At 39.4% G+C, this 141,753-nt stretch overlaps 12 protein-coding genes, 2 long non-coding RNA genes and 1 pseudogene across 30 annotated transcripts; 5 read left to right on the top strand and 10 right to left on the bottom strand.

Annotated features, from left to right (window-relative positions):
• Positions 1 to 14,455: 14,455 nt before the first annotated feature.
• On the bottom strand, positions 14,456 to 16,924 carry LOC103457718 (leukotriene B4 receptor 1-like; annotated as a pseudogene). Its single transcript, XR_014085698.1, has 2 exons — positions 15,691 to 16,924; positions 14,456 to 15,532 (listed from the first exon to the last, which is right to left on the bottom strand). The product of XR_014085698.1 is annotated as a leukotriene B4 receptor 1-like (transcript).
• A 1,110-nt stretch (positions 16,925 to 18,034) lies between these two features.
• LOC103457717 (inactive serine protease 35-like) lies at positions 18,035 to 21,449 on the top strand. The gene is made up of 2 exons (XM_008398070.2): positions 18,035 to 18,353; positions 18,944 to 21,449. The coding sequence occupies exons 1-2, from the start codon at positions 18,331 to 18,333 to the stop codon at positions 20,358 to 20,360; spliced, it is 1,440 nt and encodes a 479-aa protein (XP_008396292.2). The 5' UTR covers positions 18,035 to 18,330; the 3' UTR covers positions 20,361 to 21,449.
• Positions 21,450 to 21,784: 335 nt separating this feature from the next.
• LOC103457716 (leukotriene B4 receptor 1-like) lies at positions 21,785 to 24,563 on the bottom strand. Its single transcript, XM_008398069.3, has one exon. It carries the CDS (start codon positions 23,659 to 23,661, stop codon positions 22,705 to 22,707), a length of 957 nt encoding a protein of 318 aa, XP_008396291.2. The 5' UTR covers positions 23,662 to 24,563; the 3' UTR covers positions 21,785 to 22,704.
• Positions 24,564 to 28,206: 3,643 nt separating this feature from the next.
• On the bottom strand, positions 28,207 to 31,935 carry LOC145549773 (uncharacterized). The gene is made up of 2 exons (XR_014085622.1): positions 30,520 to 31,935; positions 28,207 to 29,771 (listed from the first exon to the last, which is right to left on the bottom strand). It is a non-coding gene; the product is annotated as an uncharacterized LOC145549773 (long non-coding RNA).
• An 11,776-nt stretch (positions 31,936 to 43,711) lies between these two features.
• On the bottom strand, positions 43,712 to 46,236 carry LOC103457712 (leukotriene B4 receptor 1-like). The gene has a single exon (XM_008398064.3). It carries the CDS (start codon positions 45,240 to 45,242, stop codon positions 44,295 to 44,297), a length of 948 nt encoding a protein of 315 aa, XP_008396286.2. The 5' UTR covers positions 45,243 to 46,236; the 3' UTR covers positions 43,712 to 44,294.
• A 6-nt stretch (positions 46,237 to 46,242) lies between these two features.
• On the bottom strand, positions 46,243 to 48,911 carry LOC103457744 (leukotriene B4 receptor 1-like). The gene has a single exon (XM_008398118.3). The coding sequence runs from the start codon at positions 47,443 to 47,445 to the stop codon at positions 46,489 to 46,491; it is 957 nt and encodes a 318-aa protein (XP_008396340.1). The 5' UTR covers positions 47,446 to 48,911; the 3' UTR covers positions 46,243 to 46,488.
• A 109-nt stretch (positions 48,912 to 49,020) lies between these two features.
• Positions 49,021 to 51,297, bottom strand: LOC103457713 (leukotriene B4 receptor 1-like). The gene has a single exon (XM_008398066.2). It carries the CDS (start codon positions 50,108 to 50,110, stop codon positions 49,238 to 49,240), a length of 873 nt encoding a protein of 290 aa, XP_008396288.2. The 5' UTR covers positions 50,111 to 51,297; the 3' UTR covers positions 49,021 to 49,237.
• A 93-nt stretch (positions 51,298 to 51,390) lies between these two features.
• Positions 51,391 to 54,543, bottom strand: LOC103457714 (leukotriene B4 receptor 1-like). 2 transcript variants are annotated; one of them, XM_017302225.2, is made up of 3 exons: positions 54,386 to 54,424; positions 54,237 to 54,302; positions 51,391 to 52,897 (listed from the first exon to the last, which is right to left on the bottom strand). In XM_017302225.2, exon 3 carries the CDS (start codon positions 52,840 to 52,842, stop codon positions 51,916 to 51,918), a length of 927 nt encoding a protein of 308 aa, XP_017157714.2. In that variant the 5' UTR covers positions 52,843 to 52,897; positions 54,237 to 54,302; positions 54,386 to 54,424; the 3' UTR covers positions 51,391 to 51,915. The 2 variants fall into 2 exon arrangements, with proteins under 2 accessions (XP_017157714.2, XP_008396289.2); XM_008398067.3 differs by lacking the exon at positions 54,237 to 54,302 and having other exon boundaries at positions 54,386 to 54,543.
• Positions 54,544 to 59,041: 4,498 nt separating this feature from the next.
• On the bottom strand, positions 59,042 to 87,389 carry LOC103457710 (clathrin coat assembly protein AP180). 15 transcript variants are annotated; one of them, XR_014085518.1, is made up of 24 exons: positions 86,924 to 87,389; positions 86,515 to 86,804; positions 77,811 to 77,953; positions 76,989 to 77,064; positions 75,572 to 75,674; positions 75,009 to 75,102; positions 74,813 to 74,924; positions 74,625 to 74,731; positions 74,497 to 74,538; positions 73,926 to 73,999; positions 72,734 to 72,746; positions 72,505 to 72,632; positions 71,723 to 71,796; positions 71,453 to 71,467; positions 70,742 to 70,912; positions 68,793 to 68,891; positions 66,025 to 66,099; positions 65,044 to 65,142; positions 62,921 to 63,007; positions 60,973 to 61,034; positions 60,009 to 60,086; positions 59,821 to 59,931; positions 59,664 to 59,700; positions 59,042 to 59,346 (listed from the first exon to the last, which is right to left on the bottom strand). XR_014085518.1 is itself a non-coding variant. In XM_081602228.1 (24 exons), exons 3-23 carry the CDS (start codon positions 86,642 to 86,644, stop codon positions 59,845 to 59,847), a joined length of 1,869 nt encoding a protein of 622 aa, XP_081458354.1. In that variant the 5' UTR covers positions 86,645 to 86,804; positions 86,924 to 87,054; positions 87,178 to 87,388; the 3' UTR covers positions 59,042 to 59,346; positions 59,821 to 59,844. The 15 variants fall into 15 exon arrangements, 13 of the variants coding, with proteins under 13 accessions (XP_081458354.1, XP_081458353.1, XP_081458356.1 ...); XM_081602228.1 differs by lacking the exon at positions 59,664 to 59,700 and having other exon boundaries at positions 86,924 to 87,054; positions 87,178 to 87,388; XM_081602227.1 differs by lacking the exon at positions 59,664 to 59,700 and having other exon boundaries at positions 86,924 to 87,388.
• Positions 77,889 to 81,211, top strand: LOC103457709 (uncharacterized). Its single transcript, XR_014085520.1, has 2 exons — positions 77,889 to 77,980; positions 78,058 to 81,211. It is a non-coding gene; the product is annotated as an uncharacterized LOC103457709 (long non-coding RNA).
• Positions 87,390 to 88,073: 684 nt separating the features above from the next.
• pgm3 (phosphoglucomutase 3) lies at positions 88,074 to 93,525 on the top strand. Its single transcript, XM_008398043.3, has 13 exons — positions 88,074 to 88,188; positions 88,684 to 88,900; positions 88,985 to 89,169; positions 89,250 to 89,317; positions 89,402 to 89,535; positions 89,618 to 89,813; positions 90,493 to 90,650; positions 90,731 to 90,814; positions 90,901 to 90,999; positions 91,337 to 91,456; positions 91,543 to 91,665; positions 92,331 to 92,504; positions 92,604 to 93,525. Exons 2-13 carry the CDS (start codon positions 88,694 to 88,696, stop codon positions 92,691 to 92,693), a joined length of 1,638 nt encoding a protein of 545 aa, XP_008396265.1. The 5' UTR covers positions 88,074 to 88,188; positions 88,684 to 88,693; the 3' UTR covers positions 92,694 to 93,525.
• ngs (notochord granular surface) lies at positions 93,280 to 97,090 on the bottom strand. The gene is made up of 11 exons (XM_008398044.2): positions 96,637 to 97,090; positions 96,248 to 96,413; positions 95,963 to 96,112; positions 95,713 to 95,832; positions 95,512 to 95,607; positions 94,877 to 95,011; positions 94,645 to 94,755; positions 94,190 to 94,300; positions 93,851 to 93,975; positions 93,486 to 93,740; positions 93,280 to 93,415 (listed from the first exon to the last, which is right to left on the bottom strand). The coding sequence occupies exons 1-11, from the start codon at positions 97,056 to 97,058 to the stop codon at positions 93,322 to 93,324; spliced, it is 1,785 nt and encodes a 594-aa protein (XP_008396266.2). The 5' UTR covers positions 97,059 to 97,090; the 3' UTR covers positions 93,280 to 93,321.
• A 447-nt stretch (positions 97,091 to 97,537) lies between these two features.
• ccnc (cyclin C) lies at positions 97,538 to 103,000 on the top strand. The gene is made up of 12 exons (XM_017302283.2): positions 97,538 to 97,690; positions 97,988 to 98,094; positions 98,263 to 98,347; positions 98,984 to 99,053; positions 99,243 to 99,294; positions 99,381 to 99,436; positions 100,694 to 100,729; positions 101,085 to 101,176; positions 101,267 to 101,334; positions 101,444 to 101,523; positions 101,709 to 101,827; positions 101,951 to 103,000. The coding sequence occupies exons 1-12, from the start codon at positions 97,659 to 97,661 to the stop codon at positions 102,003 to 102,005; spliced, it is 852 nt and encodes a 283-aa protein (XP_017157772.1). The 5' UTR covers positions 97,538 to 97,658; the 3' UTR covers positions 102,006 to 103,000.
• A 913-nt stretch (positions 103,001 to 103,913) lies between these two features.
• Positions 103,914 to 113,983, top strand: faxca (failed axon connections homolog, metaxin like GST domain containing a). Its single transcript, XM_008398040.3, has 6 exons — positions 103,914 to 104,472; positions 107,879 to 108,014; positions 108,199 to 108,395; positions 108,649 to 108,866; positions 109,212 to 109,328; positions 110,291 to 113,983. Exons 1-6 carry the CDS (start codon positions 104,231 to 104,233, stop codon positions 110,620 to 110,622), a joined length of 1,242 nt encoding a protein of 413 aa, XP_008396262.1. The 5' UTR covers positions 103,914 to 104,230; the 3' UTR covers positions 110,623 to 113,983.
• Positions 113,984 to 118,188: 4,205 nt separating this feature from the next.
• pou3f2a (POU class 3 homeobox 2a) lies at positions 118,189 to 121,270 on the bottom strand. The gene is given in 2 exon segments (XM_017302048.2): positions 118,189 to 121,130; positions 121,133 to 121,270. Coding segments are annotated over 2 exon segments (1,383 nt in total). The 3' UTR covers positions 118,189 to 119,885.
• Between the last annotated feature and the right edge of the window lie 20,483 nt (positions 121,271 to 141,753).

Raw genomic sequence — 141,753 nt, 5'->3', positions numbered from 1 at the left:
CGTGTAGGCCAAAGTCTACGCGGGTTAGTTGTCATGCAGAATCCATCAGTGCAAAGCTTGGTGAGTATATTTGCGTCACTGCAGACGAGCCCATTAACCAGCTTATTGCGGATTACCCTCTATGTGCAGTGACACAAAGTTCACGCAGAAACAGATATGCGCTTGAGACGCAATGCATGCTCACATTTAAAACTTAATGGCTTGCTGTTTATGCAACAACCTTGTTCACAAATCCTAACTGGAAAGTGTCAATTTATCCAGACATGCATGTTTTGTTGAATTATTAACCGAATGCAAGATCTGACAAAAGCTCACTCACTCAGCACAGAAGCCATAATGCCATGACTAAGATGTATAATCCATGGGTCTAGAGGCATGTAGGTCAGGCTCAGAGCAGCTATTTTCTGTTTCAATTGTATTTGTTTATTCACTGAGGTGTATGGCAGACGTTTTCACTTCTTTGTTGTACCTGTCGGTCTGGTCAGGGACTTCCAATAAGCAGAAGCCGCATCAAAAATAAATACACTTCTGCACATTGAAAACTGTAAACATTAAGTTCTATGCACGGTGATGCTTCGCTATTTCCAGAAAGCACACACAGTGCATCTCTTGGTCAGCAGAGAACAGCAGGCCAGTCACAAGCAACATGCTCCCCATTCATCTACTGGCTCAGTGTCAGGCTTAGTGCCTGGGTACTTACCATGAAGCAGATTCCTTCCTGACCTTTGACTCTCCAAGTGGATGACACCAGCTTGGTTCTTGATGTCTGACGACATCAGAGGATTGAAGGGGGATTTTCAGGCAGACCCCTTGTCAGGGTGCCAAAGCAACTACAGAGACGCAAAGTGACGACATGTGAATGTCTTCGAGTGTGCAGAAAGGCAGACGAGGACTTGCTTAGTTTAGCTCTTAGCTTTCGCAATCTTAGATTTTTTTTCTAGTTTTGCCTAAAAGCCCCGGTTTCCTCCTGCCGTCCTTTTCCACTAGGAAGCTTTTTCATTGTCTGTCTATCCCTGTTTGTACTATCATTACACGTGGAAGTTCATTATAAGATTATAGTGAACTCATTAGACAAACATGCTTCAGCTATGTTTCCTCCCACCCTCACTCATCTCACTTCCTTAACACCTTCTACTTTTGTCTGGATTTAAATTACCGTGCGGTGCATACGTGCCAGCATTTAATCGTGATCTCAAGCAGTGAAGAAATCTTAATCTACGGCCGAACAACGTTGCAAACTTCTGACAGCTCTTTTTCTTCACTTCCCCTCAGAATTCTCTTGGCGCTCCAAGCACGCAAGAGATCTGAAAAAATCAATATTGTGAAATTCTGTAGAGTAAAAACGCTGATAAGAGCCATCGGCATCTCGGCGAAGCAAGATAGCATTCAGAGCTGCAGTGTCCGACGAGCCTATCAGGAGCCAAATACGTTTTCAAATATTTGAGGAACGTTTCATTTACTGCTTGTATATTATCTAGTCTAAAAGAGATCATACATCAGGACTGAAAACAAATTTGTTTGACTGTCACAGCTCCACACTGATCACAGTTCAGCATTCAGGGACTTGGTTGTAGTCTTTTCACGAAGTCCTCCACGTCAGGTTTTGTGCCTTCTGGCCGTCTCTGTGTGCTTCGAGGAAGGACTGAGGTGGCAATGTGAGTGCTGAAGTCAACACCGACATTTGTGTCTCTGAGTAGAGAAGTGAAGTAATCTTCCCCCCTACAATAATTGACTTATAAAAAGTTGTTTTTGCAGGCTTGAATATCAAGACGACCTATTGCCACTCTGACATCAGCTCTCTTAATCTTTATGGGTAGTTTGTTGGTCGGCAGTGATGCTAGAAACAGACCAAACATTACACTAATGACGTTTTTTTTGCTCTTTGAAATTTGAGTTGCCTGATCATTGAATTTTAGCATAATGCTTTGCAGACCATGCAGAGAGGAGCTAAAATGTAGATTATTCTTGAAGGTGTTGCTGACAGCCAGCAAATTTACTCTTTGATTTAACATTACAATAATGTGCAACACAAGCTTGGCAGTTTAAAATAAAAATGTTATAAAAATGCACTAATTCAGGGTAGTGGATATTATCGATTGACACATGTATGTCTATAAATAAACGGTGCAACTTGCTACTCTTTAACCCAACAGGCTACATGTTGCAACACATGGTGCAGTGAACCAAGATGTCATTGACACATTAAAGTTTCTAGCTGACATTGCACATAATATACTGGTCCCACGGCCGTATATCAGTGAGCTATAGGGTTGGGGTGTTTGATACTCTCACTGGTAACCAGTCAGACTGACTGAGTTGTTAGAATAAAGAAAAGTTAGCTGGCAGATACGTTGATTTCATGGTAGAAGGTTTGGTTCCCGGGGCACAACACAGCAAATTTCAGTCCATGACATTACACAATTTATCAGTTGTGGTGTTAAATGCACAGCTGCACACCCTTTTTGGTGTAAGTTGGATCTCATAAGAAGGACCAGCGAAGAGAGAAAGAGGCAGTTTTATTTGAATTGAGAAAGGTTCAAACCACTGGGTAATGCTGTCTTGTTGCTACCCAACACCATGAGTGTCTATTTGGTTAGCTAGATTACTGGGTGTGTTTGCTTTGGCTCGGTGATGGGACAGATGGTTTTCAGGTTAGTCTGAGTGCAGGCCTGGCTTTTCTAGCTGCCGTGTGCAGGCAGCTAGATTTACGCACTCACTCAGAGGGAACTTTACCTCTTGTCATTTATCTCAAAACAACGTCATACATTTTTTTCCCACTTGTTCTGACATTATCCACCACACAATTTGCAAAATTCCTAATTGTTTCCTGTCTATGTTTTCTTGTAAGCTATTTTTGTCAGTCTCTGATGAGCCACATGCAGCTTGCTAAGAGGCATAATGAAAGCTGGACTTCAGATGGTTTATGTTAATTTACTCACCCACCGCTGTGGAGGAAATCTCTCTCATAAGGAATTTTATAAGAACAGTCTTAATCGTTTTTTTAAATGCCACCAGTGTTAGTTTATTGCTTTTTGACACATTTTGATGAAGAAAATGCATCTGTGAAAACAAGTGGTTGTAGGGTGCCTTTGAAATAAGTCACATGCCTTGGAAATGTTCAAATTTGTCAGGGCCTTATGTAGAATTTAATTTGATAAGCCGGCTCAAAAAATGTCTTACTTGTGAAAGTCAAGGAAAAGGATACGAAGAGTGTAACATGCATCTAAGTTACGTATTCACAAACATGTTTTTTTTCCACTGCAGTCTGGAGTATTTTAAGCATGTCTCTATCAGCTTTGAAAAAACAACAACAACAAAAAAAAACTGGAGTAAAAACCTCTAGTTCAGCCAAATCTGTTGATGGATGACTGTGAATATTTTAACGTTTTGGCATGTCTTTTATTTTTTATTTTATTTATGTAGTCTGCATATTGTCTGGGCCATGCTATCTCATAAGAATGAATTAACATAAGTAATTCCACTGCAGTTTTATCTACATGTCTGGGTTGTTGTCCTGCTGAAATTTGAACTTCTTTCTGCAGTTTTAAATTGTTTTGATCTCTAACAGGTTTTCTTCCAAGAATACACAGCTTCATACATCTGCCCATCAACTTAGACTTACTCTTCTCTTCCCTGTTAAAGACAACATTATTGGCACAATATGTTAGTGCGAACTACCAGGCTTAATGGTGGGGCTGGTACGATCAAGCGGATGTGTAGCATTTTGAAAATAATTTAAATCTCATTTGATCAGAGCGCCACCTTGGCCGTGTTTCCTACACTACCATGTGACAGTGTCTCAGATGTGACTTTCTTCCTCCCATGACCGTCTTTTTTCTCGCCAGTCTTCTATGAAGGCCGGATATTTTAAAAGTTAACTCATATTTGTCCTGTTAGCCGATTCTCCCACCTGGGCTGAAGGTCTCTACAGCTCTTCATGAAATACCATGGGCCTTTTGGCTGCTTCCATGATTATTGCTCTCCTATTGCCAAATTTTGAAAAGCAAATGTTTTTTTGTACGGTCTACAAAAGTGTATAATTTTTATACCAGTTTCACAGCTGGAAGCTACAAGTCAGGTAACTGGAAGGAGTTTTTCCACCGTCCACAACTTCAACATCTTTTAGTTAGTCATATTTGTAAATGTAGCAAGTGCAGACACCATCCCCAGACAAATATCCAGGTAGAGACAGACCTCAGCAGTATTTCCAATCAGTTTTAACCCGGCCTCAGCGAGTAACCTTTTTTGACCTCAGGCAACCTTGAAGAGCGCGCTCAGTAAGGTAAGCCCCCAATTAAACTCCTTCCATAGCTGCTAATGGGATTCACCAAGATGCACAGCCCTGTAAGCCTTGCTTTAGAGCTCCTGGAAGATGTATAGTACGCTGAAGATGCGACGTTGCAGGTGTAAAGAATTATTTTCGGAAAACAGCACGTACCACAGAAGTCAACATTTACTTATCAAACTTTCAGAATGACAAAGCTAAACTTATGCAAGACGTTGTCTCCAATTTGATCATTATTCAGCATAAGATAAAGGCCTGAACACGTCTTGCTCAAGCAGAGATCTTAACTTTTTAAAACGAATGCAAAACATGTATGTGAAGAATTTATTGTCACAGTTCATCTGGAGACAGTATCTGTAAATGCAACAGTAGTTAAAATAAAGCCCCTCAGCTTTCCAACTCAGTATTTTCCCCTATTGTTCACAAACTCTTCTGCTTTCCTGTCTTGTCATGAGTGAGGATGACAAACTAAAGTGACAACATAAACGAGAAGTTCTTCTCTCTATCAGTGGCTCAGCTTCCTGTTTGATACTGTGGTTGGTTAATGTCGATACCACAGTGATGGTTGTCTCTTTCCCAGGCCAACAGACACAAGAGAGCACACACAAGCTGACAACACAAACAATGTACTCCTGACCCCGAGGAGTGTGAGATGTTAGTATAGATTCAAAAGCTTTGGGATCTGTTTTCAAAGCTCTAGGTAATGAGCAAGGGTCAACAACAGCATAAAACTAGTAACGATGAGATTATCAGGACACTGTCAGCCTCAAACAAAATTAGGCTTTTAAGAGGTTGTCCCAACATTCCTGTAAAAGTCATATAGAAACACACATTTTACGTCCATTTTAGTTTCTAAAATCAATACAGGAAGTTTTTAAAGTCAGTAACTGTGCAGTTTTTATCTGGACAAAGATGATCAGGTGATTATGGTTAAAGCACATGAACCAGCTTTGGAAAGGGAAACCAAAGAGTGAGTGAGCATGAGCATGGGCATGGGCATTGGTTGACCTTAGATATTTGAATGGATAGCCTCAATACGCCAAATGGTAAGCTTTACAGATAAAGAATGCCTACATACCAACACTTTGTAGGCAAAAGTATTTCCTACTTTTGCAAATGCACTTCCCACCATTTGTGCCATTGTACAAACACAAATTCCAATGCATACTATTGGGGGTTGCAATTATTGATAAACCGATACAAAGTTCAGCACCAGCATGAGGTTTTGCAAATTAAAAATGTGGTGCAATTCTACTCATCTTATTCAGACACCCCTAAAAATACATCACCACCAATTACCTGCAGAAGTCACCCAGAAACAGGGTGGCAGCACCATCCTGCTATGGGAATGCCTTTCTGAGCAATGTTGACAGAAAGCTTGTCAAAGTTGATCAGAAGAGGGATGGAGCTAAATCCCATAAGAACATCTGTTAGAGGCAGCAAGCAACTTGGGGTTAGGGTTCATCTTCCAGCATTTGCACAAATGGACTAGTCAAAGTTTGAGGGAAGACTTGAAAAGTGATATTCGCAGTGATATTCGATCTTCTGTTGGCTATTTTGTCTCAATATGAGTGAAGCTGTAATTGGAGCAACAATTGGTTGTAAAAAATGTTGAGAAGTGAGGCCTGAATACACACGTTTCATATTTGGGTAAAAACCTTTTAAAACTATTGACTTCCACTTCATGATACACTGTCACGTGGTTGTAAAAAGCAAAATATGAAAAAGTTGGAAAAGTACATAGATTTCAAATTTGAAAATGAGGGAGATAAAACAGACATGTAATTTCTTTAAAAAAAAAAAAAAAAAAATTTAGTCTACCCAGAAGTCTTTGCAGATTAATGTGGTCTTTGTTATTTACATAGACTCACCACGCTACACACACTTTGCCATTGCCTGGTCTTAGTACAGAGTTCCTCTTTTGTTCTGTTACTGGAACTCCCACAGAATCTGGTGTAGGGTCCCTATACCTTCAGGTGCAGGTAGAAGTTATAATAAACTAAGTCATGGCCCAAGGATGCCTAATCAAGTCTTTTCTAAGGAAAGTTGTGTTCCACATCAGTTAAATAGATTAAGGCTTCAGTCTAACAGAGTTTTTCTTTTTCACCCAGGAATCTAGGAATCATATTCTGAGGCTGATTGATGGGTATGTCTTGGTTTGAAAGGAGTTGACACAAATAGACCTAAATGTTGACCTCACAAGTGGAGCAATAATGTTGCAGGCTGTGATCATAATCTGACCGCTGGTTCTTGGGAAGAGACTTCTTAACCTTTGACCTTGGGTTAAATTAGTCAACGAAACTCACCATACAAAAAGGATGTCTGTGAAATTCACTGGACAGCTTTAACACCTGACATAGTTTAGTGGGTCAGCGAGATGGTGAGTGAGGAGTGTGACAGCGCGGCGTCTTCATTCGGTTGAGAACCGAAACGTTTGGGGTTCTCTTTCTTTTAATGACAATTTTGGAAATAAAATTAAACTTAAGCCAAATGGTAGCCTTTACAGATAAATAATGTTATTCTCTGAATAAAAAAAGTTATCTGAATAACAAAGACAGAATTTTTCTACCGCAATTTAACTTCCAGTCTCAGTGTTCCCGTTTCCAGGGAAACCCCCTGTAAGTTTCGACACACTCTGCCGGTATGGAGGCACTATAGTGCCACCTGCTGGATATTTAAATCCAGAACAATCTTCACCAAACCAGACTGGAAAAACTACCAGAAGCTACAGGTGGCGCTGTTCTCCCACGGAGTTAATTTCAGTGAAAGCTTCCTTTCCACTCAGTTCCCCACACGTCATTATTGCACAGCAATGTTAACACGTGTATTTGTACAGCTGTTCTTGGTAAATAGCTTTTTTTTTCTTCATGGGCCAAATCAGGTCATTTCATCTTGCAATATATCCTGATTCTGTGGAAGCTGAGTGAAGACAGAGCGATAATTAAACGCACACAGAGTTGATGCGACGTGTCGAATAACGTCGGGTGATTTAGTGTGGGACAGAGCACTTGCTCTGTTTAAAGTTATGCTGATATCAGGCTATGTTAACTATGGGAAAGTTTATCGTGTCATGTGTGAGAGATGGCTTCTTCCCTGCGGCCTGTTTTGCTCCAGAGGCCTGTGTCAGCAACATTATGCTGCAAGAGCTCAAATATTTGCTCCCTGCGTGGCAGATGACTCAGTTGATTGGCTGCAATGAGTGCAAAAGTGGATGCTTAAGCCTTAAGCTCAGCTATATTCCGGCTCTGCACGAAGATTTACGGCCACAGACGGTGCACAAGAAGAAGCAAATGCCTCACACACATCTGTCACAGCCGAGAGCCCAGAGTTCCAACATCTGTGCGTTTGGGTGTAAATATTTATTTATTTCTCTTGTTTAAATTTCCTTTCGTTCGTCCTATAGATAAAGTATACACTTTCATTTCCTTTTCTGCTCCCTTTTACACATCTGTTACCTGTTATCTACAGCATTAGGCGAAAAAGTTTACCCCCTGACTTGAGTTTCCAGAAACGACTAAACATGCAGTTGGACTGCATCGAATCCGCTTTGAGCTGTTGACCGGGACGTCGTGCTGCTCACAGGAGACTCGGTACTTGCCTCTATCATGAAAGGTTTAGGGTGGAGTCCAACTCCTCTGCTCCTCTGTCTCATACCTTTATAGTGAGCGGTTATTTGGGGCGAGGAGCAGATCGCTTCCTTTCCCTTCCCTTCCAGACAGACAGTGGTGGGCAGTAGAGGAATTATAATTGACAGATGAAAAGAGGAAGAAAAAACTTCTGGTGGATCTAGGAGGGTTTTTTTTTTGATGATGATGATGATGATGATGATGATGATGATGATGATGATGATGATTGGAAGAGTAAATAAATTCAGCAAAATTATGTTTTTTGTTCTGGGATTTGCTTTCGTCATCTGCTTGCCTGTTGGTGTCTCTATCAGCTGTGGAGATGTAGAGAAAACTAAAATTGTTCCTTCTTCTAAGTTGATTATACACAACTCAGACAAAACTCACATTTCAACTCCTTACGCAAAATATCAATGCACTTTTGTCTGTACTTTGACTAGGTCATTATTAACACTTTTAACATGCTTTGATCTAAACCATTAGTGTTCAACTCCAGTCTTTACAAGCCGGCAGTGTCATGGATAATGTTAAATATACACATATATGTGACACTTTCTCAAATCTTTATTTATAAATAATAGAAAATAATTCTATTTCCGTCTTTCAGTTATGCACTACTCTGTGTTGCTCTGTCAAAATCCCAGTAAAAAAAAAAAAAAAAAAAAATATATATATATATATATATATATATATATATATATATATATATATATATATATATATATATATATACTGTATATATATATGTGCAGCTCTCAATTGACAATAAAGGAAAAAGTCAGGAGATGTGAATATGTCTGGAAAAGCCTGATTTGGATAAAAAGGAAGGGTGGGAAAAAAGGAGGAGGGAGAAGCATAAACAAAACATTAGGAGCAGAGGTGGACGGATAATGAGGAGCTTGATGTAGAATTGCTGAAGCAGGCCTACATTAGTGGTTCACGTGCAACATCTAGTTTGATTGTTTCATCCGAGACTGATTTTACAAACCACAGCTCTCTCTGTTTAAGTCAACTCTTCTGTGCACTCAACTTCACACTTTTGTTTCTTTTTTTGTTTTTAGTTTTTTTCTTCCCCTTTTCTCATTTTGCAGCACTCACCCATACCAATTTTTGCACGTCTCAATCAGGCAGAAAGGTATTTATCGATTCAATAAAATGTGTCATAAAATGAACAGCAAAACCACCAGAAGGATTGGATTCAGGTTTGATGAACTACATCTCACAGTGTGAGGCTTTGTGCATGAGGCAACACACTGAGATTTGCAAAAATAAAAAATAAAAAATGAATACATGATATGAGCTTCTTTAAGATACAGTCAAGCAGTTTTTCCAAAAACAAGTTACGGGAGCAAATGCAAGCGCTAGACGTCTGTGAGTTTATTTACAGCATGTGCTTGAAATGTATTCTGCTGAGAAGAAATTCAGAAAGAAAAGTTGTATCTTTGTGTTTTGTTTTTTTTTTTAAGATAAAAAATAACAACATTCTTGAAATTTGTGCACAACAGAACATATGACCCTATGCTGAATCATCATTATGTCCGGCAATAAAAAGAGATTGAAATAAATCGTACCACTGAATTTTGTTTAAATTAAAATGCTTCAAAAGCGCAACAAAAAAGAAAGAAAAGGAAACTGCAAAACCTTATAAAAAATATTCAGACCTTCTGAGCCTTTTGTGCATTTTAAAAATACAGTCACAAACCACAAAATGTTTCATTAGGTTTTTCTTTAATACACTGCATTAAAGAAGTAATTAATAATAATTGTGAATTGAAGGAAATTATACAGTGCTGTCCTGTGCGATAGTACTTGGTCATTTTACAAGATCATAAAACACATTTTAATGAGATAAGTATGTCATTTGTAAATGCAATTTGCAGATGTTAAATTATATGTTTGTATGTATTAGAGAAAAAACAAACAACCTGCTTCTATTTGAAAAAAAAAAGGATCACTGCACTCTGCTATACTGAGATGAATTTATGTCGAAGAAATAAAAAGAGATGTAACAGGAAACAAAGCAAATCTGACAACATTTACCAAAGTAATTATGAAAGCAGAACAGCTAAACTGATATGGGAGGCATAAAAAAAAGAAAAAAAAGAATAATCTAATTTTGACCAGTTCTTTGAAATGCGGAAATCTCAAAAGAGAAATGAATAAAAAAAGATACAAAGAAACTTTCCATTTGAGCCAGTAGATAACTGACGTTTGCAACCTTTCTTACCAGCAGCTTTAACTGCTTTTGTCTCACTCAGCTTCACCACTTGAAATGGACTTCGTGAAAACTATTAGTCCACATTCTTTGCTACTGAGCTATGAGCTCTTCCTGTTTGCAGCAATAATCAAGAGTCACTCAGAGATTCGTTGTGACCAGAGGGAAGAATTGGTCTGTTTCCTGAAATAAGAAATTCAGTGTTTATTACTACTGTAAAGCTGTTAGTCGCATTAGGCTGATGTTTAGGAACCAGTCTGGGAATATCCATGAGAGAGTTCATGAAAAAGTAGATTAAAATCAATATCATAATATTTTATCTCATTGTTATTTTTATTATAATATTGATTATTACTGTTTCCTTTTTTTGTACTAAGTCAGTGGATGTGATCACACAAAAAAATGGAAATAATAATCATAATTTAATAGAAATATAAACTAGAGTGTGAGAGAAAGCAAACAAATAAGTGTCAGTGTGAAATGTAGTTTTGCAAAAAAGATTTCCTATTTTGTTTCCTCTGGCCTAAAAGGTTGAATGTGATTTTTTTTTTTCTAGAAATTGTTTAATAAGCAAGAAGGAGACACTTAAGTTTATTGGTGGTGCTTTAGTTTGAGTCTTGACTGTGCACATTCAAAACACTTTCAGTTTGTTTCACCACAATGGATGGGATAAAAATGAATGAATGAATGAATGAATGAATGAATGAATAAATTAAGCCACTTACAGGTAAAATCAGGTCACAGAGAACAATAGAGACCTGAACAAATCCAGCTTTAAGACCTGCGATGGCTTCACGATGTGACCTGGCTCCGTATGAGGAAGAGAAGCAGCTAAACTAAACCAAAGTGATACCTAACATTATCTCTCCCAAGCATCCATTCAGCTGTTCATCATTCAGATGGAACCAGACGGTCAGAATGGTGGCAACAAAAGAGTGGAAAATCATACAGCTGAGAGGCGAATGATTTATTCATGTATGATTATGTATTCCTCAATGAAGCCTTGAATCTATCTCCATACAGTCTGCCAATGTCTTTAGACATTTTGGGGTTTTTTTTACAGGACACTCTTCAATTAAATGGTGACGAGACTGATTCAGCTCGCATAGAGTGTAGTTTCATGTAGTCAGTACAGCTGGCTATAAGCAGGTCAGTACCAGACCCTCCTGGTCCTTTTAATTTCACCATGATACAATTTTTTACTAGTTTTTCTAAGTCTGGCTTGGCTTGTTCTCATCATGTTAACTTTTGTTTTATTGACAGAGATCATGCAGTGCCTTGATGATACTGTTTGCCCATTTACAAGTTTTTCATTTTTTTTTTTTTTTGGTCACACTTGGATGTTTTAGATGAACAAAAAAAAACATAAAATTTGGACAAAGAATCATTTTTAAATGATTATTTGATTATTGGAAAAAAAGCTATCCAAACCAACCTATGAAAAAGTAAAGTGTTAGCATTTAGCTGATGAAAATGAGAGCCGGTGCTCTAGATGTTCTGATGGTGAGACACTAATGTGCTCTTGGAGTAATTTTGGTAGGCCAGCCATTCCTGGGAGGATTCCATGTTTTCTCCTATTGTGGACACTTCTTTACATTGGGACATGGTGTGCTGCTTTTTGGGGTCTTTTAGCCTAAGCCATCTTGCAAGACAGGTTCTGTGTAGGTGAATTTATAAATGTAGGGGTTAGCCAACCAAACCAGGCATCAGCTTTGTGGTTAACAAGTTAATTCATGATTTTAGAAGTGAGACAGTTATGCACTATGCAATTAATTTTGCATCTTCTAATGAACAGACGTGAAAAGTGAAAGCAGGCAAACCTTACAACTGATGGAAAAATACCAGCTGTCATCCTTTTTCCTCTCTGAAAGTTCATCAGCGGACTGCAGGTCCTTAGATCTGTCCAACAGATAAACATATGGTTCTCACATTTCAAATGCGCAAAGCCAAGTGATGGGAATAAACTCAACAGCAGAGCAAACAAATGGCCCTCACCATCAGAGTCCGAGAACACCCATACAAGAACCGCAGTGGTACTGGACTGTGGTACAACACAAACACCCACGTCCGCATGCAGGCCTTTTGTAAAACGTAAGTAACTACTTCTCATAATCATTTGCTTTGACTGTCACAGACAAATATCACATCTTACACTGTCACGAATGCAATAAAATCAGTCTTATCCTTAGGGGACAAAAAATGTCTCCTCTCAGTTTTGAACTGACATGAAAGCAAAGCAACAAAAAAAGGAGAAAGGTACCATCACAGAATAAAAATTAAAAAAAAGCATGCATGGCTGCTGAAGTCACACAAACATCCAACTCCAGACACATCTGTTTCAATTTGGAATAAGAGCAAAAACATGCTCCTCCTACCATTAGAGTAATAACATGAGGCGGAAAACAGACACGTCAGCTTGTTTATAGAAATGTTGCTGCCTTTTGCAGAAACGTATGGCTTCTCTGAGGTTTTCGAAGCTTTATGTAGCCTCGTGCTGTCGCAGGTATTTAGAAAGCAGTTTGAAGAGCAGCAACATGAAAATCCAGAGGTTATAGGCACAAATTTAGGATAAAATTGTTTTCAACTTATATACTTACATATGATTGGTTGGGAAGTCTTAGAGAAAGTTTTATATTTGTTATTCAGTTTTAAAAATAAGACTCTTGAACCTTTCAACACTTTGTCACATTATGCACTACACTTCTCCTCTTTCACTAGAAAGTAGTGATGTGTTCCTTTCAATTGGGGCTTCAAAGCGTGTGTTTCATAAACCAGGAGGATATTTATGAAGCGCATATCGAGGATTGTGTTGATGGTGATTGTGCAAGCGGCGACCACAAGTCAGGTTGTACCATGTGACTATACAGGAAGTGGGCCTCCAGTAAATAGATAAATAAGGAGCTGCAAAATGATGTTATAGTTAGTACTGCGTTGCATGCATTTTTGCAATTTGAATGAATCGGGGGTTCAAACGCATCACAAAACTGAATGCAAATATCAGTTATTTTTGGAGATGCTCAGCTTGTTTTCAGCAGAAACACAAACCAGATTTACTAATACAAGTGTTTTCTACATTTAGACAAATCTTTTTTTTTTTAAGAAGATTTTTGCACAAGATTATGAAGATTGGGTTACAACACCAAAATAAATTTTTACCCATATCCTTACTCTACACCAAGATTTTCTTGAGGATTTATGCAAGACTTTTCCTTCTAAAACACTATTAAAGCAATTATTTCAATTATTGTCGCCTTTCAGTCATGACTTCCCCAACCATCATAGATATCAAATACCTTCTTAGAAGTTAAACAATTATAAAGGTCACATTTAGTAGCAGAGAGAAAGAAAGAAAAAGAAAAAGATTTGTTAATATAAAGACTTCAGTTTAGGCAGGAAGGTTTCATGGTACAACCCCCAAAAAAACTAATGTTATAATTTTTTTTTCTGGAAGGACAAGCTTATTATTGTCAGGATAAAAGACACGATTCATGAAAAGCATTGCTTGAATTTTCAGCTGAAATGCTTACATTGCAACGGTGTCAGCGCCCGGCTCTTATATCCTGAGAGAAACTAAGATCCCACACTTTTTCCATCATCTCCTCCTGGATTATTTACAAGTCATGACAACGTGCTGTTTTAGAGATTTCATAACAAAAGTCAAGCATACAAGCATTTTGTGTTTGGATTGTTGTCAATCTGGAGCCACCCAGCAGCAACGCATTCACATGAAGACTAATTCAAACCATAAAAGACACAAAGGCCCACTCTGCTCATGCCATACAGGTTCCTCACTAAAAATATTCCAATCTAGATTTGGTTTGCCTCCAAGATAGGAAAATCTAACCCCGATTATCTAGATTGGATGGGAACCGGAAAAGCTGCAAGACACAGAGGTGTGCATTGAGCCGAGGAAAACTCCCTCCTCTTCCACTTCGTTCATGTCTTCAGGCTTGTGTGCGAATGTATCCAGCTGCATCCAGTTTCTTCTTAGGATAGGAGTTTATATACTGTAAAATCTTTATCATCTTGAAGATGATAAATGTGTAAGACATATTTCATTGAAACATGGCAACAGCCATGTCTGGTAATGTTCTGCTTTTAGCGGCAGCTTAGCAGGAACTGTTTCGGTTTCGTGTGAAGCTGCTATTGGCTCGACCGACAGAAGTATAACCACTGTTATAATGAAGCAAAGGGAACAAAATGGCCATGCATTTAGTTCTGATTTGAGTCAACGGTGCATCCACCATACAACAGCACTACAGCAGTAAATCTTAAAAGTGTGCAATTTAACACAATCTGAATAATTAACAACTTCCATGACCATTCTATCGTCTCTTAGAGAGGATTTTTACACCACTGATGGAGAGATGGTGTTGATTAGAGAATTTAAATAATCTGTCTTTGAGATTAAATGTGGCATAGTGAATTAATAAAACCTGCAGAGCATCAGCAGACACTCTAACCGTGAATGTGCAGCATGGTGAGTCAAGCCGACTGGCAAAGATTAATCATTGCATTTATTAACCAGAAAGTTCTTTGATTTGGATCTGGAACAGATGATAGTGTTTGTGAACTCTGACGTCACAGTCCTTTAAAACTATAAAAAGATGCAAACATTCAGAACTCTCGAAAGACTCAAAGCAATTACTTATGATGGTATTTGCCTTATTTAAGCTTATCAGTAATCAGTAAATATGATCTTTAGGGAGTTTTAGGAGTTTAGATACAACAGGCTCATTAAACCTGATATATTAAACTTCATTACTCAGGTTTTCTACATTGTATTTTTCATATTGGTGAAGTTACAGCCACAAACGTTTATGTATTTCAATGAGATTTTAATTGATAAACCAAAAAAAAGAGAGAAGCTAATGGTCAATTGGAGGCACAATGACACACAACTTTCAAATTCTTGTACAGATAAAGATCTGAAAAGTGTAAAAAAAAAAAGTACATGTGTTCAGCCACTACTATCATGTTGTAATGAAAAAGTTTCTCATCACAACATGACAACTATGTGCAGATAGAATAACGCAAAAATGTTTAAATTCAACCCTGCTGTTTACAAAGCTTTACAACTAAATACAAAAAAAATAATCTTCTTTTTGCATTTCAGATAGTTAGGTGCTATTTTTTTTTTAGAGTCACATGAGTTTAGTACACGTTTTCGTTCTTCAATTCAAGGTTTATTTAAGAGCAGAAAAAGCACAAAAATATCAACAAAATACTCTTAATAGAAATATGTTAGAATAAAAATAGCAATGAGAGAGAGAGAGCGAGAAAGAGAGAGAGAGAGAGAGAGAGAGAGCGATATGACTCAGTGAAAATTGTCGGCGACGAGACGGATGAAAGCTCTAGATGATCAAGTCCAGCTCAAATGTATTCCTCAACAACTCATTTTTTTGCCTGATAAAAAGAAAATAAATGTATTACAACCAATACAAACAAATTAGCATAAAACCTTTCAGAGAATACACATTATTATATTTCGTTTTTGATCACTGTACAGCTTATTTGACATGGTTTCACAATCACGTTTAAAACCAACAGAGACACAAAAGTACCTTTTCTGTTCAAGGCTCAGAAGTCGAACTCATATCTGCTGTTCGGAGATTTCTGGAGTTCTGCTGCTCTGGGTCCTTCCGGCAAACAGTGCAAACCTTTTCAGAGGTAAAGGCGTAGAGGAGTGGATTGATGCAACTATTTACAAATGATAGCGCTCCAGTAACGTTCCATGCAGTTCTGCAAAATTTCAACAGGATGTCGTTCTGGAGGCAAATTGCTGCCACACCCAGCAGATTTATGACATGATACGGAACCCACAGGACAAAGAAGCAGACGATGATACAGGTAACCAGCCGGGTTGTTTGTCGATTTTTAAAAAGGGCTCCATGAGTAACTTTCCTTTGGAGACTAATGTATGTAAAGGCAACCAGAGATAAGGAAGCAAACCCCACCGTGGCCTCTGACAGCAGAAGTGCTACCCTCCTGGCATCGGTAGAATAATCCGGTTTGCAACGTTTCAGTATTGGATCTGTCTTCACCTGTCGAACCACAAAAGTAGGGACGGACAGGAGGAGAGCAACCAGCCAGAGCAGACCCAGCAGCACTCTTTTTGGTACCCGTTTGCAGTCTATACGGTGGACCACCACAAGGTAGCGCTGGACGCTAACTGCAGTCACAGTGAGCTGGCTGCCATAAACACTGCAGTACACAATGCCTGACAGAAGCTTACAGCTCAACACACCGAATATCCAACTGTGGAGTAAATTGTAAATCCAAGGCGGAAGGGTCAGCAAGCAGATGAGGTCAGAAATGGCCAAGTTCAGCATCAAGCTCCGGCTCAGGCTGGACATCTTCTTCCAGTTAGGCTTGAGAAGAATCACAGCAATGTTTCCAGGAACGCCCAGCATCAGACAGATGGACAACACCACGGCGGGGATGAGACCTCTGGAGATCCATACGGAAGAAAGAAGATGCTCCGGTGAGGAGAAGTTGGAAGGAGCAGCAGTGAAATCCATCCTGGGTCTGGTTGTGGAAGTTGCGCTTTGAGTAAAAAGCAGAAAAGGAAGTGAGTTGACAAAGAGGAGCTTAAAAAAAAAAAAAAAAACTTTTGACGCCTATGCTTGTCTGCATCACTCTGCTTGCAGAAGGTATAGATTTGTAACAGTTGATGTGATGTTTACTTTTACTTCTGTAAAACATTAAAAAGATGACTCAGGCTGTCTAAAGTATTTTGTAGTTAAATCAAAGAAAAAGAAGCTGAAATTTAAGAAATGACATTTTTGTCTGCATCTGTTCACTTTGACATGCAAATTTAAAAGGGAAGTAAATAACATGTAAAAAAAAAAGCATTTCTTTTCATTAGGTTGTAGGAAGATCTGTAATTGATATGGTGCATTATACAATCAACACAATATAGTAGTATTACTTTAAAGTCAAGGTTCTAGTGTGAGCACTTCTTTTTGACCAGCCCATTGGTGTTTTGAGGTTTTGACACCTATGTGGTTTACAAGCACGTTTACCATGCTTTACTAAAAACCCGCTAGGCTACCTTTGTTTAGGATCGTCAGAAACCTGTGTTGTAATGCACAAGTTGAAAGGGGAACAACTGTTCAGCAAGCGAATGAATACATGTCATATTTTTGAAAACAGTCATAGAGAAGAACATTGCAGTCATGTAAAACAGTGTTTCTGATGTGGAAAACTCAGGGCCCAATCTTTGCATCTTTTAGATGCAGCCCGTAGAAATCAGTTCACAGAAGCAGTAAAAAAATGATCTTACATCAGTTGTAGTGAATTTGATTTAGTTATAGTGAAGTTCTTCTGTTCTTCTCCACTTGTAAGATTTCCCAGGCATCAGCCACTGGTGACAAGAGAAACTTTTGTCACAAGTGAAACTCGTGTCACGTGGAGCATTCTGTTCACACCTCACCGATAAACCAGAAGTGTCAAAGACACATACATCAGCCTTTTAAAATGTAAACTACAGAGTTGTGATGCTGCACCATGCTCTAATTTGTGTTGCATGCTCCTAATCTGATGGAGTATCCTAGGTGATTACAGCGATGCAACATAAGCAAAATGCTTTTTTGACTTTTCCTGAAACCTCTCTGCTGAGCCTCAAACAGACATGATGGGTATTTTTGCAGACCGTGTCTTTCCATATGCGTAAGCACCGAATTATTCAGTTCTACCAGTCATTTGTTTACAGGATGTGAAATTAGGTCATGAGCTCATCACCTTTCCCCATTGTCTTTTCTTTGTTGATGTTTATTTATGACCCTTTACTATTTATTAGGGATTTTGCATTTAGATTCAATTCAATCACGATTAGATTTTACAGAATATTTCATCACATTTAAAAAAATTATTTTTGTTTTCTCAGAGGTGACATGGGGGTGTTATGTCTAGGGAGCTATGGCAAACCCTAACACTCCCCACCTCACCCGCTGAATCCTTCGCTCCTCTTTCCGTCACATGATCGTTGATTTCATTCATCCTCCTGGACTGACACTCCTTCTGAGCAAAACATTTCCCAACATGAGAGTAGGATACAGAGCAGTGGGAGAATCCTTGCTACATACCCATTCATTTATGTTGCCGTTTTAATTTCCAGGTCAGGAACTGATTGCACTGGTCAGCTTGTAGTCCACCAAATACAAAGATACAGCTTCAATATTGCGAAGCAGAGCATTGGCCGGATGGGACTGTCGGCTGTTTGCAGGTAGGAACGCTGAACATTTTATTTATCGGTTTGTCGCTGTAGCGTCGCTTTTTCTAAGTTTTGAGATGGAGAAAACTCTAAAACTCTTAATTTAATTTCTAGTAGAAGCTTTGCACTCTCTTTTGTCATGTGTTGACGTTAATTTAAAACAAAGTAGTTTATATAGTTTAAATGTCGAAGCCCTGCAATCTCCCCTCTTAACAAAACGATCATTGTTCAGAAAACTAAATAAATAAATAAATAAATAAATAAATAAATAAATAACTGTTGTGCATTAAATACGACAAAACAGTTTTAAACGTAACCTCGACCATTATAAACTTTGCTCTTGATGTGCAGTCCTGGTTATGAACGGCAATTTGGCGCCATCTGCTGGTCAATTAGAATATTTGTCAAGTATTTTGCCCACCCCAACATGTTTGGATTTTCAACACTTGCGTCACAATTAGAAAATATATATTACTAAGAATCCTGAGTTTATCACTATTTCGTCAAATCTGATGTTGTACATTTAAGAAACTTATGTTGCTCTCCAGGTCGGTGGGAATAATGAGTCTTTATGTTTGTTTGTTTGTTTTTTTCTTTTTCAGAGGGATGAGCCTTAAACTTAACATGTATATGCTGCTCTTTGCAGCCGCCTTCGCATTTTCTGAGGTTTTTGGCAGCAGCGAAGAGAGCAGTTCACACACATGGACCCGGCAGAGGCCTCCAAGGCTGCTGGTTACACACAAATCCATTATGAACGCCAGTTTGCTTAGTGGACGGATGGAGGACAAAATGAAATCAACAACTAACACGCTCTGTGGAACAGAGTGTCAGAACAGTCCACCATCATTGAGCCAAACTGAGCAAGAAAGGATTCTGGGATACCAGACCCTGTATGAAAATGGCACGCAAACACATACAGATGTCAGCTTGGAGTGGATGAACAAGACCTCGGGAGGAGCTAGTGCAAAGCAGGTTCATATCCGCAGGAAACGGCAAGTTTTTGGAGCAGATGGACGCTTTGTCATCTCAGATTCAAACTTTATGACTAACTACCCATTCTCCACAGCGGTCCGCCTTTCCACTGGTTGCTCTGGCGTCCTAGTGTCTCCAAAGCATGTGCTAACAGCGGCACATTGTATCCATGATGGCAGAGACTACCTGGAGAATGCCGGGAGCCTTAAAGTTGGGTTGTTGCAGCTCAAGCATGATGGAAGACTGAGAAGAAAGAGGGGAAGGAGACGAAGGGGTGGTAGGAAACAAGATAAGGTACATTTGAGGAGAGGAGAAGCAGAAGGTGAAGAGAAAAACAGTGTTGGAGGATTGAGAAAGAGAAGGGGAGGTGAAGGGAGAAGACGAAGGCTAAGGAAAATAGGCGATGAGGGAGAAGCTACTGCTGGGAAAAAGGAATTTGAGAGAAAAGGTAGGAAGGAACAGCGTCTCAGTCGTAACCGGCGTCATGTGGCGCCAGAAAAGCAGGCTGTGTTTCGCTGGTCCCAAGTTAAACAAACCCAAATCCCTCAAGGATGGATACACACCAACGCCTCCTCCAACTCTGAGTCTCTTGACTACGATTATGCCCTCCTGGAGCTGAAGCGGCCTGTCAAGCAAAGGCACATGGAGCTTGGGGTGGCGCCACCCTTACTACCTCTGGCACGAATTCACTTCTCGGGGTACGACGCTGACAAAAGCCTGCTGGAGGGAAGTGGAGGTGAGAAGGTCGTTTATCGCTTCTGCTCAGTGATAAAAGAGTCAGATGATTTGATGTATCAGCACTGCGATGCTCAACGCGGCGCAGCTGGCGCAGGCGTTTACATCCGTTTGAGGAAGAAACCCAGACGCAAGGGCGGGAGGTGGAACTGGCAGAGGAGGGTGATCGGGGTGTTTTCAGGCCATCAGTGGGTGGAAGGGGATCAGGACGGGCAGAGGGACTTCAATGTTGCAGTAAGGATCACACCTCACAAATATGCGCAGATATGCCACTGGATTTATGGAGACTCAGGTTTCTGTAATGAGGTTTGAGCTCAGTGATTGACCGTTTCAGAAAAGTGAAGGTCAGGGATGATGCATCAAGTATTAATTCAACAAAATATAGAGCAATTGGAAAAATTTGTGCAGCGTTAAACAGAGAATAATTGTGATCTTGTATATAAAAGGACAACAATGACCATCCTCATGTCAATCGATGACACAGTATTTTTCTTCAGTGCACTGTTTTTACTCATTGTATTTTCAGACTTTCTGCTAGTTTCTACAGTAGTGTTTCTTCAATCTCAATGCCAGAAGGAAGCAATATGAATTTTTATACATTTAGCCTTACAAAGCATGTATGTTTTCAAAATGTTTGTATTCAATAACACAGATAAAATAGTTTTTTTTCCTAGTGTAGTATATATTTCCAATACAGTGGACCCCCGCCTATATGCGGTACAGTATTTATTGATTTACCAATTCGTATACTTTTCTGTGGAATGGAACTCCAAGTTATTTGCAGAAAATGTTTATATTCACAGATTTTATATCTGAAACACTTCAAAGAAAATGCATCCTGGGAAGCTGAAATCCCTAGGCGCAATGCCTCTTGACACGTTTTTGGCTGCATTGTCTTTCCTTGATTGTAGTCAATCAAGGAAAGACATTCATTGTTCTTGGCGCCGATTGGCTGCAACCTCAAGCAGAGAGATAAAGAAGATTGGATGTTACCCTTGTGGTGCCATTGTGCATATTCATGCATTTTAAGGTATATTTAGTATTTCAACTATTAAAATAGGGAATTATAAGCATTTTTAGGGGGGTCTGAAATATTCATAGATTTGTGGGTGGTTGTTCCTATAAGCCGTCAAATACCAGCGATCCACTGTAGTTTAGTTCTGGATTATATTGCAGGTGTGACTTGTGCTGAATCTCTCACAAGAAGTAAACATTTCACATCTGTTCAAACTCAGTGGATCTGTTCTCATTTTGACATTGCATCATGATTGCATTGTCTTTTGGTCTTTGAAGAAGGACTCTCCTGTTCTTTCTCCTGTCCATCTCGAATAATTTTTACATGTAAAATTGTTGTTGATGTTATTAAACTCTGAATTAAAGCAAATATCAGCATTCCTTAAACACTTGTATGTTGTTTGCTTGTTTGCCCTTACAGGACAATTTGCTTTATTATCAAAAGTTTAAAGGACTGACCTTTTAGAGTTTTAATTCCTTTTCCTGTTTTCGAAAACCATCTCCTGTCTAAGACAATTATAGACTCAACATGCTATATAACCTATATATATAACCTAGCCTCAGGAACAAGAGTCAGAGCAAAAAATAGTATTTATCATGTTTTATCTGCTATAAGGTGAAGAAAATAAGAGTGAATTGTGCAACCTCACATAAAACGAACAAAGCAAAGAACAAAGACCAGAATTAAAGTCTGAATAAAAAAAGATTTTACTTGTCTACAATCTTCTTGCTCTTAAATTTTGTCCAGTAAATCTACATGAACATGTTTACACCATCATTAGTACTGCAAAGAAAATATCCTCCGAGATGCTAAACCCTGAAGAGAAAATCCACAGGCTACATACACAATTGATTATGTTTTACCTATAAGGACCAAAACCAGCTGAATAAAAAGGCTCCACTGTGCCTGAAAAGTTATTTTTTTCAGTAAGCAGATTCACAAAGGGAAACAGATTGTATACATCTGTGTAGTTACACAGAGACTGATGTTTAAGTGTTTATCTTAAGGTATTTTTTGGCTTACATCTAACATTTAAGATTAGAATATTACATCACATCAATAACAAAAAGCAAATATTTTATACTGATGTTGACTTAATAGGTTTAATATTCTGCTTCAAAGTTGTTACTTTTTTGAAAAAGTACTTTTGATCTCAAGAAGCAGTCTCATTGGAACCTATATTCTTTTTAATAGAATATTACAGCATTTTCACAAGATATATTTGTTGTTTAATCTCCATAGTACAAAAGCCCACACAGAAAATAACTTATTAAAAAAAACAATGCAAGAGATTAACTTTCTGGAAATACCTCAGTATTCTACACAAAAACAAATTATTACTGTTGGATGACTTTATACACCATCTGGAGCTACAGAAAAGTACAGTGTGTCTTTTCAGTCGCTCCAGATTCTGTTTGGTGCTTACAAATAAAGTCAACTAAGCCCAGTCATTTATACATCCCAGGTGATCCTAGATATCAGATAATACAGTCACGTAAAGTTTATTGCATAGTTATTGTCTCGCAGCTTTCACTGCTCTTGATGGAGCACGTAGAGACAATAAAAAATAACTTACGATGTTTTCTTTGACTTTGCAGCAATCCCTGATGATGGTACTTGATCACAATGTTTCTAAATGTCTTAATGTTTCAAAACTCTACCTATGTCTGGCGACTGGGTGGTTTGGAGGTTCTGGCTTTGCACCTCTTCCGTTTTTTGGCAAACTACGCACATTTTGTTAGATGTGAAGGCATACAGAAGAGGATTCAGGCAGCTGTTTACAAATGTAAGTGCCTTAACAATGTCCCATGTGTCCTTGCAAAACTTCAAAAGTCTTTTATTGTTCAAACACATAGCAGCCACACCCAGGACATTTATGACATGATACGGAGTCCAGACGACAAAAAAACTCACAATGATACAGGTTACCAGCCGAGTCGTCTGTGGATTGTTGAAAAAGGCAGCCTGGTTCACCGTCCTGTGAAGGCGAAAGTATGAAAAAACTACGAGAGCAAAGGAGCAGAAATCAAACAAAGTCTCGGCCAACAGTACAGCCACACCCTGAGTCGTTGAAGTATACTTAGATTGACAAACTATCGGCTGCTGATTTGTTGGCAGCTGTCGAACCACCAGAGCAGGGACGGCCAGGATGACCGCAGCCATCCAGAGTAGAGCCAGCAGTGGTCTCTTCTTCACCTGTGGAAATCTTCTCTGATGCACCACTGTTAGGTAGCGCTGGACGCTCAACACAGTCACAGTGAGCTTGCTGCCATAAATGCTGCAGTACACAAGGTAGGTTAGGATCTTACAGGCCGCCAGGCCAAAGCTCCAGCCATACAGCAGCGGGTAAATCCATGGCGGAAGGGTCAGCAGGCACAGCAGGTCAGAAATGGCCAGATTCAGCATTAGACTCTGGCTCAGACTGGAAAGATGGTGCCAGTTAGGCTTGAGAAGAATCACTGCGATGTTTCCAGAAACTCCCACAAAGCAACAGAAGGACATCACCGCCACTGGGACAACACCTTTGGACTGCAAGGAGGGAGGAGGCAGAAGTCCTGAAGAAGACAAGTTGTAGCTGGTGGAGTTGGACGGCTCCATGCTGAGTCTTGCTGGTAAGGTCGAACTCTGACTGACTGAGGCTGCTGAACCAAAGAGGAACTAAGAAATAATTACGCTGACGTAAATCGTCTGATCTATATCAGTGACGTGTTTCTTCTGATGAACCAATCTAAACGAAATTGTTATAACCATTTATTTAAGATACACTTATATGGCTCTTTTAAAAACGTTTTATAGGGGGAGTCAAGTATTTAGAGATTTCATATTTGCTGGCTGTTCTGGTCCTTAACACCTGAAAATCCCAGGGATCCACTTTAGCTTGTAGTTCTGGATTTCCTGCAGGTAGTCAGTGATGCTTCCATTTATGTGCTGAAGCTCTGAAAAGAACAAAGAGTGAGAACTTCACATCTGTTCACACTCAGTGAATCTCATTTTGACGCTGCATGATAGCATTTTATTCTCTTTGTAAAACGACACTGCGTTTGATCCATATATGTGACCTGTCCAGTCAGAACATATTTTATCAATTACAGTTATTGTTATTAGACTTTAAATTAAAGCAAATATCAGCATTCCTTAAACACCGGCTTGTTGTTTGTTTGCTCTGAAAGGACAATTTGTTCTATTATCAGCTGTGTGATGAATTGACCTTTTAGGGGTTTTTTTTCCTTTTCCTGGTTTCAAAAACGGCCTCCTGTCTTAAATATAGTCATTACATGTTATAAACCAACCATAAGAACAAGAGCATCAGAAAGTCGGAGCAAAAATGTGTTTTTGTAATGTCTTGTCTGCTCTGAGGTAAAGAAAAGTGTGAATCATGTGATCTCACAAAAAGCTTCACTTGTCTACAGTCTTTTTGCTCTTATGTCCTATGACCACTTTAGTTTTTTTTCAGTTCAGTAAATCTATTATTTAATAAAAAATCTCTAATGATTATTACAACTAATAATATCTAATAAGATAATTAAAAAAAATAATTGTTTACATTTTTTTGTTTTAAAAAAAAAAGTTTTGTACTCGCATTTTATGGCCTTTAAGTGTTATAACAGAAAATTATAAAATTTAAAGGTTATGTTCTTCATGTTGGCTTAATACGCATCACTTTTTTCTGATGGTTATCAGTATTCATTTCCCTTATCTTTTTAATTTATATTAAAATTATGGAATTGTTGGATTCAAGTCTTTTAACCCACATGCGAGAACACCTTCAAGAGAAGCAAGTAAATGAACAATAATGAGTTTATTGAATCCAGGGGAAAGGGGGATGGGAATGAGTTCTGGAACGGATGACCAGATCGTCTGACTGTCAACGAGAGGCGACAGGTTAGTGAGAGTGGTTGAGAAATCCTTTGCAAGAATAAACAGAGGAGGTTGTACTTGGAGAGGATGATTTGGTTGTTCGCAGAGCGCTGGAGAAGAGGGCTTCGTTGGAGGGCGGATAGGTTTGTACTAACTAGACTGAAGAAGCAGAGTCTGACTAGGTCCAATTGTAGAGAATCTCCAAGTGGGTTCGGGACAGCTAACACCTGTGGTGTCACGAAGGGGATTCCACTGGAGACTGACCGAAGGCAGGGGAAAGGCGAGCACACGAGGAATGGCGTCCACACAGCAAATTCAGAAGTGTCAGATTTCCAGTGCAAGTGTGGAATGTTAAGAATACAGTGTTAATTCAACAACATGAGTGTTGGTGAGTGAACTAATGTAACCAAGGTAAGCAAACACTAAAACGACGAGAAGTCGTTCAGCCGCTACTTATATACAGTACACCCAGACCGCGCTTTCCAAACTAGCTGCAGGTACGTCTACGGGGTTGGCCACGCATGTCTCCAGGGACTCGTGACTACTGGCGGCATCTGGTGGATGCCACGGGAAACAGCAGGTGCTCCAGGAAAATAAAACTCAAACCAAAAACAAAAAGGTAAAGAAACGAAAAAACAAAACATAAAAACACCGACCCTGACAAAAACAGACATATACCGTTCATGTCATTTATAGGACACTCAATATTAACCCTAAAATCATTAATAATCTTCATAAATATCTATTTTGAGAATAACCTATTTCATTCTCTGCTATTTAATATGTACGTTACCATGGCTCCCTTCAGCTTTGAATGGCTAATCTTATGACAGGGCAAAAAATAGTTGTTACCGAAATCATATTAAGACAAAAGGTGTTTTATTTTATCAACAGTTTATCACACATCACTAAAAGCTTCTGAGGTGGCCCCGCGTGTCAGAATGTTGTCAGATCATCATGTTGGCCTGGCTACGGTACTAAAGAATGATGTCACAGACTCCTTTGATGTCACAGAGGTGGAACTCTTGACTTTATTGTAAGATTCCCTTTACCTCACTTTGAAGGAGATCGTCTCTGCTTACAGAAACTGCTGCAAACCTTTTACCCTAAAGTAGTTGCTCATCAAACTAAAGCTCAGAATGTTTGACTTTGGAAAGATTTCAGGATTCGTGTTCCCACACAGAAATCTTAAGAAGAAACTTTGTAACAGAGCTTGCAAACTTTTTGACAAAGTTTGCAAACGTCTCAAAACAGTCAGCACTATCCGGAAAGAGAATGAAACTTTGGCTAAAGAAGTCAAACAAATTGCCATGAGAGTAGAAAGCACACAAGGTCTTGAAGATGATTGTAAGTACCTGGAAAAACAGATAAAGACTGATCGTTTGATAAACCAGAAGTTAAAGCAGCAAGTTCATGATCTGAAAATGAAACTGGAAGCGCAAAAAGTCTTGGAGGAAAAATACAGCACAAGACAGGAAGAAATTCAGAGACTGGAGGAAAGCAACGACAAGCTTCTAGAAGAAGTTGTTGCCTTGAATTTGAAGTTGAAGGATTCGATTGTATTGAACGAAACCTACAGGACACTAAATGGCAAGAAGAAAATTTTGACCCAGCAAAACAGCTTTTTCCCAAAGCACGTTGAGAGAGTCCAACAAAAGGTTTTACAAGACCACACACCAGGGACTCTGTCAGACAACAGCAAGGTAAGTCTTCACACAAACAAAATGGCAAAACCTCAAAAGCTACTCTTATGGACAAACTTCAGAGTATGACCTCCCTTTTTTCCTCAGCAAAGATTGACAAGTACGATTGTCTCTCCTCTGAGATGTGCCAATATCTCAGAGAAGAACCAAAACTGATATGAACTGATGCCTCTTGCCCCTTAGAGCAGTTCAAACAAACTGCTCTAAGGACGAGATGTGGCTGCAAAACACACACCCCTGGTGCTTTTCACCAAGGGTTCAAATTCCAACACTTTCTTTCTGCATGGAGTTTCCACTATATTCCTGTGCAGATGTGGGTTCTCTCCAAGTGCTTTGGCTTATCCCACTATCAAAAAAGGCAACATGTTAGTTTATTTTAGATTCCCTACATTTCCCTTCAAAAAACATTTATGAATGCATACATGACAAACTTTGTTCCACCAAAGTGGAACCATAATACTTCATGCAGAGTATCACAGAAACTCTGCGTGGAGTTTCCAACGTGCACATGTGGGTTCTCTCCAAGTGCTTTGGCTTCTCCCACCATAAAAAAGGAAACATGTTAGCTCACTACATTTCCTTTGAAAAAGAGTGTATGCATGCACGTTTGTTCCACCACTGGATGTTTCTGCATGGAGTTTCCACGATATTCCAGTGCAGATGTGGGTTCTCTCCAAGTGCTTTGGCTTATCCCACTATCAAAAAAAGGCAACATGTTAGTTTCTTTTAGATTCCCTACATTTCCCTTCAAAAAACATTTATGAATGCATACATGACAAACTTTCCAAAGTGGAACCATAATACTCCACGCAGAGTATCACAGAAACTCTACATAGAGTTTCCAATGTGCAGATGTGGGTTCTCTCCAAGTGCTTTGGCTTCTCCCACCATCAAAAAAGGCAACATGTTAGTTTCTAGTCTAGTTAGTATTTAGTCATGAACATGACAGAACATCTGTTATGAACATGAGCAAGTCTTCATAAATATTTATGACTCTTGTCATAAAATGTCATTCGGTAAATCATGACACTTTTAATACAAAGTTGACATTATTCAAAATGTGTTCGATATGACAACTTTAACTAAAAAATCATCTGTCATAAATTTGTTATAAAAGTATTACTGATTACACATAAAAATTATGTAGCTTTATGTTATTAAAGCTAACGCTTAATCAGTAATACTTTTATAACAAATTTATGTCAGATCATGAGTTCTTGGTTAATGTCAAGTTGTCATAACAAAGACATTTTGAATAATGTCAACTTTTCATTAAAAGTGTCATGATTTACCTAATGACACTTTATGACAACACTCATATATTCATGATGACTTATTCATGTTCATGACAGGTGTTACTTTGACACTAGTTACTTAGTAACTGAGGGGGCGTTTACACGACAACGATCCAACAAAAACGGCACTTTTGTTCCGTTTTTTGTTGGATCGTTTACACGATAACGTTCTGATTACGATCTGTGTTTACACAGTAACGGTGCACATCGAAAACGTGTAATGCTCTCGCTGCGCCTAGTTGGTGCTAGGTTCTTTGAAACTTTGAAAGTGCACATGTGTTAAAAAAAAAAGTTGTACTTGAAGGCATGTGGATTTCCGTGAGAGAACACGCATTGTGTGCGTCTGATTAGGGCGCATGCAGTTGGAAAAAGTGGGATAACTTTGCCGAAAAACCTTGTTTGAGCTTTCACGGTGTCTGTAGCGGCCCCGGACTGGAAGCTGTTTATTGTTTTTACCTTGGAATGGCCAACAGTCTGTTATTCCTATATCAATTTGATAAAATAGGAGTTCCCGCACGTCCCATATCCGTGTCCTCTGTTACCTTTTTCAGCAGTTAAAACAGTTTTATCCGTCGCTAACAAGTCGTAACCTGTTTTTCCGAGCCGCCTTCAAACGCAACATGAACGCTGAGACGCTTGCGCTGGGTTTACACCTGTGAGGCAGCGAAGGAGACCTGCTGCTGCTGCGCAGGTGTGTGTTAGAATCATGGCAGCAACCCAGCAAAACGTAAATAACTTGGCACAGTTTTGCCCCCGAACTAACCGACTGAGTTGAGTAAAGCTGTTGGATGCAGGTGATGATAGCTAAAAGATGACAGGCTACAGCCTACAGGCTACTTGTTAACAAGTAGCCTGTAGGCTGCTGGTGTTGTTGTCTATGTTCAGCTACGTAGACTCATTTTGCCCCCCAAAATAAGTCGATGCCCCTCCTGTTAAACTCGTCTGGAGCCGGGCTGGTCCTGGTCCGTAGTTCTCTACATAAGAGCGCTGAACAAGCAGCCATGTATTTTGCCATCTGGGCGGTGCGGAGCGGTGAAGAGACGCTGAGGGAACCGTATCTGATGGGGAAACGGTAACACCAGCATTGTGAGTAGTTTCTTCTTCTTCTGTGGATTGTAGGAAGCAGCTATGTTTTGCGTCATACTATGCATGAGCTGGGGATTCTCTGGAAGAAAAGATCCGTTTTCTAGGTTTACACGACAACGGAAAACGTTACGTTTCAGAAATATCGCACTCTGGAACCCGTTTTCAATCTGTGCCGTTGTTAAGAGAATACATTCGGTGGTTTCGTGTAAATGCACACTACAAACGCAACAAAACTCTTCCGTTTTCCCCCGAAATCGTTGTCGTGTAAACGGGGCCTAAGTCACGCATTACTAAGTAATGCAGTACAAAATTCTAAATTTTGTGGGCTTTTCAAAAATAATCAAATATCTTCTCATCAGCAAAGTGAGCTGGAGTCACCTTACAAAACCACAGAAAAAGGTTTTTGTTTGGGATGGCAAAAACAATTAAATTCTTATAAATAAGTAAATAAATAGCTAAATAAATAAACAATTAACTAACAGTGTTGTCAGTAAGTAACTCACTACTTGGTAATATATTTTAAGCTCAATAGAGTTTCTTTCAAACATAGTTTGAGATTCATGGTACAGTTATTTAACTTGTAAAAAATAAAAGTGGAATTTGATATTATATATGACTTTTTAAAAAACGTTTTAAGCATTTAGAGATTTCATATTTGCTGGCTGTTCTGGTCCTTAACACCTGAAAATCCCAGGGATCCACTTTAGCTTGTAGTTCTGGATTTCCTGCAGGTAGTCAGTGATGCTTCCATTTATGTGCTGAAGCTCTGAAAAGAACAAGGAGTGAGAACTTCACATCTGTTCACACTCAGTGAATCTCATTTTGACGCTGCATGATAGCATTTTATTCTCTTTCTAAAACGAAACTGCGCTTGATCCATATATGTGACCTGTCCAGTCAGAACATATTTTATCAATTACAGTTATTGTTATTAGACTTTAAATTAAAGCAAATATCAGCATTCCTTAAACACCAGCTTGTTGTTTGTTTGCTCTAAAAGGACAATTTGTTCTATTATCGGTTGTGTGATGAATTGACCTTTTAGGGATTTTATTCCTTTTCCTGTTTTCAAAGACGCCCTCCTGGCTTAAACAAATATAGTAATTACATGTTATAACCAGGGGCGAAAGTAAGGGGGTACGGTAGGGTACTGCGTTCCCCTAAAATATTTAGCGGGGGTACGTGTAACGGGTAGGATCAATGAGACTCCAGAAGTCATTCAATCAGGTTTCAATGAAATCTTTTATTCTGGGGGAGAAGAGTAAAAACAAATCAACCTTCTCTTCAACTCTCTCCCTGCACTCCAGCCCACAGCAGCGCAGAACAAAGCCGTCTACTAATTTTTTTTTTCTCAGATTCAACAAAAATCAACAACAACAAAAAAAGAAATTTCCTCACAAAAATCATAAACTAAAAACAGGAGGAGAAAAACGCCACCTGGTGGCCACAGCAACACAATAGACAGAGTTAAATAAACAGAGATAAAAAGAATAACTTAAAATAAAAGCACATACCTGGGGGAGAAGAGTAACAACAAATCAACCTCCTCTTCAACTCTCTCCCTGCACTCCAGCCTAAATGTGAGAATAAAAACAATGTTCAACCGAACTGTGCTGGATTAGCACCGGTTGTTCGCGCCAAAATAAAAAAAAAAGAAAATTATAATAAAGCTGGTTATAAAACCCCACAATGATGGTCAAAACTGCAAAATAACACATTAACAAACAACAATAAACATCGTATGGTAAAACTTCAACATAAACAACAACATCCGTACAGAAAACAAACTGTATATCGCAGCAGCGAACGTTCCTCTGACTTACCCACAGCAGCGCAGAACAACGCTGTGAGGGAAAAGTGGAAAGCGGAGATGCTATGAGGGCTGGACCGAACTACGGAAGCCCAGGAGACACAAACGAGGCAGAGGGCAGAAAGGCGACCCCCGCAGGCAAAAACAACAAATAAAAATAACTAAATAAGATAAAATTCACAAATTCTCAATATGAAATGAATTAGAAATTATAATTTTAAAAAGTACATTTGTAACTGTTACATACGCAGTACCTGCAAGAGAGGGGAGCGGCTGTCTGCTGTAAAAAATCAACGGTGTGCAGCCGTAAGTGCAACCACTAATCAGCCGTGACTGGTTACGGTAGTTTTTCAAGAACAATCTAAAACACGACTTAATCAGTTAATAAGTAACTTTTTTTCAATTTCATATTGTTTCTGAACTGTTCGTGCTTTGCTAGAGCAGCGGTGCAATACGTGGATTTCGGAAGGTTTTGAGTCGATCTCGGCATTAGGTGACAAACTGAACGCTGCCAGGACGATGAGACCAGCACGTTCTCCTCTGGCTCGATTAAAAGCTAAAATGAATGGTTATATGCCAGACATGGAAAACTGGGATGCACTCCATGCCATGATGTTCAGAATTTAGGTCTCATGGCATCTCAAGGTGTCAACATTGCAGGGAAATACAGCTTTATTTTGTAGCAATTCAAGAGCTACCCAGCTTTTATCGCTTTGCAACAAAATTAATCAGCACAGAAACTCCAAAGCAACCAAAGAAGCAATATATACATATACAATACAATACATACATATATCTATGTATTCCATGTTAATTTAACAAAAATGAATTATGGCCTGTAATACACGACATTGCCGATAGGTGGCAGTAAATGGTTTCAAAGTAGTTTAAAACTACAGTGATATGCCGCAGAATATGGGCTAGAATAATCAGAAGAAGAAATGGGGGGAAAAAAACGTTTTTGTGGTCATTTTATTGACAATATTTTTCAAGAATTAGTTTTCATCGATGGTTGATTTTTGATTCCTGTGTACCCGGACCCGGAAGAACTTTGTTTTTGATATTAAATTTCTTTGTTTTCTTGCTACGAATCTCCCATGAGTTCTGTGCTATAATTAGCTTCATTGGCTATCGATTAGCCACAAGCTATTATTATGCTTTTATGTATTAAAAGTTATATCGTAATTTAATTTTATAGTTTCAATGTTGAAAGAAAAAAAAACAATCGGAGATATTTGTTTATGGGTAAGAATGTATGTTCTATACATGATGTTTTGTATGTGAATTAGCAATGCTTATGGCTAACTCACAAAGGCTATTCTGCTAATATTGCGCCTTTTTTCTTTGAAATACTGATACTGATGAAGTATCTAGTGCAGTGGTTCTTAACCTTTTTCGACCTATCGAACCCGTAAGGTTCATATGTCCACTCACCGAATCCTTCTTTGGTTACAAATAAATTTTTTTTTTTTTTCAAAATTCAAAATTTAATACCTGCAAATCAGTGTGACTTCTGCTGTTGTTTCTCGGAGGCCAGATCGGATATGCGTGGTTTCACCTTGGCAAGTGCTACTCTCATGTAATCTTCACAGCAAAGTCTGTTCCTTTTCTTCGTTTTTATGTTCAGCATCCTCGAAAAGAATTGCACAAAGATATGTTGTGACAAATGGTATAAAATATTCCAGGGCTTTATTAGCAATAACTGGGTACTTTTCCATTTGTCGACACCAAAACCTTGAGAGTGTTGTTGTTCTGAAGAGTTGCAGTTGAACCTGGCTCTGCTGAATTTCAATGATTTCTTCGAGGTATTCATCATTGACATCCACTGTCTCAACAGCAAACATAAATGGCTGTTTGACCAATGCTGGATAGGACTCTGTTGGGTGTTAATATCCGTCGAGAGACTTTGCAAGCTCATCTAAGGACAATTGTTTGCTTCAGTTCCATGGATACAGAAACGTCTCCGATTCCAGGCACATCTTCGATCTTAGTTACACAGTCGTCCAAAAGGGGAAAGTTTGCGAAGTTATTGTTCTCTGTACGTTGTTTCCATAACGGCAGTTTTTTTTTTTATAAGCCTTACGGCTTTCTTCTGCTTGCATGATGTTGACACCACCACCCTGCATCTGCTGATTGAGATGATTGAGAGCTGCAAATATATCAGCCATGTAAGCTAAAATCTAGAGATGTGCCGAACAGGTTTTTTCCTGCCGATACCGATCACCCATGAGGGCCGATACCAATCACATAATTATTTGTTGTTTTTTTTTAATCATAAGTACTACGGCAATTTTTAAATTTCGTTGTTCTTGTGACAATGACAATAAAGATCTATCTATCTACTACCGGTTACATTATGTGGAAAAAGAAACCAGGAATTCACCTTAATTTAGACAAAAACTTGTTTTTAATAACTTTCCAAGAAGAAAACTAAACAAAACAGGCATTCTGCAAATTGTACTGCTATCGGTAATACTATCTTTAACAGACTGATAACATATGAAGGCTCTGAAGAGGCTAAATAATGCAAAGAGCTAAAATAAAACCTCTCAAAATTGCCAAAAAAATTCAAGTATAAAACTTAACATTCAAAGGCAAATACAAGTTCCATTACAATAAACAATCCAGAGTTACTGAATGAAAACTTCCTGATAGCATGGCGGCTAGCTGATTACTGCTAGTTCTGAGTGGCTGTTTCTGACTGAGCGGAGTAATTATGCAGAGCAGGGAGGAGATCAATTATTTTTTCAGAGATTATCTGTCTCATGTTAGGACAGCGAAAGTTTTAATACGTATGTATAATGTATTATTTTAGGTTAGATGCTGCAGCTTTAAGCAGAGGTTCGGTGTGAGAGTCACTACCAGGTGGAGCAGAAGCGGCGCTTCGTCTGTGAAATATTACTACCTGTAGTGCGTAGCAGCGGTTCAACAGCGAGAGCAGAACCAGCGTCTTACATCGCAGCTCGAAGACTTAAATAATTTTGCGGGTTATTTGTTTAGCTTTCTGACCGTCATGCTAATCCGGGTGAGTGTTTGTAGCTGTGCGCTGCTTTACCTGCTATCTGATCCTCCAAATGTTTTTTTTACTGCAGTGAGCCTCGATGTAGCCAAACTCCATCAAGTTTTGCATTGTTTTTATGTCGTATTAACTTCGTTGTGTTGATGCATTTTGACGTGCTTCAATTTTCCGCCGCAACACGCAAACTTCCCCAGTCACTCAGTGCGTTATAGTTCCACATCGCTTAGGATTTGTTGCTGCGCATTTGCGCAGTGTGAAAGAAAGAGGAGACCAGCTGCACAGGCAGGCTGCGAAATGAGAAGCAGGTGATCGGTTTGTGTGATCGGCAACAAGAGACCGTGATCGGCGATCACCGATCATACACTTTTTCACGGAAATCGGCCAATCATGTTCGGTGACCGATCGATCGGCACACCTCCATTACATTATATATATATAGCCTATATATTTTTATTTATTTTTTTTGTCATAGTACCCCCAAGAATTTAAAACTACTTTCACCCCTGGTTATAACCCAACCACAAGAACAAGAACATAAGAAAGTCAGAGCAAAAAATATGTGTTTGTAATGCCTTATGTGCACTGAGGTAAAGAAAAGAAGAGTGAATCATGTTTAACAGTTAATATTGTATAGAATTCCACTTGTCATTACTTCCAAATTTGGGTTCATGTGTAAAGGGTGAAACAGCACCCCCTCCTGGTGGTTGGCAGGGTTAAATATAGTGAACACAGACATCTCGATGCCAGTTCATGAGAGATGGCGCGAGATAGGTTCACTGAGTTTAACGCTCCGGTAAAATGTTTTGTTAGCTTGTTGCTAACATGAAATGCTGTTCATCGTAAGGTGCTGTACCCGCTGTGATGAACCTGATTCCTGATCAGTCCATATTCTGTTTCGCACAGGTGTTTTATTTCTTTGTATTTCTGAAACAAAAACATGAACACTGTATGTGCTGGATATTTACCTTAGAATGGCCAACTCTTTGTTATTCCTATGTGAATTTGATGTAGTAGGGGCTTCCACACTTCCCATATCTGTGTCCTCTGTCATTTTTATCAGCAGTTAAAACTGTTTAATCCGATATTAACATGTGGTAACCTGTTTTTCCGAGCTGCCTTCAAACGCAACATGAGCGCCACGACGCTCGCACTGGGTTTACACCTGTGCGGCAGTGAAGGAGACCTGCTGCTGCTGTGCAGAGCTACGCAGGTGTCTGTTAGAATCATGGCAGCAAACCAGCAAAACGCAAAGAACTTTTCAGTTTTTCCCCCAAACTAACCGACTGAGTTGAGCTGTTGGATGCAGGTAATGTTAGCTAAAAGATGACTAGCTAATATCAATACAGCACCTTAAGCTTGTTAAGGCTAAGTAGCTTGTAGGCTACTGGTGTTGTCGTCTATGTTCAGCTACGTAGATTCATTTTCCCCCAAAAAAGTTGATTCCCTCCACCCCTCCAGAGACAAGGAGTCTAAGAATCCTCCCCCCTTCCCCCACTTCTTTCGATAACACATGTTGTTCAACCAGAAAGCTATTTGTAATCCATAGGGGGGGGAGAGAAAATGTTGGGAAACCACTGCATGAATGTATTAACTACTGCTGTTGGCCATGAGAGATGGGCGTGAGGTGCTGTACCCGCTGTGATGAACCGGATTCCTGATCAGTCCATATTCTGTTTCACACAGATAAACGACGTTTCATCTCATCCTGTCTCCTCGGCCTTATTCACACAATGCAGAACTGATTTATACTGAACGATCACGATTATCAAGGTTACACATCCTATCGCCCAAAAAGCTTCACTTCACTTGTCTACAGTCTTGTTGCTCTTATGTCCTATGACCACTTTATATTTTTTATTTCAGTTCAGTAAATCTATTATTTAATATTTAATAAAAAATATCTAATGATTATTAATACTAATAATATCTAATAACAAAGTAGATGATTTAAAAAATAAATGTTTTTTAAAAATTCATTTATATCTTTAAAAACAAAAATTACTCACATTTTAATGACTTTTAGTGTTATAACGAAAAATGATCAAATTTAAGGTTATATTCTTTATGTTAACTTAATAGGCATCACACTTTTCTGATGGCTATCAGTATTCATTTTCCTCATCGTTTTAATTTATATTAAAATTGTGGAATTCAAAAGAACAACACATTAAAAACAGACATAGGGTTCATGTCATTTAAAGGACACTCAATATTAACCCTAAAATCATTAATAATCTTCATAAATATCTATTTTGACAATAACCTATTTCATTTTCTGCTTTTAATATGTACGTTGCCATGGATCCCTTTAGCTTTGAATGGCTAATCTTATGACAGGGCAAAAAATAGTTACCGAAATGATATTAAGACAAAAGGTGCTTTATTTTATCAACAGTTTATCACACATCACTAAAAGCTTCTGAGGTGGCCCCGCATGTCAGAATGTTCTCAGGTCATCATGTTGGCCTGGCTACGGTACTAAAGAATGATGTCAACAATGATGTCACAGACTCCTTTGATGTCACAGAGGTGGAACTCTTGACTTTATTGTAAGATTCCCTTTACCTCACTTTGAAGGACAACGTCTCTGCTTACAGAAACTGCTGCAAACCTTTTACCCTAAAGTAGTTGCTCATCAAACTAAAGCTCAGAATGTTTGACTTTGGAAAGATTTCAGGATTCGTGTTCCCACGCAGAAATCTTAAGAAGAAACTTTGTAACAGAGCTTGCAAACTTTTTGACAAAGTTTGCAAACGTCTCAAAACAGTCAGCACTATCCGGGAAGAGAATGAAACTTTGGCTAAAGAAGTCAAACAAATTGCCATGAGAGTAGAAAGCACACAAGGTCTTGAAGATGATTGTAAGTACCTGGAAAAACAGATAAAGACTGATCGTTTGATAAACCAGAAGTTAAAGCTGCAAGTTCATGATCTGAAAATGAAACTGGAAGCGCAAAAAGTCTTGGAGGAAAAATACAGCACAAGACAGGAAGAAATTCAGAGACTGGAGGAAAGCAATGACAAGCTTCTAGAAGAAGTTGTTGCCTTGAATTTGAAGTTGAAGGATTTGATTGTATTGAACGAAACCTACAGGACACTAAATGGCAAGAAGAAAATTTTGACCCAGCAAAACAGCTTTTTCCCAAAGCACGTTGAGAGTCCAACAAAAAGTTTTACAAGACCACAAAACAAGGACTCTGTCAGACAACAGCAAGGTAAGTCTTCACACAAACAAAATGGCAAAACCTCAAAAGCTACTCTCATGAACAAACTTCAGAGTATGACCTCCCTTTTTTCCTCAGCAAAGATTGACAAGTGCAATTGAGATGAGCCAATATTTCCGAGAAGAACCAAAACTGATATGAACTGATGCCTCTTGCCCCTTAGAGCAGTTCAAACAAACTGCTCTAAGGACGAGATGTGGCTGCAAAACACACAGCCCTGGTGCTTTTCACCAAGGGTTCAAATTCCAACACTTTGTTTCTGCATGGAGTTTCCACGATATTTCTGTGCAGATGTGGGTTCTCTCCAAGTGCTTTGGCTTATCCCACTATCAAAAAAAAGCAACATGTTAGTTTCTTTTAGATTCCCTACATTTCCCTTCAAAAAACATTTATGGATGCATACATGACAAACTTTGTTCCACCAAAGTGGAACCATAATACTTCATGCAGAGTATCACAGAAACTCTGCGTGGAGTTTCCAACGTGCACATGTGGGTTCTCTCCAAGTGCTTTGGCTTCTCCCACCATAAAAAAGGAAACATGTTAGCTCACTACATTTCCTTTGAAAAAGAGTGTATGCATGCACGTTTGTTCCACCACTGGATGTTTCTGCATGGAGTTTCCACGATATTCCAGTGCAGATGTGGGTTCTCTCCAAGTGCTTTGGCTTATCCCACTATCAAAAAAAGGCAACATGTTAGTTTCATTTACATTCCCTACATTTCCCTTCAAAAAAAGTTTATTGATGCATACATGACAAACCTTGTTCCACCAAAGTGGAACCATAATACTCCACGCAGAGTATCACAGAAACTCTACATAGAGTTTCCAATGTGCAGATGTGGGTTCTCTCCAAGTGCTTTGGCTTCTCCCACCGTCAAAAAGGCAACATGTTAGTTTCTAGTCTAGTTAGTATTTAGTCATGAACATGACAGAACATCTGTTATGAACATGAGCAAGTCTTCATAAATATTTATGACTCTTGTCATAAATTGTGATTCGGTAAATCATGACACTTTTAATACAAAGTTGACATTATTCAAAATGTGTTCGATATGACAACTTTAACTAAAAAATCATCTGACAAATTTGTCATAAAAGTATTACTGATTACACATAAAAATTATGTAGCTTTATGTTATTAAAGCTAACGCTTAATCAGTAATACTTTTATAACAAATTTATGTCAGATCATGAGTTCTTGGTTAATGTCAAGTTGTCATAACAAAGACATTTTGAATAATGTCAACTTTTCATTAAAAGTGTCATGATTTACCTAATGACACTTTATGACAACACTCATATATTCATGATTACTTATTCATGTTCATGACAGGTGTTACTTTGACACTAGTTACTTAGTAACTAAGTAATGCGTTACTAAGTAACGCAGTACAAATTTTTAAATTTTGTGGGCTTTTCAAAAATAATCAAATATCTTCTCTTCAGCAAAGTGAGCTGGAGTCACCTTACAAAACCACAGGAAAAGGTTTTTGTTTGGGATGGCAAAAACAATTCATATAAATAAATACACACACACAAGTAAATAAATAGATAAATACATAAAACAACTTACTAACAGTGATGTCAGAAAGGGTGCATTCACACTGCAGCCTGAAGTTACCCAATTCCGATTTTTTTGCGAGGCCGTTCACACTGCCAGTAAATGCGACCTGTATGCGTTCTGCAGTGTGAACGGGCAAACGACCTGAAAGTGTCCCGCATGCGCACTAGAGGGCGCAATAGCGTCAGCTTTCTAAGTGTTCTGCCAACCGCCATAAAAAGAAGTGCTCAGTGTTTGCAGAAGTAAACTTGGAGGCTAACGGTGGAGCTTAGCTTACATATTTGAAGTTGTTGTCCAGCCGGAGCAGCATATTAACAAATTAATCCTCATCTAGTCCGTATTAGTTGTTGTTTTTCTTCCTGCTTGCGCATATCAGGACACAGAATAGTGAGATTTGATGATTATCACGTTCAGTTCGGATGAATTCGACCTGAACGTTAGGTCGTATTTGAATCGATACTATTGTCGCGATAAACGATAAATCAATTAATCAGACGATAAATTAAACCTATCGACCTCATTTTAATTATCGTCCCTTCCGGCCTTTTTTCTTTCTGTTGATGACACTGAATGGAAAAAAGGCTCAGCTCCGGTGCTCTCCACTGACCCTCCCTTCCTCATTTCCTTAGTCTAATGTCCAGTGCACATTACAGGAGTTGTCGGCCCACAGAAATCCTAGGTATAACGGTTCGATCGGGTTCGTCGTGCCGTGTGGTGTCCAGCCACATGGGCACAAAATAATGGCTACAAGTCCAGTTAACAAATTTTAACTGGATCCGGCATTAGTCAATGCTTTACTAGAATCTACCTGTGATGCATGTGGCTAGAGTCAGCCTAAAGTCCTGACTGAATTAAAATCATTAACCTATTTATGTCACGTTAACAAAGAACAGCTGAAAACTTACCGGGTTTATAAACAGAGGTAGTAATTTGGCTCCAACTCCTCCCCTTGTCATTTCTATATTCTTTGCACGAAATGTTGAATAAACTTTAATGTTGTTTCCATATATCATCTCCAATGTCCGCTGGACTTCCTGTTGCGCCGTGTCAGCTGTTTGGGATTCCCCTCCGTAATTTCTCCTCAAAAAGCGCGGAGGAGAATCCGCGATTTCTGATTGGTTACCTGTCACATTTAACGGGCTGCGTTAAGCTCCACGGGGAAAACCCCTGATTTAGATCGGAGCGGCCACAACAATCTACCGTAACACACTGCAGGATGATCGGTTAGATAGGCCAACGATCTAAGATTGTCATAAGGGAAAAATAAGGGCAAAAAATGGTGTAGTGTGAACTACTGCATTAAGTTGTCGGATGTGCCGTTTTCTCAATTTAAATCTAGTGATTACTGAAGTACAGAGACTTAATAATCTGCACTCTTTTGGTTGAATGCAGTATTTATTTCCACTTTGGCTTTATGTTGTCTAGTTTTTATTCAAGTATGTTTTTTGTTAATGGAGACTGAGAATCCATTTTATTTTTGTTTTTGGTTGTTTTATTTAGTTTATCAGTTCCAGTCTCACACCTTATTTTCAAAAGAACATGTATCCATCAGGAAATTGCCTGTATTATTAGTCCTTTCCGTTAAATCAGTGTCAAAAGGTCTTGAAACAATTTTATCGTTTATCGCAATAATTTTTTAGACAATTAATCGTCCAGCAAGATTTGTTGTAGATATGGGTCACATTCGTAAAAGAATCCGACCTGTGCTGTTCACACTGCCATGAAAAGATCGGATACAGGTCGCATTATGTCAAAAAAATCGGAATTGGGTCACTTCAGGCTGCAGTGTGAACGCACTCTTAGTGCGTTCACACTGCGTTCAGTGACGCGTTACCATTAGTCAGGCTACAGTTACTTATGGAAATCATTTTGCGTTACTGTGCGTTACTATTTTCTTTTGTAATTTAATTGTTTTTCCACTAGACGTCTTGAGGAGTGACCGCCGTTTCTAGGCAACAGTATCATTAGTGACAGAAACATAAACAATGGGGGTCAGAGGGAGATGCGCATTTTGTTACTGGAAAAACAGGAACTATTTTCTAAATTTTAAAATCTTGTTTATAGTTTTCCAGACAATACTGGAACACACAAATTACTGAATTTTTTTTGTACTCCCCTTCAGTTCAACCTTATAAGTGGAGACACATTGTTGATGTTACCATTATAAAATAACTTGCAATTAAGTATTGGCAAAGATCAATGTAATTTTAAGCAAGCTAAGCTAACCAATAACAAAAAGCTGAAATTGACTAATGGTGAAGCTAGTTAGAACATATTTTCAAGATGATCAAATATGTAACAAGCAAGCTAACTAGCTAGCATGCCACCGTCAATGTGTGAATTTTTGGGTGAATGACTGAATCTAATGTGATGCGCTGTGGGGTCCTCTGGACAATAAGCCCCACTCAGATTGCCAATCATAGCGTGGCAAATAAAACAAAAAATAAATAAAACAATTTAGTCAGCTGGGAAGGAACCACTGGCATTTGTTTGATGTTTGGCGCTGGCTGTGGCTGGCTGAATGAAGTGGTTCTGAGCAGAATTACTCACTGTTTACTCGTCAAAATCTTTTGAATCCCTGAACCATATCTCTCACACACTATGTTCATGAAACGTACATAAGGAGAGTAAAGGCCTCCTGTGCAGGTGCAAATATGCTGACTTGTCTCCAGATGAGCAGCAGGTACTCATTGTGTTCAGCAGACAGACGGCCTGGGGACAGAAACGGCCTCTGTGTTCAGTTGACTAGATTTTTCCATTAGCGCTCTTCTCTTTAATGCGGATAAAAGTCTGATAACAGTGTGTATTGGGTCAACAGATATGTTTGTTGTCCTTAATTGGCCCTCAATCTTTTTGAATCAGATCTGTCTCTCTCTCTCTCTCTCTCTCTCTTTCTCTTTCTAACTTCCACATCTAACACTTGCTGCCGTTTTGCAGCCTGCGCTTCTTTGCGTGTCTCACAGCAAACAGACCGTGTGTTTCTGGAGGTCAGCCTTTTTTTTTACAGTCTTTTCTTATACTTTCATTTGCAAAAGTGTCTTTTCAAACAGCGTGACTGTTCATAAGACACAGTTCTCAGTAACGAAAACTCCACCAACAGGAACAAAGCCGCCGCCTGTTCCTGTAGGAAATGAAAATCCTAACTGGGTCTCCACACCCTTCATGCTGCAAAAAAGACAATGCCCAAAACTGCTTCATTTTGCAGCATTAATACACTGATCAAAAATACGTGTTCTTCTAAATAAAGCAAAAGTAAATGTTGACCTCAGTTCAAATGTAAATATTCAGTTCAAAGTGAATAAATCCAGTCAGTTTACCATCATCACAGCTCATGAGCTGTGTTCTAAAGCCAGTCCACCACAATGATGGCAGTGATGTCACAGTCACACACTGGCAATCTGGCTGCAACGGTTGCTAGGCAGCGTTCACGTTTACGTTTGAGTGTAAAGCAGAACGAACAAGCAGCGCTTGAAAGGTGGGAACATTGCATGTATTTTGAATGTAGTGACAAAAATAAAACTATATTTCTTTGAATAGATCTTAAATACACATTTGCAGTTTTTAGCATGTTGCAGCGATGAAGTATGGCACCCTCCGCAATCACAAAGTCACACAGAGCCATGCCAACTCTTGAAAACATACGCTGAGAAAATATAGGTCACATCAGACAAAGCAAATCATTTATGCTCTAACAAAAACTACCCTTTTAACCACACAGTTTGCATTGCATCTTGGGTAAACCACAGCTCAATCCACTGCTTCATTTCTAGATTGATAACTCACAAAACTGTGACACTCCATCGTGTTTTATATAATCCTAAAAAGTTAGGATTATATTAAAAAAAAAGCCCCAGTCTCAGAGTGTTTGTGTCTCCAGAACAGAGCTGCATGTCAGGATACGTGTGTGTTTATAGGCGTTATGCAAGTATACATGTGTGGTTTAATACAGTACAGTCAGTGAGATGAAGACATGAAGTGAGGGATAAAACGCTTCAGCTGATTGGTTCAAATATCTAAAAAAAAAAATTATTTTACCAAGAAAGGCTGTGTGTTAACATCTGAGATCTTTAACTTCAGTTAGTCTAGTGAAAAAGTTCTACACCGAATAACTTAAATGTTAATATAACATTTTAAACGACAGATTTGAGTAGACAGACTAGGCTAATAAGTTTTCCTCTGAAGTTTACTGACAACCCTAATTTCTATCAGCATTTGAAATAAAACTTTGGAGTGTAGACTGCATCTCATCCAACAGAATTTAGACAAAGCAAACCTCAACACAATATTTTTTACGCTCAATAGAGTTTCTTTCAAACATAGTTTGAGATTTATGGTACAGTTATTCCACTTGTGAAAAATAAAAGTGGAATTTGATGTGCTTTCTGAGCATAAAACATAAAATAAATGGACTGGTTTTATCAGGGCTGGAATATTCAACAAGGATTATTGATTACTTCATGCACAGTCTGTAATGTGTGAAAACTGTACTCAGTGAAAACGTTGTATCTTGTATTGTCGCATCTCAGAAACTGAATGTTGTTACAGCCTAAACAATAGTAAACAGATTACAACCACCTGATCATCCTAGTATGGTTTTTAAAGTGTTTTTTATGTTTTCCTGTTTACATAAAAAAGAAATAAGAAAAAAATTAAAATATAATTTAAAATGCATATTGTGCATTTGATATTCTTTTAAAATTGTACATTTAGCTTCTTCAACGGCCCCAATCTCAAAGTTTCTAAAAGACAACACATTATGTTTCTTTCATATGACTTTATCATTCTTTCACTTTTATTGGAAATACTATGCTTTGGTTTATTTATTTATTTATTTATTTATTTATTTATTTATTTATTGGTATGAAATTTATCGCAAATCCCTCTGAAACTCTCTGACAGGTTATTGAATTTGATGGCTAATTCAAACCACTGGAGATGAATAACCAGCCTAGCTTTTAAATGTCAGGACAAAACAACACCTTACACTTTCTATGCGACCCAGCATCCTCCTGTAAACAGGGTTCGTTGGGAGAACAAAATGAAGAAAGACGTGACAAATCAATTCACAGAAAGTTTATTTTTAGCTTTTCACCACATTTCAACACGTTACATAATTTTTAATACACATACAGCCAAAAGTGGCAAACCTTAGTTGCCCTTCTGTTTTTTTAGGCAAGCGTCACACCCATGTGGAAAACAGATTTTACATTACAAGTAGAAAAGGCTCAAGTTTAGACGTCAGAATGGACAACAACAGTTTTCAACAATGTAAAGATTCTGATGTAGAAATAAACTCATCACTTTATCTCTACTTTGATAAATATTACTCTATAGAAGGCCATGATTTTCACATTTGCACAAGGTTAATTATACATTACAACATATATCGAGGCCAACTCTTTGTGAAAAAAACAAAGCAAAAAGCAAACCCAAATTCAAAATTGGTAAAATATAAACACAAGAAAGTTTAACAAAACTACTCCAGCACAATACTCTCAGTGAAGATTATTTACAATGACACACTGAAACTGGTATAAATGTGTCAACAGCTGCAATGTTGCAGAAAATGTAGATTTCAAATTTAAAACCCATTTTTCACAGTTTTTAATAGCAGAGGACATAAGTTTCGATTCAAAGCTTTGCTCTGTTCTGCAGACAAAAATGACATTTTCACTAGGTAATCATAGTTTCTGCAACTGTACTTATATCTAGTGTTTGTGTAGGCTTTGTCAATTCTTGGTTCATGCAGACTCTGCACATTTTTTGGACGCTAAAGGCATACAGCAGTGGGTTAATGCAATTATTTAGAAAAGCAATTGCTTTGACAATGTCCCATATGTCTACACAAAACTTCAACAAGCTGTCATTTTCGAAGCAGATGGCTCCCAGGGTCAACATATTTATGGTATGAAGAGGAGACCACAGAACAAAATTGCTTACAATGATGCTGGTCAGCAGCCTGGTCGTCTGTGGGTTGTTGAAGAAGGTTGCCTGTCTAATCTTCCTGTGAAGGCGAATGTAGGAATAGGCCACGACAAAAAAGGAAACAAAGCCAGATGTGGTCTCTGACAGCAGCACTGCCAATCCCTGAGCTCGAGATGAAAACTGAGGGTAGCAGTACCTCCACCCGTCGTAGATGTTAGTTTCCACCCGTTCCGTCACCAAAGCAGGGATAGACAGGACCGTGGCGCCAAACCATAATGGAACCAGCAGGTGACTTTTTAGTACCTGAACGCATCTCCGTTGGTTCACCACCACAATGTACCGCTGGACACCCAACGCTGTCACAGTCAGCAGGCTGCCGTAAAGGCTGCAGTACACGAGAAAACCTAAAAGCTTACAGGTTCCGAGACTGAATGTCCAGGTGCTGAGCAGAGCATAAATCCACAGTGGGAGAGTGAGCAGAGAGAGCAGGTCAAAAATGGCCAAGTTGAGCATCAAACTCTGGCTCAGGCGGGACATGTTCTGCCAGTTGGGCTTTAAAAGAATCACTGCAATGTTTCCAGGAACTCCCAGGAGAAAGCAGAAGGACAGCAGTGCCGCAGGGATCAGTCCGTTGTGCACCCAGGTGCGAGGAGGTAGAGAGAAATCAGAGGTGTTCATGTTGGAGTTATTATCCATGATGCATTGATCAGTTAGCAGTGCTAAATGTGCTGTCACGGAAGTAAAGTGGTCAGGTTAAGAGGAATTGAAACAAAAAAAAAAACAACCACTAAAAAGGGGCTGGATTTCATTGGTTAGGTTTTTAAATTTTGTCATGCAGTCGAAAAATGCTTGGTTAGATTGCATTTGTGTGATAAGAGCTGGAAACTTGATAAACCAACTCTAGTCATTTGTTGCTGTTGCTGTTCTTTATCTGAGTAAGTGATTCAATCATCACTGCTTTCTGTCACTGCCTGCTCGGTTCAGTCGACACATTTCCTAGGACATCACAAAAAGAGAGTAAAATATCTTTTATTGGCAGTAAAGCCCTTCCTTAGGTTTTGTTTTTGTTGTTGTTTGGATTATTAAAAATATAATTATCTTTGCATGTGTTATTTGTTAAAATATATTTTAGGTGACTTGCTTTCCAAAGGTGGAAACTGTAAATGCAACCTACAGTAATGTATTCTTCTTTGTCAGTCTGAATTTAGGCTTAGAATTTGAATTATTTGCTGAAATTTAAGTTTAGAGTTAATAGTGTTGTAGCTGACTAATTGTGATAACCAAGCTTGTCATGAGCTTATTGTTGTTTCATGTATTACCATAGGTATAATTGAATAACTGCAGTTTGGTTTTGTTTTTATTGTGATGAGGATGTCCAGAACAACACGTTAGGCATAGGTTAAAAACATGCATGCAAATAAAGAATCACTTCTCTAACATCATTGCCACTGTGCTTCCTTGTTGGCATTTTAGTTCACAAAACCCTAAATGTCACAGATCGCCAAAGTAGAAGTTAGCTGCAACATATTGACATAACCAAATGCATTATTTCCTTCAACCAGCCTAATTGCTCGAGTACTTCCACTAAACATTTTAGTCTTTCTATCTTGGTCCAAGTCAGACTCGGTTCCATCGACACAGGAAGGAAGCTATACACAAAATGATTTTAGTTAAAAACAACAACAATAGAAGTTTTTGTTCTATGTAAAAAAACAAAAAGAATATATAAAACAAAAATCCCTCAGACCAAGTAACATTTTCATAAGGATCTTTTGTGCCAGGATTTCATTTCAAAAGTGATTAACAAAACAAAAGTGCTCTACAACCTGCTCTGAAAAAGTAATCTGACATTGCACATAAAAGATAACACAAAAATGCTTTTGCCTGTGAAAGAAACATTTCTGTTTTGCTTAAAAGGTGTCGAAGCATATTATTGTTGTTATCAAGTTTCTGTAATCGTACTGATCTCCGTCTGGGAATTTCTGAACCTCTGCTGCAACTCTTCTGTTTTTCTGCAAAGACTGCACATTTTACGAGACGTGAATGCATACAGGAGTGGATTTAGACAGCTGTTTATGAATGTCACTGCTCCAAAAATACTCCAGGTTTCATGGCAAAAGTTGAGCAAATTGTCGTTCTTCAAACATATTGCTGCCACTCCCAGCACATTTGTTGTATGGTATGGAGCCCACAGAACAAAAAAACAGACGATGATACTGGTTAATAGTCGGGTTGTCTGTGGGTTGTTGAAAAAGGCTGACTGGTTAACCCTTTTTTGAAGGCAAACGTATGAAAATGCCACGAGAATAAAACAAATGAATCCAAACACAGTCTCTGTCAGCAGAACAGCCACCCACTGGGCATCAGAAGAATACTGTCCTTGGCAACTAACCCATTGCTGTTTTATTTGCAGATTCTGAACCACCAAAGCAGGGATGGCCAAGATACTGGCAACCAACCAGAGCATGAACAGCAGTGTTCTCCTTTTTACCTGCTGGCACCTTCTCTGGCGCACCACAACAAGGTACCGCTGGATGCTTAGTCCAGACACAGTCAGCAAGCTGGCATAAATGCTGCAGTACACAACGTATGCTAAAAGTTTACATGGCACCAGGTCAAATTTCCAGCCAAACAAATATGCGTATATCCACAGTGGAAGGGTCAGCAGACTGAGCAGGTCAGAGATGGCCAGATTCAGCATTAAACTCTGGCTCAGACTGGACATATTCTGCCAGTTGGGCTTGAGTATTAACACCGCGATGTTTCCAGAAACTCCCAGGAGAAAACAGATGGACAACACCGCCGCAGTGACGAGATCACTGGTATTCCCGGGGTGCAGCGGCAAATGTCCTGTAGTAGAGAAGTTAGCGTTGACCGCAGTGGAAGTGAGTTGTTCCATGCCGGACCTTGTCTGCAAAGTTGTTCTCTGAACAAGTGATGGGGGTTAACATGAAGCGATGGGCGTCAAATGGCCAGTCAAAGTAGAACTTGGAGGCAGAAAAGGGAAACGTGTGATCATGAACAAATTGTATTTCTCTAAAAAGGCAGGGGAGGCGCTTTGTTGCCACCCAGCTGCATGAGCAGGTGACTTAAAAACATTCTGTTGTTTGAGTTGGTAGATTGAATGTCAAACATCTTGTCCAACCTTTTTCAATCTTTTGAAAAGTTCTGAAATTGCTGGACTTTTCCTTTTTTACTGAAGGAATCATATCTGCACAATCCTTTTCTTCGTCTCTCAACATGAATGCGCTGTGAACAGATTGCAGTGGGCAGGTGGGCACACAGAGTGAATTCATTGTTAGTACTGGGCATATTAACAAAATATCTGCTATTCTGCTATGTGCTGAATGCTATTAAACAGAGGGATCTCTGGTAAACATTTTTGTAAAAGAGAAACTAAATACTTCCCCCAAAATCTGAGATGAGAAACAAACTGGGGAGAATATTTTTATTTATTTGTTGTCCTGTTCTACAGAAGTTTTTACTTTTGTAACTTGTTTGAAACCAGTGGAAAGAAAAAGAAGCACAAATTTTCTGGCTGTAGCGTACATGAGTAATTACAAATGAACATATTAAAGTTGAAGTCTTGGTTTTGACAAGTTTCCACACCCTCATGGTTTGTGTGACATATGTAAGCCACGAGTAAGAGGAAACCTCCTCTTGTGTTTGCATTATGAGGTAAGCAAAAATATTGCTCACCAAATAAAGGCGACTTCCACCAGAAATAAAACATGTACAGTTTCAGGGCAAAGACATTCACATTTAACATGTGACTTGATCCTTAGAAGCAGATATTGAAGAATTGTTATTCTTATGTCAGCAGATACGGCCTCTAAAATGGGCCATGTCTGCTGTCAGTCAAGTAGTGAAGATTTGTTTTCACAGTTGCACTAATTTAGTTTGGGTTAGGTTGTCTCTACCACCACTGTAAATCCAGAGATAGAGATTTTTGCACATCAATGCTTGTATGCAGATTGTGTGGAGAGCAATTTTAGCCAATGATAAAAAGGAAGTTGTTTTTTTTTCTTTCTTTTGTTTTTTTTTTGCCAATTACTTCTCTAAAAGAGAAAATAGCCAAATGAAAATGCTGCCTTCTCTTAGTCAAGTTGATATTTATGTTATTTAAAAAAAAATTGCCTTTTGTTGTGGCTTTTGAAAATCCCAATCTCTAAGCAGGGATTGAACATACTTTACATTGAGCACACATATCTGTAGTAAAAGCGCTTTTTATTTGTCTGATTTAATATTTTAATCCTAACATTAGCAGTAAGCAGAAAATTCTCATAATGAAGAGAAATTAAGGCTTATCAAAAATCTGTTTGTATTTTTATAGAAAAAGGTCGTTTTTAAGAATATGTATGACAGACAGACTTTATAAACATTTTTGTTGCATCAATTTACATTCCCACGAATGAATATTGAAAATAAAAAAGTATATATATATATATATATATATATATATCATTCCGGAAGGCACAGCAGGAACTGAGTTACATTTTATTTTTAACATGTCAGCATTGCAACCAAAAGAGAAAGAGTACAGTCTTCTTTGTTCTGCTAAACTAGTTTATGAGCAGAGACAGAAACTAGCTCTGGTTACTACATATTGTTAGAAAACAAATATATTCCCACTACCGTCAAAAATGAATTATTTAACACACACCTGATTTGAAATAATTGTTTGGGGCATTCTAGGATGTTGTCATAATTTTTCTCGAATTATAGGCATACAAGAGAGGATTTAAGCACCTAATTACAACTGTAAGAGCTTTGACAAGGTTCCATGTCTTTGAGCAAAAATTGAACAAGCCTTTGTTTTTGGCACAAATAGCCACCACACCGAGTACATTTATGACAATAAATGGAGCCCAGAGAACAAAATTACTCACAATGATGCTGGTAATCAGCCGAGTTGTTTTTGGATTGTTGAAAAAGATGGCATTTTTAATTTTCCTGTTTACACGAATGTATGAAATCACCACAAGCAACACAGAAAAGAATCCAAACAGCGTCTCCATTTCCAACATGACCACCTGTTGTGCCTCAGAGGAGTACCGTGGTTGGCAGACGGTCGACTGCTGGTTTGTTGTCACCTGCCAAACCACCAAATTAGGGATGGACAGGGTGATGGCGACCAGCCAGAGCAGAATCAGCCGCACTCGTTTTTGTCCCTGATGCCACTTCTCCTGATGGACCACTTGTAGGTAACGTTGAATGCCTAACACAGTCACAGTCAACTGGCTGCCATAAATGCTGGTGTACAGAAGATAATTCACCAAGCCAAATTTCCAGTCAAATAACAAAGCGTATATCTTTGGTGGTAGGGTCAGCAAACAAAGCAGATCAGAAATGGCCAGATTCAGCATTAAACTCTGGCTCAGACTGGAAATCTTCTTCCATTTAGACTTGAGAAGAATGACGGCGAGGTTTCCAGGTACTCCCAGGACAAAGCAGAAGGAGAGCACCACTCCAGGGATGAGAACATTGTAGTACCAGGAGGAATGTGGTAGATGTCCCGGAAAAGACGAGTTTAAAGTGACCACGGTGAAATTAAGTTGATCCATTGTTTTGTCTCCGTCCAATCTTAACAGTTGATGCTTGCAAATGTCTAGTCCAAGTAAAGTGGGGAGTCAAAGAGGACCTGTGAGAATGTGATGCTGATATGTAATGTGCAGCTGTTTTATTAGTAGCTGCATGAGTGTGCATGAAGTCATGGTAGATTTTGAAGAAACCATCTCTATTTTTACACCTAGAAACAAGTACTTTGCAGGTAGACCAAGCAAGATACTAAACCATGTGTCTAACTTTTATATACCATCTTTGGTGAATAGTCGGAAACAGAATTTTGAGTCTATTTTCAATGCTGTTAAACAAGTAAAACTAGAAACAAAAATGCTCCATAATTACATTGATAGATACTGCAGTCATATTGTTTTGTCAAAAGGTATTTATTTTATTAACTTAATTCACCAAGTGAATCACATTGTAACATTAATTACGCACAGATTTTTACACAGACAATTTTCAAGTCTTAATTTCTATTAATTAGGATTTTCTACTTGCACGTGATGAAAATTCATTTAAAAATAGATTACCAGTATATGAGACTGATCTAAAAACAATTGTCTTGATACAGAAATGTGGGCTAAAAGAAAATAATATTTTAAATACTTGCTTAAAGGTTGTTAATATCTTAAGGTACTTTTGATCTAACAAACGAGCCACATTGGAGCACAAATTTTAATTTATTGAATATGGCCGTACTTTTTACTCATCAACACATTTACCTAAAGCTGAGGCTATAACTGTGGTAACAGAGGGCTATATCTGTGTAAGTGCTTCTCAAACTACAAAACAATTTTGGCAATATAAGTGATTGAAATCTAGTTGCGATTTGGGTGCTTCACTGAGAAACATCTTGCTTTTTCTTTCTCAGTTGTGCCAGGAAATGAATCATGTGTTGTGACACCTAAATGGTAAAAGGAAATAGCACCTATGTAGCTAAAAATTTATTTGACCTCCGAGTTCTTTGTTTGCCTACTCTTTCTTTTCAGAGCCTAAGTTAGTTGTGACATCTTATTATGTACGCTGACACTGTTGAGGATGTCTTCCTGTCAAAAAGGAGTTTTCATTTCAACGCATGCTAGGCATGAGATATCGCCGCAAGGTTCTGAACTTGATGCTTTTAGTTGGGTTTATAGAGATAGCAAACCTTTTACCTATCGGTATCCTACAGGGGAACTTGTACTGTTTTATAACAAGTATTTGATTTGAATTGGGGAAATAAATAAACCAAATCAATATGAATGTATGCATCGTTAATTATTTCTCTGAAAGGAAGAAATATGTCAACATAAGATTTATTTACAATTTTCACCATGTTTTCTAGACAGAATTCAGTACAAATTCATTGTGATTGAGAGTAAGAAGAGAGCAAATATGAAAGCAATGTATTTCTATGTATGTTTTGAAAAAGTCATGGAAAAAACTAGCAGTAAATATAGATACAGTACAGATACAGGTGACAGTCTAAACAGTGTTAGCATAGAAAAAAGTGGCATATAAGGAAAACAAATTAAAATACTACTTGCAAAGATCAATGGGTAAAAACATCACTGGCAAACCAAATGTGATACAGTTATATAAAGTGTAATTTGATAAATTTTACATAAACAAAGGGACAAAATCAACTTTCTGATTTAAGCAATTGCAGAAAAAAATAAAACAAACAGAGATAGTAGAAGATGTGACATCAGTTTAAATGAAAAGTAACAAACTTATTTTGTTTTTTTTGTGTGGCTGGGGCGGGTGGGGGGGGGGGGTTGACATTTGTCACTATTGTCATCAAAGTTCTGCAATTGTAGCAATGTCAGGTGTTTCGGAGAGTTCCCTCATCTGCATTGGTCAAGTCCTTTTTGAAAAGCGGACAGAATTTACTAGAAAGAAAAGCATACAAGAGTGGATTTAAGGTACTATTTGTAAATATAAGACATTTGACTAAACTCCAACTGTCTGCACAAAACTTCAGGATCTTCTTGTTTTTAATAATTATCCCTAACACACCCAGCATATTGACCACATGAAGTGGAAAAAACATAATAAAATTGGTTAGAATGATACTAATAAGCAGCCTGCTTGTCTTTGGATGGTTAAAAAAGGCTGCACTCGTAACCTTCTTGTGGAGGGATATGTATGATAATGTGACAAGAAAAATCGAAGCAAGTCCAAACAAGATCTCTGTGAACAGCACAGCCAGCCACTGTGCCTCAGAAGAATAACTGGGTATGCAACGGATCCATGGTCCGTCATTCGTTACTTGTTCAGTCACCAAAACATAGATGCACAAAGTAAAAGATGACAGCCAAAGCAGAGCCACCACCACATATCTATGTATGTCGCACTTCCATCCACGCACAACAACAATGTAGCGCTGGATGCTCAACGCAGTCACAGTGCTTTGGCTAACATAAACTGTAACGTACACAAAGTATGATAGAACTTTGCAGGCTACAAAGCCGAATGCCCATCCAAGGAGTAAGTTGTAAATCCACAGTGGAAGGGTAAGCAGACACATTAGATCAGACATGGTCAGACTCATTATTAAACTCCGGGTCGTCCTGGACAGATGCTTCCAGTTAGGCTTGATTATCATCACAGCAATGTTTCCAGGAACTCCAACTAGATAGCAGAAAGTTAATACCACTGCCGGGATCACACCACGTTGATTCCAAGAGAGCTCAGGTAATCCAGCGGAAGAGTCGTTAGAACTGAACCTTGTGAAGTTTGATTCATCCATCTTGAGTTGTGCTGGGAACGATGTGCTGTGAGCCACAGCTTCTTCTCTCAGTGTCCTGAAGTCACAGTAACAAAGAGGGAACTCAAAGAGGAACTCCTGTGCTGATGCAGATTAAAGCTGTGTCCGAATTCAGGGTCTGCATCCTTCGAAGGACCCATCTAGGTAGGACGGGTCCTTCACAGACCACGAATAAATAACGACCGGAAGAGAAACGCTGTGAATTCGGACAGGTCTAGCCTTCACCAACTGCCCCCGGCCTGACCTCAGCGTAACTCATGTTGCCTAGCAACCATGACAGCGTGAAGCAGAGAGCGGAGAAAGAAACACACTTAAATTGGCGCCTAAAAACGTTGTACCAAATCACATTGTGTCATTTAAAGTGTAATATAGCAAAATAATTATGGGATATGGAGGGCCGTGAAGGATACACCGGACCCATCCGTCAAATCTGGGAAAAAGAAGGACGCATTTGGAGGCCGCATTTGAAGGAGTCTTTGAATTCGGACAGGCCTTGCCGCCACGCTGTGACGTAATCGGCCTACAAATCCGTCCTTCGAAGGATGCAGACCCTGAATTCGGACACAGCTCAAGTGTTAACAATTCTCTACCAAGCTTTTGTAGTATTTGTTCCATTATTTTGCATGCACAATCCCAATGAATTAATTCCATATCATGTTTTTCATACATTTTGTGCAACTAAAGTTGACCAAGTATTCTAAAGGTGAGTCCAATATCAAACTTTGAAATGAACAGATGAATGTTCCTGAGGAGTAAAAAGCCTCAGGAACAAATCTGAAAATAATGTTTACATAAGTTTTTCCTGTGAAAACGTGTCTTAGCAGCTTGAAAGTTATGTTCATCAGTCTTGGCTATTCATAAATTTCCAATTTGTATTTCACTACTTTAAATGTTATGATTGGTTTTGATGTAATTCATTTCTTAACTGTTGTTTATATATATATATATATATATATATATATATATATATATATATATATATATATATATATATATATATATATATATATATATATATATCATGTCACGGAAAATAAAATTCCCACTGCGCAACAGACTGCGCAATTCAGTTATATTTTCCGTGACATGTGATCGCATAATGGCTTCAGAACACAATCAATTGAAAAAAAATGTATTGAATACAATTTGTTTTGGTTGTTTTAATAAGAAGTTAGAAAAATAATCACAAACAGCAGTCAAAATTAATCACCAGAAACGTCCTCTGGTGATTAGCAGAAAATATACCTGGCCATGTCATGTCGTCATAGAAACAACTAATAAACAAACTGACAGACTGGCAAACATAACTGACAAACTGACAAACATAACCGACAACATAAATTACTGGTAATTATGTTAAATTGAATGTAACATACCCGCAGTTAGTGATTGACAAAGCACAAATGGCGCAGTGAGCCCTCTCTACTGGTTAATCTATCACTCTGTGTAATGCAACAACGATTCAAGTTACCCTTTGAACAAACCTCCAAGTCCACTCAGAAGAGAACAGGATTTGTTGACTTACCACAGCAGAGCGCTGATCAGACTGCGTGGAATTCTCGGTTTCTCATCGAATTTATAGGCAACCAGTAGGGGGCGCCAAAAACCACCAATTACAGGACAACTATGAAACATATTTTAGCAGGAATTTAATTTATATGTCTACCGATCCCACACCCGTAAAACTTGTATCATTTGCCACAGTGCTCTACGTTTGCCTCAGTCCTCGCACGCTCAAGGTTTAATAATAGATATTTTCCTCATTTCCAATTGTTTCTGAACTGTTCGTGCTTTGCTAGAGCAGGAGGTGCAATACGTCGATCGCGTAAGCTTTGGGCATTAGGTCCGACAGGACCCTGAGACCAGCACGCCCTCCTCTGACTCGCTTATCAAAACGTTCGTAATTTTATTAAAGAAGAAGCATAACAAAAAAGAACAAAATAAATCTACAAAACGTGTTCAAATTAATGACCCAACAAAAATAATAATCTCTTATTGTTTCAACAAGGTGCATCGCAAGTGCATTTCGGTTCCATTATCAAAATAACTAGCAGAGCAGGAGTTTAAAATTAATTAATCTACCACAGCTGTCTTCGGGAGCGCTTATTAATAATGGCAAAAATAAATATCAGCTAACAATGTTAGATCGTTAAAAAAGAAAAAGAAACAATGTTAGACTGTTAGCTAACAATATCAGCTAAAATCGCTGCTAGCCGAGCAGCGATTTTAAGCTAATCACTGCTCGGCTTGCGGAGCGCAGGCGGTTGCCACGGCAACGGGTGTGCGTGAGGCAACGGGTGAGGGACCCGGAGAGAAGATGCCAATGGTTTAGTTGATTATCTGTTCGGGTTGTTTTACCTTTGTTTATAAAAAGCCATATCTTGTTTGCATAAAATAATAAAATATATATCAACCACTGAAAGTATGTTTCAAATATGTTTCAAATAAGAGACATTAGAGGTGACTACGGTTGAATTGAGTTGGTCCATGCTAGGTCTTGTTGATAAAATTGGGTCCTTGGCAACTGATGCAGCTAACTGTGCAGGTTGAGAAGTAATGCTTGGAGTCTAAGAGTTCAAGTGTTCAACATGCTTTTACCATCACAGCCTGTGGTAGTAATTGTATTATTAGTCACAAATGACACTACACATAAGCCAAGTTGTTTTATTTTGACATAAGGAAGCAGTGTCTTTCAAACATGTCTTACATCAACAGGTGTGTCTCCAATTAACTCAGATGCGCTCAATAAACTCATCAAAAGCTTCCACAGACATGACAGCAAATATCCCAAATTGTTTAATGGCATATAATTTTGGTGTATTTAAAATTTTGACTCTGAACAAAGTAGTAAATATTTTAATACAAAAATGTTAGCTTAATCACAAATATGTTTAATACTTTCTTAAAGCTAGCAAATTACAAAAGGTTCTTTTAATCTCACAAATGAGTTTCATCCAAGAGCTTACTTCGTTTTATTGGATTTGACTGTAGACTAAAGATCAACTTGAGTTGTGAAACAAATAAAAGCAAAGATAGTAGGAATTTGTGGTTAAGGATAAAGAAACCAATGACTACAAATAACTGTAGTCATTTGTAAGACAAATTGTATTAGAAGCAGATTTTGCAATGAAAATATGAAATCAATTAAAAGAACCACCCCTATCTGTTCTGTGTGAAAGCAGGACATCTTTAGCTGTCATCATCGAGGTTCTGCTGTTGTTGCCATGTCTTGACGACTTCCTTGGTTTGATGCATTTTGCTTGCAGTCGGTGCACATTTTAGTAGAAGAAAAGGCATACAGGAGTGGATTCAGACAACTGTGTAGGAATGTAAGTGACACAACAAGTTCATGTTGGTCCATGCAAAAGTTTAACAAGTCCATATGTTTTAGACATATAGCTGCCACACGTAGCAGGTTGATCGTATGATATGGTATCCACAGGACAAAGAAGCTCACGAAGATGCTGGTCATCAGTCGGGTTGTCTGGGGGTGGTTGAAAAGAGCTGTATGGTTAACCTTCCTGTGCAGGCGAATATATGTACAACCCACTAAAGAAAAACAAACAAATCCAAACAGGCTCTCCAGTAGCAACAAAACCACCCACTGTGTCTCAGAGGTGAACTTAGATTGGCATTTTGCTGACTGCTGATATGTTTTCAGCTGTCGGACCACCAAAGTAGGAATGGAAAGGATGACAGCAACCAGCCAGAGAAGAAGCAGCAGCACTCTTTTCCGCACCTGATTGCACCTCTGTCGGCGCACCACAGCCAGGTATCGGTGGACGCTTAACGCAGTTACAGTCAGCAGGCTGCCATGAATGCTGCAGTACACAAGATAAGCTAGAAGCTTACAGGCTGCTAACTGGAATATCCATCCATAGAGGATACTGTATGTCCAAATTGGAAGAGTCACCAGACACAGCAGGTCAGACACAGCCAGGTTTAGCATCAAAGTCCGGCTCAGACTGGACAGATTCTGCCAGTTAGGCTTGAGAAGAATCACTGCGATGTTTCCAGGAACTCCCAGTAGAAAGCAGAAGATGAACACCACCACAGGAACCAGACCGCCTGCTTTCCAGGAGGGGAATGTTGGAAGTTCTGCAGGAGAAAAGTTAGTGCTAGCCGCAGTGGCATTGAGTTGCTCCATGGTGTGTCTTGCTGGTAAGCTGTGCTCTCAGCAATTGATGGTTTATGAATATGTTGTCAATGTAACACAGTGGGTGGTCAATTCGGAAGTTAGAAACAAACTATAAATGGAAGACAACACAAACAAGCCACATGTTTTATGAACCGAAACTTTCTGCATGCACACATCTGAAGTTGTTAAAATGAAGTCATTTACTGGTATTAGATTTAGTGTGTATGTGTGTGTGTGTGTGGCCTTGTATTTGATACAAGCATTTTGACCATTTTCCTATCAAATATTACATGGGGACGAATTTCTATCGGGCCAAAAGCCACATAAGAATAAGTGTTTTTTTTAGGACAAGGGCTCAGGTTTAGGACTGTGGCATGAATTGTGTTAAGGTTAGTCAGGTTTAGAGTAAGTGTCGGATTAGGCTATAAAATTGAATGGAAGGGTTAGGGTGAGTCACTGTGAAGATGGAACAACATACTATGTGGTCTTGCATTTGTTACATTGTAAGGACCATTTTTCCAACAAATACTACATTGTGAGGACTGACTGCTTCTTATGGTGTCAAAAGTTTAGTGAACTTAAGAGATTTCTGTAATACTCTAATGTATTGATTAGAAGTATAAATGATTAATACATTATTAATTCAACAGTGAAATATATGAGACTGATCTAACAAATTAAATCTATATAAAACAGCATTAGTCAAATCTATAGTAAAAAAATGTTTGCTTTTTTTGCAAAAAAAAAAAAAAGATTGTTTTCTTTTGATTGTTTTCTTTTGCCGATTTTTGTATCATGTTTTTCTGAACTTTTGGATTATCTGTGCCTTGACTAAGAAATATATATATTTATTAGTCAAGGCCATTTTGTTAAAAAAAACAAGCAAGAAGTGACTTACAACAAAAGGTATTTGGATGTGTTACTCGTCTTTTATTGCATCTAATTCGGACTCACATGCAGGCGGGGGAGAGTGGACGATACCATTCATTATAACAAAAACCAAAAAGAATGGACAAACAGCCTTCATATACCAAACAAACGTTACTTATCCACAATCTTTTTAATGTGTCATACTCGTCTTTTATTTTTCTTTCAACAGTTAATACCACTTAATGCCACAATGGATTAAAATACAGTCACCTTTTTAAAATAAGTAACACAGAGAAACATCCAGTGAACACTTGCGTGTTTTACAGTAAGCCTGTAAGACCCAGAGGCTGCACATGAGCAAATGTACCGACTGCTGCTGCATCAGAAATGACCCAAAGAGCTAAAACCCCAATGCACAAACCGTGTCCTTCACTGTAACTTCTACTTGTGTTAAGACCAAGACAAAAAAAAAAAAAGAAGCTCACTGAGATTATTAAAATGCATCCCAGATTGGCCTGTTGCATGCTTTAATGCAGTATCACTTCACACCAGCAAGGGGCGCCACAGAACACACTCCATTCAATACCATCTCTTTTTGACAGAGAAGTAAGAACAAAGAAAATGCGGAAATGTATGCGAACTTGCTCTTTTTCTTTAATTTAAAGTAACTAAAAATAAATATATTTATACTTTTTTAACAATAGATTACTGAAAATATGTAAATTCTGTCATTTAAAGTAGTCTAAAATGCATATGTCAATTTGAACAGTTCACAATTTTTATTTATTTTTTTTGCATGTTTCACACAATGTCAAAACGAATGAAACTGAATGTAAAACAGAAAGCAGATGTGCTCAATTATAAGTCCGGATGAACAGTGCAAGTTCAGTTATGGTGCTTTTGTGTTGTGAGGTTGACAGGTGGGAGGATGAATCCCAAGCTAATATGGGTACAAGCAAGTTAATAATGACATAAAACATCGCTCAGTACTGGTTTGGACATCAGGGGCAGAGGAGAGTGACTTAGGGGTTGGCGAGTGAAGCTACACTGAACACAGTCCACATTTAACTTTAAACACAGTCCTTGTCTGGTTGATGCAAAAAGAAACCAACATATTTCCACCATTCCAAGTCAGCTGATATGCTGAATGATTCTAAATACACATTTATTGACTTTTTTTTTTTTTTGGTCATTTATTTTTCCATAGTATATTAAGTAAAGGTTAACACTGAAATACACACACACACTCACACACATTGAAACATAACTCTGGTTTTCTGTATCTAGGGTTCATATTCACAGTTGTGCTACAACATTAGATAGGAAGGGAGAGTTTGTTACAAGAGTCAAGGCTGGTGGGGGGTTAGAGGGGAAAAGACCAAAGAGATGATGGCTGGCTGGCTGGCTGAAGAAGGGACTGGAGGGGCGAGGGGGTTGCAGACATCCATATCCACAGATCTCCAGACACAATGACAAACCTACAGAGGGGGTCGAAAAGGGAAGTTAGGACTGAAACATAACGAGAGAACCGGATTTACTTATCCTGATGCACTTTAAGTTCACTTTAAGAAATAGATTTACTCATCTTTAATCACTTTGGGCTTTGACCTGTTCTGGAATTCAAATTTATACCTTTATATTTAGAACTTTAGCTTCCATCTCATCCATCTCTAAGCAGTCATTTTCTAAAGAATATTAATAAGTACAGAAGTAAAGTCACTCTTCCACTCCACAGTAGCTGATTTAGGTTTGTGTTATGTTTTCATGCAAAACTATTCCACTAACCCCAAATTACCATGAGTGCTGGCCTCATCTGCTGCACGAAACATGATCTATTATGTGGTAAATAATGGAGAGTGTTACACTAGTGCATTGCAGGTAATATTATTTACACACGCAAACATGCACACACATTTATGAAGAGCTGATATACAAGTACTAGGAACTCCTACCTTGGGGTTAATGGGTCAGGCAGTCTACATGAAGTCCTTGATATTCAGGTCATCCAGAGCATTCCTGGGTGGTGGGGGCTTTCTGGGGCTTTGGGTCATTCCAGGAGACATCTGTAAACACATCTGATATTAGCATTCACCCTTGCTTTGCAGGTTTGTAACTAGTAACTCATTTAGGTCCATATTACCGGTGCCCCCGGGGTCACTCCTGCAGCAGGGAAGCCTGGCCTGGCCATGGGCATCATTGGTGCTCCAGCAACTGGTGCCTTAGATATGGAAAAATGGAGGGATAAACAAACAATTAGACAGAATGTCTGCCATCTGATGGCGGAGGGAGGGACACCTAAGTAGCTGATTGTCCATCAATAGCCGGTAATGTCCAGATGGAGCATTACTGGACTGGACTGGAAGGGCTATCTTACCATGGTGAAGTTGGGGTAAGTCCCCAAATAAGGAGCAGGACCCATGGGAATGGTCTAAAGGTGTGGAGGGAATGGGACGGAGATGGAGGTTTGGGATGTTACTATACTCCATATAACATAAATGAGAGATGCTGCAAAACCACCACATAACAAAAATGGCTACAGAATGTTTTGATGCTTCCCAGTGGCACACAAAAGTGAGGCTTAAGACAGACAAAACAGCACAGCACACGAGAAACGAACACAAGCCCGCAACACAAAACCCTTACTGCTACTCTTTACTGACACGTGTATCATGGAGGGAATACGTTTGCCAAAAGAGCAAGTGTGTCAATAAAGAGTCGAGCTATACGAAGTGAATTCAGTGACTCAGTAAAGCAGTATTTATTTTAGAGAATGAGAAGTTGTTTCCAAGCAACAGCTTCCTAATTTAGTCATACCATTTGTCTCTTCATCACTCTCCAGTACACACATATTAAAAAGTTATTTTTCCCCCAAAGTTCAAATGAAACCTTCCTGAATTTGTAGTGCTGCATGAGAAAATAGCAGCTCTGCTTTTCTAAATGTGTACCATCGGGTAACCCTGCATCCGCCAGGCGTTACCTGCCCTCTGAGCAACGCCTGGGTACTGGAGAACAAAATGAAGGCAATGCTTTGAGATTGCTGCTACAGGTGCGCCCTCTCTGCCATGCGGGTCCACTCCATGCTATTAGACGCAGACAACATTTACCATGGGTGCACCCCAACTTGGGGGAGCTACCTGAGGAGCCGCTGCAGTTCCCATTGTGAGGTCTTGGAGAAGGAGAGAGACAGAAAGAGAGAGGTTCTGCAAAATCACTGCTTTCATTTGCACTACTGGAGAAATCATACAACCTAGAGTGAATGTCTTCTGGTCTTGTTGTAACTTCATCAGACTTTTCTATTGCCCTCTAAGGCTGAGAGGACTTTTGTTAAAACTATGTCATTCGAGCACATAACAGTTTCTTAATGTTGTTGTGTTTTATGTATAACAAAGACACACATGACAGCTATTTTATTGGCTTTGGTACCACTTCTCTCTCAAACAGGTCATCACAATCAAAAGGGTTTCAACAGAAAGCAATTGGACTCGTTTTCTTATTTCTTAAATGCCCTTTGTCTCATCTAACAGACCTGTTTAGTTCTGAACATGGGCATGTTGCAGAACTGAAAAAGCCTTTTGGTTGAGACGTGAAACATATTTCAAGAAATAAGAAAGGAAAGGAAGTGCTACTAAAGCACTAGAAACATTTTATTAGCAGAATCTATAAAAGCAGCAAAGATATTGCAGTTCAAAGATATGCAAAATAGTAGTGTACTACCAACAAGATGGTTCCCAGCTACAACCAATAGATACATCACTTGATTTATAGTTGCATACGAGTTAAAGGACGGTCACTAAGCATTACTGAGCAACTTTGAAAGATCACACAAATGCCTGAGTAAACGCTGACTGATTTCGGGTTAACAAGATAATAAAATCTGGCTCTTTGATTCAAAACAAGAAGAAACTTAAGTGAACGTTTGCTGTTCTTTTTTGAACATCCTTTTCTTTAAAACAGGAGGGAGCTGCTCATTTTCACTTCACTATTTCAAGCTTTCACAGTTCAAGTCGTTAGCCAACATTTGACCTTTCAAAAAGAGTCTGGAGGCTTCTTACCGAGCATGCATTAATCCGTAGGGGATGTTTCATATCTAATGTTACATCTCATCACCTGAAGTAATGATAATCTCCTAAATATTTGCCATTAGAAAATGTGATCTTACCACTCTAATTACTACCTACCCACAGGAAGTTCCTCACATTACTATGTGAGTCACTGTTATTCAAAAGAGTTGCTCCAAATTAGGGTGACAACCACATTCAGTAGAAATAAGGTGTAAAACAAAATCTTCAGTAAGTGATATACAACTAAATCAAGTTTAGCAACACATTTGATCATTTTATGACTTTATAACTCATAAAAAAATAGCTACAGAAATAAACTAATTCACAATGGTTTAAGAACATGGAAATGAAATGGCTCGTTTACGCATATGAAACAGAAATTGACAACAACAAAATGGCAACATGTTGATTTAAAAAATGGGGGTTTAAATTGATTAAGACTCAAATTTATCCAACCGGATTGTGATTAGTTTGGAATAGACATTGGGATTCATGAAAAAGCAGCAACTGCTGCAAAAAGTATGACAATATCTTCAATCTTGCTAAGGGGTCAGCTGTTGGCTGAGCTTAGTGAGACATAGATAGATGGTGACGTCTCACTAAGAGTGTGAAGTCAATTTATTTTGATCCATTGTCCAATTTCTGTTTGTTAAATTATGTGTTTTGCCTCATTTTTTTCATGATCAAATAAAATGTAAGTGACTGCGGTTATATTACTCTGAGCCTCAATGGTTGTACTTGTAAAAAATTATAACAGATGCCCAGTGAGAAACTAGTTTCTCTTGCTGCAATGCTTCTCTAACAGTCCTGAGAAAGTCAATGTATAAAGCCTGTAAAGCACTGTGCAGGATAATCTGTAGTTTCATTTTTATTGTGCTGCATGTTTAACATCTCAAGGGAGAAATAGCAGCCGTATCCTCTAAATATACACATTTTTTTACATTACTTTGCATCATCTTCGAGTCTGCACTTATCCTAAATGACTACTTACTACTTGCCATGTTAGCCATGGAGGTGTCAACGTCACCCGCTTGAGGGGTCACAGTGGGCTTCATTATGTCGCCTAGCCCATCAAATACTACAGCAGGGAGGGGGGCAGAAGAAAGGAAGGGGCAGGATGGGAGATGAAGGCAGACATTAGCATCCTGTGTGAGCTATTCTCACACTCTACCACAACTCTGTAGCACATCTCCTTATAACTGGTGATTACTATGACAACGAAAAGGTGTCTCTATGACAACAGAGCAGTTGGGATGATCAATAAACACCGAGATTATAGTGAGTTCAGATGATGACAAAGAATTTCCATATAGTGTGCGTGGAAAAAAATAGCAAGACGCATGAATACATACAAACCTATTTTTAAGTTTTCTTTAAAAATAAATATTAAATAGCTAGAGATATAAGTAAGCAAATAGGTTTCAGCTGACTTTATCCTAGCATTGTAGCTTGAATTAAGTCAGGTTAGATGTTAAACACTATACATATTGCTTTTGTTTTTCACAGACAGTCTATCTCAGCATCCAGCATCTGGTGGTGGAGGGGACAGTGCAGTGTAGCTGAGCCACTGCAATGCAGTGCACTGTGGGAATTTAGCGTGTTAAAGAGCAACGCAACTCACCCAATCAAATTGCAGGAAGCAAGAAATGAGCCAGCCCAAGAGCCAGATGGAGAAAGAGAGCAGGGGAGGCGCAAGGGGAAAAAAAGAGAGGATAGCAAAAACAAGCAAGAGATGCCAAAGTGAGAAAGAAATATTGAGCTTTTTAAATAGCGCGTGACAAAGAGTTCAGTGGAGATTTTTATATGGAAAGAAGAAAAGAGAAAGAGTTAAGCCATAAAGCAGCAGTACAGCAGACATTAGGTAAGTGGCACTGAGTGAGATGAACATGGATCAGGGCTTGAGGACGTTTTGAGTGATTACATTAAAGGAACTTACCATTTTTAGACAGGAACAACAAAATCAGTAGTGGACAAATATGGTGCCTTGCAAAAGTCATTTATTGACCATTATCATAAATCATTTATTGATATCCCTTCAAAAGTTTATTCCACAGCATCTGTGACATTCTGTCTGCTGTGTCTTATCTGTGTTGGGGACAACTTTCTCACAAAGCTGTTCTGTCTGGATATTGTGTTTTTTGTTTAACAACCAACATTTAATTTATGGCAATAAAAACATTTGAACTTGTCAAAGAAGCTGTCAGTGTCCAACATGTACAGCTTGATTGTTTAATGACAAAAGTCTTTGAGTATGTTTGGAATAGTTTTATGTAGTTTGCAGATATTTTGATGAACCTTACAATTATTTTATTTTTAGTTGAAGGTTAGACCATTATTTTTAGACCAGGCAGTTTGGTGTAAATCAACAAAGCCAACTCTAATGTTTATAGAAAATATCTGATGTGCCCGTGAATATCTGGCCACAGAATTTAGAAACTGGTCTGGACTTTGACTAGACCATGATAGCACTTGAAAAAATTGTATGTCTAACTGTAACTTTATCATCATTTCGCTGCTGGAATGTGAATTTTTACCTCACAATCCCATTAATGCACTCTACAGTTTGTGGTTGTGACATGACAAAATGTGGAAAAAGTCCAATCATGGCTTTTGCAAGGTACCATACGTGTATGAAAATCATCATTAAATACAAACACACTTTTAACAAACTAAATGGAATCTTTGCCAATAAAACACAAAGGGATGAACTGAATTACGGAGGACTATTTCCTTAACAGTTACCAAAATTAACAGTGACAAATACTGTGAAGCATCAGATTTGACAGGTTAAATGCCACAGCGTAGCTTCCAGAAAGGATGGCATCAGAATAATGCTCTGGGGTGATGTGAGGATATTAGATTTAAAATGACATGGCATCATGCAAAGATGAGACGAATGCTTGCAGGTAAAAAGGGAAATGACACACACACCCACACACAAATGCACAAAAACAGCTCTGAGACACATTAAAAAAATTCCTTTAACTCCATGGTAAAGACAAGTCCATTGGTAAAATCACACATTGAATTAGAGATGTATTTTACTTTATGCATAAAAACCTGTGAAATGTGTGTCATATCTTGCAGGTTGGTGCATAACACATGACGATTTACCTGACATGAGCTCAGAACCTGGAGCCGCAGCAGGTGCAGCAGCAGCAGCAGCTGGTGCAGCAGCAGCAGCAGCAGCTGGGGCATCCCCTCCTGTAGGCTCTGTCGCAGGTCATCCCAAACATGACCACATCATGCCATGCCAGGCCGAAACACATTCAGCCATTTCCAGCGCAGCATGAGGGCAAACAAGGGTAATAGTCAGCCTTCTGCGTCAACGCCGCTAATTTCAGACAAAACGGTTAGAGTTAAAAACGGTGCCACAGCGCAAGTCAAAAACACACACTCACCCAATTTAAAACATCTCAACTTCTGTTTCATTTATATAGCACCAAAATGTTCTGTAATCTCATTCAACTAAGTTGAGCATGTGATACTGGAAGAGGTAGAAAATGTGAGGCAGACAAACGCAGGCCACAGATGGAAATTCTGCAGCTATAATCACAGAAGGGGAAACTTTTCAGGTTACACCCTTCTCTTCTTTGATGGTGTTTTCAAGAGCCGTGGAGACAGATTGAGGGCAGACAGTCACTCATGTTACCCACCACCAAACAAGCTCATGATGCCTCCTGTGTCAATTTTGGGTGGTGGTGCAGAGGAGAGGATGGGTGCAGAGGAGCTGAACAAATCGGCTGGAGAAGGCAAGGTGGAGATGATGTTTAGACCCCAACACGCAGTCACACAAATGCACTTTGAGCAATCACTCTCATTTATTATAATGCACTATCAGTTGAAGTTGCAGTGCACGCAGTACATGCTGGAATTGGGGGGGGGGGCGGGGGGAGGGAAAGGTAAGAAACAAAAGTAAACGCTTCAAACAGCTGAGTAGCCTGTAGCTGACCTGTAAGAGAGCAATATTATGTGTTTTTATTTTTTCTCTACTCCCTGATAAAGCCTAGGACAAAGCTGGAAGCAAAAACAGCACACGACTTTTGGGAGAATAGGAAGGCGCACGCAAGGTTGCAAAACCGGGTTGCAGAATACCTGCTGAAAACAAGTCAGTGCTGGGTAAGGGGTCCGTTTTGGAGAAGCTCGAGTCTGGCATGGAGTCAAACATATCTATGAAGGCATGTGCACCAAAACAAAACAGAGAAAAGACCATTTAAAAAGAATTCCTTAACCTGTTGATGAGACTCAGACAGAGGAGAGACACACAGAAGAAGGATTGAACAGTTCAAAGACACTCGTAATGGGCTTGATGGTCATATTCATTTTGATCAATTTCCATCACTGTTTTTTCATAGTGGAATGATCAAACAACACGCATTAATACGTTTCAGCAACAAGAATTGGGTGCAGAGTTTTCACTGAATGTTTTCTTTAAGACATTACACTTTAACTTCAAATTTATTTGTCATCATTAAGATTCTTCCCTTATTCTGGCTACCTCTCTGACTGTAGACAAGCTGTAAACAAGCTCTCCTTAAAGTTTGGGTTAGACTAAGCCTCCTCACAGGAGAAAGAAATAGATTTTAAGATGTTCAAGGCCAAGCTAGCAAACACCAAGGCTCAAACCTGCCATGACTGGAAACATTTCACTGTCCACAGCAAAGCAACTCTAACATCATCATCATGGTCCAGGAATGAGGATGACAAAAAAAAAGGCAATCCTTCATCAAATAAAAACTTTTAAGCTTGACCAAAATTTGTATCAGCTTTGCTATATGATGTCTGGAGAAAAGTCTTATATAAAAAAGATTGAGCTGTTTGGCCACAATGACTGAAGAATCCAAGGAGAGGTCCATGTGAGACTTTTAAAACTGAGAAAACTTGACTTATTCTTAACCCTAACTCCTAACCCATTCAGCTAGAATTATGCCAAAAATTTGTAATCCGCAACAGAAAGTATGTTGATTCTTTGCAACTTGCCGTTGAACATAAACCATGGAGGGTTTATGCATAGATTTGTGCTGCTATGTGTAACTTTGATCATTTGTGAATTAGATAAAGTCAACACAGTTCAAGTCCTTTGCATTGAATTCTTGTTTTTGAATTCAACTGGAGTTGTATAAACTTTCCACCCTAAAAAAACAGTTTAAAGACAGTCTTAAATTTAAATTAAAAAAAAAAATTATATGACACTCATGCTCCTTTTGAGTGTATGTAAACTTTTCATAAGTTTTGAACGCAGAAAAACCCACAAAACATAAGGGAAAACGAGACAGTATAAAGCAGATTTAACTGAGCAGCATCAGAGCAGGAAGATGTAAAAACACAAATTCACTTGTATGCCTCATGTTTACCACCGAAAAGGTCCGTCGCTGCGCTGTTGACGCCGGAGCCTGAAATGGTTGCAGTGGTGGTGATGGTGGTGGATGTGGAGGTGAAGAGCGGTGAAGGGGATGGGGAAGGGGAGGCCTGAGTCTCCATAGAGCTAAAACAGACGTCCAGTGAGCTATTGTTCTCCACTGTCATCATCCCAAAAAGATCTAGACCTGAAGATGCAGTGTTGGTTTTGCCATCCGACGGAGCAAAAGGGTCTTTGGGGTTAAGGAGTTTATGGAGAGGGAGAGGGAATGTTAGACACCGAACTCAATTCAAAGCAGATCAAATAACGACGATGACACCGATTGAAAGTTTAGGGTAATTCATGTTTGTGCTTGATAATATATAACCAATTATGCTTTTATTCTGTAGCACTTTCACATTCTTTGAACTGCTCTGCATGTCTCATGCAATGGCAGTGAAATGTATGGGATAGAAGAAAGTATGTGAGGAATGAAAGGAAAAGAAAACCTGCAGATATCCAACACACTCCAGCTGTCAGTGGGAATATGAACAGCTAAAAATAGATTCTCTGATGGGGGGGAAAAAATGCAAACAACTGGAGCAGGCAGTAACTGCTTTCGCAGCACATAAACCTCTTATAAGGCAAACGACAGAAAAAGTGTAAAAGCAGGTAAGTGTGCTTTTGTGTGTCAAACAATTAGTGCAGAACACCTTCTAAGAAAAGACAATTGACATGCCTTATCTTGTCAATCCGCCTTGTCTTAATCAAGCAATGTTCTTGATTAAGACATACATAACCCTGTCAGACATTGTTACCGTGAAGCCAAAACCTTGTCTCTCCATTTTTTTTGTCATATTGTGAAAATCAACTTTGCCGATTACCCTTCACCTCTATCTGGAGGTGTACACATTTACAATGAGAGGTAGAAAGAAAGGGAGTAAAGTTTACCAAACTGTGTGAATATACATAGAAGCAAGATGTTCTCGTTTCCTTAAAAGATGTTAGGTTTCTGCCTGACAGCTCCGATACATACAACATCTGCAGTGAAATCCAGTGCTATTTTCTGCTGTCCAGGGAATTTAGATGAAGTAATGTTGTCCTCCAGATGCAGGAGACCAAAAACCACATATCTCTCGACACCCAAACAGCGTGACATTCTGCAGTCTCTCTCCAAGCTGCCTGTATTCAGTCTCTACTGAAGCCAATAGCTTTACTGGCTAATAGATGACACTGCAGGCTTTAGCTAAGATATGCACAGCGGCTGTAGAATAAAGGTTTTACGACAAGTATATCCCACTACCACCTTTATGTACCACCATAAAGCATTAAGCTTTCAGTCTACAGGGAGATAATAAAACATGTCAGTATTATAAAAAAAAAAAACATGACATCCTCATGAAATGTATAACTAATGATTCCAAACAAGACTTAAAAAAAAAAAAAAAACATTGTTTATTATCTGTATTTACACCAACTTCAGCTCATTCACAACACATGCAGACTCAGATTTACAGTCACCCACCAGCTCCAGAGTTGGTGGCTGGGGTGGACGAAGCAGCAGCCCCACCCTCTGCTGCTGCAGCAGGGGCCTCAGAGGAAGCAGCAGGTGTAGCAAAGGCGTCTGACGAAGGACAGAAACGCCAACCAATGGCAAGACGACGGAGGTACAGACGAAAGAAGAAAAGGGGAAAAGTCAATAGATCCTTAGAGGTAAAGAAAGTATTGAGAAAACAAAGATTTGCATGAGAAGGTCCATTACGTCCTGGTTTTTCATTGTAAAAGAAATTGGGCAAAAACAGCAAAGAAAAAAAAAAAGCAGAGGCACAAAACGTCAGTGACTGACAGGTGAATGGATAAATGGATACACAGACAGGAGGCAGTACACAGAGACTAATCTACCGCACAAAGCAGAATAAGCCATCTACGCAATGTTGCGGGTGCCGTTTATAGCTGCGTCCGTCCACATCGGAGGGTTTTCACGGCATTGCTTTCCAATGAAATAAAAGAAAAGCATGCCAGCTCATCAAACAAGATGCATGTGACAATGAATCTGGAGGAATGTTTATAAGCAAGCCAGCTGTAAGTGTGTAAAGTGTTCCTGAAGGAAGATTGGTGCAAGGTAATAATTAAAAAGAAACAAAACTGTTATTTTGTTCAACTTTCCCCACTTACATTTGGGCAACAAATTAATATCATTTTTTTCAACTATAACTATGTAGCTCCATCTCATCTTTTCTTGATTCAGTAAAGTTTCTTTCTTCCTTCCTTATATCTGTCCGTCTTTAATTGTGTCTCTTTTCTTCACTCTCTTTTTTATTTCTTTATTTATTACCATTTTCAGAAGCAATTACATAAAATAAATAAGGTAAAACATAAGAAAACCCCTCAAACAGTAGCTTATAGTGAAGGAATGTGCGTCAGTGTGGATAGTTGTGACGGCTTTGGATGGTTTGTTTGTATCGTGCAAATATTTTTTTCTCGACCTACAGTGCTGTGAAAAAAAAAGTATTTATCCCCTTAAAGACTTTTTTTGTTATATTTAAATGTTTCAGATCATCAAACACAATAATAAGAAACGTAGTTTTCAAAGTATGAGATAATTTATAAAGGAAAATGTTAAATCATATATTTTCCCTGAGAAATAAGATTATTTTGGATAAAGTGACACTAGCTACACCCGAGATTGAATACTGCTACACTTGTTATATTAAGAACTGGTTAAATAGACCCTGTCTGACTACAAAAAATAAGCTAAAATATTTAATAAAGCAGCGCATCACACCCTGATCTAAACAAGTTGAAGAAAAGATTGAAAACACATCTATTGGTCTGCAAGAAGTTGCAAAGATATTGTAAAGTTTTTGGGACTCCAGTGAACTACAGCCACCATAACAAAAGGCAGAGAACATTGAAAGTGATCATTTTCAGGGAGGCCAGACTTATCAAAATGACTCCAAGATATTCAGGAGGTCACACAGGAACCCGTAACAACATCTAATGGACTACAGTTAGGATCAGAGCTCAGGATTCCACAAAAAGAGAAAGAGAAACTCTAGAAAATGCTCTTTAATTCATCATAGTGACTGACAGCTTCCAACTGCTGACATCAGCTGTTTGATGACAACCAGTTTAGCACAAAGCCAGAATAACTTGGATCGCTTCCCCCCCCCCACCTCTAATAAATGAAATCATAATTTAAGAACTACAATTAAAGTTTTATCAGACATTGTTTATTGTTTAATATTAAAATGAATTTGATTTCTGTAAACATTTAAGTTGAACAACAAAAAACAAGGTACAAAAAAAAAAAACCTGAAAAAAATCTGAAAGAGGGCAAATACTTTCACTGTGCATGCTTAATGAGATTGAGAATGTGTCTGTGTTTGTGTGTTTTTGTGCTGTGAGATGGGTTTCGGGGTTGAGCTTCCCAGAGGTATTCCTTTGCAGAGAATGTTCTGGAAGCCCACTGACCTCCCAACAGATCCATATTGGCGGCACCAGGGGAAGTGGCGGCTGCTGTGCTAGTGGGAGGAGCTAGAGAGACGCCAGGTTCTGCCGCTGCAGGAGTGGGCGCTGCTGCTGCAGGGGAGGGGGCGGCCTCTGCGGCGAGTGGGGGTTCAGATAGCAAGGAATCGCCCATTTCTGCCAGTGGGGTAGGTGTGTTTCAAATACCCCCCAACCCCCCCGCCCCCCAAAAAAGGCAGTAAAAGAAACCCAGAGGGAGCAACCAAAATGACCAGAGGAGTCACCGAAGTGACAGAAGAAAGAAAAATAAAGCAAAGTTCCAATTAAATCAAACCATTTCATTTAATTTAGATTCAATACATAAGTAAAATAAATAAATAAATAAATTGCCAAATAATAAAAGTAGCCCCCATTTTAAACCAAAAACAGACAATGGAGTATGTGGAGGGAGAAGAGAGAAGAGGTAAAGAGAAACAAAGAGAGTACTCAGACTAAAGAGAACAGGAGACAAACAGGGAGGTAACCATGTGACAATAGTACTAAACTAAAGTCTAGTTTAATATTAATTTTAAACTCAATCGGCATTATTGAGTCAATGTCACTTTGACTCTATATTAGCGGTGGAAGGAATAAAAGTTGGTAACATCAAGATAGTCTACTGCTACACTATCCTTGATAAGATACTGGAGGTTAAACACGGAAGGACGTGACACTCACCTGATCCAAGCAGATCTATGGAATGCATCATAGGAGAAAACATATATTTCATTAGACTGGATTTATTGTGAAAGGTTCCTAATTTAGATTCCAAAATTATTTCTTGAAGCTTTCATACATTTCTTTATCGGCAACTGCTGAGAAGCTGACCATTTTGAAGTTTTACCGAGACACACCGATTACATGTTTCAATATATGTGTCAACGTGTCCAAATATTAGCACATTCAGTCCAGTTGTAGGAGGCGATTTGACCGGACGGAGCTTCTTACCTCCCCAAGATGTTGGTGCAGCTGATGGCGCTGTGGGACCAGTGGAGGCCAGAGGATCCAAGTCCAACAAAGAACTAAAGAATAGCACAAACATCAGGATCATTAGTTTATACTGGATCTTTATTTTTATACTTTATTAAGAGAACATTACATATGTGACCTTCATTTAAACCTGAAATAAACCAAGAAATAAAAATGTCACGTCCAGTAATGAAAGGGTTTTCAGGAAAACCTGTAAGTTGAGAAGAGGAATCCTCATGAAACATTTCGTTTCGCTGTTCACGTGCCGACAATCACATCTGCCTGCTGCCGATCCCGAGTAAGCTCTCTGTTTTTTTTCACCCTCATTCTTTCTTTGAATGCCCTTCGAAGTGAACGATCTGGCATTGGATGAACTTCCCAAGTGCTCTGTCTTCTCAGCGACAAAACATCTCACCTTGAAGTTCTTGATCATTTGATAAATAATTGATTTGAGTTGTTATCGGCAGCGTTCCTCCCACGAAGCCTTTTTAATGCAAAGTCATGATGACTGACATGATTTCAGGCACCACATCCTCTAGAACAACCGTTCTGTTCTTCTCTTATCAATCAGATTGACAATGACATCAGCTGCCCTTTTCCTGAAGAATCCATAAAATCATTAAACTGCGTTATGTGTTTTTAATAACTGCAGTGAGCCGTCTAGGTTGTCTGTCCTAATCATTGTTCTGAACAACATCAGCTGAAGTCAAATAAAATTGAACTACAGGAGATCAAATGAGAACGAATACCAGTGAACTCACTCTTCAGCTGGCTCAGGAGCAGCGGCGGCGGCGGCAGCTCCGTCCCCGGGGGGCGGCTGCAGCGTGGGAACGGCGTTTGAAGATTTGGCTGGAGTCGATGTTGGAGACACGTTGTTTGTTGGAGACCCCTGAATAAGATGTGGGAAAAGAAAAACCTTCAAGTTGGCGCGTCTGATTGAAAGAGCAAAACTAAAGAAATACAAAGGATTGATTTAAATGAATTTCTCACCTTTGTTGGAGACCTGAAAGTGAGAAAGAAAGAGAAAAATTGTGAGAAGTTTGTTTAAACGGAAAAGTTCTACTTGAAACAAATGGAGGGATAGAGTTTATTTTTAGGGGGGGAGGGGGGGGAGGGGGTTTCCTCAGGAAATCAATAATAATACCCAATATGTGATACTATGAAGAGTTTATTTCCAAAGTGAAAACCTGTGTCTTGAATGCAACTTTAACAACAAACGTGGTCAAAGTGTGATTTATTTTTTTCCTTTTAGCCAAATTCACTTTGGAAAATCATGCTCTTCACACATCGATTCACATTTCATATGGAAGTACAGGTGGCTTACAACTTATTTAAACATGTGTCTTCCTCAAGACACATGTCTTATTTAAACATGTGCGATCTTTCCTCAAAGATTGCACATATAATCACAGCACCACGACACACATTTCCACATGTGAAGTAAGTTGTGGGAATTCACCTCTTAAAATAATAATTAAAAAAACAACTTAAAAGTAAAACAAAAAAAGCTATCTAATGTCAGGGAATTTTCAAGAAAGCTTTTCAAACACTAAAAACAAAAGAAAAACACTTGATAGAACACAGCTTATGCTTTTTCTATAAATTACTGATTTTTTGTCTTTGTTAATACTTGATCTTTACTGGCTAGAGACGTTTAAAACAAGCTTACGTTGCATTACAGTCTAATAAGACATTGTACAGCAACATAATTCACATGAGAAGAACGTGAACATGAACCTCTTTGGTGGGTTGAAAACAGTAAATACATGTAGATAGTCTTTAAGGAACTGTTAAGCTTCAGACAAAAACAACATGTGCTCACCCTTCACTGGTGTTCCCAAATCAACACAAAAGAGAACAAAAAAGAACAGAAGTTAAAGGAAGCAAAAGAAATGTCCCTTTTATTACACTGGTGTCAATTCTACATATACCATCTTCTTCCATCTTCAATCAACTAACATTCCCAATCACTGGTCTAGCTACTAAATTATATTTAAATCTCACTGCTACTCCTGGGTTTTCAATGTTTATCTGCTTTAATTAGTATTTGAAAAATAGGGAGTCCAGTTATGGCAAAGAAACAAAAAGTAGGGGGAGGTTTATAAGACATCAACCCCAATAACTTTGGATTTTGCGCTCGATAAGTTCTTCCGATCAAGACGTTTGTGTAGCAAAGCCTTACCCTTTCTTTCCACCTTTTACGTCCTCCAGACCGTTCATGTGTGTTTCCAGAGACTCCAGGATACTGCTGGGAGCCTGACAAAAGAAATCAAAAGTGGAGTTACTGTTGAGTGCCCCTTTATAAGCCAACTACTGAAGAGCATCCACTAGAGTATGAAACACAAAGAAGGCGGCAACACTCCTGCAGAGTCTCACTGCAATACATGCGTTTATATGAAGGTGTTAAACATTTGCGAAGTGAAATCAAATTAGGATTGACATGCTGACACTTCATCCTGCACTTAAACAGGCACTCAGCCAGGGCACCCTTTAGTTTCTGTGGTTACCGGGTCCTCAAGGGGTGTAAAGGGGCAGTCTTCGTCATCTGAATCGGCTAGATCCACCACCACCCCTGGGTGGAGACACTGGGTGGGGAGATAGTGGGGTGAGGCACAGGCGTCTGGTTGTGTTTGTGTGAGGGTGTAAATCAGGAATGAGGCATTCATGTGCAGAGAGTTCTTGATCGTCATCCTTCCCAGCAGTAAAGTCATAAATTACCCAAAAAGCATGACTTTTTATAAAAAGTAACTCACATAGTTGATGTCAGGAATGTCGTTTTTGTCCACTCCGACTGTCTGTGAAAGCAAAGGCATAATAAGATCCAAAAGCCCAAATTAATGTCAGTACGAAAGTGATGATGCAGAGGATAGCTTGAACTCACCTCAGCCAACTTCATGAACTCCCCAATTTTCGTCACCCTGGTCAGGAACCTCTTATAAATCTCCAAGGCCTCCTTACAATCACTTTTTTTCATCTTGAAGAACTTTTCTGGAACCAAAGGCGAGCGTCACAAATTCATTTAGAAATGTTCTTACTAAACAATGTCTTCATTATTCATTCAACACTGACCTAACAAGTTGATGATTCCGTCGTTATAGGATGCAAACAGCTTCACCAGATCTTTGAAGAGAAGCATGAAAGCAGCATTGATGATCCCGTTGTTCAGCTCCTTCGGATGAACCTGAAACGAGGCAAATCCAGATCAATAAAGTGAAAGCTTTGTAGAACGTACGCCAGGTTTGACTGACAAACTATAAATACACACGTCAAACTCCATGAGTGTGTCGATCTGAGTCTGCAGAACAGGCATGCCTTTCAGCAGCTTCTCGGTGGTCATGGTTCTCATCACTCCCTCGGCACTGCGAAGACACAGCAAACATTATTTCACATAAAGAAGAGCTGTTCCGGAACCTTTTAATAATAAGCACCATTCAGTAAATAAAAAACAAAAAACTTTCTGAGTACCACCTATACTCAAAGAAATGCCAAACAAGTAATACGTGCCACTTTTTATTTATTTGTAAAGACACCCAACAGAAAAAAACATGTTTTTATTACTTAACTCTCACTTAGAATCTAAATTCCCAAATTCTAGACTGAGCAAATGAACAGGAAGTACCCCAAAGTCAGAATCCCAAGTGAGAGAGGTCTATCCCTAGTACCTACCTCAAAATCCAACATGGCTGTCCTATACTGAGCAACAGCCTGGATAATAAAGTAGAACCTCAGTACTAGATGCTAAGCTGTGCCTCTATTGTTTTAACTGAAATGACTACAAAACTGGGGGATGTCATCTGTTGTGAAGTTTGAGGTTTTGCTTCAACGTACCCTTTCTTCACCCTGGTGAAGTCAAAAGCCATTTGGCGGTAGGCGAAGGCTTTCTCATTCAGATATCGTGCATACCGCCTGATGAATGTAGACATGTCATAGCCTACACAGATATGCAAATGAGAAGGAACAGAAAAGTTTTTTTTTTGAGAAAACATCTTTTTTGATTCTTTATAAAAGCTGCTTGTCATTAACTTTTCTGGTAAACAAATAGATTCCTATCAGCACTGAATGAAATTAAGACGTAACTACAGCTTAAGATATCTTACCATCCTATGCAGTTGAAAGATGTGATGTTTCTGGAGATGCATGCATGCATATTTTTTTGTCAGTAGTTTGCAAAGCTCTGTCTCGTTCCCCTGATTATCTCCTCTTGCATTTATACTCCGCTGTGTCCAGCTGTGTCTGAGTTTCCCTGTCAGATCCTCATCTTAGCTGTCGTACGTCGTGTTGTTGTCTTGTGAGGTTTTTCCAATTGCTACCAGAGTTTGAGCTCTTAGCCATTTGCTCACCTGTGCTGCCTGGACTTTTCTACTCATTTGAGATATTCATTAAATCATCAAACTCAGTTGCTGCCTCACCTCTCTGCGTTTAGTTCCACACCACAACTACCACAAATCATGACAAGGGGCCTATTTTATTATTTTTTTGTTAATATAACAAATCAGAGTTTGTTCTCTCAATCTGCATGATTTCCAGCCATTTCTGTGATTTCACAATGGAAAAAAACAATGTGTCGGCTGCCTCCCTTCTTCTGTGTCATGTGACCCCTGCTCATGAAGCTATCTGTGTGGGTGAGAGTTGAAATACTAATGAGTGTATTTTACAACACTTAGAGCAAATACTAAGCTATTATTAAATGTGTTTACAAATCAAATTACACGGAAAGCAAACGGGCCTTGCCCTCCAATAAAATGATTCACATGAAAACATTGTAAACAGGGAAAGATGTGAGCTGAATTCCTGAAGAAATGTAGCTGCATGCGTGGTAACAGATCTTCTTAAAAAAACTAAACAAAAACAAAAAAACAGCTATACATCTTGATGCATTATCAAAAAACTGAAGTAACTTTTTAAACCTGCTTAATCTCTTCTTGTAGTACAATGTCGAGGACTGTTTTTACAGAAACTCCAATTAGGACAAACTTTTGAAGGATTTTGGGCCTGAGCCTTGATATCGGCAAGCGCTTCATCTTAAATGACCCAAATTGGCATTGTCGAGAAAACGTCTTGGACATCCCAAATGAATAATAATCTCAGTTACACGCTTCTATTTAAATGTTCCGGCCTTATTTCAGATGCCCCCTTTCCGCTAACCTGAACAAAAATCTTCATAAGGGAAAACTGAACAAATACTCAGCATTTTTTAGAGTACAACTTAGGTATGCTTTGTGGTTTTGTAGTTTATTGGTCTTACCATGAGAGCCAGTTTTGTCAATGAAATTACTGAGGTTGAACAAGGAGGTCCTGGAAGCCAAATACTGAATGAACCTCTGAAAAATACATAGACGGCAAAATACATGTCATATTACAATCGAGCATCCATACATTCATTTCTTAAATGTTCACAAACCTTTACCTTTGCAATAAATTTTTTTATATATCTCAATAGCTTTTTGTGGAATGAGATCCTGAACTATTAAAATGTCACAATATTCCTTGTGAAATTTGTACCATAAAAGCTTATTTTGTTATTGTCTCAGTGTGATTTCTTTTGTTGTTCTAAGTCTCAAATGTGAAAAAAGTAGTGTAGGCCTGGAAGCTTTGAGCTCGACACCGTGTTGTATCTACGTTTGAGACTCTTATTTTGAAGTAAAACAGGAAACAGTTCACTTGTTTATCTGGAAGCAGTTTTGCAAGCTAAAAGAAATGGTGAGGTGGGATACAGATTTGTATGCATTTTGAAGATTATGCCAACTGGTGAGTTATTAGCCTCAGCTGTTGCTAAAGTTAGCATCTGCTTCAAAGCTTCCTATTGGTGCTGAAACAGGAAGCACCAATAGTCAAACTAAGACTAGCTTAGCTTGACTAAGCTAGTCTTTAGCTTATTCAAACTACAATTGGAAATCTGTAGAGTCATATCGGGTAAAATCCATCGTTTTCGCAAAATATTGCTAACACCTTCGGCTGTTCATGTTCTGTATCATCTCATTATCTGGCTGTAATACTACACCTTCCTATGAGACAAAAGTAGCCCACATCCACAGCTCCAGATGTGCTCGAAATGACACCCACTGACCTCGTTGCCATGGACGCATATGTGATGAGTGGTGACGAGAGCCTTGAAGACGACCACCCAGCTGGCATTGGTGGATCGCTCAAACAGCGTGTCAGCCATCTGAGGGATGTTTACATTGGTGGTGTTGGTGGCTGACACCAGGTCTGCAACACAACCGGAAGAATAAAAAGGTGAGATTTTTTTTTCTTCTTAAAAAGAAAACATAATAAAAAAGACAAATACAAAACTCCCATTTTTTGCCTTTTAGCCTCAGCTTTTCTCATGACATTAAGCATGAGAGTACAGGTATATAGACTAAAACAAAGTTATTCTTTGATTAAAGTACTTTAGTTAAACTTTAATTAATGTTCTTCACTGCAGAGCCTCTCTGGACACTCAAGAGAGTTTTAAGCCTGGAGGAAGACCTGATGAGCAAAGAGGTAGCATGTGGCCAGATTCTCACAAACGCAATGACACTGAAGAGGGAAAAAAAAAATGCTGTGTCATGTCCTCTGCCTCTGGTTGCCACATCAGACTCTAAATCAGACAGAGAAGTAGCCAAAGTGAAGGGGCTGGATCACTGAATGAATACCTAATTAGATATAAAATGTTGAGGAGCAACATAAAGTGTAGACAAGTAACTGTGGTTAGAATAAACAAGTCACACAGACCAGAATCCAGAAAAAAAATGGATGAAAAAGTTGCAATGCCTCTGACATTTATGCATGTAAAGTATGAAAAGCTCTCCATGGAAAAATTTGCCGCAATAAAAAAAAAGAGGATAAATAACTTTTTTAGTAATGTTTCTATTTAATCACAGTTGTAATAAATAGATGGGATATATGTTTCTTCATTTTATGATGAAGCTAATTTGTTAATTACATAATAAATACAAAGCCTAAAAGCCTCAAAGCTGATTTTGGCCATGTTTTCTTTTTAAATGTAATTATTTCAGAATTAATTAATTTTAACTTTCCTGGACTGCATTTGTCGCTATTCATGCACATCTCCATGTTAATATTAACCATGTCTACATGTTTTGATGTGAAAGGCTGACATCAAATAAATTGCTGATTTGCTTCAAAACTATGATGATATGGAAATGGTTCATCACTTAATTAAAATAAAATGTGAAAAATCTTAAATATCAAAATAAATATACCAATGCTTAAATTATTGCACGCTGTACTTCAGTAAAGTCACCATGAAGTGATTCAATACAAAAATTGAAAAATAATACATTTTACGTGAAGTTATTCAATTATATTTGGTTAAGTAGCATTGATCATTTCGGGGTTTTTTACGTGAATTTATTTATCTCAGTTCATGATTGTATTTTATTTTAATTATAACAGGTATAAGTACATTTTTAACTATGTATATTACATACTTGATACACGTTGTGAACTGTTTCTGTTTTCTGTGTCTGCTGACATGGGGGTGGGATTCAAAACATTCCCTGCAGAATCAGTGATTAGTAATAATCTGTTTACATTGAGCCCTTGAAACCCGGCCCCCATTTCTCTACAGCCTGCTGCCAAACACAAACAGCTTCGATGCTCTAACTCCTCTTAGCCAATTTCTCACACTTGTTGCCTAGCTATTTTTTTTCTATTCTCTAAGAAAAGTCCTGTTGTCCTTCACTTGTAACCTTGGAGTACTTTTATTCTGGGATACCTTTGAGTGCACGCTGTTCAAGTATTTCAGACCTAATTAGTGAAACAACCTTCCTCTACTCCCATTAGTGGCGACGTCTGTCAATGTCTGCAGATTTGCTCTCTGTATGAGTATGCGTAGTGTTAACTTGCCTTTTTAGAGATCAATACAAGAAGCAGTACATTAACAATATGTAGCTTATCTAAAATGTATTATTTCAGGTATAAGCTTCTGCTTTCATTGGTATGTCTGACGTTTTGTTTTCTCTGAATGAAAACTGTCTACTATATAACACATGAAACGTCACCATAACATTTGGCACAACAAAAATAAAGTATTATTTACAGCACCTACCTTCAAAAGTGTCAATGAATAGTAAATTAAAAGTGTGTAAGATATTGAAAGAACATTGCATGATCCAAATAGTCTTGACTTCATCTTCAATATTCAGACCAGAATTTGCTGTAAACAACACGAAAGTCTCGATCCTTCCTTCTTTGCATCAGCTGTTCAGTTTGCTGGTGGTGTTGTGGTTTGGGAGAAATTGTCTTGCTACATTTTATGTCCCTTAGGTCCAATTCTATTTTTGCTGATTCTGCACTTAAGACTGCAGTGTACTCGAGCTGGCGGCCTCAGTACTTTGCATTATTGTACTTTGCTTATTTATGAGCGTTCGTGCTGTTCTCTGCCACCATTCTGTGGTCGTTTTTACCATAGAGATACTGCCAAACATCAGACAGCTCTCTCTTCTGCATTATTTCTCCATTCATCATCTACTTCAGCTTCACCGAGGTCTTGGTTGGCAGCTCAGTGGCTCTCAAAGGGGATTTACCGAAGATGCAGACGAGGTAAACAGATGGCATCCTCGTAAAGCTTCAGCAAAAGGGCTCTCCCCACACCCTTTCCTTCCATATACCTGGCTAATGTCTGCTCCCTGGCTGACAAGTAGGATGAGTTCTGCTTCTTCCTTAACTCTAAAAACTTGGACTTTCAAAACTTGGTGCAGTGTGCGCACCTCAGGCTGCGTACTGCAGGATCAGATGTCTTGAAAAATAGAGGTGGTAGGATTTGCTTTTAAATGAAACTTGTGTACTGATGTCACCAGATGACATTAACTGAGGTAATTATTTCATGGACTGCAAACCTTTTAATGTCCTTGTTTGTTCTGGCCTATGTTTACAACCCACTACAAGTTTGCACATCAGAAGCTGAAAAACAGCTTAATGAGATGATAGCAGACATGAGAACCTAAACTCCCTCATCATTGTTCTTGGGGATTTTAATGGGCACAATCCTCTCCAATAAACGTTCAAACTACAGAGAACATGCTATTTATTCCACCAGAGACTCAAGCATAGCGGAACAATATTACACAGCTTTAAACAATGCATAAAGGTCTGCCACCTGGGAAGCTTTGGGACTTTCTAATTGCTATTTTCTTAATCTCTTTCCAACATTTAGGCACAAACTTCTAACAGTATTTGCAAAGAGAATGGAGCAGTCAAAGTACATGTTGCAGCAGGCCTTCTCTGACAGCACAGGTTGGAGTGGTTTTTAAGCTTCAGCCACTGACCTGAGCCAGCTTTCTAAATCAGTCACTTCCTTTGTGAGAATTTGTGAAAACACACATACGTATTTAGTCAATTATTTCAAATTTGAAGTCATTTTATTTTAAAATCATATCCATTAATTTATGTATTCATTTAAAATTTCATGGTTTCTGGGCATTATGAAATAATAAAACTGTGGTCCATTAAAAAAAAAAATCTTAATGGTTTGCATGCACAGTTGCACATCAAGTCCACTTCAGATCAGCTATACTGCTTTTATTAGCTATAGTGTTAGCCCCATCCACTGACTTTGTTGGGAAAGGGCGAAAACTAAAATCATAATCTGCACCAGCACATGTTCAGCATGACAATCATTTCAGCATGAAATGGACCAAACAATACAAGAAGAAACGCTCAAAATCAAAAGGAATGTGAATATTTGATCTGGCTTTATTTTGATGCTCACTGATCTCCTTCTGATCTTTGGGGAACTAATTAAACTCCAATACCTCTGAACATTTTGACCAGATGGCAATGCTCCTAATCAAGCATGATGTTTCATGTTGGGATGCAGACAGCAGCAATGTTAGATCTTTTTTTTTTTTTTTTTTTTTTTAGCAAGGTTTCTCTACCAACACTGTTGCATTCTTTAGTAATTCCCTTTTTTTTCCCACATCTGATCATTCACATCCTTCGGTGTTTGATTTCTGTCTCGTTCCTCTAACCAATTTTGTGGCTTTTTTTTCTAATATACACTCCCAGACATGGTCTACATTGGTGAAATGTTATGTAACATTACATTATCACAAACACGGTGAAAGTCTGGTATCCCTACAAGCACTGTGAATCCAGCATCACACAGCCATTTTATGTGATATGCAACTCTTCCTCACTGTGACGGTGAATCTGCTTTCATATCCGCTAACAGGTGTGAAACGTGTTGCCTGATGGGCAATATCACACACACTAATCCAGGCTTGCTGTTGTGGTGTCATCACCTGCCGCAAACACACACTGGCACAAAACCAGTGTGTGTGTATACACATGCGTAATGAGGATTGGCAGTGCTATATAAAGGCTCTTACGGTAATCCACAGCCCACAGAAGGGTTCTAAGAATGAACTGTGAGGTCTCATGCTGGGAAAGTGTGTGTCTGTGTCTGAGACTGGCTGTGATAATTGTGCGGCATGTTACACAACAAATCGCTCCAGTTGTAGCCAGAAAGTTCCAGAAAGTAAAAAACACCCAATGTTGATGCTGAGCTGGTCCAAAGCATAAGCAAACTGCAGCTGCTTGGCTTCCTCAAACCATCAGGTGAGGTCAAGTTCACCAGGACTGTCAAAGAAATGATGCTTACTAATGTAAATTCTTTAGGTGTGACAATCAGGTATCAGGTTATTTTTGTATCTATGCAAAACAAAACTTTTCATTCTTGACATTCAAAATTTTACACATAACCTATATGTAAATTTCTAATAATTGTCCACCTAAATTCTACACTAAACTGGAAAAAAAGGGGCTAACTACTAAAAAACTATCTGAAAATGAAATAAAATAACAGACTTTCTCTGGAACTATCTAGGAAATATTTTGACAGAGACAAATGGAAATCAATTCAAATTGAAAATGTGTTCAATAATTTCACCTCAAGCTCAGTCATAATAAACCTATTAGCTCTGTAAGTCTTCAACATTATTCTTGCAAGGACTCACTAAAGAATATATAAGCAGTTTGTCATTTATAACCAAATCCACAATTAACATGTACATTTTATGAAGCAAATTTTAATCAGAGCAACATTTGCTTCTAAAGTTGGTTAATGCAAATAATGGTGTATCTAATAATCTACAGCAGTGGCAGAATATAATAAGGTTTATATTTTAGATGTGTAATAAATAAACTTTTGGACATGGAAGATATGAAAGGAATATTACTAGGACTAGAGCTGTTTAGCCTTTAGGACAAGCTAATTTATTTCCATTCCAAATGAAAATGCCAGGAGAACAATCCATTGCAGGTAAGATTTTAACTACTTACAGCACTTCACTGAAGAAAATAAATAAATAAATAAATTGAGTTACATCAGTAGCTTCACACATGTAAACAGTCTCTTCAAATGAGATCATAAATTAAAAAGGATTTCAACAGTTATAACTAGTTTGTGAATGTACGTAGGAAATATACTTAAGATGTAACATAAAAACCTGATACTGTAACCAATCTGGTATTTAAGAAAATTAAATTAAGTCAAATCTTACCAATAAAATCAAAAATTTCAATGATTAGATGCTTATGAAAACAAGTCATTTTATTTTGTTTCTCCAACAGATTTAAAAGCTCATTCAGCAGACACGTAAAACGGCAAATAAAAACGTCAACTGAGTCTAACATGACAGCTGGGGCTTTGAAATAAATGTTTTCACAAGAATTTATTTTGTTTTTGGGCCACAGCTAATCCCAGGAAATCACTCTGGACGGACTTTCAACAAGCTAAATGTCATGTAACGTTATTACTTTACATTGATTTCCATTCAGCATTTAAACTGTTAGTCCAACATTAGTCTCCTTCAACAAAGCAAGTGGGCTGAAATTTAATGCATTGTGTCATATTTACTGGACAATTTAGACTATTAAGTGTGCACCACGACTTTGGAGGAAGTCAGATTTGTTGACATTAGTGGTGAATGATGAGTTTTATGTTTTTAGTCCTGTTTGTGGAGACATCATCTCTGGTATTTATAAGAAATATAAACCCTCCCATTACACATCCAAAATACGTTGGTGTAAGAAAATAGATGATTTGTGTAATTCAGTGCAGTGTCTCTCACATCCTAATATGCTCCCCTGATATCTTTTAACCACAGATCTGAATGTGAAACTCCTGCAATACTACTTTGATTATTATATTTTTTGTGATGTTTAAATCACTTGTTAACTGAATATTCAGGAATAGTTACATTAAAGCAGATTTGTATGTGTGTGTGTGTGTGTGTGTGTGTGTGTGCGTGCGTGCGTGCGTGTGTGTGTGTGTGCGTGTGTGTGTGTGTGTGTTTGGATCAAAGCACAACACCATCTGTGAGAGAGTTCTGCCTCTGTCATCACCATGACACACCCTGAAACTCTCAATCAGTTGCCATGGTAGCCACAGTCTCTAGCATGTCCACTCCAAGGGCTGTAGAGCATATCAGAAAACAATAACGCCATTTGACTTCATTCTGCACTGGAAGTAGAATACTATGAATGAGGGTCAGCTAAAGTGGTTTGAGTCTGTGAGTTATTTCAATGCAGTTTTCTGCTTCTTTGAAGCTCTCTTTTATCCCCACAGGGCCCTTTTTTTCCTGTGCTTTGAGATGAGTGTGTTACCCTGGCCAAAAATTGCAATAAAGAGCACAGTGACCTACATTCAAGATTGCTCCGTTGCACTAAAATAGATTTAAAATAAACTAAATGCTTAAAAACACACACACACACACACACACACACACACACACACACACACACACACACACACACACACACACACACACACACACACACACACACACACAAACCCATAACATTTGTGTTTGGGATGGAGTTAAATCGGACATCATATGCACATATGCAAGAGATGGAGAGTAAAACAGATGTGTAACACAGACAGCTCAATAAACTGTTAAAATGACAAAGTCTGCACTGGAGAACAGCTAAAGAGGGAGAAGAAAATGTAAGAGCACACACAGTGACAGAACAAGGAGGGAGGAAGTGCTGGTCTCTGGTGCCTTCTAGCTTTGGCCTCGCCACCTTTGGCTCCGTAAATAATGCAGAGCAGTCATTGGCTCATTATTAAATTATTCAGCAGGAGAGCGGATCAGAAGATGTAAGGCCCCAGAATGAGGCGATAAACCAGGGGCCGTCTGGTACAGACAGAAACGGAGAGGGACACGGAGATAAGAAGATCATAAGTCATCTGTTCTTAGTGCCACACCACGGTTTTGGTTTGAGTCATGATGGTGACTAACGATGACTTGTCTAAAGGCGGTCCCTGTTCTCAAACCTATATGTGTCAATAAAACCGTGACTGTGATTTTTTTTTCAATTAATCATCTGCTATATTTCTATATTGACCAAACTAACAGGTAAATTGTTTGGACAGCCTCTAACCAGCAGTGGCTGATTGCTGACTATGGACCAAGTTTTTAATTGTTGGTTTCTAAACAGCTAAAATCCGAGTTTCCTCTGTTGTGTGGCACATCGAATCATGCAGCACTCCCCTGCCCTACTCAGGTGACTAAATGATGCTATTACACTTTCCCCAGACAAATCTACATTTGGCTATTTGGAAACGGGTTGAGAAAGCCATAATGTAGAAACAAAAGGAGCACCACCGATAACTTTGATTGAGATAAACTAAAGTTGCTGTATGTCTGTTGCACAACTGACTGAAGGTTTGGCCAGCTGACATAGCTCGATCGCCATAGTATAAAATAAAAAGAGAGAAAAACAAATTCATTAGGAAAGCTTTATTGAAGGATGCTGTTTCTTGATAGGTTCTGTTTCCATAAGCTAAAATTTTAAAAGTTGTAGTTAAAAAAATGAAAGATGGGGAAGATGGAGGTTTCCCCCCCAACCCCATCCTCAAAACGCAATATGCCTGACAGTATGCTAGCTACAGTGGAAAAAGAAAAAAATAGTGTATCTGCTCCTCAGGTTGCTTTTAGTTCGTATGATCATTCACTCACACAGAAATATAAAGATGTATTTAAGAAAATATTGCAATAGTGTTTGAAAGAACACAACATGTAGAAAAGCATTGATATCTTCTGGTATTGCCAACAAACCTTAGCCTGGTGACTATCGATAAGGAAAACCCTCTGTGTTTTTATCTTGGATCTGGGACATGGTTAAACTGGGTCGAGTGTCATTCCCAGATCCAACTTCTGACTTCAGAGGTAAATGGAGCACAGCATGAGCGTCTACCAACACTAGTTCCTGCTTCACTGTCGTCTGCTTCAGTTTATACTGGGAGCCTTGAAATTTGTTAAACTTCTCTTTTGGCAATACTGATAACTGTTACAGTTCTGTTTTTAAGAAAACCTGTTAATTCATGGAACAAAAAAAAAGAAGAAAATCCTTATTTCTTCTCTAAGCATTATGATACTGTCTGTACAAGTCTGTTTTAAAAGTGTGAAGTGATTTGAATTATTGCACACACAAAAAAGTGAATTGCATTGAACTTGTCTGTCTATCTTAAAATAGAACCTGCTTCCACCACGCTGGATCTTGGATGTCCGTCATTCTCACTTCAGACAGGCACAAAGGGTCACCAAAGGGGTCGTTACCATGGCTACATCATTTTCTTATGGCACCACACCCAATTAAGATGAAGGAACCAGAAAATAACTCATCATAATGGCGGTGATGGCATGTGGTCTGGGACTGTGTGAAAGGCGGCGTGGAGCCTATTGGCTGAAAGGAAATGTGAGAAATAGAAAAAGGGGCTTGAGGGGGGGAAAAAAAGAAAAAAGGACTGCACTTACATTCCAGGTGCTTCTTCTTGGGCGCCATCACTTCGTGAGTGGTGGCTTTGCAGACAGCCCGGGCCATATCCGATCCCGTTAGCTGGTACTGCGCAGCGGCAATGCGATCCGTGAGCGTCTGCCCCGACATTTTCCCTCTTCGCTCAATCAACCACCGCAGAAACTAATTTCTCCCCGAGGGATGGCGTGGGGTGAAAAAAAAAAAATTGCGAGCAATATAACCAATCTTCACCAATTTTCCACTTCTGTTCTCCGAGGTGGGATCCAGTGCTTTCCAGGCCTTTGACCTTCTGTGTGGGCGGAAAAAACACACACACACACACAAATAAAACAGCAGATTAACTATATCTTTGCGCTAAAAATCAGTAGGTCGCGTCGATAAAAACGTGCGCTATGACATTAGACTCACACAAGGTTGTGTATTCCCCACAGCTCGTCCCCCGGTTTTGAGGTTCGACCGCTCAGTTCAGCACCTTGGACAGCTAAAGCCACTCGGTTATGTAACACTCAGCGGGGACTGAAAGCTCGTCTCTCAGCCTGCTGCAGTTATTTAAAAAAAATAAAAAATAATTAGAGCTGCAGAAAGATGCCGTTTAAGCGAGGCCTCTCGGATCGTGCAAAAACACATCCGCGTTTGTAAAAATGCAAAACGTAAATCAGCACCCCATGAGTCGCAGTTCCTCCCGCATCGGTGCATCAGGATAAAAACGCTTTCATATTAGGCGGAGAAGCCCGCACTGCCTGTCGATCTGCTCAGAAACCTCCGCCTCCGGTGCTCCTTACACGAATAGAAAATATGCGCACAGCTCCCGGTGGTGTCGCTAACGCTGCGCAGCGCAAGATGCCACGAACAGGAAAAGGGCGAAGAGGAATTTCGTCTTTTCCCCTCCCACCCTTATCTCGTTTGTTTATTTGATCGGTCAGTCTACCTCTCCATCAAGTCGCTCCTCCCTCAGCGAGGTCATTGATGCGGTTTTGCGGCACACGTTGCAGGCCACAAAGATATTTTAAAGGGGTTTTTACACATCAGCTCTGCTTTAAAACCGTGATACGTTTTGCGCCACACAAGTTCGCACACTTCTTCACATAAATGAAGTACAAATCTAGCCACAAAAATTCTAATGAGTAAGTAAAAGTTTTGTAAAACCTCGTAAAAAATGGGGGCATTTTAGTGAAGCTTCTATTTTGTTAGTTAGTTTTGTTAGTTTTTTAAATATATATTATGGCAAGACGTGTTAGGGTGGTCAATTTCTTTTGACAAGAAATTCAGTTTTTTTTTTTTTTTACATCTTTTTTTGAGAACAAGATTAGAATCAAAGTTGTATAACATAAATAGTAACGTTTGTTTGTTCTATGTTTGTAGAACAAACAAACATAGAAGTAAAATAATTGGAAGCAAACAAAAACAGTTAATCATTGAAAACTGGTAGCAAAAAATGTGTGTAAATAACTGTTTACAAACTAACTGTCTGTATATCTGTTAGTCTGTCTATTCCACTTGCCCTCACCAATATGGCAGCCTTCTAAGCGGAAGTGCTGAAGGCGGGATTTCCGGAGATGATCCGTGAACGGCGGCCACGTTGTCACGCTGAGAAGGCGGAACCAGAGGAACCAGGAAGTTTTCCATTGACTACTACACGGTTGTAATGCAGCTCTGAAGACCACAGACAGCGAGTAAGTGAATAAATAACAACTTACTGCGGAAATTTTGATCCCGTCTGGGAACTGTATTTTCTTTTTTACTTACGTTACGAGTTTATCTAAAAACATTACGTTAGTTTACTAGAGAAAAGCTCCTAGTGCAGCATCTGGGTGTGTATATACTTTGCCCTGTCATATAGCTTGAGGGGAGAAGTCACTCTGCTGCTTTCAGGGGCTGTTTTAAGTCATTTTTTTCTCAGTATGCTCCATTCCCACTTCAAATCTTAACTTACAATATTTTATTTGTAAGATTTCATTTTCATGTCAAATACAGCTGATTGAATTAAACCCAGCAGAGAATACCATTTTTTAAATTGTGAATGAATCTTTTATTTATTCGCTTACAAAATAGTTTCCGTTCTGTAAATGGTATGGGTAATTTGGTTTTAGTTAAATTAGACACATCCAAGTTATAATAGTTTTCTCTGTAAGTTACTGAACTAACTTCTTTAATCTGTTTGTTTATAGCTTTTTAGAGATGGCCCATTTTGAAGAAGTCTGCAAGCAGTCTGATCTGCACCCTAAACCAGCAGGGTTGGTTTTGCAGTATGGCACAGCAGGCTTTAGAACCAGTGCCAATAAGTTGGACCACATCATGTTCAGGATGGGTTTGCTGGCCACACTCCGCTCCAAGAAGACCAAAGCCACCATTGGAGTCATGGTGACGGCGTCGCATAACCCAGAGGTCAGCCATTGAATCAGAAATGCTGAAACAAGAGTTCCTAATGTTCTTCTTTACACTACCTTTACGTCTGTACTGTGTTTGTAGGAGGACAATGGTGTGAAGCTTATTGACCCGATGGGAGAGATGTTGACGTCGTCATGGGAAGACTATGCCACCCAGCTGGCCAACACCGAGCAAAACGAGCTACTCAAGACTCTGAAGGATATCATAGAGAAGGAGGCCATTGACATGAGCCAAGAGGCCAACGTATATGTGGGAAAAGATACCAGGTATGATCAAAAAGACTATAGATGAAAACAATTAAATCAATCCACATTTATGTCTATGTGAATGTTATCTCTGACTGTAGGAGGAGCAGTGCTAGTCTTTCCCAGGCAGTGCTGGATGGAGTCAAAGCCCTTGGTGGTCACTGCAAAGGTATCGGTCAGATATCTGTTCCTGCTGTTTTCACATCTTCTTTTTGTTTATTTGCCTTCTCATGCTGTCTGTCTGTCCTGTCAGACTACGGTTTGGTGACCACCCCGCAGCTGCATTACATGGTTTGCTGCCAGAACACGCAGGGGAAATACGGAGAGGCAACAGTGGAGGGATACTACCATAAACTCAGCCAAGCTTTCTCTCAACTCGCCAAGAATGTAAGGATTTTAGACGTGTTCTGGGTGCGTTTCCTACATCCAACGTTGTTTGTAAAACATTTTTATTTTCATTTTCTGCCAGGCGTCTAATCGTACGGACGACCAGAAGCACCTTAGTGTTGATGGCGCTAATGGCATCGGGGCCATAAAGGTACGAGAGATGGAGAGTCACTTGAGAAAACACATGCAGCTTTCCGTCTTTAATGATGGCAGCAGAGGAAAGCTGAACCACCAGTGCGGAGCCGACTTTGTCAAAGTGCAGCAGAAGCTTCCAACAGGTACGGCCTCAGGATGAACACCTTAGAGCAACAGCTAATCTGCACCTTTCCATTGCTCTCTGCACACATATTAAACCTCTTGAACATTTGCAAAACCATTAAGTTAAATGTATTTTTTCTAGATTATAGACCTACAAAGATAAACACATAATTGTATAGTAAAACGTAAAGCATCTGGGTTTCTCAAACCTTTTTAAGATAAAATTGTAGGCATTCCTCATTACCTCGGTGCCACTAAATAAAATCTTATGCAACCAGTTCAAATTGTGATCAACTTTATTATCCCCAAAGATCAATTTGATTTTGTAGCCAACAGATTTAGTAATGTAAAAAAAAAAAAAAAGAAATATAATTGACAGGAATACAAACAGACTTCCATAGACCATCCTCTGGTCAAGTGGGACTAAAAATGCACTTTTCGACCTTCATGTGTTGAAACAAACTGACACTTCACATCGTCCTTAACAACCTGTTAGATTAAACCAGATTATAGTGTAGTTGAGAATCCAAAAATTTAGAGGCACTCCACATATTTGCGCTTCAGCTACTTTGTGTGGGTCAGACATGTACAATTACAAAAACGCATAAGGGCTAACTTTTGTGAGGCATGTGTAATTGCAACACAACAAATACCACATCTCATATGACTGATTTCTTTGTTTGTTTGTTTTTGTTTTAGGCATCAAGATCAACCCTGGAGATCGTTGTTGTTCCTTCGATGGCGATGCCGACCGTATAGTTTATTATTACACCGACTCTCAGGGTGACTTTCACCTCCTTGATGGAGACAAGATAGCTACTCTCATCAGCACCTTTCTGAAAGAACTCCTTAATGAGGTCTGCTCTCAAAATTGTTTGTGTAAAAAAACAACAACAACAAAGCCAAACTCTTGCTAAATACCTTTTCGCACACACAGGCTGGTCTTGATCTGAAGATAGCAGTGGTGCAAACTGCTTATGCAAATGGCAGCTCAACTCACTACCTGGAGAACACCATGAAGGTGACAAAATGACGTTATTCAAAAAATGTATTCAAAGAACGTACACAGAAAATCTAATGATATTAGATTTTTCTAATATCATTTAGGTAATCGTAAAGTGTACTAAGACTGGAGTGAAGCATCTACATCACGCTGCTCAAGAATTTGATATAGGTGTCTACTTTGAGGCAAACGGCCATGGGACAGTAAGTAGAGACACACAGTCAAAGGTTAAATTGTTTTTTTCTCATGACTCTGCAGTTACAGTCTTGTTAGAAAGAATTTGTCCTTTTTGAATTCATTTTATGGTGTCAGGATTTTTATTTTTTAAAGTAGTTTGTGTCGTGTGTCAAAAATGTCCTGGTCAAGATTGGCAAGACAGCTGCTATTGCGTTGGTTTTGGACGGATGCTTTTTCAAATGTATTTTTAATTACATTTTAATTGACACTTTTGAATGAGAATATAGCTTACCTTTTCTCACAGAACTTTAAAATATATATTTTTTGATGTTTGGACCTGAAATGTGTTTCTGTTGTGATCAGGTGTTGTTCAGTGATGGAGCTGAAGAGAAAATCCAGCAACTCGCCAGTGACACCAACACCAATGATGAGAGGAAAAAAGCCGCTTTCCTGCTGCAGAATACCATCAACATCATCAACCAGGTGCACATACACCACTATACTGAACTGCGATCAAAAAGCATAGCTAAGACAGAGGATGTCATTTGTAACGCAAGTGTTTTCTTTAGACTGTCGGAGATGCCATTTCTGACATGTTGCTGATTGAAGCCATACTGGCCATTAAAGGGATGAGTGTTCAGCACTGGGACGCCATCTACAGCGACCTGCCGAACAGGCAGCTTAAAGTTAAGGTATACAAACAGAGCATCATGTACTGTCGTTATGCTCCTCAAACGTTTTCACAGTTTGGGGGCCTGTTATGTATTTCAAGTGGGTTTATCACGGTAGATCAGCGTAAAGTAGCACATAAATCTTTCATACATCTTAAAATGAGTTTTATTATTAAATATAACCTGTGTAAAAACAAAAAAAAAAGAAGTAATTTTTCAACATGAAGTAGGCTGACTCATCTGTCTGAAAATGGCTACGAAGCCATTTCGAATGATTTTTGGACTACAATAAATCACAGCAAGAGACATTATCCACTAATGGAGAAAACACGGAACAGACCTACAACAGCGTTACTCCAGAAGGTCGCAGAAGAGTGTGATGGCGCGAACCTGGATGGAACCATGAGTTCTGCTCTCTGTCAGAAAGTACTGAAGCAAAATGTTTGTTAATAAGTTTGCAACCTTCCACTTATGCTCACATCTCTGATAAGAAAACTAAATGTATCTTTTGGATTGGCCTAGTCGAAGTCCAGACTTAAATTCAGTTCTGATTCCAACCTTGAAAAGGCAGTCCATCCTCAGGTTACCTTTATCTGATATCAAGTTATATTTTCTCTCACTTATAACTTTCCTCACTTTCTGTTATCCTGTGTTGTACTCTGTTTTTCATTTTTATTTTCTGTAAGGTCTCCGACCGCAGAGTGATAGACACCACCGACGCAGAGAGGCGGGCCGTGACCCCAGCAGGGCTGCAGGAGGCCATCGACGACTTGGTGAAGAAGTATGAGAAGGCCCGCTCCTTTGTGAGGCCCTCTGGTACCGAGGATGTGGTGAGAGTTTATGCAGAGGCAGACACCCAGGTTAGAAACGCCCACTTATGTATGTATTTTTTTTTTTCTTCGTGTCATTGCAGGGAACTGGAGCATTCTGAATAATCTGGTGATGTTTTTCTGTTTTAGGAAAGCGCGGATGCTCTGGCTCATGAAGTCAGCCTTGCAGTGTACGGCCTGGCAGGGGGAGTCGGCGATGAACCCAAACCTTTGCATTAGAGGCAAACTCACACACTGTCGCCAAATCAACATTTTGAAGTTAAATCTCGGTTGATTATCACTTTCTAAACCAGATAAATACATCTCTTTCCCAGGGTGGTGCTATTATGTCGTACTGTTTAACTGCACTTTCTACTCTTTCTTCATAACTGTTAAAATAATTATGCACAGCATGGAAAGTATCATGTACTGAGGTAGATATCAAGGTTGCACTACATTGTATATATGGACAGCATGGTTAACCCATCAATTGTTTCAACTTATTTCTGAGGCTTAAACATGTTTGAATCAGGTGTCAAAACAAATAGAAAGTTTACACGTCACTTGAAATTCCACAGTTTTTCATAATAAATTAGAAATAATAAAGAAATGCTTTTGTTTGCTGTTTATTTTGTTATCGTCAAAGACAGGTTGAGGAATCATTAGCAGACTAAATAAGCAGAGAAGTGAGCGTAGTCCTAAGCGGACGTAAAAGCACCTGGAGTCAGTGAGTTATTAAAAAGGTCAGATTTCATACAAAAGCGTGGTTTCTTCCTCCTTGTGAAGGACGGCGCAGATTTCCAGGATTTTCAGAGTGTAATGAAAGCGTGGGGAACATAATTTTGCAACACATCACACATCCAGACTTTTATTCTTCATCTGTGTCCTCAGCAGCTCCAGAAATAGAGATGGTGCACTGCTGTGTGTCGCTCACATAGGTGTCCTCGTCTGTTTTAACTGTCCTGGGTAAGAAAGAAGAAGTTTTTTTCATTAATTGGTCTATACTCACTGAAGGCCAAAGTCACAGTCTACCTGATGAGGAGAGTCTTCCTCTCAGACTTCTCAGTTGCCTGCGGGTTCCCGTCACCCGGGTTGTCTATAGAAACGGCAGCTGGAGGTGTTTTGGCGTTGAATGCGCATTCGGGGCCTTCAAGTTTCAAAGACTCTGTAACGGGGGTGAGTGATGATAAACGGTCAGAGGGCCTGTTTGTGAGAGGCAGGTGGTCAGTCAGAGGCAGCTTCCCAACAATGGTGCTCAGACGGTTGTCTTCTCCCTCAATCAGCTTTCTGTGAAACAAACAGTGCAATCCTATTAGGAACAGTGATGCGCTCCTGATGTGATGGCTGTCCAGTTTATTCCCTTCTGAGACTGAGCTGTGTGTTAAAGCTTTGTTCACCTGTAGGTGGCGATCTCGATCTCCATTGTCATTTTGGCATTTAGGAGGTCCTGATATTCCCTCATCAGCAGAGCAGTCTTCTGCTTGGAGAGCTTCAGATCCTGTTTAAATGCCTCAATACGCTCCTGTTGACATAGAGAGAGAGCTGGACTTGTGCCTTTATACGAACGTGATATTTTACCCCAAACATCTCAACTTCGATGTCTGACAAGTTTTTTTTTATCTAATAATACATTTTGTCCTGTAATAATTTCATTAAAACTCAGAAATTGTTTAATTCCCAATCAGTTGTGCAATTGTATTTGAGTTTCAACACTTAAGATATCATTAGTCATTTACCTCCAACTCTTGCTCTAGCTTCTTCTGCTTCTCCTTGGCATCACGGTTATGCGTCTCCAAATACTCATTCCTTGCCCTTAGTGACTCCAAGTCTCGCTCCTTGCTCAGAATCTTAACATGCGCAGAGATAAGTGTGCAGCATTTGAGTTCAACCAGTGTTTACAAACCAGTCACACTTCAAAATCAGTACAAGAATTCAAGGCCTGACACTGTCGACTATTTTTTTTTTAAGTTACGATAATTTTTCAGCACATTTGACATAAACAGAGGGTACAACAATGACAAGTAGGTTGCGTATTCCTTGTGTTTTTGAGAACTCCTGATATCACCTGTCGGAATAAGAGGTTAACTTGACTAAGCTGATACGAACTTGGAGAAAAAGCTGTTCTTGTTTGTGGAAGATCAAATTCGAGGTGTCTATGAGTGTTTATGTAAGATAAAGTAATCATACTCACATCCTTTCTATAAGCAGCAATTTCCTCTCTCAGACTCCGAACACTTTGAGCGTGCTTGGATGACGCATCGCTCATGTCCTGAAACATTGATCTATACCAAGCATCCATTTCCTGGTCAAAAACAAAGAACCAGTGCTTGGATTAAACTTGCGCTGTTGTTTTTATCCATACACGTGGCACAAAAATGGCACACACACACACAAAAAAAGAGGATTTTGCTGTTGCATACTACCTGCAGATTCTTAGCAGCAATGCTGTCATATTCAAACTGAATTTGTGTGAGAGCAGAGGAAAGATCTGGGAGGTCGAAGTTTAAGTCCATCTTTGAGGCAGCTGAATAGATCTGCTGCATCAGCTCATCGACTTCCTTTCAATCGATCAGGAACACAAAAATAAACCACGGTTTAGTCCAGATTTCTTCTATAGCAATGGTTTAGTTAAGGTGCCTTCTCCTATGAAATTGGTTACAGTCTTGAACAATGATGCAAAATGTCTTCAGCAGCTTTTCATAAGTGCTTACCGTACATGCAAAATGTGCATAACATTTCCACAGAGAATGAATATAATATAAGGAAAAATTATTTTGGTGAAGAATTTTTTTTTGTCAACAAGTTGGCAAAAAAAAACCCCACTTGGCTTACCTATTTACTACGAAAGTTATAAAAAAATTTTATGTACCATTGCAGAAAATGTTTCAAACTTAACTTTAATCAGAGTTCATGGCCGTGTTTACAGCCATACTCACTTTATGAATAAAATAAGTCTTAATTTATGTATACCCATCATCTTCCGTGAACCGTTACACCATGAATAACAATATAAAAGGTATTCTAAGCGCTTCTCACTCCTACATGCATTGTTTGTTACCTCCTTCTGAACTCTCTGCAGGAAGGTCAGCTCAGCCTCCAGGTTCTCCAGCTGCTTTTCCAGTTTAATTCTAGCTGAAGTGGCTTTGTCCACATCCTGGCATGAACAGACATGTGTGGTTTGGAAGGTTGAGTGAAACTAAGCACATTTCTATTCTAAGAACATAATTAAACAGTTAATAGTCCTTTCTTCGTTTATTACCGGACGCAGAGTCTCAATGTGATGCTCTGTCTGCTTCCTGGCTTCCAGAGCCTCATCATATTTAGACTTCAGCACTTCCAGCTGACAGGACAGTGCCTCCTTCAATGGCAAAGACGAATCCTGGAAAGGTTTGTTACTGTTGAAATTATTGTTTAAGCTAAATTTGCGACAAGCAGCTGAATTAAAAGAATGAAAACAAAGCTGGGAAGTAAAAATACCGTAATAAGTTTAGATGCAGCGTTTTTCGTACCCTTTTCTCCTTCAGTTGCTCAGCTTCCCTGTTCAGTTCCTTTAGCTGTGATGCATATAGCTGCCTGAGACCGGCTGTTCTCTCAAAAGCACTTTTCAAGGCCTCAATCTCGGCTTCCAGCAGCTTGTTCTTGGACTCCAGTGTTCTAACCTGAAGCAGAAGACAAACACCTACTTAGAAATGTTTTTTTCTCAATTAAATCAAAATGCATAACTAAGACATGTGATACAAAGCAAGAGAACATATGAATGCGATTTTTCTCAGTAAGGATAGATTTCCTCTTGCCTTTTCAATGTAAGATGCCAGGCGATCATTGAGCACCACCATCTCCTGCCTCTCATTGGTGCGAGTCAGCTTGAATGCCCGGTTCTGTGCTGCAGTCGCATCCAGATCCAAATTCGCTCCGTGGCCAGAAGTCACATCCAAGCACAGCGTGCCCATACTAGCACTGCTGCGAGTGGAAACGCTAAATGGGTTGGAGTTCCTTCCCAGGCACTTGATTTACTATACATATGTCTAACAAAATGCTTTACTGTATGTGTTTCTCATTCGTCGTGAGAGTACCTCTCCATCTGTCTGTCTGGTATCCTACTTTAACCGAATGTGATGTTAATATTTTATTTTTATATGGGGTATGCATGCCTTGTGGCAACAAATGATAAGGGATGACCCACCTGGTCAGACGAGGCTTGTTGGTGAGGACTCTGCAGCCTGGTCCTTTCCACCCTACATTCCTGTTGAAGCTGGCTGACCTGTGGCGGGTCTCCTTTCGGGTGGGAGATGGGCTGGACACCCGAATTTGACTTTCAGATGTGCTCTCAAAGCAGCGACGGTACGAGGACATCCTCTCTGGGCTGTGGCTCATGATGATGGATGAAACTTTAACTGAAGACTGAAAAATGGTCACACTCCTCTTCTGAGCCTGAAGTGAAGGGCTCTTTATACTCTTCATGGTCCTTACCTCACCGCTACAGAAGAATGTTGAACCCCTCCCAACACATGATTGGGTCTTCTTACAAATATCTATCAAGTTCACGTCAAATAATTCATGCAGCCTATAGCCTGTTGACAGAAAAGAACTGTCAGGAAGATGCATTATCCTGATGACCACCTTGTAAAACTTAAAGTATTTTATGCTGAAATTTGAATCAAAAAGATGTTTACTGTATGAAATTTAAGGTAAAGGATTAAACATCAGATTTTAGCTTTTATATATAACTTGTTCAAGACAGGCATAGCTTGTTTGAATTTGACTTCAAGTGTTCACAGTGAGACTAAAGCACATGTTGTGTGTTTCTACACAATGAGGATACTTTAAAATAGTTTCACAACATCTTACTTGCTTTTAAATAACCCAATAATCAAAAAAGGAGTTTAATTTCTTTCTTTTTTTTATCATGACTATGTAACACACATACACACACACTTACTTTATTGCAAATGTATGCATATTTATTTGTCAATGTGAGTTTTATTTTTTATATTTATTCAATTTAAAGGATGAAACACACTTTAGTTTAAGAATTTCAAAGTTACACTAAAAGAGACGGAACCAAATAAAATTAAGCGGTACCCGGAATGTATTTGATGTTACTCCCGCTGTAGCTAGCAGAACTACTTTCATTGCTGTATGCGTTCTTTTGTGAGGGAACATTATCGATAAAAATATATTTCCCTTTACATAAACGTCTTGGACATGGCGGGAAACTTCTGGCAGAGTTCTCATTAGTAAGTTTTCAGAAATTTCCGACATGTTACTTCTTTATTTTGTTTATGTGTGGCTTTGTTGTGAGGCCTATAGCTGTCTTCGCGGCTAATCTAAGGGGCTAGTTTCTCAAAACTAATGATACTGAAAAATATCTTCTTTAAATAAAAACACGGAGAGAATAAATTCAAGCTTCAAATGAAACGGACATTTCTATTTTTGTTATTGAAGTTTGCACTTCTTTTATTGTGCAGTGTGTGAGCTTGGTTTGTGTACGTTTATTAAAATATTTTGTTATTTTGTATTTTTCTCCTCAAAAGTCTGCAGTGGGTTCTGGATAAACAGGATCTGATGAAAGAGCGCCAGAAGGACCTGAAGTTCCTCACAGAAGAGGAGTATTGGAAGCTGCAGATCTTTTTCGCCAACGGTATTTAGAAATAAATTAAATTGTAACCTTACTATTGTGTCAACAGTAGCACCAAATGCTTTGGTTGATATTTTTAACAGGTTTTAGCAATTCAAATGATCACGTTTAGCTGTAGACGAGGCTTGTTTGTTTCTGTTTGCAACATATTTGGTATCCTGTGTGTTTCAGTGATCCAGGCTCTGGGTGAGCACCTGAAGCTCAGACAGCAGGTCATTGCTACTGCCACAGTGTACTTCAAACGCTTCTATGCCAGGTAAGCTGCTTATAGTTCACTGCTGAAGAGTCCGGTAAGATTTTATTTCTGCTAACTTCTGATCTTGGGAAAGAAAGCTGGTTTAAAAGACGTTCAAGAAAGACTCTTAGGTTCATTCGAAAATGTTGTGATGGGACAATGAGACTTCACTTTTTTCCCTAATTCGTTTTTTTTTTTTTATTTTGCGCATCATGAATTAAGATGTTTTGCTGCTGTCGCATGTTTTCCCCTCGTGATCTGTGCAGCATACCCTTCAATTGTAGGGTTTTAGAAAATCATGCAATTGCAACATATTGGTCAATGTTAGGATGTTAGTCTTTTTCTCATTTGTCATCTGGATGCTTCAATTCATCTCTGGAACTGTTATCATCTAGTGTCAGTTTTGGAATCCATTGCAGTAAGACTTTATAGGCTAGATGATGATCATGGTAGCCTTAAGTAAAATAACATATTTATTTAGATAAAACAACACGATGTAATCAATTTCAAGTGCATCATATCAGGATGTAAACTGTAATTAACTTCTATGCACTCTGTTGTATTTCGCATTTCAGCTCTAGTCTAAGCTCAGTCTTTGCTCCATGTGCCCTCCATCTCTTTGCTGTTATGTTTTACCTGCTGCTGTTGTTTTTCCAGGTATTCTCTTAAAAGTATAGACCCTGTGCTCATGGCTCCTACCTGTGTTTTCCTGGCCTCTAAAGTTGAGGTAAGAACATTTCAAGGCAAAAGTGTTGGCGCCCTAATTTCACCACCTCAGGTTGTTGGGTAAAACTTTTTGTTTAGTTTTTTGCTCTTTTTATGCATTGTTATATTTGCCTTCTTCTTCTTCCTCGTTGCAATTTGTGTTATAAATTGTGTTTGCCTGAACCTAACATTCATATTTATCTTCCTCCAGGAATTTGGAGTTGTGTCCAACACCAGGCTGATTTCTGCTGCGACGTCCGTGTGTACGTGAACGCGCTAAGTGAAAATTGAGAGTGCAGTTTCACAGTGTTGTTCTTCTTTCTGTTAATATTCACTTTTCCTTACACAGTGAAAACGAGATTCTCCTACGCCTTTCCAAAGGAGTTTCCCTACAGAATGAATCATGTAAGTAAACTTTTTACTTTTTTAAATTTTATCTTACCACTTTGAGGTATTGTGAGTCAGTGGTAGCTGATAAGTGTTTTTAAGCCCATAATTGCATTTCCACCTTAAGCTTGAAAGTAGACAATGTTTTCCCCTGGAAACATAGTCATAACCAAAATCTCCTAAATCAACCCCATAAACTAGCCAAATGCCAGACGATGACCCAAACTATTCATACTGCTGCTTCCTGTGTGGTTATTTATGTACCACCTTTTCAGCTTAGCAGGAATCCCTTACACTGTGTCACGCTGTCGCTACTGTATTGTCCGTCAGTATGCGAGATTCCACAGCTAATGTTGGCACTCTTGTGGTAAAAACTCATTATGTTTGCTGCTCGTGCGTAGGTCCACTCGCCACTCTTTAGCCAGCATTAAGCTACCAGAACGTCATCAGCACCGTGTTGACAAACTGCTGCCTCAGCTATAAATTACAGTGGGCCACGGTGAAGCAACAAAAGGAGGGAGCGGTTCACACAACGCAGAATGAGTTAACAAAGACCTGCGACACGCAAACATATTTTTTCTTGTCTACATTGCAGACATAGTAAAAGAGAGTGATGGTGTCTAGGACTTGTTTGGAGGTTCAGACCAACAGTCCTTGTGTTTACAAGGTCACTGTCCCTGGAAATAATGTAATGAAATTCTTAAAGAAGATAGGAATACTAAAATCTGCAAAAGCACATCAAAGTAGTGAACTTTAATGCAACATATACAGAGTCCAAACAAAACTAAATTATTTTGTGGCTAATTTAGTCCGAATTTTTCAGACATGCGTTAGCCTTTGGTAATAACCAATCCATAGATTAATTGCATAATAAATTAAAATCAACTAATTAATTTTCATTCTATTTTTTGAAGGACAATATTGTTTAGAGAGGCATCATAATTCATTTCATTTATGGTTTCAGATGTGAAACCATAAATAGTTATTTTATTTCAGTTTCATTCATTGTTTTTGGTTATGTTTTGTTTTGGATGTTTGAAAAATCTTCCAGTTTTTGTTTTAAGAGCTCTTTACTAAATTAAAATGTATTGGCCTTTGAGAGGGGGAACTCGATCAATGTACCATTTGAAAATAGTCTCAAAACAACAATATTAACGTCTGTCACAATTGTTACAGGGACAATTTATTGCCCAGTAAGATTTGTTATTGTGACGGCGCTGGACATGTTGGACGTGGTCCCTTTAAACCATTCAAACCTGGTTTGTGTCTTTCCAGATATTGGAGTGTGAGTTCTACCTTTTGGAGTTGATGGTAAGTAAATTATTCAACTGTCTGTTCTTGATGAGATTACAATGACTTTTTAAATCACATTCTATCGCATTACTACCGTCACAATAACGCCTCTCGACCAGCTTTGCACATTCAGCAGTTCAGAAAATTCCATTTTGTGAGTAAATCAGCTGCTTCCCCATTTTCCTTATTGTTCCCTACATGACATGTGGTGTATTCATTGACTTTGAGTGGCTAAATGCAGCTAAATGTTACATAAAAGTGCATGGTACTATTAAATTAGTAGTTGTAACGTGACAAAAATGCAGAGGTTTAAGGGGTACAAATGCTTTTGCAGGGGACTTTAAATGATCATTTGATTGTTGCTGTGTTTCAGGACTGCTGCCTGATTGTGTACCACCCTTATAGACCGTTGCTGCAGTACGTGCAGGACATGGGACAGGAGGACATGCTGCTGCCTCTGGCCTGGTAGGATTATGTGTCGTTTGTCTCGCACCTATTAAATCACGTTGCTTTGGGCGTCGTCACTCAGTGTCTTCTCTGTCGTGTCTTTCCCAGGCGAATAGTGAATGATACTTACAGGACAGATCTGTGCCTGCTCTACCCTCCCTTCATGATCGCCCTGGGTAACAGTCGTTCCCTCTCGCTTTTTTTTTTGTCCACCTCCGTAATCTGGTTACAGACTCGAAATAAGTTTTATCGGATCTGACTTAATCAGTTTTTGTCCCCCTGCAGCCTGTCTTCATGTTGCCTGCGTTGTGCAGCAAAAAGATGCCAGGCAGTGGTTTGCTGAGCTATCAGTGGACATGGACAAAGTAAGACTGATGTTAGTGGGAGTGGGCATTTGTGTTATAAATGTTGTAATGTGAGCCTCAAATGAAATACAGATTTAGTTGGGATTTAGCAAGAAATAAAAGGCTAAACAATCCTTCAATTGAGGATATTGAAGGATTGGTAAAATAGTGCCACTTGTTTTTATTTATTTATTTTTTGTTTTAAGATCCTGGAGATCATCCGTGTCATCCTGAAGCTCTATGACCAGTGGAAAAATTTTGATGATAGGAAAGAGATAGCTGCTGTGCTAAACAAGATGCCCAAACCCAAACCACCTCCAAACAGGTATGACTGAATTTGTTTTGAATGTAGGATAAAATACATTGTTTTTCAATGATTTTAGATGGAAATAAAAAAACATATAAGCAATATTTAAATTGGCTGTTTCTTACTGTTTCCTTTGTGCAGTGAGAGTGATCAGAGCTCCAATGGGAACCAAAGCAACTCCTACAGCCAGTCTTAGCGTCTTGTCTGCGTTTCCACGTGAACCCGTGATGTTAAACTTTGGGAGGGGTTGAAAGGTTTCAAACAAACTTTGCACAATCATACAGAGACCGATCATCATAAATTTAGGTGTGTCTCAGCTTCTCTGATTGTTATGGATTTGTGGACTGACCAGGGAGTGATTGAGAAGTCTCCAGTGAGCAGCAAACCTTCTCCATTAGGCCAACCACTCTGATATGAATAAGGCAGAACAGTGGAGCAGGAAGCTGACACGGGGGAGCAGATGTGATCGCTCTGTAAAAACTCATCATTGTGATGATCCTGACACCCTTGAACCACCCTGAGGAGTCATTCCACGCGGAGCTCCGTGGGATTGGAGAAAAACCTGATCACAAGTGCTGTGGTTTGTCTGTGTGGAAAGCAGGCTGGGTGGGGTTTCATTCCTCAGGGACCTCTGCTCTCTGAATGCATTTTTATTGAGATAATTCCGCTCTCAAGACGTGAGACTCCTAATTTCTAAAAGGTCTTCAGCCTGATCTAACTGTACGGAAAGTGGAAGGCTCACTTTTAAAGTGGAAAGTAGTTCTGTGAAAGCAATTTACTGTTTCCTCCCGATCCCTTCTCTTTTGTAAATAGCTTTACAATTTTGAATTGTTTTGCTTTCTTTAAAAGAAGTTTTGACTTTGACTTTGTGCGAAAGTTCAGCTGTTTTAGTGGATATATTTGTTGGAATTTTCATTGGTGTTTGGCCTGTGTTATGAAACTTTTAAAATCATTTCTTGACAACAGTTTGGAGTAAATGCTAACCTAAACTAGCTCTATGAGTCATTTACTTTCTATCTGCCCTCTGCCGGCTTATAAAACACCTAACTGCTGTGACATGTCTGCATTTACCTGCAGATGTCTGTCAATGTGATTCAACGGAAGGTGTTTTTGAGTGGGCATTATTAAAAGCACACACATTCAGGTAACATGTGAAATATGTCTATAGTATTAATAAATTACTTGCTTTCATCTTTGTTTTGCTTTCTCTGGCAAAGTTGGAAAATGTAATGCTGACGATACAAATTGTTTATTTTTTGTTTGTTTGTTTGAGGCTGTAGTGAGACCCCTCGTGGTGAAGCTGGGGGATACGTAACACTCATTGTCAAAACAGTTAAAAACTTAAAAGAAAAGATGCGAACAATGTTTTAACAGTATTGCGTTAAGTTTTAAGTTAAAAGTCTATTTTTCGTGTAAACGTGCTTCTAATTGTCTTGACCTTTGGTACAGTCGATTCTAGTGACATAACTCGGAGCCCAAAGCCTGGAGAAGATAGCGGAAGTTGTAGCACAAAGTACATCATGTCTCCTTCAAAATTAGAGCTTTAACTCATTCTTGGGAATTTGCAATAGTTGACACAAAGTCTCCAAAGGTTGTTTGGATCTTATAAAAGTGTGCTCTTGAAAAAATAAATTGAGTGAAGTGAAACAAATCTGAGGAAAACTTAAAACTAAAATGAATAATTTTCACAGAATATGCAGATGCATCTCAGATTGTCACTGTTCAGTTTTTTTTTTGCTCATTCTTTTTTGCTTTTTTAAAATCAGTATTTTGTTTTTGTTGTAAATCCACATTTTTATGAGTAGATCTTTTTGTCTCCGTTTTTACTGGTAAAAGTATTTACTGCTGTTTTAGCTGCTGCATAATGTCTTATTTTATTTGCCACAGTGTCACTAAGTAAAATTTGGTCCTCCCCCATGATTACTGTGAATTAAATTATAATAATAGAACATTTTATAAAATGTTACTTTTCTATTGCTGTTCAGCTTGTATGTTTAGAGTCGTTATTCTGCTGGAAGACAGAGGATGAAAAAGTCTCAGGCCTTTTTCATCCTCTAAAGACTGAAAGTAAGATTTTGGAAAATGTGGAAAATGCGTCAGGAAAGTTGCAAGGTTATATGAAACTCAGCATTTTGAGATAAATCAACGTTTATTTTGAAAACATACAACCGGAAATCGCCGGTCAGCTGGTCCACCTTGACAAGAACGTGGAGAAGAAGAGGGGGGTCAAATCAGAGAGCTCAGGACGGGCTCCAGAGTATGTCCTCCCCGGTAGCTGGAGGATAAACCCCGGACGGGATGCTTGTGTCCCCCCGGCTCTTCCGGCTGTTCTGCCCCCGCCTCGGTCGGGACCCATGAAGCCCCCGCCGATGCAGACCCGACCTGCCAAAGCGAGGCGGAAAGCTGCGGGGGACACCGAGCATGTACTGGCGCGTCGTCGGCTTCGCCTGGACGGGGTCGTGTGTGGTTGATCTCGGCCGGAACCGGAGCTTCGATGAGCAGCTCTCGCTTTACGGGTACATCGTCGCCCACCCTCTGCAGGACCACGGCGGGATGATGTCGGCGCTGGGCTCGGACTCGTGGTGGAGGAAGACCCTGTATGTGACCGGAGGCGCTCTGCTGGCCGCTGCTGCCTATCTGCTGCACGAACTGCTGACCATCAGGTAGAAAACACCACACGGAGACGGTCAGAGGAGAAGCATCAAAACCTCCGCAGGCCTCTGTTGGATAAAAGCAAAGCACTGTGTGAATTGTGATCATCTTAGATATCTGATATCTGCTGCATCCTCCCTTTAGGGTTTGATGTTACTTAATCTAGTCTGATTGGGCGGGGTGAGGACGCAGACGGGCAGAAAATAAGGAATCGTGAGGGGTGGGTTATGATGTAACGGAACCCCCCCCCCCGCCCCCCCCACCTCCTCCAGCTGAATCCTCACAAACACATTAGGTTTCCACCAATGCATACACTCCACTACGGCATCAATTCACACGAAGCAGAGCAGCAGTATGATTTGTCCGTATTTCAATGACAAAGTGCCTCGCTTGTGATATAATAAAGTGAAATTAATTTCAGCTTCCCTCCCACTTTTACACAACATTCGAAATCACGGTTGTAGAAAACTGGCAAAAAAACCCCAAAAAACATCCCGTTTAAAGCAACAACTACAAGAATTGCACGTAAAAGAAAAATGTGCAAGAATACAGCGAGGGCTGTGGTGGAACGGTTCACATAAAAACAAGTTATTGTTTAGTCTATTTTTTGCGGTGGAAGGTTTTGCAACAAAGTATTATTGACTTAAGGGGGATGAAAGCTTATATGCCAGCCACATTTTTTATTTTTATTTTTTTCAGATTTTAGGTTGTAAAATAAAAAAAACTGGGTGTCGTTTTTCACTCCATTTTACAAGTAAACTCTTCTCCATTGGCTGACCGTACAAAATATTTACTGTTTATCTTAAAGTCATGGGAGAATCAAGAATTTTACGATTTAGATTCAAAGATTGATTACATATTCATAACCCAAGACTGTCTGGTGGGGGGTTGGTTAGGAGCATGAGATCAAGCTGTTAGTTCGGCTCTGACAGTAAACACTGCAGCTCTCCGCCTCTTGGTGTGCTCTGTGTCACATTACCATCTCACAGATGTTTGTATCCGATAACAAAAGCTTCTGTCTTTGATTTTGTTTGAAAAAAAAAAAAAAAAAGGAAGGAAAAAAAGTCAGGTTTGTTTGGGTGGGAGAACCTTTCAGCACCACACTGAAACAGACAGCTCCTCACATGCTACTTGGTGTCTTAAAACCCTTCAGCACCTGGACTTAGTGGACAGCTCCCCGCAGCGTGACCATTTGTAGGCGTGTTTCTGTCCAATAAGTGGCTTCATATCAACAGGATGATCCACAGATTATCTCTGACAGGGGAAATGTCTTGTTATTCTGACTCAGTGGACATAGGCTGACAGCCACTCAGCTGTTTGTTTATTCAGCTGCACCACGATGAGCTCCATCCTCCCTCGTGACTCACGCTTTTTTTTTTTTTTGGCTTTGTGCAACAGTGACGTCACATGCCTAACCTTACATGCAACGTCTTTTCCCCAGAGGGTCATGCTGACTTATTGGTGAACTTTCTGGCTCTATTTTCTGTGATGGACAGTTTTTAGAGTGAACTGATAAAGACGTTGGATGTCCCGTCTTTGGATTTAAAGAGATCTAACTGAGGCATAATGTGCCAATTTACTGTCCATTTTAGAGGTCCAAGATGTTTTATCTAGACAGTGTTCAGTTGATGCAGAAACTAAAGAAAAATTATTTAGTCTTAATCTTTTGTCTTCATTAGAGATTGACTGATTTTTCTAGCCTTACCGTCTCCTAAAATTAAATCTTAGCACAGTGTATTCAATTCAATTCAGCTTAGTAACTGTTTATTAACACCAAATAGATGTAGTAATAGCGCTCATTATCTAATTATCTTCAAAGAGCGTCCATAGATGGCTACAGTTGTGGGCAGGATTGGATTGTATCATAATTACTCTTGTGTTTGTTGCATATTTCAACATTTTCAATGGATTATTATTTGATCTTAATATATAAGCCTGTCGGGAAATGCAAATTAAAATAAGTTTAAAAAAAGTGAAAATTATGTCTTGTCCATATACAAACAACAGTTTATTATTTTCATATAATTACAAACTTCAGGGTTTTTATTTATTTTATTTGTAAACCAGGAAGTGAAAGGAAAGCGTATAGGAAAGCCCATCCCTGTGATGTAACACGGTGACGGTATCATTATGCCGTGGGGAGGCTTACCAGGGAATCCTGGTCAGGGTTTGAAGGAAGATGGATGGAGACAATTAGAGAGAGATCCTAGAAGAAAAGCTGTTAGAGACCGCAAAGAAACTTGAGACTGGAGCAAACTTTTCCCCCTGCCTGCAGGACAGAATGAGACTAAACATACAGCAACTAAATGGTTCAGATCAAGGTGTATTCATGTGTTTAAAAAGGACCAGTCAAAGTATGGACCTAATCAAACCAACAATCTATAGCAGAATTCGACAACTGAGATCTCTCAGTTGCAGAGAGAGCAGAAATCAAATCAATTGTAACAATTATATTTCCTGCCACTTCCAGACTAAATGCAGCAGAGCTGAAACTTTAAGGCTCCTTAATAACTGGGGGTTGATTCTGTGCCAGTATCAACCCCTGGCACAGAGGTTGTATTAAACTAAAGTATTAAAACATTGCTGAATATGGAAATGGACTGTTTGTATTTGACTGTGTGTCAGCATTTATTACAGCCCCCCCAAAAACACAAATATGACTCCATTATCAAATAAGCTACTTCAATAGAAGCAGTGAGATTGTACCGCTGAATCACTCGCTGTAATTGCATTTAATTAGTTTCAAATACATTTATATTTATTATTGCACTCATAAAAATGACACTGGAAACCCCCCCCCAAAAAAGAAATCAATGCCATATTCCTTTTTATTAGAACATCTCTAAAAGTCAATTGATTTGACTTTGGTGTGCAACTATCAGCAATTTATTTTTATCAGAATAAATCATGATACTTAGTAAAAAAAAATGTTTAAATACCTGATAAACAATACAGTAATTGAGCCATTCCTAGTTCTAAAATATATAAGTGTTGTGAAATAAGAAGAAATTATACTTTTTTATTTTGTAAATAAAGTAGGCATTTTTGTCATTTTCAGTGTGTTTTTTTTTTTTTAACTTTTTTTTGCCTTTAGAGATTTAATTATTTCCAACGATGCTGGACTTATTTTATTTAGTTTGTAAACAGATAGCCCTGTTTTCTACTGACACGTAACAGAAAACCTGACTTTTGGCTCTTTAGATATTTTGGTGCCAATGCACACCTTTTTTCTCATGGTGGTTAAACACCTTTGCAAACTAACTGGACATTTCCTACTACTACTTTACTCGTTTAAAGTCCAGCCTTACAAATCCTGGGACTAAACTTCAGAGTTTGCCGTTTCATATTGAGAGGATGCAGTTTATCCCCTCAGCTCACATTGCGACATTCAGCTCTGTCCCTTTCTGCTCCACATAGAAAAGAAGAGGAGCTGGACTCTAAAGATGCCATCATCCTCCACCAGTTCTCCCGGCCCAAATCTGGGGCCCCTTCCCTCTCCCCCTTCTGCCTTAAACTGGAGACCTACCTCCGTATGGCCGACCTGCCCTACCAGGTACGATCAGTAAAAATAACAACCATAAAATAGGAACAAGGTAAAAAAAAAAAAAAAAAATCCCAGCTCTCCTTCTTGAACTAGAGGCCTAACTATTTCTGCTTTGACTGTTACCGTCTGCCCTCCCCCCTTGTCTGCTCTGTCAACTTTCTAATCTCCCCGAATCGCGTCGGATCTCCTCCAGAACTACTTTGACGGGAGGCTGTCGCCGCAGGGAAAGATGCCGTGGATCGAGTACAACCAGGAGCAGGTCTACGGCACCGAGTTCATCATCGAGTTTCTGGAGGAGAGGCTGGGCGTGAGCCTGAACAAGAGCCTGACGCCGCAGGAGAGGGCCTTGTCTCGCGCAATCACCAAAATGGTGGAAGAACACTTTTACTGGTGAGAATGGATCTCAATAGTAGTCATTCCATTAGACGTGATCGGATTTTGCCGCCTCGCTACTCCGAGGGATGCGTTTTACGACGCTTGCTTGGCACATAATAGTCTTAATGAAATGCGGCGACGTTTCTGGCCATAAAGCGGCAAAATGTCCAAAGAACTAGAAGTTGTGGTCTGTTAGTCTTTGGCCCAAAGACAGAATGACCTTAAATGTTTTCTCGTTGCTGAACAAAGGCGCTTGTTTGTGTCCCAGGACTATGGCTTACTGCCAGTGGGTGGACAACCTGGAGGAGACTCAGAAGATGCTGTCGGTGAGCGGACCATTGAGCGACCTGCTCAAGTGGATCCTGAGTCACCTGACGGGCGGGATCGTTAAGAGGGAAATGTACGGCCACGGGATTGGACGGTTCTCTAAGGAAGAGGTCTACAGCCTCATGGAGAAGGACATGCGAACCTTGGCCACTTTGCTAGGTAACATTTTGATTACCAGATGGTTTCTATTGTTACTTTTCAGGTCTGACTTATTTTAAAAGCGTTCCAAGTTCGTTGTGCAGCAAAGTAATTGAGCAGGTAACTCAAACAGCTCAACACTGACCTCTGGTGGTATTTTCTTTCTTGTTTTTTATGTTTATGGTCTGTTGTTTAATCAGTGTGTTTGTTTGGATGGGATCCAGAGTCCCTGTCTGATGTAACATCTGCTGAGCATCACCACAGCCGCTGCTCCGTATATGAACCCAAATGGCAATGAGCTAAATCCTCTCTGCATTTTATTGTTATTTTGGTGGCGACATATTTCCTTCTGTTTGCCCCACTCAGGTGATAAGAAGTACATCATGGGCTCCAAGCTTTCAGCAGTAGACGCTACGGTGTTTGGCCACCTGGCTCCGGCCATGTGGACTCTACCAGGATCCCGACCGGAGCGGCTCATCAAAGGTGAGGCTGCAAGAAGAAGAAATGGATGTTTCTGACTAAATACAAAAAAAAACCGAATCTTCTCTTGTGTAAACTAATGAATAAATGTGACTTAACAACACACAGTTGCACAGCAAAATTAGAAATGCAGTCAACATTAAAAAGAGAAGCGGCACATTTCAGATCTTAAAACTGTGTAAGCAGCAGTGGTAATAAATAAATGCTCCTCAAAGAGCACAATAAGTGGTAGTAAAGTGGCATAAAGTGCTTCAGTAAGAAGTTGCTTGTGCATTTGCGTTATTGTTCAGTGGTTTGATGGCCCATAGAAGAAAGATGTTTTCAGTGTGTTTGTTCTTCTTCTTATCCTCTAACGGCGCCATCGAGAGGGCAAACAGCGTGTCCTCAACAAACATCGTATCAGAGTTACCAGCTGCTGCAACTGTGCCAACAACAAAATCCGATGTAATGCAGGGCAAAAAATGTAAACAGAAGTGGTGAAATAATCTAGTCGCTGGAGTAATTTCCTCCTAAATGAAAAGACAAGACAGAAACCGGTGACAGCAAAGCCGGAGGTGCAGCAAGTACTTATTGGCAAACTGCTGATCGTCTTCTACACGTCACAGCAGCCTCTTAAATTCTCCACTCATATAGACTGAGCGCCAAGGCTGCGAAACTGTAGTGTTTTTCTTCAGAAGAGAGCATCCGGACCTTTCTAAAACCTCTTAAAACCTGATAGTAGAATCTGTTGCAGTCTGATCAAATCAGCCTCGAGCAGAGCGAAACATTGCGGTAGCTGTGTGATAGATTTGTTTCAATATGCCCTGCCTTAAAAGATACAAAATCGTTTTGGCATAATTTCTCCGCATTACGCTCTTTAAAGCCTGGAAACGAAATGCGGCTTTCCTTCGAGCTGCTCTGGAGGAAAAGCTACAAATCAATGATTGATTGTCCTCGTCTCACTGAGCTCTTTGTCCCTCTCGCAGGCGAGCTCATCAACCTGGCCATGTACTGCGAGCGCATCCGCCGGCGCTTCTGGCCCGAGTGGTTCGTGGACCTGGAGGACTTCCGCTACGACCTCGCCGCCGAGCTCAGCGACACGCCCTCCAAGCTCCCGGACCTGGGCCTCTACTCTCGCACAGACACTTCCCAGGAGACGATTTACTCGCACACCTCTCCGCTTTCCCATCTCTCCCACCTCTCGCACACTCCCACCCCTCAGGAGCCCCCGTCGCCCGTCAGCGACCCCACGGGCCACTCCCTCTACGACTCCGACATGGACACCGAGTGCTCTGAAATAGATCAGCTCAAGTGTTGATGAGAGACGGCACGCACTCGTAGGCACGCACACCCACAGGGGGGAGGGTGGGGAGGGGGGAGAGGTAGGAGGGTTCCCCCCTACCTCTTTGGGGGGAACCCTCCCCCCCAAAGAGGTAGGGTTCACCTACCTCTTTGAACAAGATTCCGTGTGTTGGTGCGGAGAAGAAAGAGGTTTCCCTGCAAATCTCCAGTGGAGGAAGAAAGCAGCCAACAACAACAACAACAACAACAGCAACAGCAAAAAAAAGCAACAGGTTGCAAAGTTGAAAGGAGTAAATGACGCGGCTGCTGCTGAGAAGCTCCTCCAGGTTCTCCACGTCGTCGGCAGGCAGTAACACCTTTTACACACTCGGCATCTCGGTGATCATGGCAGCTACATGTGCGTGCGCGCGCGCGCGCGCCCACGGCGTTTCCTCGTAGCAACGTGCGCCGCCATTCAGCCGTGTGCGTGTTTTCCACCGACTGGTCCCCGAACGCCTCTCGGTGACGTCACGTCAACGCCTGCAGCTACACGCCAGACTGAATCCAAGCCGTTCAGTGTAAATATTCCTAGGAATCAAAGTAAATCAATGGATAGAATACGGAATTATATTATGCATATGAAGTGTGTAGATAATCTGAAATCCGAAACTTATTTCCGTTGTTGTACAATGTAAATATTGTTAGTGTTTCTCCTTTAAACTCCGGTTTACGGTGGTCCTCGGTCAGCAAGAAGACCCCCTGAAAACGTCTGTCCTGCGTCTCATCTGCTTTCGCTACATGGATCGAAGTAACACCTGCAGTCACATCTAGAAGTGTAGAATGTATCCCAAATAGGAATTTAAAATCTGTGCAGATGTCGTCTGTCGTTTCTGTACATCTTGTTTCCAAAGAGCCAGACCGACTTATTATTTTTCAAAGTGGTTTCGATCAATGCCTGACAAATTACTCTCCTTTCAAAGTTTGCTAAGCCCCTTAGCTTTGTGTTGTGCTTCATTAAGGCATAAAACAAACCATGTTCAGGATTTACACACAGGCTTAAAATTTATTCAACTTATTTTAGGACTTTTGCTGCATGTCTTTGCCATTCTCACTCTGCCCACTTGTTGCCTGGGTGACTGTCAATAAAGGCCTCTAGTGCCAAAGAAAATCTTAAAAACACAATAAAAAAAAACATAGTTTGTTCCAATTTCCTCACCCAAAACTTTGAAAATCAGAAAACAGCTGCATAAATCTAAAACAAATTCTGAAAGTCTTTCATTATTTCTTCGTCGTTTGAAGAAATAATGACAGAGACTACGTCGAAAGATGACAAAAAACAAGTCTGCCTCTTTGTTGTTGACAAATCATTAGCAAAATGATGAATGGTTTTATACTTTTACACATTGTGTTTTTACTTTGGCCACAGCTTTGGCTAAAAGAAACATCTCAGATGCATTCAGGCATTAAGAGCGTATTAAACAATCTTAAAAAAAAAAAAAGACTAAATTTTCACGTGTCGAATTAAAGCGCATGGCTGGTTCGTGCCCACAAAACTATGCCTCTATGACGTTGTGTTGATTTTTCTTTTTTTTTTTTAGCTACAGAGAGATGAAGCCCCGGCTGGTTTGTGGTGTTGTTTTGGATCTGCAGCATGAAGGTGTAGGGTTTATGTGTGTTTGTCACTCAACAAATGCTCAAACTGCACCAGCAGGGGCGTCTGAAAAGCTGCGTCAGATGGAAAAGTATTTAGATTTCTTTCCATTATTACACGTGGGTTCACTTTGTCTTTGTTGCCTTTGAATGGCGATACGTTGCTTCAGGTTCAGCAGATGTGAGCTTTATTCATCGTCCCTGAATCAAAAGAAAAAAGAAAAAAAAAACTTTGCAGAAACAGCTTTTTTTGCTGCAATCAAAGCTGCAAGTCTTTCTCCATCTAAAGATTTGGAGATTTCTGACCATTCGTCTTTGCGAAGTAGCTCAAGCTCTTACTGCATGGCTAATTGTATCTACAGATTCTCCCACCTGAGCTTTGAAAATCTGAACCTCCTCCAGAGTTACCTCTCTTGGTTACTAGTCCTGGTGGATTTGAAATTGCGTTGTGATGTTTTCATTCTGTGAGATGCTGATACTCGGGATATCCTTTTCTGACCTAACCCCGCTTTAGACGTTTCCACGACTTCCTCCATGACTTGCCAGCTGTGTTCCTTGGTCTTTCATCGTGCCGTTTGTTCACTAATGCTCTCTGACAAAAAACCTCTGAGGCCTTTGTAGAACAGCTGGATTTGGTTAAATGACACACAAAGACTTCTGATGTCAGATGCACTGGGTTTTATTCATGGGGAATCCACACCACACGTTGCGGATGTTGAGTTGTTAAAGTTTTGGAAAATATGCACTACTTTCTGTTGTTCTGTCACTTAAATCCCAACAGCATGCACTGAGGTCTGTCTGTAGACTTAACATGACTAAACGTGAAGAGGGTCTTGCTGCGTTTTGCAAGAAAATACAGAATTGCTGGACTAAACTCAAAGAAGACAGAAATGCCTTCATGAGTTACAGTATGGGAGAGACCTTGAAGTAGAATCTTAGTGATGTAATTAAGTAGTGAAAAATGCTAACTTTTTTTTTTTAATGTTTTATCTTAATATTTCTCTCCTGCATGATTTTGCCTTTTGGCTCTACAAAGTTCAGGTTTGCTCTATTGTTTACAACAGTGCCAATATATGCTTTCAATATTTTTTTTATATTAGTTCTTTTTATATATGTTGACTATATTATAGATTATTTTACCGATGCTGGTTTATTTAATGTACTTGTTTTGTTCTTGTTTTCATGTTCTCATGTTTTGACAGTGTTTCTTACGTTTACATGTTGCTCTCAGAATAATGCGTTGAGCTGTGTATCTGTGCAATAATGTACATTCTCCTTTGACCTGCAGACATAAAAAACAAACAAAAAAACTGGGCAAACATTTTTGTGCTTCCCACTTTTTGCCATGACTGCATGTTCAACCCAGTTTTCAGGTGATTCTCTGTAAGTCCTGCATGAAGTTCAAACTTTCCCCTCCTTCCTTTCGGGACGACGGGAGGTTTCCGACCAAACTGCAGAAACACCGGCTTAACTCTCCTGTTTGGTCGCTTTCCCCCAGTTTGTAGACTCTAGGTGCTGCCTCACATCGTCTATCCGTGTTTGTGCAACGGACTTGTGAAATATCATCTGACTGTAAATAAGAGAGAGTTTAAATTAAAAAAAAATCTAATTAAAACGCCAACATGGCCTACGAGAAAATGCAGTGTAAGATTTTCTGAATGTACCACAACTAGAGATAAACGGCTGTATGAAAATTGATTCATTTCAATATTTCATTAAAAATAGCTGTGATTTTTTTTTTCTTTTTCCCCCTTTGGTGTGTCCTTGTTATTTACTGACTTGGTATTGATCAATATTCCAGAGAAGCGTCACCTGCCTTAAAAGAAAAAAAAAAAAGAAGGAATATGTGCATCACAGCAGCCAAGGTTTTGAGGTGTTTCTCTCTGGTCCAGCTCTGAAAACATTATTTACCCCTAAAAGGAATTTCTGTTTTTTTTTTTCTTTGTTTTGAAAATGTTTCACATCACATTTGTGAATTATCTCCTATGTGTTTTGGTTATGGAGCAGGATAATGATCCAAAGCAAACCAGCAACTCCACCCTCTGAATGACTAAAACAAACAAGCAAAAATACAAGATTTTGGAGTGGCCTAGTTAAAGTTAAAGGCTAAACTTTGATCTTATTAAAATGCTGTGGTGTGACATTGAGCTGATACTCAAGTGATCTTGCAGTGGGCCAATATTCCTCTACTGCGATGTAAAAAAAAACGTATTTCCAGTTTTCACAGATGCTTTATAACATCTGACACCAGCAGTTATCAGGTGTAGGGGTTGATTATTTTTCACATTGTGCCAGATTGTTGTGGACACATATAGCCTCTATAAATTAAACTTCACATTTACTCAGGTTGTTATTTTCTAATATAAACTTTTTTGGATGATCTGAATAAACCTGTCAGAGGGCAAACACTTGTTCATGGCACCTTATGCTTCTGTCCGTTAATCTTGCCCCACTGTGTTTGCCCTGTGACGGTGCTAAACCCGTCCAACGTTGCTGACGGATTAACTCTTTGCCCTTATCTTTGTCCAGGAGCTCCAGAGAAACAGACAAAAAGGAGCACAGAATGTGAAAAAAAGCAAGTTGTGGAGGCACGGCAAAGGAGCAAGGGAAAAAAACGGCAGCAAACAAATGAGCGATGTTTGATGGCTCTGGCCCATCATGCAGCTATTGTGCAAAAAAAAAAAAAAAAAGAATCCCAGCAAAGTCTGCTTTACAGAGGCAGGAGAAAACAAACGAGGACCGACAACAATACTGAAGCATCTCCGTTCAGATGGGATACACAGTGTGAGAGGTGGCAGCTGTGTGTGTGTGTGTGTGTGTGTGTGTGTGTGTGTGTGTGTGTGTGTGTCTGTGCAGTATGAATAATGCAGGAGATGCCTGTAGGAGCGTGAGGGCCGGGAGGAGGGCAGATGGCCGTCGGATGATAAGGCAGGATTCAGGCAGCGGGGTCCTCCAGAGAGCTGGATTCAGACCTGCCTCGGAATATACACACAAAGAAACGGCCAACACAACCCCACAAGAATTCACACCTTTCCTTTTTCTTCCTGAAATGGACTTTCTTATGCCATGTGATTGATCAGATTTTTTAATGAAAGGCTTAGCATTCATTTTCTAGCTGAGAAAACTACTAAAATCTGGGTTTTTGGAGAAGGGCAGCTAAATGAACCCAGGTTTAGATTTCAACCTTCTTATTAGTTTAAGCTGAGTAAAATGAAAATGACCTGAGTTTTATTTGAACTGCAAACTTCACTAAGTCAGAACATAATCTGAGAACATGAATCAATACAATTAATTTATGATATCTGACATAGTCGGCACTATTTTATTACATTAAAAAACCCTCAGTTTAATGAAACCAGTCGATGCAAATATGTAGGTAACTAACAATGTATTTCAGAGTTCACTTTAGGTACTGTAGTAAACAAGCAGTTTGCTAAAACAGGTTCAACTTCACACAAATGTAATTTAAAAACATAAACTTATGTAGATGTATGACAGTGTACCAGTTCAAGCATGAAAACCTAAAATTCAGTTTCTCAGAACAATTGACTGAGTGTCTGATTCGGCTCTGGCCAAGTTGGATGCGTCTCCATTGGGACTGCATTCCTCACTATGTGGGCGTGAACACGCACATGTTGTAATCGACACAAAGATGATTTTACTGCACCCTCGGCCAGCCAGTTTTTCCAAAATCTCTGTATGTTTGTCAGACACGAGCTGCAATCTCCGGTTAACGCTACATGGACTCGTCCACCTCAACTGATACAAAGGTTTGGACAACGTCTCCATCTCCCCAACTACTGCAGTCTCATCGCGGATTCCTTGGACCAAACAAATGCCAAACAATTTGAGTATAGGTTTGTACCATTCCTGAGGAGATTCCAGAAAAAATGTGAAGGAATCCCATAGGATCTGCAAAAGCAGACAAATCTGACTGAAACTGAAAGAACCAGGAAGTACTGGACTGTTTCTGAGTGACCCAAAGTCCTTGTTTCAGAAAATAAATGTATCATCTCATTTGACAATGAAGGTCTCAGAGTATGGAGGAAGAGAGGAAAGGTATAAAAACCAAGAAGCTTGAAGTTCAACGTAAAGCTTCCACAGTCACTGATGATTTTAGGAGCCATGCTATCGGCTGCTGTTGAGCAACTGTGTTTTATCAAGTCCAAAGTCACTGAAGCCATCTAGCAGGGAATTTCAGAGCACTCCATGCTTCCCTCTGCTGACAAGCTTTATGGAGATGCTGATTTCATTTCCCAGCAGGACTTGACACCTGTCCACACTGAAAAAGTACAACCGCCTACCTCAGTGATCTTGGTGTCATTGTGCTTGATTGGCCATCAGATTTGTCTGATCTAAACCCCATAGAGAATCTATGGGTTATCATAAAGAGTCAGATGAGAAACACCGGACCAAGCAGTGCAGATAAGCTGATGAGGAACCAGGGCTTCCTGAACACTTCAACAGAACCACTGACTGATCAAGGGATCCAGGTTTGTCTTCCAAAGAAGCTGCGATCAAGTATAAGGTACATGTCTGTTTACTTTATATTGTGCCTGAATTTCTGTGTTAATTAGTATTTCTAATTGACTTACATAATATAGTTTTCTGAGTAACGCAGTTTGGGATTTAAATCAGCAATGAGTTGTAAAAAAGAAAAAGAAATAGCCTTTAATTGACTTATAAAAATCAATGAACCCTTTGATTAAATCTTACCTTAAGGAGAAACATGTGCACTATGCTGCTGCATTTATGTAAACCTTAAAACTGTCATGGAAGCTTGATGAACCTGAAATTCCTGCATTGCTGCACTTCCCCTGTAAGAGATCTTCTGGAGTTTTTGAAAACCTCACCGTCTTCCTCACCGAGTTGTGGTGAGAAAGACATGGGTCTTTATCTGGAATAGTATCTGGAATAGTTATCCAACATTAATCTGTTCTCTTTTCTTTCTCCTTTTTGACTAATAAATAAAATCCAAGCAGCCACTAACCTTGCATTGAACTCTGAAAAACTATCTCGTTCATGATGATTGATAGTGTCTTAGCTGCATTTGGCCACTAGGTGACAGCAGCGAGCCGCAATAAAGTCAGTCATTATTAACAGCCACGTTATAAAACACACTGTTAGGTTGACAAAACGTAACTAAAAACCATAAAGAACGAGATCTAAATTGATCCGAAATGTAAATCACAGTCAGCTGTATTTTTATTATTAAAATTATTCATTTAGTTTGGAACGCTCCAAAAATGCTGAAGCAAGATAAGGCGCAGAGTTCTTGAAAAATAACTTAATAACCCAAGATGATGTAATAATAATAATAATAATAATAATAATAATAATAATCATAATTAAACTAAAACATTTTTCGGGATAGTTCAACAATAAATTGCGTCATCGTAAAACAAGTTTGCAGCTGTTTTGTGTTTTCATCTCACATTTATGTGCATCAGCAGGATAAAACGTGCAGCTTACTTTAGGATGGAAGACTGCCAATAAAGGGAGATTTAATTGTTAAGGTGTTAAACAAATAAATACACTTTACTCCATCTCATGACTCCAACTGCTCACCTGTGACTATCTTAATGATTTTTATATTGCTATGAACTACTAATAAAAACATTTTACTCCCAGAAACTGTAAAAACCATCTCGCCGTCACTATCGAATAATTTTCCAATTATTCTGGCCATTGGTGTATATTTCAGATGCAGGTGATTGAGTGTGGCTATCTCTCCGCACAGCAGTATCAGTGCGTACATCTGCAAAGCAGCTGAAGGACACTTCCAAGCAACCGAGACGAAGCGATAAAATCCGTAATTAAAATGCAAAGGCCAGAATAGATAAAAAAAAAAGAAAAAAGAAATAGAAATAGAAAAGAAGCAGCTTTTTGCAAGTGTTTCCCCCTCTTTTTTTTTTTCTTTGGAGCTCAATAAATATGGAGCAAGACTGCAGGGTTGTAGAAAACCAGTACGATTTAATGACAAAAAAGCAGATAGAAATTGTGCAATTGTTGATTTCATTTCCCTCTTTGCTGGATCACAGATTTCAGGTCGATAAATTTTTATTTTGGTTTTACTGATTTTTTTTTCTCCCCTCCCTCTCTTTTACACCAGAAACTCAAACTCATCTGAAGGATTTCCGGATTATAACTCTTATCTTAAAAAAAAAGAAGAAAAACAGAAAAAGAAAAAGCCTGTTATTGTTTGCTTGACAATAATCAATATATATATATAAAAAAATGTGCGTATTGCAGATTAATATTTGATATATTGCTATTTTTCCCTTTGACTGACAAGAAAAATAAAGGACTTAGACATTGTTAAGACAATTATTTATGATAACCAAATAATAATTTCTCTCCAGCCAACCAACGGTTCCTTCATTGTATTTGAGTTTCTGACGTTCAAGATTTGAATCAAAATATGTCAGAGATTTGATCTCCGTCTTCTGGAGGATTTCCCCACAGAAACATCTTACATATCAGATCATAATCACAGGATTAAGGTGGCACAAAAACACGTGTCTGTGTTTGTGCTTTGGCACAGTTTGACATGGAAAACGAACCCAAAACAAAAAATACAGTTAACAAACAAAGTAAAGCCATACATTTGTTTTTCTTTTTTAATAATAATAATAATAACAATAAAAAAAGTCTTCTCATTTGACTGAGTCCAGAACGGATAATAACGGGGTCAGGGTCACTTTAAATATGTCCCCCGTTCTTCTTACTTAAAGGAAGGAAGGCCAAAATAAACTGGATCCCTCTGAAGGCTCCAGTCGGACAGTCTCGGTCTGTTTCGTCACAGCGTTTTTGGGGAAAGTACAGAAATAACCAACAGCAAAAACACAGTGTAAACGGACGCACAGAAAGGAAAGCACGAGTCAAAAAAAACACACATTATTATTAATGTTATTATTATTATTATTATTATTATTATTATTATTATTATTATTATTATTATTATTATTATTATTATTATATCAAGAATATTTTTTTCTAATTTTTCAACATTTATAAATTGACATTATTTTAAAGATACATTATAAATAAAAACATAAATAAAATAAATAAGTAATAATAATAATAATAATAATAATAATAATAATAATAATAATAATAATAATAATAATAATAATAACAATAAACGGTTGGCTGGTATTGTGGGCTACAGCATTTGTCTGCCATTTCAGCCCTGTCTTTTACCACAAGCTGCAGGATCCCTGTCGCTTTTGTTATGATGGAAAGATGGCGTTTATTTACCCACACCGACTGCAGCCTGCTCCTATAGTTTTCCTCCTTCCTGCCTTTCTTTAAAAGACTGATGCAGAAAATGTCGCTGCTTTCCCCCCGACTCCCCCATCTTTTTTTTTTTCCCCTTCCTCTCCTCTTCCCTATTTTGGTTAGCACACACCAGCTCAATGTGCCTGGCATGAAGCCATTCTACACATCTCTGCTCTGAGTGTTTTTAGCACCGGGGTGCCACTCTGCATCCCTGCGTCCGTCCAACACTTAAAACTGGCCGAGGTCCAGTTCCAGCATTGAGTATTTTAACAAATAAGAAGCTTCCTCCTGCAGAGGTTCGTGTTTTCTCCCCAAAATAATAATAATAGTAAGAGGGGGGGAAAAAAAGAAGAAAATACTGGACAGGGGTCACTGCACAGGAGTCTGTCCTCCGTGGTGAGGAGGGGTGTCCCCGTACATGTCCTCCCCTCCTGATATCTGTCCCCCAGCGGGGGTCATCCTCTTCTCCTTCTGCCGCCGGTTACAGAACCAGACCCTCACCACCTCCTTCTCCAGCTGCAGGCTGTCCGCCAGGGAGTTGATCTCCGCCGCTCCCGGCTTGGGGCATTTCAGAAAATGGCTCTCCAGAGCGCCCTTGACGCCCACCTCGATGGAGGTCCGCTTTTTCCTTTTCCTCCCCTGCGCCGCGATCTTATCTAGGCTGGTGGGACTCCCCGACGTGGAGTCCGCCTCCTCCAGCCACTTGTTCAGCAGCGGCTTGAGTTTGCACATGTTCTTGAAGCTGAGCTGCAGCGCCTCGAACCTGCAGATGGTGGTCTGAGAGAACACGTTCCCGTAGAGCGTCCCCAGGGCCAGCCCCACGTCCGCCTGCGTGAAGCCCAGCTTGATCCGCCGCTGCTTGAACTGCTTGGCGAACTGCTCCAGCTCATCCGAGGTTGGCGTGTCCTCGTCCGACTGGTCCTGGTGGCCCCCGTGCTGCTGGTGCTGGTGGTGGTGGGCCCCGGGGCCGCCCCCGTGCTCACTGAGGTGCGGGCTGTGGCTGTGGTGGTCCTCGTCCCGCAGAGGGTGGTGGTGCATCCCCCCCTGCTCTCCCCCTGGCATCAGAGCGAAGCCGGACTGGGAATACACCAGGCTCTGTCCCTCAGATGTCGCCATGCCGGTGATGTGCGTCGTGGCCGTGCTGGTTCGCCATGCTCTGGCGTCGTGATGCGCCTGCTGGTGCGCTAGGTGAGGGTGTCGCTGTTGCTGCTGCTGCTGCAGGCTGCTGGAGTTCTGCAGCTCCTCTCGGTCACTGTCATGCAGTACGGGCTTCACGTCCTGCTCTCGGAGGGGACTGGACGGCCACGGCGCCCCGCTGTCACCGTGAGAGAGCGCCGTTATCCACTGGTGCGCGTGGCTGAGCGGATGCCCACCGCCCGGTAGCGTGCCGTAGTCGTTCTGGAGCAGGGTGTGCGCGTCCCTGTACGCTGCCGCCTGCTGCATGCTCCCGGACTCCGAGTGCGGCGGCGGCGGCGGCGCGCTGCTGGGGGTGCTGAGGACGCTGTAGTGGTTGGACGCTGCGGTCGCCATAAACTCTCTCGGAGCCAGAGTGATAGCCGGAGTTAAAGAGGGAGGCTGCCTCTGACAGGAACTCTCTTTGCGCCACGGGGCAGCTATAGGCGTCTCTCTCCAGCATCTCCCGGGCGCTGTGCCAAGGGGACGCAGAGGCGCGCACCTGTGGTCCGCCTCGCTCCGCTCTTTATTGGCCGAGAACGCCTGACAGATGTGGTTACCCCTGACAGCACCCCGCTCATTGGTCACGGGAGATTGTGCTGAAACCCCAATCAGTCTGGCCAACAATGCGAGCAGTCCTGCAGCACGTTGGTGAACAAAGTGGAAGGAGAAATGTGGCAGCTGAGTTCAAACACAGAAAATACAGAACATGTTCAGACTTAAGAAAAAAAAGGGGGAAAAAAAACGAAAACGTCTTGTTATGGTTAATGTCTCTTGATCTGGGTCAGTGGGTTACGTTTATTGGTTTCATGCGTAAAAATGACGCGTAAAAGTTGTAAACCTTCCAATTATGCACTTGTGTGTTCAAAACCAAACCAGGAAGGGAGTGGAAACCAAAATTATTCTTAGATATATTGCAGAGATCATTTGGAGGAACTCCCAGCTGCCTCTCTGCCCTCAGGACGCCGTCCAAGGAGAGCGAGAGAGAGAGGGAGAGAGAGTGTATGAGAGGGACCGCGTGCTTCAAGCTTCTGCCCGGTTGCCATGGCGAACGCGGTGAATGGAACAACGACGCCCACGTCACAGCTGCAATTCGCAGCTTCTTTTGCGCCCTTCGCCCGGCCCGTCGGGGACAAATAATCCAGGGGAGGGGGCGAGCAAAGAGGGCAGCTGAGGGGCCAAACAGAGAGGAGGCTGCAAGAATGGATCCCTCAGTGCGCCGTGCCCCCTTCCACCTGCTTGTTGGGTAAACTTTGGAGATGGATGCGCCCACAGTAGCACAAGGAGGAGGGGGGGTTGGTTTCCTCCCAAAAAACTCTGAGCAGTAAAGAGGGGCTTGAATTGTTAAGACCGAGCAAATGAACTAAATACCCCAGATCTTTTTGAAATTAGTGAAGCATGTCTTTCGGGAAACTGATTTATTCTGCATGTTCTTAGTTTAGTATAAGAATTAATTTGTAGAAGTAGGATTCTGTGCTGCACTGTCGATTTTAGAAGGAAAAAACAACTATATTTTAACACAAAAATGGACTTCTCTACTTCCTTTATTTATCATAATGCAAAGCTTTCCTTAAAGTTGGAGTGACATATTTTTACCCGCTTCTCATCAAATGACGGTGGTGATGTGATGTATTCTTGATAGACAAGTCAGTTTAATGACAATTTTCTTTCAAACATAGTGAAAATTTAACCATAATAAAAAAATAAACAAAGATTGGGGACAAAATTCTTCCAGATCAGGAATGACAGCTTTGTGAGTAAATCTGACAAATCACTATGCAAAGTAGAACACTTTGGGGAAAACTTTTCTTCAGAAGGAGTGGAAACCGGTTAGATTTGATGGAAAGATGGCGCCATAAATTCTGTGAAAGACTTCAGATTGGTGCAAAATAAAACTTTTTCAAGCCACAAAAACAGCAGCGTCTCCCACCTGAGTCTCTGTAGCTCTCCAGCCTCGATTTTATTAAAGGGTAGCTGGACTGAATAAAGTTACACTGTACAACTTGCAGATTTTTATTTTTAAAATAATTCGAAAACCATTTGTCCTTTTCGTCCCTCTTCACAGTAATGCACTAATTTCTGTTGGTTCATCACATGAAGTAAAACACATTGAAATTTGAGCTTGTAAGATGACAGAATGTATATCAGTTGCATTTGCGTATTCTTATTGCACTGCATCTCTCCAGCTTCCTCCTACCGTCCAAAAACACAATTGTTCCCTCTGGTCCCTCCAAATGGCTCTGGACTGGAAATCTGTCCAGCCTGTGTCTCGCGATTATAGATGATGGAAGGGCAGATGTAAACAGTTGAACACAAACAACAAGATTTACCTCAGTGTATGTCCAATCTGGTCAATGAGGAGAATTGTGACACATCACTTCTAGTTTTTGAAACTCAATCATAAAGTTTCCTGTTGTGTTGCATAAATAAGAGCAACACATTGTTAAACCACCCATGTGTAATGAGTGTTTCAGATTTTGAATGATCTATCTTAAAAGAAAAAAAAAACAAAAACAAAAACAGCTCCAAGCTGCAGCAGAAGTATTGAAAATGATTGAAATATCTCCAGTCTGCCAAGAGCAAGTAGGCATTAAGTTACAGTTTGGGGTATTCAACAGTTTATAATTTGTCCAAAGCTTTGATAAATAATATGTACTGATAAACAGCTGAAGCCAGTGACACGTTCTATATTAAAATAATCTTGAATCGTATCTGTTTCATTTGATTTGTTTCCCCATATTCACTATTAATAACATCAATATGTACACAATGTTGTACATTATGATGAATTCAAAAGGTTGACATTCTCTGTACATATATGGAGCTCACATCATTCTATATTAATTCAAAGAAATATGTTTCTTCTGCTGGACATTTCACTATTACTGGCAGGTTTGATTTTGCTGCATCCCGTCTGTAAAATTGGTTGAGTAATATTTTAAAAATTACAAAAAAAAAAAGTCTTATTCTGCCGAGTCTCCCTGAAATCCACCCAAAGCCCCCAGGGTGTGTCTAGACCTACTTGCAACTAGTTTTAGGAATATGTGATTTTATTGGCTCAATGTGGGACAAAGACAGCAAAAAAAAAAAAAAAAACTTCTAGAGCCCAACAGATACACATCAGCAGTCAGATTATTGGAAAAAATAGCATTGTGAGAGAAAACTATAACCCTTTACATTTGTTCATATGTGTCACATTGGAACAACAAATTTCATTGCATGTTATTGGGATTTTATGTGATAGACCTACCCAATGGATAGTGCAATGGTGAAACTGAAGGAAAATGATAAATGTTCTTTAAATTAACTCAAGAAATACAATATAGAGTCTTTGACGCATTTTTGCTCATTCCACTTTTACTCTGACACCCCTGGTTAAAATCCATTGCAAGAATTTGCTTTCAAAGGTGATCAAGGAAGTACAAGGCAGTCTAATTACAATTTCGTCAGTATGAATACAGCTGTTTATGAAGGTCTCAGATGTGACAAAGAACCTAAACTTTTAGTATAGATAGAGCATTAATCATTTTAATAAAATATCAACCTGTGCATCCTACTGCCTTTGTTATTAGTGCGTAATTCTCAGGAGGAGCTGCAGAGATCCAAAACTCAGGTGGAGAATTTGTTGACATGACAACTCTTAGTGATGTTCTTCCACAAATTTAGCCTTTTTGACAATTTAGTGGACAATTTGACCTTCTTAAAATGCATGTTAAACATGATATATTTTTGAAAATTTACACTTCCCATCACCTTGAAGACAGCATTATAATGATTAAGAACAGTGGTGGCAGATTTATGCTGGAGCTCACAGATGGATGGAGCAAAACACAGTTGAAAACCTGATATTCAGCACAATAAACTGAAGCTAGACGTTCACATTCCAGCTGGAGAGTCAGGAAAACAATCAGATCCTCAACAGAACGGTTTGGATAAGAAAATATAATTGTTAGAATGGCCCAATCAAAGTCTGAACCTAAAACACATTGAAACTGCTGTTCACAGACACTCTCCATTAAATCTAGCAAGTAGCAAGTAATGGCTACTTGCTACTTGCTTGAGTTCCTTTACCAAGAAGAAAGGGAAAACATTTAAGTCTCTACAACTGAGAAGCTTGGAGACTCACAGCCCAAAAAACGTACTGCATGAAACGGAACAGAAGCTGCCAAGGAGGGCTGCGTGGATGTATACAGTATACAGCTTGTGGTTTCTAAAAGTTTAGAAAACCATCCATCGTTTTCCTTCCCCTTCACGATCACACCCTACCGTGTGTTGATGTATCACATAAAAGCCCAATAAATACACCAGAGTTAATGGCTGTAGCCTGAAGATGTGTAAAAAAAAGTTCAAGGGCTATAAATACTTTTGCAAGGTGCTGTATAATGATGGGTTAATTAGCAAACACTGTGAATGAACAAGCTGGGCACGCATTGGCTTAAACTCACGTAAATTTACTGGGATCGAAAGAACAGCAGCTTATGATCGGGGGCACAATTCAGAGAATTACTAAATGTGTCACCAGGGGTTTTGGCAAGCCGTGTGTTGAGACAGGCAAAACATATTACTCTAATAGACTAATATGCAAACTACTGGCTGCCCAATTACAGAACTTAATAATGCATAAATGATGCGAGGCCTGTTCTTACAAGTCGAAGGGGTCGCTGTTAATTCAGTCAAAGGCTGCTGGGTATGGTTGCTAACCGACTCAGCAGGTTCGCGCACATGCTGCCTCGGTTTGCCTGCATGTGTTCAAGAGTGAGGGTTAATGATGAAGATTCTGAGCGCTAAATTAACAGTAATTATGTGGCCCCGTAGCTGTAAAGATTCAATTTGTTTCCAAACCTAATGGGTCTAAGTGTCCCAATGTGCAAGGCTAAACTCCGTATGAGATATTTATGATTTAAAAAGTACATAGTATCAGGGAAGTAGCCACGGATGGGCGCATCTGTGTGTTTAGGTGGTTGAACGAATTGAGAGTGATGTCGGAGTGTGGATTGCACAGAATCTAAATTAATCCAGATGTGAAAATCCGTTTTTGTTTGTTGTTCCTGTGCAAGTAGTGCCACCTGCTCGTTTTTGCCGCTTTGAGAAAAAAAAAAAAAAAGCATGATTCAAGTGTGAGATGAAGCAATTTCTCTGAGTGAACCGGCAATTTATCCGGACCAATATGTGACCCTCTCATGTCCCTCCCCCTGTGGGAACCCTAACACCAGGGGTAACTGGGGCAGGAGGGAGAGAGAGTGGGTGGGGGGGGCTTCTTTATGCTGCCGGACACAGGGAGATAATGGCCATTCCTCCACAGCTGGCCCTCACAATCAAAGGAAGAGGGAGCTTGGAGGATTCCAGCTTTAACCAGGCCTTTGTCTGGGCTAATTACATCTGAATGCGAGACCCCAAGAACCCTCCTCCCTCCCGGAGCAAAAACCTGCACAGAATACCCCAAACAACCCTTCAGCGAGGAGGCAGAGTGCACAGACACGGGGCGAACATGCACAGAAATATAGAAAACCTGCAGACTAATTCACCATCCTTAAATGTTAACTGGCACACACACACACACACACACACACACACACACACACACACACACACACACACACACACACACACACACACACACACAGAGACTCTGAACTCGTTCATTACCCAGAAACACATCCCCATCCCCAGCAGGCTCTCATCAAAGTGCTGTGCCTCGCTCGCACACACTCACTTGTGGCACTTGGCATTAGATCAGATCTCAGTTTGCTGCTCTCAGAAGAGATAAGGAGGTCTTAGAGGACTTAGGTTGAATAGAAAACACAGTGAAGAGCCTTTCCCTCATGCACCCCCATAATCCCAATCTATACCCTCCCTCTGGAGCCTTCCCCCCTGCCCCCAACCTCCAGTGCTCTACTCCATCTGTGCTCTGAACTATTCAGCTTATAAAACTGCTCAGTGATATTTGGCCTCAGTGAGAATCTTACAGAGTCGGCTCAAATCAGTTGTTTACCTGTAAAAGTAATGCACAACTTTCAAAATGCATGTCAGATATTAGTTGCAGTTCTTGCAGGAGTGCGTTCATCCTCTGGTGGTTTCCAAAATGCAAACTGTGTTTTAAGCAAACTATAATCAGAGGAGAATAATTCAGTCCAGGTTGGACACAGCATCATGTTTTGTTTTGTTTGTGTCAAATTCTTACTCATGTCCATTATAAATTTCAAACTGATTAAAAAAAAAAGTTTGGTGTGGAATAGTTAAAGTCTGAGTCTAGATAGTTTTTTTTATTATTATTTTGAACTAGAGATAGTCAGATATTGTCCAGATTTGTTAAAAGTAAAGATAAAAAAACAAAAAAACAATAGCCACTAAGTTAATGCCAATTAGAAATTCTGATTCAAAAACAAACTTCAACCAATGTTTTTGTAATCCTCAAAATATGCACAAAACAAGAGAGAAGGTGCTGGCAGTACAGAAAACTTGTTTGAGTTGTACTTGACAGATAATTACTTGATACACCATGACACTGGGCAATGTTGTCTAATTCAACTATTGGTACCTAGAAGTATTTTTATATGCTAATATTTTTGAAAATTAGTTTTAAGTTTGTTTGTCTTTAACTACTTTTACAATAGCAGGGAACAAGTTTTACTATGTCAAATCATTGCGAGGGTGAAAAGGACAAGAGTCCCATCGTGATGAATAGTAATTTCTTTTTTCCTGGATGATGATAAATGTCTCTCAGTCGTCAAGAACTCTACTTCAAATTTGAGAGCAAAACCAGAGAACCTCTACGCAGCAGCTTTGTCAAGGCCCATTAAATCCATGGTAAAGTGTGATGATGATTTTTCAAACTCAAATTTTTAGTTTGACTAAATATGTGACCCTAAAGAGTTGCCAGATAAATTGTGGAAGTGTTTTACTATAAATATATCCAGTAAATCTGAATAGAAAATACCTGGTAGAGTGAAAGAAGGTAGAGTACACAGAAAACAGTAAATGCATTCAAGATCTTTAGCAAAAACTTTACAAGGAATTTTAAAAGAAACTTTTAATTCTGAAGTTACATAAACTGTATTTTGGATTAGCAGTCATCTTGTCCACTCAGGTTAGATCCTTACATTTAAATGTTGGGTCTCCATGTTGAAGAGATTGTTGAGACAGAATGAATGCTTTAAAAATATTAATATTTAAGCTCTACATCTACTAGAAGCTGTGCTGCAACAAGCAATGAGGCTGTAGCTCTCCCTTGTGGTGACTGAAGGACATAGCAGCACACAAGTGTGTAGCGGAAGGCCTAAACTCTGGAGGAGTTGCAGAGATCTAAAGCTCAGGTGGGACAATCTATTGACATAACAGTGATTAGTTGTGCACTCCACAGATACATCTTTTATTTTAAAGTTGTGAGAAGGAAGCCACTGAAAAAGCTGGTTAGAGTCGACGTTAAGACTGGAGGAGATGGATGGAGGAAGAGTTTCACCTTAGAGGAGGGCAATAATTCTAAACACACGTGAAGAACTACAGAGAGATGGTTTGGGTCAAAGCATATCTATTTGTTTGGATGGTGCAGTCAAAGTCAAAGCCTCCAGATGAGCTTGAGCGGTTTTGGCAAGATGAAAATAAATTTCCCAAAACAATCTTTAGTGTCATTAAGTACACGCACATATACAACAAAAGCCTTGCAAGTGCAATTGCAGCAAGAAGTGGTTCAACAACCAACCATTTTGAGGCACATTTTAAAGACTTTTCTGAATGGGTTAGTGTCACAATTTCCCTGTTTCCTCTGCTCACTTCCCCTCCCTTATATGTTAGTTAATTCATTGCTCTCACCTGCTGTCTTGCTCCTGTTGGCTGCTGATTGCTGATGGTTTTCACCTGCTGCTGCTGCCTTTATAAACTCCTGAGCCACACTCAAGGTAAGATGGTCTGCCATCAGTTCTTGTCACAGTCCGTTGAGGTCTCCATAAATGTATTCATGACTATTGCCTTTGCCTTCCTCTTGTCTGCTCTGTGAGATTACCTTCCTCTGTTTATGAACCTAGTCTCATGTACATGGACTCTGATTACTGCCCCACTGATATTTGGATCTGTTGCTGACCTTTACCAGGAATCTTCTACTGCAGGCCTTGAGGGTCAGTGTCCAGCAACTTGCGTATCCCTAGTCCAGCCCACCTGAATTAAATAGCTTAATCACACCAATGCCTGGAATTAAAGATCCAGACATTGAGTACCGAGTACTGAGCTCAAGGTCTGAGTCTCGAGCGGTTTCCATGGAAACCACTTCTCCTGATTATGCAGTTCCTCCTGTTCACTCTGTCCGTTTCTCACTATTCTGGTCACTGGCCCCCCAGAAACTGAAGGCCCAGTTGCCAACCAACTCGCACATTTTCTTTTATTAATAATAATAGTTTAAAAAAAAACCTCTTAATATTTACAAGCTTGTTTCTTGCACTCTGTCCAAATTGTACAATACTCATTACAATTTGATCAATTGGATAGCATCCTTTTTTTCCTTTTGCTGCTGTTTTTGCACAGTATGTATGAGTCACCATTCTTTCAACAAAGATTTAATTGCTGCCAGTGTTCAAAGGAAGGCAGACATGTTTTACAGAAGGTACAACATGTCTGTTTTATGTACTTTATAATTAAACTCAATGACATAAAAATGGAGCTGATTGTGAATTATGAAAGCAGTTGCCTTGTCTTCTACATTACCCAGTAGTAGTTCACTATAAATGCAGGCCAGGTTGCAGGGGAAAGAACAGTTCAAGTATTTAACACAATAAGGCTGATTGCTGACTATCAGATTGTGGTTGCAAGTTGAATCTCTAGAGCTGGTTGTGTAAACAATCAAAGGTTTCATACATAAAAGCAGTTAACACGCCACCATCATCAGTTACAAGTGGTTACAGATCCGTAGAAGGTGATATCTGCGAGTTTTAAGCTCAGAAGCTGTGATGTGATCCAGAGCAACGAATAAGCCAATCTCTTCTCTGTCGTGTATGAACTGTGCGTGGGGGTTGTGGAGAGAAACGGGAGTATATACAGTACTTCACTTACCCTGGACGCATTTCACATTTTGTGTTGTTGGTGAGTGACAGCGTGAGGGTTAGGAGGTCTCAATGGTGCTCAGTTTAGCATTGATTTATTCTCTTTCTCCAATTTATTTCCCCTTCGCCTGATCTGCCTCTGGGAGGACGAATGGAGGAGAAACGCCAAGCAGAGTAACTATCCCTCCCTCTCTTCCCCCTACACACACACACTCGCGCATGCATGCACACACACACACACACACATTGTCAGTGTTTCCACAAGCAGGAATGCTCTTAAATCCATTTTTCTTCATGCACACAGTTTTAAAACCGTCTGAAACTGAGGTCTCCATTTCGGCGATCATTGTGTAGAACTGTAAATTCGCCACTCTTCCCCAGTCCCAGGGCACCTAGGCTCCTATAAGACTTCCCATGTTGTCCCATATAACTGTCTTCAGCGAACCCATAAAGACATAAAGGGTCGCTCACACCTCCAGCTGAGTGGTCATAACTCACTGTTGGGTATTTTTACAATGACACTGCTGTCGAGAAAGCCGCGATTCATCTTGTCCTCTGTTTTACAATGTCCTACATGAGCTGCAGATGTAGGAGAAGCATGAGTGGAGTCATATTTTACCATCTACTCATTGGCGGGTGATTCTTTAGGTGTTTAGAAGAAGGCTCTGCTTCCTTTCTGTGGGCTGTGATAATGACTGTCATCTTTTCACTTTCAAGCTGAATAAAAAAATAAATTAAATAAAAAAATCACACCAGGAAAGTGGGTGTGGGGAAAGGGGGCAGGTAGGTCGTTAAACCCACTTGAAAGCTCGACGCCCTGATCGATTGTCTCGAGCCAAGCAGGGATTAAAATCCGGCTAAGTCTGTACTAATCAATACTGATGGCTAACCCTGGGGTTAAAACAGGCGTAAATCCCCATTCATGCCCATACACAAGCCCGCGCCGCGGCATACAGTACAGATAAAACCGAAGCTATCCATGCAAATGGAAAGACAATTGGTTACTGTAAAAGTGCGATCAATGTGAATGAGTGCTTTATGGGCAGCAACATTCGTGGTTGTATCCATGTGGAGTGACACTCAGTCTGGTTAGATGGTAATAAGGAGGATTGAGTGAAGCTCTTGTGAAAGAGTTTGAGGAGCAAGGCCAGAGAGAAAACTAATATTTGCTGCCCAGGTTGGCATCTCTGCAAACAGCCAGGCGGTAATAGAAGCAAGAGCGGCATATAGACAAAGAGCTCACATGCCTGATTGACTGTTTCACACCCTAATAGAAGGTGAACATCACAGCTTTGATCGATCTTCTTTATCAGTAACCGGCCTCCTTATCAGGAACCAATATGGATCAGAGTATCTACAGGAAGACAAAGCTGCTGCACATCTAAATTCCATCAGTGTTTTATTTTTTCTTCCAGTGCCACAATGCATATGTTTTTTTGCCTTATGCGTTTTCTTAAATTATAAGATTTTGGTTAAATGGAATTATGCAAATATTGGACACTCAAAATCTCCAGTCACATAAAGCCTTGACTTTCGGAGCACAGAGATGACTTTTACAAACTATCTCGTTTAAAATCCATGTCCAACATTTTGGCACAACTTCCTTGACATGTGGCCAACATGAAAGAAAAAAAGACAAAAGAAGAAATGTTTTTCTTCATTTCTTTTATTTGCTTATGGGGAAAAACAAATCTCACAACTAATTTGCTTATCACACGAGAAAATAAAGACCTTTTTATTTGATGTCATCAAAACAGATTAACCAGATAAAACAGAAGAGCACAAATTTATGAATTTGAAACAGCCGTTGTACATATGCACAAACCTCCATGTAGCTTCTAAATGAAATCAACTGCACACAATTTGACCATAAGAAGAATCATCTATACTTCTGCATGTAACCACCGCGATATATGACTGAATATCACAGATTTAGGTCGATGAGATTTAACTGAGCGCTGAGAACTGATATCAAGACTTCTGCTGATATTATTTGCATAATAAAACACTCTGATCGTCACATCATAATATTTACACACACAGAATTAGAAAATACAGCTTCATCTACATGACCCCGCTTTTACTCAAAAGGAACTTTATTTAAGATGTTTTAGTAGCATATGGACTGTAATGTTACCCAGCTCATTTGGTCTTATTGATCTATTTAAATAAAATGCTTCATACACAGAGGGAACCTGTCAGTATTTGCAATAAAAGAAAAAAGACAGGAGACAAATAAAACGGAGTAAATGTAATTAAAACGATACTTTTGAATTAAATTTTTTTTTTTTAAGAGCTTGGTCTCATTTGTATTTCTGTCATCGCCACCTCTTCGTTGTTTATTTGTGTCCGATTAGGTCTGAACACATTTCATTCAGTTCCTGTATTCATTAATGCAGGAACGGTCTTGTGTTTGAGTTCGTTTCTTTGTGTTCACTTTCCGTCCCTATTTCAGTGTTTTGTTCTTTATCCTTGTTTCTTATTGCTCTGCTGCTTGTGTTTTGTTGTTTCTATAAGACTCAGCTCACACCCAGTATTCATTATTTATTTTTCCCTCAGTCTACCTGTTTCCAGTTGCAACCACCATCCCCTTCTCTACAGTCACACTCTTTTGTATTTAAACCTCTCGGTTTGTACCACTTGGTACTGGATCTTATCGTAATACTGCCCGATATCATGTTTCTTTGCTTGTGTACCTATTCTCCGTCAAGCTGCTTACAGTGTGAGCTAATAGTAAGAGGCATGATAATAAAGGAGTAAAATAATTTAAAAAATTGACGATTGACGACACAGTCATACATACGAAGCAAAGGGATTAAAACTACAATCAAATATAAAATAATAAAACTGCTCTCTTTGCCAACTCCCAATGCAGGCTTTCTGTCATGGGTCAGCTCTGCTGTAGATCAAAGCCTTTCTTAGTCAAATGTGAGGGCATGCTTCCAATAGCTGCAGCTTTGAAGAGCACCGTGAAGGACAGCGAAATGATGACCCCAAGCAGCGAAACTCAAACAAAACCGCAAAACCAGAGGAGAGTGAAGGTTGTTCAAAGGCCAAGTTAACGCATCAGTTTCATGAAGATGCCATAGAAAGGCATTATCAGAGCTAAATTACCCAAAAACCACAACAGTGGGCATCCAAGTTCTCCACAATAACGGTGTTAGAGGTGTGCCAATCGATCGGCCACCGATCATAATCGGCCGATTTCCGTGAAAAAGTGTATGAACGGTGATCGCCTATCACCGTCTCTTGTTGCCGATCACACAAACCGATCATCTCATTTGGCAACCTAATACTACATGCGTATTAAAACTTTCGCTGTCCTAAACATGAGACGGATAATCTCTGAAAAAATTATCGATCTCCTCCCTGCTCTGCATAATTACTCCGCTCAGTCAGAAACAGCCACTCAGAACTAGCAGTAATCAGCTAGCCGCTATGCTATCAGGAAGTTTTCATTCAGTAACTCTGGATTGTTTATTGTAATGGAACTTGTATTTGCCTTTGAATGTTAAGTTTTATACTTGAATTTTTTTGGCAATGTTGAGGTTTTATTTTGGCTCTTTGCATTATTTAGCCTCTTCAGAGCCTTCATATGTTATCAGTCTGTTAAAGATAGTATTATTGATAGCAGTACAATTTGCACAATGCCTGTTTTTAGTTTTCTTCTTGGAAAAAGTTATTAAAAACAAGTTTTTGTATAAATTAAGGTGAATTCATGGTACCTCTTTCCACATAATGTAACCGGTAGTGTTTATGATTTAAAAAAAATAAATTATGTGATCGGTATCGGTGATCAGTATCGGTGATTGGCCCTCATGGGTGATCGGCATCGGCAGAAAAAAACCTGATCTGCACATCTCTACAGAGTGTAAAGTCAAATGTCAAATTGAAGGTGAAGTTGTCAAGTTTTTAAGGCCAAGCTGTTTATATATATATATATATATATATATATATATATATATATATATATATATATATATATATATATATATATAATGTACTTCTTTCTTTCATTACCAAAAAGTACTGATATAAGGATTTTCCAGTTTCATAAATAAGCATCAGCTGTAAATGTTGCATATTTACAACACATTTCATGGAAAACCTTCCCGTCACACATCTTTGTTTCTTGCGTTTTTCAGACCATTCCATCTAAACTTGACACATGAAAGCAAAAACCTGACAGCGCTGTGCCAAGCACTTAAAGCCAGAGCAGCTCCCCCCACCCATCCCTCCATCCCACCCAACCAAAAATCACACATTTGTGTTTCACCAAGCACAATTGACCACCTGTTGGTAAATTTTTATAACTCTCGTGCACATGTGGCGAGCATTGTTTTCCCAAAATACTGAGGTGTGATTAGTTGGCCTCTCCGACTATTTACAGGAGCAAACAATAAAGTTACCAAACTGGCCCATTAAAATCCGTAGTTGAATGGAGCGGAGGGAAAAACAGGAAAATAAATCAGAGAATCACATGAAGTAAAAGGAACTGAGATGTATTTTAAAAGTTGTTAGATACAGCCTTTGTCAATACAATTTGACACTGCAACAATACATTTATCAGCGCTAGAAATCTGAAGGTAATGGACATGATCAAGAATGATTGTATGTATCCTCTTAATGTTAACAAGTAAGGCAATTTTTCTATATTTTATTGATGTTGTACTCTTTAGTTTTCTGCTTCAAGTGAAGTTAATTGTTTTATTATGCAGAAAAGCAAAAAAAAGGTACATTTTAGGTTGAGACATATAACAGGTATTTTAAAACATGATTATTTGACATTTTTCTAGGAAGATATAACCTTTCCTCTATTTTTTAGAAGATCCCTAGTTGTCCATTGATGCGTTTCTCTTTTATTGCCCATATCCTCCCTTACATGCTTCAACCAGAGTGGGGTAGGAGCAAGAAAGACCTGTTCAGTTCACTCCATCTTATATAATGCCACCTCAGCCAGTCTTTCAAGAAAAATATAACTCATTTTCAAGAAACGAATCCAAAGCAATGTTTCTGTTTGTCCTCAGCTTATTATTCTGTGTTAAAAAATCACTTAAAATCCCAGTACAAACATGTCTTTGTGCACATTTACACAGCTAATATTTAGGTTTCAATCACAGCCTGGCACAAAAAAAGAGTAAATCATGATTACATTTATAGGTTTCTTACAGAAGCCAGGCCAAGACATTCCAGAATGAAACCGAAATGGATGGCAGAGAGACCTCTGGGAGCTATAAAGTGTGCTCTCATGGTGGTAATCAAACCAATCCCCGCATTGTTCTCATACTTATTTTTCTGTCCCAGACACAATTATAAACCATCACCTCTAATTCCAATTAGTGTTTCTCCGATGTATTAGCATATATTTTATCTGTGATAATAAGTTCTCTTGGTATCAAACCACCAAAGAAATAGTCCCCCAGCATTTCCAGTCTCTAGTTACCATGGTCTACGGATGTGCTCCGGTTTAACAGAGGGTCGCTCAGCAAGTGGAATTTGTGCTACTCTTAATGAACCAAATCCTGTTCAGCTAAAACCAAAGCAATATGTGCAAAATGGAAACGCTCTGTATCTGAATTAGATTTAGAGGTCGCATGCATATGGAGACAAAGAGTCATACGGCGTTTGCGTTATTTGAGAGGCAGACGCCCAAAAACCGAAGGAATCGCTGCAAAATGTTGCTTTTGTGCACGCATGTGGATTTACACGCTCGTTTCTCCTCCATGCATATCAAATGCGTTTCAGCAATTGAAAAGCAAAAAAAATCCAGGGTGAAGGAAACAGGAGCCACTCTTGGAGGCAACCTCGCCAATTAATTTGCTGCTCAGATCTCAAAGCCTCACTGGAGAGGTGCTAGGCTACATACCACCGGGCTAATTTGTGCAGCAAGTCTGTATTAAATATATGCATGAGTCTAATTCGGTTAGAGTCGTATCCCTGTAGCTGTGTGGTGAGCTTGGCACTGGCTCCCATTAGCGATGTTTCTGCCTCCAGTGGAAATCAACACAAGTCATGGTCGATGCCGAGCTTTTTTGCATAAAGCAAACAAAATTAAATTTGCTTCTCTGAATCAAAGTGCCAAATGTGGGACTCGCTCTGTATTTGTGTCTGTGTCTCTTGCTAGCTCTCTGAGGGATAAATTACTCCAAAATAAAAAAAAAAAAAGGGAGCAAAACAGAGTTACACGGAAAGTGGAAAAGAGAGGTTTTGGTCCGGTGGGATTCCCATTCCCAATCAATCGCTGCTTGCTTTTGCTTACTGAGATGTTGGCTCATATTCTTTCAGCATGTGGTAAGAGCTGCTCTGATTTTATCTACTTTTTCCTGCACGTTTCCCTCTGTGTCTGTTTGCATGATTCATGTATTTACCCTGTTAGTGAGCTTGATCTCAGTGGAAAAGTCAGACAGAACAGTTCAAAAATCTATGAGCAAAAGGAATAAACTGCGTGTGCCCGAGCAGCTCTGTTATTTACATAGCATGTGATCAAAACCTTATGGGAACATAATGATTTTCTTATATAATATTTATCAAACTTGAATCAGCAAATTTTACGTGAAAGCATGGACAAAAAAACAACAACAGAGTTATAATACAGATCATGTAAAACCAGACCATAAAAACTTTGTTTCACATCACAAGACAAATGCATCCAATTCATATGAGCAAAGATTAATTATTCTGCACCAAATATTCGGTCCAGTTTAAGTTAATATCAGTTAATATCAGTGTGTGTGTTTTTCACCAAGAGATGAAAAGCTAGAATCAAATCCAAATACAGATAATCCACTTAAATACAAATTAAACAAATAGACAATCATAGCAAAAAAAATTGTAATATGTAAATGAGTATATATTTGTCAGTAATATATTAAAATGCGATTCAGCAATTGAGTAATACGTCAAATTAAATTATACATAGTGTATCATTTGGTAGAAGAAATATTAAAATACAGTTGAAATTATTTATTTTTATTTCGTTATTTAATGATTTCAAATGTCACTGGCTCCTCAGATGGACTCTATCTGATTGGTTAGCCTGTATGTTCAAACTAACAATGTCGATTTGAGCAGTTTCATGTTAGATTTGTTTTCGAATTTCTTTAAGGAAAACAAGAACATTTTTAGTTCATATATATAAAATATATATATAATATAATATGAAACTAAAACATATTAATGGGGGGAGGTATGAAACATCAACCACTGAATTACTCAACGAACTTAAATATTAGATACTAGATCAAATATAGATCATTTAAAAGCTAAGGTTTCTCACTTACTTACAATTAATTTAAAATATCTCCCAATTTCAATCTGTGATTAACATCGGTTTTACAACTTTCAATGAATGTTAACTTCTATCCAAAAAGGAGATTATTTATGTAGAAAATGCCATTTTAGCTGTTAGTTTTAGACGTAATTCAGTGAGGACAATGCTAAAACAAAAGACAGAATGTTGTCAGAAAAAAGACAGAATTTAGTGACTGATTTCTGGTGACTAACTTTGATAATGATTGGCTAGCTCTCCCATGCAGACAATTGTGGACATCCTCAATGTTCAGACTGGATGTCCTACACTCTATGATCTTTGCTCCAATAATATTAACCAAGCTTACTTGAAAATAAATACATAAATAAAAAATAAAATTGCTTTCTGGTCATGCAAATATAGTTTTTGAGGTACGATGATAAAAAAAAAAAATAAAATCCTACAAAGAAATTGTAAAAGCTGTCCAGGTGAAGAAAAAGTATACTTTAGTACACTAAATTTTAACATACTATAGTATACTTTTATCGATGTACTTAAACTGTACTATTTTGGAAAAACTAATTTTGTGCTTAGTATAATTTAGTAGTATTTAAATAGTATTAAATTATAACTAATAGTATATTTTAGTACACTATACGTACTTTTTTGGAACAACTTAATGTGTACTTAAAGTATACTTTTTAAATATCACATTTCAGAGCTTTATTATTTTTATATAATTATTATACTTTGAGTGTAATAATTCTGTCTCAGAATTATATTAAAATATATATTTAATATACTTCAAATATATTTTAAATATACTATTAATATATTAGTAATGTATTTAAATTACACTTAATTTTTATTTTTGATTTCCTGCTATTGATAATAAACTACAATTTTAATTACTCATGAAAGTCTTTATTCCTACGTACCTATTTTGTAAATGACATGCATAACTACACTGCAGTACTTACATTGTTTTAGGCTACAATTGCATGGAAAGATTAATTACACAAGATGCCCAAGATGACCGGACGCCTGGGGTGTAAAAACATTTCTGGGTGTCTTCTTTGCCTGTTTATGTTAGAAGTAGAAAAAAAATAGTCAGCCATGTCGGAATCAGTTGATGTTGGCATCAACTATGAAGCTGTTTTAAGTGTGGACTTAAGGAGACAAGCTACTTAAAATCTTTCCATCTGTAGTGACCATTTGTCTCTAAACTTAAATTCAAAATCAAAAAACTCAAAACTCAAAGGTGATCTAAAGAAAAGGTGAATCAAACTCAAATAGTCACCTGATGCACCGTGGATTCTGGTTTACGCAGCAAAAAAAAGGATCAAAAGTCAAAATATAGTTCTTTGGTTTTATTCTTTGGCTGATTCTGTAGGCTGGTAAAAAACCTTATGACCACCCACGTGCATAATATGCTACCTAAGACCCACCTATTTATACCGTGAAATACCCACATCCCAACCTGAAATTAATTAACTAATCAAGTGAATTCCTAATCAAAGAACTTATTCTAAACGGCAAATTAAACAAAAATTCTAATGATAAATTAACTAAGAAATAAACAAGAATAAACTAAACAATTTAAATTCTAAGATTTAACCAAAAAATGGGAAAATAGCTCCTACACTCCAGCCCCTAATTGTGCATTAAAGTCACAATTACATCCATCACTAAAGGAGCTATTCTAACAGCAACCTCAAACTATATTATTGCAAAGACATAATTCTTCTGGTTCTTCATTTTCTTAATGATGAACCTGCAAAAAAAAGAAAGAAGAGAATAGAAGGGATAGAAATGTCTTTAGTCTGCTGATGCCTCCAGAAGCAGACAGAGCTTCGTCACTGGCCTCTCCAACACACTGGTTTTGGTCTGAAGTTACGCTGAACGAACCAGGCCTTGTGCATCAGCTTTGACTGCCAGGACTCTCCCCATCTGCCAACATCCTCTGGGTGCTGCAGCATCTGCGATCAGGACAATGTCTCCAAGAGAGACATTTCTTCTCCGTCTCATCCATTTTTGTCTTTCTTGCATTGAGGGCAGATACTCAGATCCATCTTGTGGCAGAACAGGTTTGTTCATCAGGATGTGATTTGGATCAGAGACAGAAATGATGGGTCTTTCCTTCAGAATGGCTTCAGCTTCACAGAAAACCGTTTGCAGTGTTTCATCCTTTGACCTGATGGAAGAAACTGGACCACTCCTGCAGATGAATCTTCTGATTACATAAGTGGCATCCAGAACATGAACCACTTTCAAATGAACACCACCATCAACTCCAACATCTGTGAATGGAGATTTGTCTGGTGGTACCTTTTCCTCAGTCATCGTTTGTTCCAGAAGTTTTCCTCCATTTCTTCTGCAGGTGACACAGTCAAACAGGATCCTTTTGGCAGCAGAGTTTGCACTGATTATCCAGCATCTCTGACACAGTCTGGACAATTTGTGATTTCTTTCTGTTGGACCAAGCAGACGGTAAATGAAACACAGAATCAATATTGCTACATGTATGGCTTTATACAGGACAACTGGATGTCCAGCCCCAGGTGGCACAGCAGCTCCTCCAAGATGTCCGCCCACTCTGAGGACTCCATTACCAGCCACTGGACCAAGTTTATGCAGCTGGTTGTCTTCTAGCGCCATCCTTCTTTCACCGTTCACCTTCTCTATCTGAAGCTTTAGACGGGCATCCTCTTCTTCCTCCAAATGCTCCTGCAGTCTGTTCTGGTCATCTTCTGCTTGACCTAGATTTGTAGAGATCTGCTGGTTCTGGCAAATCTTTTCAGCCAGCAACTCCTGTTCATTTTGAAGCTGGGAAGACAAGCTGGTAACATCTTTTCCCAGGTTGATGTTCTTGCCCTCTGCCTCATCACAGATGTTCCTTAGGACGGTGCTCCAGTTCTTTGAAAACTTTCCTTTCAGGCTTGGAAGACGCTCTGCAACACAACACTTTACAGGCAAGGTTGAATTTTCAGCCTTAAAAGGCAAATCAATGCAATAATGTTCATTTTTTAATTGTGCTGAATTGTTCATTATATTCATAAATTTGACATCCTCTTTGGACATTTCAATCTGTTCTTGAGATGTTTTTTCATTGAAATCATGATTGTATTGTTCAATCAACATTGTTTCCAGATGTTTAACAGAAACCCTGTTTGCAGTGAAAGAATGGCAGCCTGTTTTGTTCCTTTTACTCCAGAGTGGACCATTGATGATCCATCCAACTCGGGTCCAAACTGCATATGGGCCTTCATCCTGACTGTTGATCAGCTCCCATGGCTCCATTACTTTAAATGCATTTGTGCCAATGAGCAGATCTACATCAGCATCTATATTGTGGAGCTTGATGCTTTGCAGGTATGGCCACTTATCAATGTCCTCCTGTTGTGGAACATTCTGCTTTGAAACAGGCATTAGTTTCTGTGTCATGACATCTGGAAGGTCAATGAAATCATCTTTATCAAGTGCTGCTACTTGGAGTCCAGAGATGATGTTTGTACTCACAATGTCTTCATGTCCCATTGTTTGCAGCTGGATACTTGTTCTTTTACCTTTCAGTTGCAGCTTCCCGGCCAAACTTTCAGTGCAGAATGTTCCTGTGCTTCCCGGGTCCAAAAATGCATACGTCTGCACAGTAGTGTTGGTTTTTGGACTCCTGACTTCAACTGCAACGATAGAAAGGTTTGAGTTTTCTTCATCACAGACCCTGACATGACCACAGGTCTGAGTCATTGTGGAGGTGGTACTCAGAGGATTCTGTGGACGTCTGAAGAAGACTCCTGTGCTCTCCTTGTTGATGTGCAGGACACTGGGATGCTGCTGGTGACAAACAGAACAGACCAAACGACTTCTGCATTCTCTGCTTATGTGTCCCACCTTTAAGCAGCCAAAACACATGCCCTTTTCTTTAATAAAGTTTACTTTATCTTTATGTGGCTTGTCTTTAAACTTGAAGCACTTGTCAATAGTATGATTGCTTAGGAGACAATACAGACAGCTGTGGCCTTTTGAGGACTTGCTCTCATCTCCAGATGGACATTCATTCTTCACTGCAACAACATTTGTAGCAAAGCTACTTCCACTTTTCTGTTTGGTAAAGCTGCTGGTTCTGGAGTTGAGCTGTTGCTGGTCCATGATGTTACCAAACAGTGGATCAGATACAACTTTAACCTGTTTTTCAATAAAAAGAACAAGATCAGTGAACAATGCCCTCTGACCCCTGCTTTCCTGCAGGTCACAGGCTACATTTCTCCAGCTCTCCCTCATTTTATAGGGAAGCTTTAGGATTATGCTCCTCATATTAGATGGCAAGTCCAGTTCCTTCATATAAATGATATGTTCAGTCAAGTTTGAGCATCCCTTAAGAAACAGAGAGAATGCTTGCAATGATTCGATGTCCTCATTTTTAATAGCTGGCCAATTGTTAATTTTATCCATAAAGGCCTGTGCAATTTTATATTCATTTCCAAAATGCTCAGAAAGAAGACTTTTAGCTTTAAGATAGCCCAGGTCTGACGGTAAATGCTGGCAGCTATGCACAAGATCTCTAGGCTGCCCCCTGGTGTATTGTTCTAGAAAATGCAAACAGTCACTCATGTTGGACGTTTTGGCCTCCACGCCGTTTTCAAACGCCCTTATAAATGATTTATATTGAAGAGGATCGCCATCGAAAACGGGGATGTTTCTTGGTGGCAAGACAGAGTTTTGGTTTTGCTGAACCAACATGGCAGTGATGTCATTCTGCCGCTGCATGATGTCAATAATACTGGCT

This window comes from Poecilia reticulata, chromosome 21 (genome assembly GCF_904066995.2).
Source record: "Poecilia reticulata chromosome 21, P_reticulata-male-v2, whole genome shotgun sequence".
Lineage (NCBI taxonomy): Eukaryota > Metazoa > Chordata > Actinopteri > Cyprinodontiformes > Poeciliidae > Poecilia > Poecilia reticulata.
Note: the sequence above shows the minus strand (reverse complement) of the source record. Positions and strands in the feature narration are given on the sequence as shown.

Coding starts and splice junctions, on each gene's coding strand:
- LOC103457713 (XM_008398066.2), bottom strand. CDS start 50,110: ATGGATCAACTTAATTTCACCGTGGTCACTTTAAACTCGTCTTTTCCG.
- pgm3 (XM_008398043.3), top strand. CDS start 88,694: ATGGCCCATTTTGAAGAAGTCTGCAAGCAGTCTGATCTGCACCCTAAA. Junction 89,170..89,249: donor TATGTGGGAAAAGATACCAG/GTATGATCAAAA, acceptor CTCTGACTGTAG/GAGGAGCAGTGCTAGTCTTT. Junction 89,814..90,492: donor GCAGCAGAAGCTTCCAACAG/GTACGGCCTCAG, acceptor TTTTTGTTTTAG/GCATCAAGATCAACCCTGGA.
- ccnc (XM_017302283.2), top strand. CDS start 97,659: ATGGCGGGAAACTTCTGGCAGAGTTCTCATTA. Junction 99,437..100,693: donor TTCCCTACAGAATGAATCAT/GTAAGTAAACTT, acceptor GTGTCTTTCCAG/ATATTGGAGTGTGAGTTCTA. Junction 101,828..101,950: donor CCCAAACCACCTCCAAACAG/GTATGACTGAAT, acceptor TCCTTTGTGCAG/TGAGAGTGATCAGAGCTCCA.
- ngs (XM_008398044.2), bottom strand. CDS start 97,058: ATGCATCTTCCTGACAGTTCTTTTCTGTCAACAGGCTATAGGCTGCAT. Junction 93,976..94,189: donor AGCTAGAGCAAGAGTTGGAG/GTAAATGACTAA, acceptor CTATGTCAACAG/GAGCGTATTGAGGCATTTAA. Junction 93,741..93,850: donor ATCGAGATCGCCACCTACAG/GTGAACAAAGCT, acceptor TTTGTTTCACAG/AAAGCTGATTGAGGGAGAAG.
- LOC103457712 (XM_008398064.3), bottom strand. CDS start 45,242: ATGGATAATAACTCCAACATGAACACCTCTGATTTCTCTCTACCTCCT.
- faxca (XM_008398040.3), top strand. CDS start 104,231: ATGTACTGGCGCGTCGTCGGCTTCGCCTGGACGGGGTCGTGTGTGGTT. Junction 108,396..108,648: donor GTGGAAGAACACTTTTACTG/GTGAGAATGGAT, acceptor TTTGTGTCCCAG/GACTATGGCTTACTGCCAGT. Junction 109,329..110,290: donor ACCGGAGCGGCTCATCAAAG/GTGAGGCTGCAA, acceptor TCCCTCTCGCAG/GCGAGCTCATCAACCTGGCC.
- LOC103457717 (XM_008398070.2), top strand. CDS start 18,331: ATGGGACTGTCGGCTGTTTGCAG. Junction 18,354..18,943: donor GGACTGTCGGCTGTTTGCAG/GTAGGAACGCTG, acceptor TTTCTTTTTCAG/AGGGATGAGCCTTAAACTTA.
- LOC103457710 (XM_081602227.1), bottom strand. CDS start 86,644: ATGTCGGGGCAGACGCTCACGGATCGCATTGCCGCTGCGCAGTACCAG. Junction 75,675..76,988: donor TGACAAAACTGGCTCTCATG/GTAAGACCAATA, acceptor ATATCTGTGTAG/GCTATGACATGTCTACATTC. Junction 60,087..60,972: donor CAAGTTGGGGTGCACCCATG/GTAAATGTTGTC, acceptor TCCATATCTAAG/GCACCAGTTGCTGGAGCACC.
- LOC103457744 (XM_008398118.3), bottom strand. CDS start 47,445: ATGGAACAACTCACTTCCACTGCGGTCAACGCTAACTTCTCTACTACA.
- LOC103457714 (XM_008398067.3), bottom strand. CDS start 54,495: ATGTTTCATAGTTGTCCTGTAATTGGTGGTTTTTGGCGCCCCCTACTG. Junction 52,898..54,385: donor CTGATCAGCGCTCTGCTGTG/GTAAGTCAACAA, acceptor CTGTGACTTCAG/GACACTGAGAGAAGAAGCTG.
- LOC103457716 (XM_008398069.3), bottom strand. CDS start 23,661: ATGGAGCCGTCCAACTCCACCAGCTACAACTTGTCTTCTTCAGGACTT.